We start from the raw sequence: 144179 nt of genomic DNA, 5'->3' as shown, positions 1-144179 counted from the left end.
GATCTCTAAATGACATTCAGGGTCAGCTTTTATCAAGCATTGCTTTCCAATACAAATCAGCAGATACATTGTATTTCATTATTAAAGCAAGGTTGATAATCATCAGGGATGGGAAAATGTTTTTATGTATCACCAAAATAAAATACCTTTTCTCCATGTGTGAATATAGAACGTGAAAATCCTCATCAGACCATAATTTTACCAATTTCATCACAAAACAGATGATATATTGGTGAAAATACAAGAGAATTAGCAAAATTATTGACAAATTTGTAAATTACTGATAAGAATAATGGCAAAAATGTGAAAATAGTGAGTGAACCTTGAAATCTACAATAAACAGGATTCTGAAATGGAATGATAAGTACAACAGGTAATGATATGTAACATACAAGTATTTTGAGGTGGTTCATAAAATGGGAAAAGTGAGTTCACATCATTTGTTGTATTCAGTGGGAAAAGCGTTCCTCAAATAGATACAGGAAATGTAAAATATCCTATCAGCATTTTTTAAGTCAGAACTCTGTTTGCATTAAAACAATATGTAGTCACAGATGTAGTGTTTCTTTAATTAGGAACTGATACAACTATTGTTCATTTGCAGTTAAATTTGACTAATTTGTAAGTAACACTCACATGAGGCATACATGGTCAGCTGACCTGTGTGAACATCTCAATAATGATACAAGGTGTTTGATATTTGCATTGAAAGCTGATTACCACTGAATCATACTTCCTGTATTCAACAAATCCTTGATTGTCCTTCTATCTTATAGAATTGTGCTTTGATTTCAAGACCATACTGCATTTGTACACACAATCATGTCACATAATATCAAGACATTATTCGTGTGTGATGTCCTAGTATATAATATGTAACAAGGGTTCTCCATTCATGTTACTGTGGTTCTCCATGCTATATTTAATATGCAATCATTAGGGTATATTTGAAATGGTACTGGGGTTCCAAAACCATATCTTAACATTTGTTAGCCTGTATGTCTGAATCATAGCATCTGATTGGCTGAGGCCAATATTCTGAACTAGGAGACTTGGGCCCAGGACAGTGAATAATTATCTGACCTGAAATCCTAAGCGTTTGATTAGCCATAGCATGAGCAAAAAGTCCCCTACCCAGTGTCTGTAAACTCTTTACTTAATTTTACATTCTGAAAGTTGTAAGAACACTGGAGTCCTCTAGTAAATTCTGATCTATTTACACTTGAAATAGTTTGATAAATCTTCTAATGAAAAGCTTGTCAAAGCAGCAACACATTGATATGACATCATTGCTGTCATTGAGTGGTGAGAACCTTTGCACACAAGAGAACAAGACTCAAACTGACCTATTCTAGAACACAAGCCTGTCAATCCCCTTCCCCACTTTTTAAAAAATAACTGTTGCTTTTGAACATATTTTGTCCTATTATAATGAGGTTATAAACAGTGTGCTCAATGTATTTGGTAGCTGATATAAGACCTCTGCATAAGTAGTATGATTTATTCAGAAAGAGAACAATTAAGAAACTGTATGGAGGAGAAGAATGGTTATTTCCCACCAGATATGCTAATTTTCCACACACCGGTCTGATATATGTTATCAAAACCCTTGTTTGCTGTTTATATAATCTCTAAAAACTTCATTCTGCACATATTTGAGTTACTATGGATTTATTAAACATCTTAATCAGTCATTTGGCTCAAATCACATAGACATGATTGTAGAGATAGGAGATTGCATTTCCTATGATAAAATACACAAATTCCATGTTGGCTATCTTGGCATGAAATAACTATGGACAAACTGCAGATTGTACCTGTAACTTGCACTTCAAAGTTTTTAAATGTTTGACAAACTTCACAATCTGTATTTGCCAGACTTCTTATGGATTCACTTTGTATTGCATAGTTATAGTTTATCATGTGTACATAACGGAATGCGATGATGTCAAAATAAGTCAGGGAACTGAAAATCAGCAACAATGTAGACATGTATCGCAACACAAATGCAAAACCAAGACAGCACCTTGCTATGGCCAATAATGTAATTCAGTCACATCTGTGGGAAAGTCTCCCATGCTTGGAATTTGGAATCTATGGGGTTTTTTCCAGGATTATTTGATTCATGGTTTTGATTTATTCTCTCAGTCATGAGAAATGATTTCCTAGTAGCAAATTATTAATGGTGCATAATGGACAAAAGTCATATAAAATTGACACAGCTTGCAAGTATCAAATGAATGAAGTAGCCCCAGGATGCTTGTAAAAGCTGTCATTTTTTATCACAAAGAGATATGATATAGGACCTGTGATTAGATAATTGTTTGTCCTGTCTCATTTGTCAATGACTAATTGAGTTAATGTTTGAAGGGTATTATTATGTAATGGTGAATGTGATTTTTGGCAGAGCTAGGTGTCTTTTATCAGTCGGAGAACATGCTATGAATTATTTAACAGTTACACCTAAATGTATAATGCCAAGATATTATTCTGAGTTTCTTGCTGCCATCAGTAAAAGCTAGCATATGAATTTGCATCTGTGCTTTTTTGATAAATGAACTTAAATCAGTGAGAATATATGGACTACGTTCCTGTTTTCAATCATGTACAGTGTATCTGTATCTTGTAATAATCCTACCGCAGTCAAGGTTAAATCATACCAACATCCATCATGTTTTTTTCCAAGGTTCATTTTAGTCTCTTCATTTTTAGGGAATGTAGAAAAACAGCCAATATTTAGTGTTGATTGTTTGACATACATCTACTTGTTGAATAGTTGGAATCAGCAAGCTACTGTACATGTATTGCAAGTACAATTTTTGAAAGTGAATTTATGCCATTTAGCCACATATCTGTTCATTTAAATTAGGTCATCTATTGCACTTTTCAGATGAGTACAATTTTGGTGTCATGATGAAAGTGGACAAAAAATTGCAAGATGTCCATGCAATGCTTCTTTCTATGGTCTGCATTTCCTACATACCATTAATACGGTAGAGTCATGAACTTTGACATCAGGTCAACACTATGGTTTCCTAAGATACCCTTTTTGAAGTGTTTGTCCTGTGTTAGTGGTTCAGGGAAACACAACAGGCAATGATATGCTTTGTTCTGGTCATTACACCTTCAAATTCCTGGCAAAATAAAACCCGGTGCCTTTGAGTACTTGTGAGGTAGCTGTCAGATCTAATACAACTGATGATAATCACCTGCCAATGGAATGATAGCAACTCCTTGTACAAATCATTTACAACAGAAGGGTCAGTCTAAATATTTTCAATGGATTCTTGGACTTTAAATGAGAGGTCACTAGAATTTCTATGCTGAAAAAAGTCCAGTTACCCAAGAGAAATGTAGCTGATGTACCAAGTGAACTGTTTACATCTCATTGTTTTGTTGTTTAGCTATTCACCAGTCTTTGCAAATACCTCAGTTGAGATATTATCCATTCTCACAGATTATTACACATGGGAAATGACACAGGTATGTTTATCCTATGTAGTTTACTCTGAACTCAATGAAGAAACAACCAGATGAGTTATAGAGATGGCTTAATCAGCAGATTTCATTGGATGTGAAGGCGGAATTGCTTGTCACAAGTGGTTGAGGCGCAGTGTCTTGAAATCTAATGACAGGAAGACATACACTGAGATATAATAAAGCCTTCCCACAAAACCTAGACTTGCTCCAAGGCTGCGGGCATATAAATATCAAAACATAATAAATTGAAAGAATGTACTTTATCAGACTGTTGCATTTCATGAAAATGGTGTTATTATAGTACAAACAAATTTAACTTTGTTTCTTTAAATTGACTGTTGCTTCACTCTGTATATTCCATAAATTTATTCATCAGGTTGGTTGTGGAGAGCAAAAGTAAAACTTGCTAAAATGTGAAAGGATGTCTGATATTCTCACCTTAGAAAACCAAGTTACAACTGTCAATTAAGTTGCAACAAAAAATTGTTAATTCTTGTTTGCTGAAATTTCAAGCAAAGTTGAAGAATTGCAGTTGTGGCAAAGTGGCTCATCCATCTAGCTTAGGATTCTCATTGACAGATAACTTATGATCATTGGATATAATACCCATGTCATATGGCATTAGTCAGAAATTCCCATGTAATAGGAATTATTAAGCCAAGTAGGAAGATTTATATTCAACTTCCATTGCTCTAGGATTTCAAGCTTTGGTTGATAATCACTGAATGAAACCATAGTGGATTACTTTATTCATCTAGCCAGTCACAAAATGTGTATGCAAGTCAGCAACTTGATCTCTCTTAGTCTTTCAGTGCTCCTGGAAATCGTTTTATTTTCTGTATCATTTCGAGCATTGTATCTTTAAAAAATGTCATTAGCATATTTAAATTTTCAAATTAAATTGCAAATTAATATATTGATACTTTGGTAATACTATTGGTTATTATCAATAAACATTGTTACTTGGTGAATAAAGTGAATGATATAGGTTTTTCATTTAATAGTAAATAGTAGAGTTCAAATTGTCTTGATTAAGCCATGACACTGGAAAGTGTAGGGTTTGGGTTGGCAGCTTCATTCCATCTCTCAGCTAATACTTCATTTTTTGAGTTTTATACTTCTCTGTATTTGGAGAACTAATATTTGTGAGTATGTTTAGGTAAAAAATTTTCTCTTGAAATTCCAAGTAGATGTAGAGCAATAGGTGTTGTGAGTGTGAGTCTGATTGCCAAGTGCTTATAATTTCCAAAGTAATCACAGCTTTGACAACACGTTGGTTAGAGACACTCATTATTTTAGTCACAAATCCACAAAGATAGTCAGTCAGGCTGACTTTGTTTTAAGTATGTTGTAAATTACAACCTGTTAAAGACTTGCCCACAGATTAATCAAACACCTAGTAGTTAATTTGTAACCGACAGGAGCTAAATTGAAGCCAGTCTGTGAGCTGTTAGCTACTCTCAAGTGGTAGACTTTACATTTCACCAGTTCTTATTGCATTTACTCGGTGACAACAAGGATAGGACAGTACTTGTGAGACAGCTTCATGGTGCCAAACCTTAATAATCTTTGGTGGCGGTATTGATTTTGTCCAGACAACAGCAAACAGAAAACCTGTAAACGTGTCTACAACTGCCCAGCCATCCTCCTCTCTCAGAAAAAGAAAGTGAGGTTATATTTATAGATGCTTTAAAGAATTATGCAGTAAAACGTTTTTCTGTCTGAGTCATCATATCCAATTAGAAATCTGATTCACGCAGTCATTGAAATTGTCAATATTCAAGTCATATTGAATGCTCAGTAGTTTTTGCTCCAATATCTGTGTGAAATCACTCCTGTGATCGTGTTTGGGGGCAGAAAGATGTTTAGTTTTTGCAATCTCAGGAGTAAAATCCACTGAAATTTCTAGGCTTTTCATTGGTGGTGACAGTCATACGTACTTGTAAACTGCTGATAGTTCAGTGTTTAAACTATACGCTATCCATATTTGGCATGGAATATAGCTTTATCCCTGTCCTCTGAATGGTTTGGTCTAGCATGTAACCTCTGACCTCAACCAGCGGCATCAATTCTCATCAAGTTCACATTAAGGTGAGCTAGCGTACTGCCGTCAGAACAAGAATTTTCAAGGGAGTGCTGAGACTGTAACTGTGGTATTTATCGTTCTTCACGCTTGTGTAGCAGCTGTAAGTGAAAGGTACCAGTCGTTGAGGATTTAGCATCTTGTAAATTTTGTAGAGTTTGTTTTCTCTACGATTTTAAAATACTGTGAAGCTGTTGGTGATTGATGGATTAGCTGAACTGTGATAAATCTGACTTCCTGATTGTTGTGTGACAAATCTGAAAGGAAGTTGGTTGGATTGGTTTGTGGTAAGTATTTCCCCTTCATTGGAATAGTGTTTCAAAACAATCCATTGTACATTGAGACCCACAGCAACCACCCAGTTTATGTATGTAATTTCTACAGAGGTCAATTACACTTGTGTATTTGTTCTTATACTTCCCTCAGATTAGCTAATTTTCATGTTGGTTGATAAAGACTCTGATAATGTGTTGGCTTAGTGACTATCAGTGCTGTTTTTGTCGGTAAAACAGATTGACCAATAACGCTAATGCTATCCCTTAGCCACTCCAGTGGTGTAGTTCCAGTCCGTCTGTTTTTGCTTTTGTTCTCTTCATGTTGGATTATCGACAGGGAGTGTTTGCTTGTTGCTTTTTAATGCTGTCAATGGGATACCCTAATCTCCCATACAAAACATTCAAGGTTGTGCCCGCATTCTAGCCCAGACTTCTGAATGACGCCATCAATCTCAGAATTTTGTTGGCCATTCCCTTGAAAATTACACAATATGTGAGCAGAAATTTATGAAAGACCAACAGATATTTCAAATGGTGCAGATTCAGTGATACTGACTGACCTTGTGAGTGTATGGTACATTCTTTGAGAGTAGTAGGATATGTTAATTAAATTTGTAAAGTACAATCCAAGGTTTTTGAAGAAGTAGAATGGATAGATAACCAAAATAGCATTGTATGGTTAACTCTTTGAGAAGATATTAACCAAATTGGTTTTATGTCATGTTTAGTGGAATACCCAATTTAAGACAGAACATAGAGTAACTTTTAAGCTTTTATGTGAATTCAGCATAAAAACATTTAAACTTTGGACTGGTTTGTGTGTTGCTATATTTATATTTTTTATGGTCTCTAATGCCAAGTTAGATAAACAAGAAACCTTTGAAAATGTTTTCAGGGTACAACATACAGGACAACATACCATATATTGCCAAAAAGGTGTATGTATTGAAAATTAGGATTGCTGCACATAAGGGTTTCTGTGCTAAGAAACACATTTTGTCAGCAGTAAAACTCTGGACATTTCTGAATACTTGTGATGATAAACAGAAATCTCAGTTCTGTATGTAATATCTGGTACTTATGTGGATGATATTGTTGTAAAGTTATCAGGGTTAGGATTGTTTTATGACAAACATTCAATAGAATAGTGATCACAGTACAGGTTTTTGTCATCTGATACACTTTGCAATTTTATGAAATAATGGAGGTCTCAACCTCATCCTTCAGAAATGCTGAGATTAAAATATTTCTGACAGTGCAGTTAAATACCAGAGCACTCCAATCTCAGTTTTGGTTAATGAAATGACCTAGCTTGTTCCTACATGTAGAGGACCAATTGACAGGCAGTCATATCAGATGGCAAAGCAATACTAAAATATGAAATAAAACAAGTCATGTTTTCAAACAAGGACATAAATTTCAATCCAGTTTCAGTCACAAAATTTTGTGATGTTAACCTACATTTCATTACTTGATATGCTATTTTGATTTGTTGTTTAACTACTTTGCGAAAGTCAAATGTAATTTTAAACCTTCACAGGTATATGTAATATATATTTATTATTTAATGATTTAATTGTCTCTCTCAGAATAAGGTGTTGATAGCATTCTTACTGGACTGCAGTTGTCAGTCATGTAACATTTACCAAGTACAGTGAAGGATTGAAGACAGACTTTTAGGTGGGTGTCCTTGTGATAGGGCCATTTCACTGGAAAAATTGAACTTTCCATTGCCTTACTTATTGAAGAAAATTGACCAGCGAGCAGTACATGTATTGTACCTGTCCATGGCGCTTGTTTGTCATCTACATTTATGTGGAAGCTGCTTTATGAGACAAGAATTTATGACACTGTGTGTCCCTGTAAATTATACATCATTTTTATGTTTCAATGACAAAGAATTCTGTCAGGGATGTAAATTACATGTTTACATACACAGTGGTAAACTCACCATAGATAACAACAAAGCTGCATATTTAACAAACAAGTTAATCTTTCTGTCTGACAATTCTATTCCCTACACATTCCCTCCATCTTAACATAAGCTTGAAGGGACAGTTGGTGTTTTAATGACAATACTGGCATTGTATTCTTCTCATTTTAGTTGAAACTGATAAAAATAAATTGTGGAGGTAAATTTCAGACAGAAATTGCTAGGAGTGCATGGAGAGTTCAAGGTTTATCTTCAAGGCTTTGCCATAAATAGTTGTGTTGTATCTGACAACCAGCCCTGATAACGTTTTACATTGGCCAGACAGTATTTGCCTTGTTCAAGTTGTGTACCATTGGTAATTAACCAGTCACCACATATAAAGGTCTCTTTCAAGTTCATTGATATTTGCCATGTCAAGCTCACACGACTGCCATAAAATGTGTTGGCCTTCATTGTCCATGTGACTAGTGGATAACTTATCACTGTGGTACACCAACCCATAGAAACATTTATCAAATATCCAAATCATACTGCAAATGTGATGAATGGTACCTCACTGTTGTCAAGTCTTTACAAGACATTCTGAATATTTGGTCTAACATTGTAATAGATACAAACACCAAAGTTTATCACATAGTCTGTCAAGTGTTGTTCAGCTATACATTGACGTAGTACCCTGACTGTTGTTGAAAAGCTGAAAACTTTTCTTCAGCTTGGAGGCATGCAGTGTTAATAAGGATGTACAATGCAATACATACATGTACCGTAGTGTACAGAATGGTGCTCTCACTTACCTGAATGTTACATCAGATCACCTTTGTATCTCTCTTTTCATATATTTTCTCATGTGAAGTGTTAATTCACGAATTTCCAAAGTGTTTTTAAGTACATCAGTTGTGTATAATTTGATATACACATGATCACTCCTGGTTCAAGACATACCGGTATATTCCCTTTAATACAATTATTGATCAATTATAGCAATTAAAAGTTTGTCTAATTTTTCTACTTTTCATTTGGTCATGAAGTTCATGTACAGAAGAGAAAAGAAACTCTGAATCTTCTTTTTTTACTTCTCTGTAATTCTTGAATCGGAAAAATAGGGCTTAGCGTAAATCACTGGAACAATTATAGAATGAAACCTTTTTGGAGTGATTTACAAGCTTACTTTAACTGCTTAGGTGTGCTATAAAGAAAACACCTCCGTTGCATTGCTCTGAGTTACCATGGTACTATTAGTCTTGCTCTAACCTTCATTGATTATGTAGCAGTTTGAAAAAAAAATTGGTAATGAGTGTTGTGTCTTGGCATAATGTATTGATCATAGGAGTTGGAGTCATTCAGTGTTCTCAATTAAAAGATTGTCATCGTCTAGTAGTGTCCTCATTTACTACAAATACTTTGGTGCCATCTTCTATCACTGTAATTGCTTTCCTTTATCCGTAATTTAACCAAATTTCCTTTCTCTGAAATAAACCTTTACCATCCTTTGCTCTTTTCTAAAGAGTACGGGTGAGGGATGATAACTTTCAGTGTAAATTCCACATTCCTCCAAAGACAGTGCTTTCCTCCAAAACAATGTTTGTAGTTGTTTGACAGACAACAATGAGTCTGCTGTGGCTGTTTCTAGACTCTGTCATTGCCCTGCCTTACAACAAAAGTTGTTGTATTGAACTCATGCTGTGATGATGTCTCTGATTTCCAATATTCTCAGTAGCACATCTTTTGAGGACATGTTAGCTCTTGAGTAAATGGCATTCCTGTAGCATATCATAGATTAGTGGTATCCCCGTTGTGAGATGGATGACACCCTGCTGCTTCTGGTAATTTCAGCCTTCCATGAAAATTGAAACAGTTCAGCCGTGAGGTCAGTGGTGAAGGAAAATACAAGTAGCTGAGCAGAATATGACAGAGCGTCAGTGATGGTCCCTGACCATTGTCACACCATTGCATTTACTGAACAGTGGGACTCCTCATACTAAGCTTGCTGATGCTATCTTAGTGCTACTGAATTTTGACAAGATGAATTTAAGTAAAAGCTGTACCAATTGTAATATTCAATTATACTCATTTGGTTTTAACTTTTATATTGTTCATATCCCTTAGACTATTTACTATTATCCAATACACTACATAGCATCTCACCCATTCCAATAACCCCACCTTGCCACTCAGTAAATTATAAATACTTGTATGTAAATATCTGTGAGTGTATCAAATACCAGGGAGGCTATAACAACTATCGTGTCAGTCAGCAATGTTGAGATAATTTTACATGGTTTGTACTGATACAGAAATACATCAGTATACTTTGTCCAGTGTTGCTTTGACCTATTGATTCAATTTTATAGAACCATGGGATATTTTTCAGTTTCATCTCATACACAGATATGCTGAATGAAATGTTGATTTGTCAAATCATGTCAAAGCCGTGGTCAATAATAGTGTACCAGTACAAAATACGCAATGGCCACTTTAAAAACTATATACATGGACTAATTTTTACAGTTTTTTCCCTGAAAAGGTGTAAATATCTGTTTGTACCATCTTTAATAGTGGGATTACAAAGGCCTGGACAGGGGAGATCAAGGACTGAAAGTTTAATCTACGATACATGCTAACAGAATACAACATGTTTGTCAATACTGCAAGTCCAGAATAAAAGTGAATAATTGCACCATAAACTGTTCATTGATTCTGTAATCTGTTTAATTACAATCAAGAAATGAGTATAGAATTTACAAAAAAATGATACGATTAATTCAGTGATTCAACTGCTATGTAAATAACTGCCCTAGAAATTTGACCCAGTGTGAATCCTTCTAAGTAATCAAAATATCTCAAACAATTAAGGAATTAAACAAGCTAGTCAAATTTGTTGTTCAAATTCCACCTTTTAATCTGATTATTGGTTAGTATATTCACTGCAGTGTGTGGTAACAATTCAAACACGGCAGGTTTGCATGGGTTTGTACTGTTCATTTGTCACCCAATGTATGGTAATGTTGGATGGTGAGGAATTTTTCTCTATATCAAGCATTAAAAGGGACAACAGGTAGTATATGTTTGAAAATATTTTTAAATCAGCTATTTTTGTTCTCTAAAACAAATATATTTTGTTATTCTTCTCCAAAAAGTAGCCAACACAATGCAGTGTGCAAACTATGCAGTGATATGTATGGCGTTGTTGATTTAATGAATTCTAGTCTGGACTGAAATTCAGCTGTCAAAAATGATAGCTGACATTGCATACATACAGGCTGTGATGACAAGTTGAACACAGAAGTTTTGGTTTTATTTATGAGTGAACAAAAAACTCTGTTTTATAGAAAAAACTGTTGGGGAAACACATGAAATAATACAGCTAATTCACCTTTCAGAAGCCATTACATTGTGTACAACATGCAGGAAGTGTGCTTCACAAAATAACCAATGGCATTGGGTGCTGCTGTCTGTCTTGGTGGATATTGACTTGCTTTATGGATTCTTGGATATTTTTGAAACTTTGCAGTCTGTGAAGTGGATGTCATCATGTTTTTGTGACAATATGTTTTAAAGATTTCTGTTTCTCAGTGTCAAAACTATGAACTTGAATATTGAAATCTGCATACACTTCAGCCTGCGCCAGTGTGTTGGTAGGAATCCTGTGATATGAGCTGTTGTACTAAAGTCTGATAGGAGTAAAAGAGCTGGCAAGATACCTTTGCATAAATCTCTTGTTTATGCACAGTACATGTAGAGGGGTTCCCATTGGTGGGGACACCCCTTCTACTGTATATGGTTCACCTTTTTGATTACTGGTTACAGAAAATGTAGAGAATATGTATTACAAAGTTTTAACATGAATAAAGTTTATGCCATGGGCTTTTGATTGATCAGGAAGAGACTTGTCAGAATTTGTACATCCTGGTCAGATGTTTTTGCTGTTTGAGATGGCCATGAACAGTGTTGTCTGGTGTGTCTGATCACAAACATAGAATGTATATGTTTAGGTTGAGTCTGTCAAAGGTGCTAATGACCTGGTGTTGAATGATATATGGTCTCTCTGTGACTCTATGTGACTCTGTTGACTATCACAATGTAGGCTGTATGGTATATGCTACTCCCTTCATGACCTTTTGGGTATCTAGATCAAAGGTCAGCATTTCAATAAAACCAGTAGCTAACAGACACGCCACCATACATGTAATTGTAATTTCATCTGGAGTACCCCCTCCCCAGTATTGAAGACAATTACTCTAGGAATTTATTTGCCTTAGGGAAGAAGTTCACTTTTAGTGATTTGAACGTCCATCAAAGGTATCACAATTTTAGTCTTGTAATATCAAGTCAGTTTTATGATACCCTTATACCAGTCCATCGATACTTAGGTATGGACTCTGGCATTTTGTATTAAAACCTATCATCATGGTTTCTCAGATCTTTTCATAATCCTCACGTTGTTGCTATGGCAACTTGAACAGTTAACCTGATTTTCAATTATGAATCAGAGCAAATATGCAGTTATCTTCTGTTTTCATAAAACCATGTACCAGGAAAAAAAGAAAGATTTTGAAATATGAATGAAAGTTAGACCTGATAAATATAGCGACTAAAAATTCATTGTAACTTCATTCTGTTTGCCAATGTGCCATTGAAATCGTATGCTTTGGAGAGAAATTCACTCAAAACTGCACTTGAGTCTTCCTGGCACATAAGCCTAGGACCATGTTGAGTTCTTCTCTGTTGAAAGTTAACCAGTGAAGATAATTGTACATTTCTGGTACAAGCCCACTTCAGTTTGCACGTTTTTCTTGCTAGATTACTATGTGTGGATTGTGTTAATTCTAGTGTTGCCATCAGCATTGGCAGAAGTCTGCAATGATACAGCCAGAATTTGACACTGATACAGCCAGAATTTGAGACTCTGATGCAGTCAGAATTTGAGACTCTGCAGGGAAAGTTTGAAACAATAAACATGTCTATCTGTTTTGTCAATTTATTCATTCTGTTTTATTTCAGTGTATTTTAAAAGCAGTCATAGCTTTTAGAGTGATTTATTTTCTTTAACTTTGTCAACATTGACTTGGAATGAAACGTCTGTAATTAAGAGACAAAGTCCATCTGAAGCATGCTAAATTTGATGGTATACCTCAGTTCTTGAGTTTTGTAACTATGACAATATCAAGAAGTCTGTAATGTAGTTCAGCATTTGCATTGTCTTAAATCACTGGCTTCTTTGCAGCTTGAAGTGTCATTCCCAGAGTGTTTTATGGAGCACCGTGGACTGGGAAAAGCTTTGGCTTGTGAGAATGGGTGCTTGTGGCTGTGTTATTGTTTGTATTCAAATGACATGGTATTGGCAATCAACTTGCAGCCAATCAGATGTGAAATGTGCATCATCAGCAATTAATCATTCACTCACTGTGAAGTGTGTGTTTTCAACTTGTCCTTAGCCACTCTTTTTACAATTAAATCAACTTTTAACCAATCACCATGGAACTGTAAGTCTGAAAAGTTTTTCAACGTTCTTGTTTGATATCATACACCAACCATATTCCCTTGGTCTTTGCAACTCATAGCATGTGGAAGTACCAGGTATTTCTCCTAGATAAGGCTTGCCTATGCAGTCTGTACTATTGCATGTCTGTATGGAGCTTTGTTATTATCAATAATTGAATTTCTCTCATGGACTTATATTCAGCGATTAAAACATCAGTGCAGTGCATATATACATGTTCTGTGTTGAAAAGACAAACACCATGTATCTCAAGATTCTTTTCAGGAATACGCTCACCAAGGAAAGGTGTTGATGCACAGAACAAAACAAAATGAAAACTATCAAAGCCCAATTACTGAGCCTTTGGGATAATTAATTTTTAGACAACAGGACCTACTTTAAGTGTCTTTGAGTGAACAGAGTAAAAATACAAACATATCCGGCCCATCTCATAGCATAAATATTTATTAGTTTATTCATAAGTACATGATCAATATGTAGCAAAAGCATCAAACTCTATCTGTAAGTGATGTTGTAATATTGCCATGAGATACTGCTACATTATAATTTATGTTGAGAGTAATTCCACTCGTGCCTGACGATTGCAATGGTGTTTGATTGCAGATTGGTTATAGTCACATAGTTATAGACTACTTGTTCAGGTGTATTTCCTATCTTTTAAATGATCCTAGCACCCTAGTTACATGCAAATAACTTGTATACTCCAAGAACTGTATCTCAAAGAATTTCAAAGAAAAAGTGATGTTATGATGTGGATATTACTTACATAAAAGTATTTTCATTTGTGAAGTTTACAAACACTGTAGCCATACAGTGTGATTTCATAGTTTTAAAATTCCAAACATCACAAGTACATCTATTGTATGTCCAATTTCTCATGGAAATACTGGACAAAATGTGGCTATCTACAGACCTGTATTGGAAAACTCTTTTAGCACCTAAAGTGACTCCACTAACAACTGCATAGTACACAAATTATTGGATATTTTGAATGGAATGTTCCAAAATTATATCATGACATTGTTCTCCTTCAGGGATATTTGCTCCAAAAATCTCAAACGCATTTTCTCCCAGAAACCTGGAGATGTTTATAGTGCCACTGTACCGTGTGTACAGTGAGAACCTAAAAATTAGTCACAAGTATTTGGAACCCTCTTCCATCATTTTTGTGAAACAATTTCATTCTATCTATTGATTGGCATTTGTGGAAAAATTTATAGTTGACAATTAAAACCCCAATCCTCACAGTAAAAGATATTATGCATTATTAATGACATGTGGTTCTCTCAACTATCTTGGCAGTAGTATCATTTTCCTCTTGTATTTTGGAATTCTCCACAGATTTCACAAGTGGATTGAATACAAATTAGATTTTATCCACAGCTGCCTTCACATAACAGACGCAGTAACTGGCTTAGCCATTTTAAGAGGAATGTAGCACTCTAATGCCAATTGCCAAGGTCAATTTCAAGGTGATCGATTTCGTTAGCTGAATGTAAATTTGCAATTCCCCCAGCATGCTGGAAAGGCATGAAGGCATTTTGACCACAAATATCAAACTGACCTTTGATACAGAAATCCAATTAAGATCTCCAATTTTGTTGCTGATTAAAGCTTAGTGGAAACTCATCCAATGTGTGAAAGTGAACTGTGTTGCTATATTTACATGCAACAATGTGAGAGGGGTTACTGGTTAGTAGTGAATAATTTAGAACTAAACTGTAGTGTATCCAGTACCAATGACACATGAACATACCGATATGCAGTAGCTGCATTTCAATAAAATTCATAATTGGTCAAGCTTAGGGATTTCAAAGGAGAAACAGTTTCATCAATCACCAGGATTGTAAAATGTGAATTCAAAAGTGAAATTCAATATCTACATTGTGACCTAATCATTAAAATTTAAATTTGCAACCCAACTGTCAAAGTAATCAAGTAAAACAGTGTTCATGAGGGACATGTCAATCTTTGCAAAAATAAGATTTGCTGTCTTTAATGTTGACATCTAATCTATTGGTATGTTACCTTATGGTTGAGAGGTCTCAGGATGAAAATAAAAAAGTGAGGAATCATCCCACTGATCTCCATAGTAACAAGTGTTATGTCTTGTTGCAATGCATTCAGAGTTCCCAGATGACCATTTTACCTGGATGAAGAATCCTAACTTGGACAAATACAGAGTGATTCATTCTGGATGAAACCTTTTTAATGATGGAAATCATTAGATCCAAGCAATTGTTGCTGAAAATTTCAAAGAACGCATATCAGTGCATGCAAGTACCAATACCACATCATTGATAATCTTTGTTCTGCAATTCTGATAGCAAATATCACACAGTTACATTCAGTCCTTCAACTCAGTGATGCACCATTCTCAGATCAGTTCATAATATCATTATTTTTATATATGGTCAAAACCGTATAAAAAACACACGGGTCATAGTTTCTATGATACCGACACAAGTACATGTAGTATTGTATCTTCATAACTCAATACATAGGACAACTCAGTATCTTATATTTTACACCAATTTACTGGCACTTCATCTTTGCTGTCTCTGGTTATACATGTAGTCATAACATGGACCTCCAATGCACATGCCATACACATGATGCATTGACCTGAATATGATGTCACAATAAACTCTGCAGCTATTGTTTGCAGTTTGCATGTGTTACTATTTTCATTTCTGGGGCATTCTTCTACATCTATTTTTACACTCTTGTCTGTAGTTCTCATGTTTCATAGCAACATACTCGTCAGTTTCACAGGGTGTGTGTATACTGCCTAGGTTCAAAATTAGCATTTCTAGCAGTGTTTTAGCAGCAACAGACTTTAAAATTGACTGGTATGAGACTGTAACAAGTTGTACTAGATGTTGCTACTTCCTGTCTCTTCTGAATTCATCACAAGTTACTTTAAAGCAAGTCCAGATGTATTAGGCTAAGATTAATCACAAATTTCTCATAAACCCAGTACTTTCACTCTGCATAGAGACAATAGTTATACTTTTTGGAATTGAAATATAGCATGTTATAAAATATTATATAATTTTGATATAAAAAAAATTAATTAAAGGGACAAAGTCGGCCATTTTTCATGAAATTTGTTTGATACGAGATACTACTTATGTTGTTTGACATGTTGAAAGATACTGAATGAATGGGTGAGCATGCATATATTCGACCCCAGTTTTAGACAAATTAAATGAAATCATCGCAAAAATGAATTAATGGTCATGACCATTAATTCATTTTTGCAATGGTTTCATGTATCATGTCTAAAACTGGGGTTGAATATACCAATATGCATGGTCACCCATTCATTCAGTATCTTTCAACATGTCAAACAACATAAGAAGTATCATGCATCAAACAAAATTCATGAAAAATGGCTGACTTTGTCCTTTTAAGCTGTTTCCTGAAAAACTGTCAGAAATAGGAGAAATCAAACTGCAAAGATTATGGACAAGCAAAAAACTAAAAGTTCAACTAATATCTATTCAATTTAGTCCATTTTACAGTGATTACAAACTCAAATAAGTCATGTAAAGTTTAAATATACAGCTATATCTGTTGTAAGCCAAACGTCTCTCATCCAAAACTCCCTATCTAACGACTAACTTCAAAATGCTAGTATGATGGTCAATTTGACAAAAGAAACATTCATTTTGTGAGTTGTACAGATACAGCCGTCATATCTAAATTGATCCAAGTAATACAGGGTGTTATTACATGTAAAATAGGCAGGTACTGTAATTGTCAATGGTGTTCTTACCATTTGAATTTTGGTCCCATAAATTACTCCACCAGTACTCCAGATACCTAACTCATGACAATTCAGTTATCAAAATCACATATACATTTGTATGCATGGTCTGTATATCTGTTTGACCCTTGACCTTTGCCAAACATCCAACACAGGCTCTTTTATGTATCCTAGGGTAATTAAACTGGTTTCACAGAGCACCTTTAGTAACAGATCAGTGTCAATGTAATGCAGTTGTTTTTCCATGGCAGCTGGGCAGCTACCAGTACATGGAATCTGTATTCTGAAGTTGGAAATGTTACATGAGTCTTTCTGAATTAGTAATTTTGTGAAATTAATCTTTAAGGCATGGCTGGCTTTTGTCTACAATAAGAGCCACCAAGGAAGACGAAATTCAAAGTAAGGCACTGGTCATAAGTTGTTTATATATTTGTTCTAAATCAGATTACCATTAGATTTTATTCAATTATCCAACTTTTGCTTCTTCAGATCTTGATAAACCTTTGCCATTACCTCGCTATGTTAGATGACCCTTATATTGTATTACATATTGGTACAGCATTCTCATATCAATGGTATGAAATAAATCATGATTATAAAGCTGAAAAATATGGTCCTATAAATTCATCCAGTTTTATTTTGTCCATGGGACTCTCCGTGTTCTCCTTTACAACTTGCAGCTGTTGTCAGAAGTTTCGAACAGTTCCTTTCCTCGGCTCAAATATCTGCATTCCTTGTGCAATGGCATAATTCCCATATAAAAATGGTAAGATCACGCATTACTGTGCAAAATCAATTTCTTAAAACAGATTTGGAAGTCCAAACCTAAGATTCAATCGATTTGAATGTACGTAAAGACACATAAATGAAATGAATGAAATGGAAATTTTATATGTATTTAGTAATTGCATTAGTTGTGTTCTGATGCAAAAAGTTTGGTAAACAGTTCACATGTATTTTTCTCAACAGCCAATATTCAGGTCATCACATAAAACACCATTAAACTGCAATTATAAAAACCCAACTATTGTCAAAAAGTTGGTGGTCAAGTAATCAAGAACAACACTGTATGTACAAAGAAAAGTCTGTTTTCTAGGGATAGGGTTTCCTCTCTGATCACATTATAGCTATAAGCCCCCAAGCCACTTCAACTTTTGGTTCACTTCATCAGAAAAGTTTTTGAAATACTGGTGTTGAGCAATCATGTTGTAGGTTTTCAGCTGTGAGTACACTGCCAGTAGTGATCAAGTTTGACAATGGGCTTCAGTCAATACAAGATGAAATACAAACCCATGTCTTCACAATATTACTGCCAGATGTAGGCACAACATGTATTATTCAACAAGGCCGTTATTGTGGTACTATAGGTCATTTAAGGTGAGGGTCAAAGGTTGAACCTAGGTCTCCCAGGTAATTTATGGGTCATTTTATCTGGGTGGATCGAAAACAGGAAGGCAATTCTTGCATAGCAGTGGAAGAGCTAGTGTAAAAACATACAAATCATGTTGAAAGGTGGCTTGTTGATCATTTGTTGGTATGGTGCCATTGATGTTGTATCTCTATACAAACTGAATATCACAGATGATGCTGCGCTGCTACTGGTAGGTACTATTCATGTAGCTTCACTTGCCATTCTGAAACTAAGAATAGGATTTTATCTTTCCAGGTGACTGCATTAGAATCTATTTTTTGCATTATTCTGCTGGTATGAATTTGGCTGTGTTGTCTCTATTGCTTGACTGTAAATATTGGCTTTCAGAAATCCCATCTGCATTATCCTAAAGCTCTCAGGACAGCAAATGTTGTATGGTGAAATTACAGATTTAAACTCATTGTCCTACAATTTTAACCAGTATGCTATCAGTCAGTGGCTTTCTGTAGTAATGAAATAATAGTCATTATAGTGCATTGTTTGTTTTTCACAAGTAATCATTCCATGGCACAGTATTTGAATTACACGATTCATAGGAATAGGCACACTCTTACATTTCTCTTGCAGGGCTCACAGTGTCACCCTTGTTATCTTGGCCGTGCAGTGTTCGCGGTGACTTTTTTCTCCTCGCGTACGGCATACGCATTAGTCTGCTAAAATTGCGTAATGGCTGGATTTGAGTGCGTAATTTCACTTCCGGACTCGATTGATGAAAAAACTGACTGCAAAAATACAATGTGCCGTTGAATAAACCTACACTACATATTTGGATTGTACGATGTAACATTATTTTAATGAAAACAGTTTAACGAACAACTTGAACAATGTTGAAACGTAACAGCGAAGGGCATACATGCGACCGTCAAAACACATCGGGCAACCCAAAAGTTAGAGTTATGGCAGCTTATCCAGACGGTTTGTGGACGTTTCGGTACCAAGTCGTTTCGTCCCAAGACGTTTCGGCCTTCCAATATCAGGCCCCAAGTCGTTTCGGCACCGCAACCCAAGACGTTTCGGCACCGCTGAAGGCTACCTGTGGGAACTGGTGCTGGAGCGTAATGTTACAAATCAAAGTACTAAAAAGTATAGTGTCAACTAACATTCACGTACATAATTAATCTTTGTGAGAACATGGGAAGAGACCGTAAGAAAAAACTTCATATCATTTTCAAATCTGTGACACAAGTTTATCGATATCAACAGCCGCCGACACGGCAAAAGTTTGAAAGCTGTGACAAAACAGCACGGCAAAATTCACACAAAATGCTCATAAAGTACTGGTCAGAACGCAAAGGTCATGCTTACGAATATGACGGATCAGTCAATTACTAAATAGTTTGAAAAAAAGTCGAAATACAGATGCCGAAACGTCTTGGGTTGTGGTGCCGAAGTGACTTGGGGCGGGAAATTTAGAGGCCGAAACGACTTGGTGCCTGAACGACCAGTTACCATCCGGACACTTCTGCAGTGTACAACATTTATCGGGATTCCGACGAGCTCTACCGATGAATAATTTTTTTCACGGACTCGTAGAGCAAAGTTGAAAGAAAACAGATTTGTCTGCTTCGACGCCATGCTGCATGTGTGCTTGATCAAAATTTGGGAACAGCGAGAGACGCGATGATCATGCACGGTTGGCATTTATATAATTTGTCGCAACATTTCTGTCAATCACTCACTTTCAGAAACTATCGCTCGCCTGAAAATTAGCAACGTAATTCATAGGCACAGCTGACATGATAACGTGCCTAACGTGATAACGTGTGGACTACGATGCCGATTTTTCAGACAACGCCCAGAGAATCCAAAACTTTCCACACAAAATGAGTGATTGACAGAAATGTGTTGCAACAAATTTCGTCTGGTTGTCGCCTAAGCTCAGTCGTGGAGTGCTTTCGGTGTTATCCTTTGCGTATAGAAAAAGCATAACGATGAAAACAATGCGTAGAGAGTCGATTTCAATGCGTAAATACGCACGATTTTTGCGTAAACGCGAACTCTGCCGTGTCTTTTGACTGAACATATTGAAATGTTCTGACAAATGAATTTATTTCAGAATCATAGCTGTAGTATTTGTTCATTAAATCTATTGACATCAAATGTTTTATTAATAAATTACAAGAAGAAAGTATTGCTGTAATGATTAGAATATTTAATATGATCATCAAGTGTTGTTCAAAGGAAGTGGATCTTCTTGCATTGTCAAGTGTGAATTCATTTATTTCAGTCAAGTAAATTACATTTTACATTATGAAAAAAATTGTTACTTAGATAGACGGCATTTTTTAAACTTTTTAAATAATAATTTTAATATCTTATCAATAATTTTAAACATAATTTTTTTTTCAAACAAATGTTATGTAGGTCATTTCCCCCACACTCATCATGACCTGAGTTCAATCAGTCTAGAACATTCCCAAGGTCACTGCCCTTGATGACCTCACAACCTTGAATTCAATTAGTCATGTTTGGAATGTTCTGGAAAGTTGATTAGTTGTGTAAGGGAGATAATTTTAGAACAGTAATTAGCATGTCAATAAAAGGTTCTAGATTGTTCTTACATGCCTTTATAAAAGGGACGTGCACAGCTTCCAGTCAGACTTTTGGGATCGTGTCTCTTGTGTGTTACTAAACTCCAGCAGTAGTCATTCTCAAGACTTTTCAAGACCTTCACTGTCAACGCTGGATTTATACTGTGGTCTTTGTGCAGCTTCAAGCCTGCAAGCCAAAGGACTGTTCATTCATCCAACTGACTGTTACAACTCTGAGACTGGAGCTTTGCCGTCCCAGCTGAGATAAGTAGTCTGTACACTTTTAAAGCTTGTACTCTGTCCCTAACTTAGCAATTAGTTTTGTTTTCGTAATAAATTTTGTTTAAACGGAAACTGCTGAGTTCACCCTTTTGTTCGTTTTCTCTGCACGTAACAAATTGGGGGCTTGTCCGGGATACGAATATTTTGAGCCGTTTGACAACATTTTGCCTGCCTTTTTAAAAACTACAGTATTCTGTGAACTCAGCGAAATTTAATCATGGCGGAATTTAAACCAGAGGAAATGGATGACCTTGATCAGGACACATTTGATTCCCTCAGAAAAGACGACCTCATTGCACTGGCCAATTTCCTTAAAGTAGAAGTCAAAAGATCTATGCGCAAGAGGGAAATACAGTACCGTATTGCCAAACATCTAGTTGATTTAGGCCAATTTGAGGAATCCACCCTGAAAGATTATGAGCCCGAGTCTACCTCTGAACTCAGAAAATTAGAATTAGAATTGCAGACAAATTTGGAGATCAAGAAACTAGAATTACAAATGGAAAAAGAGAGACAGGCATTAGAAAAAGAAAAAATACAAATGCAATTAGAAATGGAAGAAAGACAGAGAGAGAAAGACAGGCAGGAAAGATTAGAAATGAAACGTTTGGAGCTTGGACAGTCAGGAAAATTCTTCCCTTCAGACAAGTTTGACATCACTAAGCATTTCAGGTTAGTTCCCCCTTTCCAAGAAAAGGATGTTGATAAATATTTCCTTCATTTTGAGAAAATGCTCAGAGTCTGAGTTGGCCTAAGGAGTCCTGGTCTATGCTTTTGCAGAGTGCTTTGGTGGGTAAAGCCAGAGAAATTTACATTCAGTTGTCAGTAGAGCAGGCTTCAGATTATGATTCTGTAAAGGAATTAATTCTCAAGGGCTATGAGTTGGTGCCTGAAGCTTACCGTCAGAAATTTAGGGATTGTGAGAAGGTGAAGGATCAAACTTATGTTGAATTTGCTCGAACAAAAGAACAACTGTTTGATCGTTGGTGTTCTTCTGAAATGGTCAGTCAGAATTATGACAAATTACGACAACTTGTTTTGATTGAGAAATTTAAAGGCAAAAATCAGAGATTGCTAAGATGGAGTTTAATGTTACAGGAGTTTAATCTTGATATTAGACATATCAAAGGCAGAGACAATTTAATTGCAGACTGTCTTTCTCGTATTTAGAGTTTATTGTTGTTCACTTTCAAGAAGTTTTACTTTAGAAAAAAAAAAAATTCGAGTACTTAAATCTTTTAAAAGATAACATTTCCAAAAGAAAGATTTTTCTTTGAAAAATTTTCTTTTTTTTGAAGAGGGGGTGTGTTATGTAGGTCATTTCCCCCACACTCATCATGACCTGAGTTCAATCAGTCTAGAACATTCCCAAGGTCACTGCCCTTGATGACCTCACAACCTTGAATTCAATTAGTCATGTTTGGAATGTTCTGGAAAGTTGATTAGTTGTGTAAGGGAGATAATTTTAGAACAGTAATTAGCATGTCAATAAAAGGTTCTAGATTGTTCTTACATGCCTTTATAAAAGGGACGTGCACAGCTTCCAGTCAGACTTTTGGGATCGTGTCTCTTGTGTGTTACTAAACTCCAGCAGTAGTCATTCTCAAGACTTTTCAAGACCTTCACTGTCAACGCTGGATTTATACTGTGGTCTTTGTGCAGCTTCAAGCCTGCAAGCCAAAGGACTGTTCATTCATCCAACTGACTGTTACAACTCTGAGACTGGAGCTTTGCCGTCCCAGCTGAGATAAGTAGTCTGTACACTTTTAAAGCTTGTACTCTGTCCCTAACTTAGCAATTAGTTTTGTTTTCGTAATAAATTTTGTTTAAACGGAAACTGCTGAGTTCACCCTTTTGTTCGTTTTCCTCTGCACGTAACAAATACAAAAAATCCTTACTTGAAGTAAGAATCTCTCACTGCACTGATAAATGATGTTGAATGGCACTATACTATCAGCTGTGTCAATGAAAAAAGCATTGCCAATCCCAGAGGGAATGGTATGCCATCTTGTAATGGCAGTTTACCTGTTTTAAATTGTCAGTAATGACAAGGCCAACATTGCCAAATGACTTTAATGAACTATTTTACTGTGGCTAGGAGATCAGACAAGTAGCTGAGTGTGCCTTGCATTTGCAGTAAGTGCCAACCTTCAGGTCATTTTCTCAGCAATATCATCTTGTAAACTGTTCATTTCAGGAAGTGTGTATGAGGTATAAAGTACTGCACTTGTCATACGCATGCACTGTTCTGTACTGTACTGTACACCATGGGGAATTGTCAAATTTGAAAGAATTCTAGAAATCCAAGATTTATGAGAACAGATTTGCTCTGGCTGCAATCATAAAACTTCCAAATATGACCTTAGGTGAACTAGTTTGTCTCTGGCAGATTGCTTTTAATTTTTGTAATACCCTGGTATTAAATATATTTGCTTACCTTGTTGAGCGACTACAGTTTGAAAAAAAATTCTTTGGGTTAATTGTAGATGTAAAAACATAATCCTAATCTTTAAATTATAAAAGTGTAATTCATGTCCTTTGAAATCTAATAGATTCTGAAATCAAATCTAATTGGAGTATTTTTAAATGAAATAAGTGTGTCATTGTACAGATTCCAGGTAAAACTGCATGCCCCATGGCAAATACTGGTACATCGCCACCTGTGTCTATACATTTCCAGTGAAAGTCTTTAAGAGGTACATATGTATGATCTGAGAAATAATATTTGTAGAATCTGATTTCAAGTGTATGACCAGTGTGTGAGTCAGAAGTTAAGACAGCATGTTATTTTACTGAGTTATGATTTCAAACTTTGAAGATGTAAATTTCAAGTGTTACCAGGAGAGTTCATGATAAATGATATGACTCTTATGAAATCCATAATACTAGTTGAAATGATGGGAAAATTCATTTTTCCTTAATACCACCATGGGGACTCATTTGTAACTGTCATGATGGGAAAATTAAGAAAATGTTTCTTTTTCTCGATAATTCTGATCTCTTTACTATTCAAGATTTTTTTGATCTGAAAATATTAAATGTACACTTTATAACAAAGTAGAAAGTTTGAAAAAGATGTTATCAAGTGTATCTATTTTGAAGATGAAACAAAATTCAATCAATTTGATTTCAAAACACTTTCGCTTTAAATGAAAACTGAGGAGGGTATGATTAACTTGCTCAGGCAAGTTTTACAGATTATACTTGTGCCAGTTTTTGGAAAAGTGTCTGAAGTGGCTGATGGACACAGTTTGTATCCTGGTTATTTAAATGTACTCAGTGGCTATTGTAATGTACCTCATCCAAAATTCCTGTCACGATTTGTCAACATATGGTCATGTGATTGCTGCAACTCCCATATAAAAGTGGGGAAGCAATTGTGGCAATTACAGGTAAACTGTTTTGGAACAGTTACCTGACTGGGCAACAGTTCAGACAACTGTTACCTGGATAAGTTGGAAGACCCACCCCTGTTCTGCATGCACACATTCAAGAAAACATTGATGAAAACTGTAAGTAATAGACTTTCCTGTTTCGGTATGGAAATTGGATGAAGTGCATTTCAAAACACACATTGACTGACAACATTTGGGTAACACTATACATTTGTTTGCCATGGGGCCTGAGAATCAGCAAAAACAGTCAGCCCACAGCTTGATGAAATAGCTCAGTATACTATGAGTATACTGTTGCTCTGACATTTTGACAAAATTTACACGTTTGCAAGAGAAGAAAGTAAAGTCCTATGATCAACTGTGAGTTTGATAACAACTAGTTGCCTAACTTTGTACATGTGAATGAATTGCAGTATAAGAAGTTGAAAAATAACCCATAGCATTTGATTACATGGAATATTCTAACAGATGGAAAGGGTTTGTGCGATTGATTAATCTTGCAGTTAGATCAGCAGAAGCAAGTCAATGGTGATATTGTAACCTGCAGAGTTGAACTGGATAAAATAATCAAGTTAAATGTCTAGGAAAGATGGATGGTAAATTCATCAATCTTACATTCCAGAGGAGCAAGATTTGAATGGCTGTAGAAACTTGACATGTTGAAGCGGAGGCAAGGTTGCTTTCTAATGATTAATGATGGAGATGCCAGCCTTGTTGCATGTACCGGTACATTGATGAATGAGGAAAAAAGCAGTATAGAGCATCATCCAGGGACATAGCATACCCACTGATAAACACTTCCTTACATGATTGGCTTACTAAAAGTCATTGCTAAATTTTTATTTGCACGGATCACACTGTGAACTCTGTAATATACAGGTTCTGATCAAACTCAAATAGCCTGAATCAATCACATCAATTGGCCACATTTTTATGGTAACATCAATGACATATGTCGTAGGAAACATTTCTTGAAATATGGTCTGAGATGGCATAATGTCAGCTTACCTGTGAATGGTTTTAAAATTATATTACCAAGTGACTTTCTGTGTGAGGTATCTCCAAAGTTTACTTGATAAGTTACATAAATGCAAACCAAGGAACATTCATGAATATTTATGAACTTGCATGCATGAATAGATATGCATTTCGTATGCATATCATATTTCATATGCATATCATATTTCATATGGATATCATTGTCGCAAGGACTTTGTATCATTTTAATGTAGGATTGGTTAACATTGTTTTGACATAACAGTTCTTAGATCTACAATAAATGGTATATACACAAGATGTATAGGTATCGTTGAAACTAATATAACTAAGATTACACTTTGAAATTCCATGAAGACTCTGATCCCTTGAGAATAAAAAGAACACCTGTGGCCAATGGAATTCCATGGCTGTATGTGTCCATCATACAGATACCAATTACACTGACAAATAATCCATATGTACACATGGAAATGCATTTTCAGCTTTTTTTATCCACTGTGAAATCACTGGGATTTAACATCTGTTGTACATAACATTTTATTAAGCTTGAGTGCAGTCTGATTTCTAAATTTTCTTATTTATCATGGAAGCCAGTACAGTAGAGGTGTATTTATATCAGCTTTAACTTAGTGATCATATAGTATATATGAAACATTATTATACATCTACTGTTGAGAACAATATAATTTGTGTGGGCAAAAAGAACATGCAGAACAGATGTACTGTAACAGAATGGGTCTTCAGTAATATTCACAGTTTCCAGGCACCTCAAGCACAGTGTATTTTGTGAGTCTGCATTCCTTTCTGGACAGTTTCAAGGGACCCATTGGACAATTGCCAGATAATAATCTTGCATGTGCCCAAGATAATGTTCCATGCTCTCTATACATCAGCAGAAACTTTGTTGACAATGCATGAAGATGGTCAGTACAAGGCCATTTGATGCACCAGTCATGAATATAGGGTGTATGGTTAGCTGATATTACAGTAGTATTGCAAAGGATCAAGTTGGACATTACCGGTATAGCACCACGCATCACCTTCCACTTTGCATTAGGCATTATGTTATGCTAATGTCCTCATGCATCCTTTGTTGTATTTTCAAAATTAAATCTCATTGTATTAAATCACCAATTAAAAATGTTGATTCTTGTAATACCGAAGAGGAAAACTCAAAAATGTTGTATCAGCCCTGAAAAGTGAATTTTGACATTGCTCGGAGAGATCAGACCAATGCAATTTTAACAGTGTTCCTGTATGTGATGGCAAACTGATAGACTAAGAATGTGTCACATTACTTGATCAATAAAAGAATCAGAATTTGAAGATGATCATTTTCTTCCTGTTAATGTTACGCAATGTTGAATTATAGGTCAAAATCATTATGATTGGTGGAGCATGTTAACAGTCAGTAAAATTTGACAAATCCAGTTCTTGTGAAATTTAATTTTCTGAGCAAGGAAATGTGAAGTCTTAAAGAATAGCAAGACCTGTTTTCTGAAAACTTTTTAACCATGTTAACAAATCACTTCAGGGGAAGGATACATGTGATGGAAAATAATTAAATATTTATAAATTTAAACAAAGTCAGAAGGGCTTAGATTACCTTGAAAATATATCTGTATTCAGGATTTCGCCGCAAGGAGTAGTGGAGATCAGATTAACATGAAGTTAAATTCTGTGACTAGAGCCATTGTACCAATGTTAACATTAGTGAAATCCTTACATTATTATGATACTTGTCATATACTTATTTTGCTTCAATTTGTAAATTTTTTGTAAATCATATCAAAAAAATGAAATCACAGAGTCATACAATACTACTGTTTACATTTCATTTCTCTACTCTTTCTCTGGAATATTCCATTATCTATATACCATCAGGACTATGCCATTTTATATAAAAACATTGCTTTATGAGGTGTCTATAAATTACATTTACAAGAAAGACATTGAGTTGATCCTAGATCCAGTAGTGATCAGCTGAACTTGAAAATTTGTAATCTGAGACAGTCAGAATGAAGTCCCTATGCACTGTTAGTAAGTCTCACTGTTTACACCATTCAGCCTTGCATGAACCTGTTTCAGGGCGGAGACTGTCTGGTGTTGCTAAGCAACACGTTACTGATGACATCACACTGTAGGGTGGTGTATATCCTGTGGTAATTAATGTTAGTGTCTGTAGTTTCTGCCTGACTTCATAGTGGCAGGATGTAGTTGGAATTCACTTCATTCAAGTACTTGTACTCCACACTTTTGTATGGTTGCTCACACCGTTGGAGTGCGAAGACTTGAGCGTAGCCAGCCAACCAAGTCAGTTGTACAAAGCTTTTAACTGCCTCATGACTTATGTCTCTGTAGTAACAGTAAGTTAAATTCTAGTTATTTTGTGACTTGTGTGTGAAGTTGAATGTGTAGCACAATGTGAACTGCATAGCAAACAGATACAAAGATTGCATGTTATAATTCAATGCAGTGGAGAAAGCAAGCTACAGTGTCCTGAGGAGATAGTCTGATATCAAGTCTGATATCAGCAAGCTCCTTGTAAGAAATCTTTACTGAGGGAAATATTTAATCTTTTGTTAACAGAAGGTTTACAAAGAGGGAGGCTGAGATGATGTACGTCCATTATTGTCTCATCAATGCTAGAACAACATCAGGATGTCCAATTCAAGTTTCACCATATGTTATATATTCACACTGATCTATTGAAACATGGCAACCATGATTTTTATATAGCAATCCAGAATTTCTGCATATGTTCTTTTCTTTTCACAAGTTGTCACTGAACTGTCAGGATTCATGCTATGTAGCTGTCTATCAACAGACTTCTGCTCTGCTGTTGATGTTCTATCAACTACAAATATTGACATATTCCACAATATCAAAGTTCAAAGTTACTTACATATCAGCCAGAAATGATAATAATGGTAAAGGAATGTCAAAATTATCAGGGAGGGATGTTTGCGTATGAGCTGTGCAAGAGATGTAAACTTGGCATTTATCAAAAACAGTCAAGTAACATCAAAAATGATCAGAATGTCAGTATAACAACATAACAATGAATATGCATAGTATGTCACTTTGCTAATCAGTGTTTTGATTTGTCCAGTGTGCTGTTCATACTTAGCAAGTATCACTATTATTGCTGTAAAATGCTTGGCTCTCTTACAAGTCTGTTGAATGCTCTATATTCCAAATAGAAAATTCAGGTTTGAGAAAAATGAAAAAGCAATATCAGGTTTTGATCCCATTGTTGAAGGACCTGAGCATAGAACTTTATTTTAGTGTCTGTATCTTACCAAGACAAGTACCGGTATAGGTGAGAAGTTGTTTGTTATTTTAACTGTTCTAAAAAACCATGTGATGAAAGAACACACCTCTGACAGAATTCCCATGAGTCTGATACTTTTCTTATTGATACAAACCTCACTGACTAAACATTCCCCCTTCAAAGAGTTAGCATAAAATTGTGTATTCAGTCCACTTGTCTAGGCACTGGTGTTCAACAACTTATTGTATCATAGACTCTCACTATTGATATTACTAATTCAGAAAATAAAATATTGTCAATTTGTCAAACATTGTGCAGATTAATATAGGCTTTCCTATTTCCATTGAAAGTTAACTGTACAGAAACAACACCCCTTTTTGATTCACGATGTTAATCACAAAGACATAAATATTTCATCCCACAGCGGTAAAAGTAATAGGGCAATGTAAAATATTATAGCTAATGCAAAAATGTGAGAAATTTGACAGGTAGATGAAGTGAAGCCATGACTTGTAAAGGAGTTATTCAGAGTTCCAATGTCTGTGTACACATAGAGGTTTGTTAGCACTTCAATCATTTCAAAGTTTATGACTCATGATATAACCACCCAGGGTCTCTCCATCCTCTATTACTTAATAATGTTTTCAAAGCAAAGCGCAAGTCGCACATACCAACGTAAAGCAACTTGTTACCATGTAAAATTGTATATTCAATGAAGACAGGCGTCTTAAATCTCTTCATGTCCTAGAGTTCTTTTGAAATCTAAATATTCTCAATATTCTTTTTTTTTATTCCCAAGTTACCCTTTCATAGGTTACATGTACAAGAAATTACAATATACTTAAAATGTGAAATAAAAAGTGTTTGTTTTGTCGTTATGTAGCCAGTGGCTGAGTTCTCAGACTGAAATTTCCCCTACTTTACACTGTACTGGTTAGTGAAATGATGTCATGTATGCCATACATATGGATTCATTTTATGGTAATTTCTTTGATCTGAAATTACCAGATGATGGAAATGTTAACAGCATGACAAAAACCATCGACTCCTCTACTTGATAGATAAAGTATGTGAACATGGTGGTTTTCAAGAATACTGTCCTGATGACTTCACTGTTACAAGATTTTCCATCCAAAAATCTCATACTTGTTGGCTTCAAAAAGAAAGTGTACCTAAATGTTTAGACTTGGTTGTGTTTGCATTTCATTATAGAAAGTCTTGTTTCTACTCTGTATGATTTCATTTAGAAATGATAATGCTTTGTAAACACTGACTGGCAAACAGCCTGGTATATACTTCAAGGTCTTGGCAACATTCATATCATATGTCAGCCTACACTAATACTGGTCTGTTTTCTGCATCCATGGGGAAAATAGAATAAATTTGATCAGCTCCATCTGTGGAATTGCACGGATAATCAGCCACCAAAATTGATTTCAACATCAGTCAAACATTGTTTACGCCTACACTTACAAGAAATTAAAAAATTATGTGTGGACTGGTGATATGTTCTGGAATGCAGAGTAATCAAGTCTGTGGTTTTCATTTGCTTGGTTGTTTGTCTCCGTGTTGAGGATTTGCTGAACAAATGTTAATGTTCAGATCATGTGTGTTGGCAGTGTTCTCATTCTTGATTTTAATGTTGGCTTGATCACCAATATTCTGAGTGATCAGGTCATGTGGTCGCTTGATTTCCAATAGTATGAATTCATGGTCACCAATTATCTACAATATGCTAGGTTTTAGCCATCAGTGAAATTATAAATACAAGCAATGATATTATTGGTCAGATTTGAATTTTGTATTTTACTTTACTGAAGTGAGGGAGTGAAAAACTGGTTGATATGGCAACCTAGATAAGAAAATAGGCTCATCAGTTTATATGCTGTATCCTAAAGTCTCTACATGTAATTTACTATGAAGTGCCTCAGGCTGGCCTGTTATTTATTATTTTCTCCCTAGGTGGTAATTGCTTAATGAATTTGCTGATAACTATTTAATTTACTAATTTTCCCATGGTATTGTATAGCATATGCCAGCTGCTGTCAATTCATCTTCATTGTTTTCACCAAGTAGTTTCCAGATTTGCCCCAACCCTCTCTACCTTCACTTTATCAGAAGGCTGGTGGGTTCTACCAGTAAGGTCATCGAGGTCACCTTATTGGCTATCTGGCCTGGCTTTTATCTCATAGAGTTTCTAATAGTTTGCAAGTCTTTATCTGTTAGTCTATACATACCAGTACATTCTCCTGTGGCTGTCTAAAGGACCAACTTGTCACTGCGTCAGCTGACGTATGAAAATTTTTACCTGTGTTATTAACTGCTACCACTATTACCATATACCATCTTCTCAGCTGACAAGCTGTTAGTCACTTCCTTGGTTAACCCAGTCCTCAAACACATATGATTCAACAAGTCAAAACTTAGTTATTTGATGGAAATGGTTTACAAAGCCGTGCAATGGTGACCAGTTGCCAACTATCAATTTCTTGAAAGTTTACTTGTGGTGTACAGTACTTTGATGTGGAATGTTCCTAATGGGAAAGAGCTTTGGTTTCCTTGACCAGCCACTTTCAAGTGATCCTCTGTGTTTACATTACCACAGGATAAAGTACTCTTGTTTGCTATGACAGCCACACTAGAACACTGATGCCCATTGGATCTTGTAGGTTAGCCGGAGGAATAGTGAGCAATATTGAATGGAACTGTAGATAAGTGAAGGAGTCAAGGAAAGAAATGGGGTTCTTATTCTTGGTGGTCTTGTATTGATCAGTCAACATCAGATATTGTAACAAACACAGATGCAGTACTCAGAGATGGACAGAACAAAATATTGGAGTGTATATATTGCTAAAACTCATCCGAGAAAACTCAACTTTAGAAACATCAAAAGCGTTGGCAATTGTCCAAATTGATAATTGAAATTTGTAAATTATGGGTTGTATCTAGAAAATTGTGATAATGGACAAAATCTGCAGATTCGTTGAGTTTTATTGAATGCACGGTACTAATAGAGTATGTTGTGACAGTTATCAACACTTGCTTTCAACCTCCCACACATTGACCAAAGCAGAGTATGTTTGTAGTCAAGCTACCTTAGGTCAAGTATGTACTGTGTTGTGTTTCTTATTTAAAAGCTCATAGGTATCATCAAGCAGATCAAAGCAAATCAACTTAGTCCTGTAACCTGGCTGGATTTCTTGGATGGATGGAGAGTAAATTTTACAGGATAATCAACTTATGACCTGTGAAAGATCTGTAGAAAATGAACTTATATTGAGTGAGACCCAAAATACAATCTTACATGTCAATATGGAGTATTAAAGAAAGACATTCTTTCTGGAATATTTATCCAGTTAAAATTTCAGCCAAAGTTTCAATGAACAATTCTGTGTGCATTATTTGTGAATCCACTTTTGAAAAAAATTGAAATTCTATCAATTATCAATATCTGTGATTTGCTTATGACAGTCTTATGGCACATGACAATTGAGTCAAATTATGCAATATAGCTGTGATACAGGATGTCAAAAACATATGTCAGATGAGAGAGTTAAAACATGATGAATTCTATTGCTTTAAAGGCCACAGTTTATACACCTACCATTCAAGGCACTTGTCATATAGCATATGAAAACCTTCTTGTAATTGGTTCAGGATGTTCATGGCAAGATGGAATGCTTAGAAAGGCGACGAGAAAACATTGACATTTGGAAGAGGATGAATTGTGGAAGTTGTTCAACTTTCTTCACCTTTCAAAAGAATTCTACTTGGCTTACACATTTTACGGTACATGTTGAAATCCCATTTCAATTACAGTATGATGAAGATTGTGTCTGCTCTTTGCCACACAACATGTTCCGTCATTTCAAATATTAAAGTGAATTTCAAGCTTGCTGATTTCATCTAGCTCGCATTGCCCAAACTAATACAGACCATCCTTCATCTTGTAAATTAGATTGGCTGTTTGACAGCTGATGTGATGTGCTGGTGTAATTTGTGACCATGGTGAGTGAGATCTGACAGACCTTTTCAAAATGGGTGAGATTCTGTGAGTTACAAGTTTCATCACTCTCATCCGATCTCAGGAGTAGCTCACTGCCTTCATCTTATCATTAATCTTGGAATGACTGTAAGCAAAGATGTTGGAAATTCTGGATTAAAAGAGAAAAGAGACACCTCATGTACAAACAAACACACATGCCCAGGGTATGAAGTATGGATTGAGGAAGTGTAGTAGTGATGAAACGCTATTACTATGGTGCACAAAGATCTTCTAATTTATTGGAGTGGCTCAAAGGAAAATGAGGAAAAAAGCATTCAAATTTGAGGTTTATAAATCACACCTAGTGAAGAGACTGATACGTATTTGAATACAAACAAGTTCCAAAAAAAGGAGGCATTCTCTTTATGGCCATGCATTTATCAAGTCCTGAAGAAGACTATCCATTATAAAATTTATGTACCACAAACTGGTATTATAAAATAATTTGTTCATTTGCATTTTTGTGCATCAGTGCTTTTTCATATTCCACTCTAGAAATTATGGAACCGATCTGCTTTGTGACCTCGTTTTCCAGGAATATCAAATTCTTTTGAGGAATGCTGATAAGGTACGATGAACTGCAAGCAATAATTGGAATGAGACACAATTGAGTTACTGGCAAGAACAAAATGACAGAGGCCTAAGAATCATTTCAGTGATTGATGAGTACAATCAGCCTCAGGCAGTCTCTTTTCAGAAAGTGTCAGCTGTATGATAGAAATGTATCAACCAATATTCAAATCTCAATGAAGTACACCAAAAAATGAATCCAAGTAAACTGACACAAGTGTGATCTAGGTAACTTACTGTGTGGCCTAGATCACTGATGATTCATTCTGTATGTATTCATATCACTATGGACAATCATCCTCTTTTTTATGTTAAATATTTGAGTGTTTCACTTTGAATATTTTACATATTGGAGCATAGAGTGGATGTGGCAAATAGACATTCAGACTGACGCGGTAGATTGCATTGCATGGAGGTGTCACCCTGCAGTGAATGAGTTTTGAAATGTGATTGGTTGATTAAAACCACTGTATCTGTAAATATGACAGTGGACATCATTTGATAAAATCAGCAATGACATTCACATATCTTTCATGCCTGAATACATGCAGATATATGTAAAGTAGCCTATCAAATCCATTCATTGTACTGCAATGACAGAAGTAGAAACCATCAAATTGGTCTTTTCTAGCTGTAAATTAACATCATTTAAGACCAATGTCCAGAGTCAGTACAAATAGAGTTCTGAAGGAGAAAGTCTGTTGATGTCCATGTATGTACTAAGTATTTGGAGTTTTTGAGTTGAAATTTGTTGTCATGGTTTTAACATTTCACTATGATAAATATATATGTGGTACTTGTATGATACCTTGTAAGTGACGGCAACGGTTTGTGTTCCAGGTTGATTGAATTTTGTAAATGCTGATCAGCTATATTCCATCAGAACTACAATAGCTATTCTTCAGTGATATCATTTCTAATATCATTCATGTCACAGTATGGCCAACATATGTGTTAACCATAATAATCAACAGTTTGAAGTCGTTTGATTACTACTTATTTTTTTAGTTTTGCTCTTGTGAACAAAGTAATGCAGGTTTATTCTCAGCATATGACTTAGTAACTCTGTCATCAAACACACAGACACACATATGGATTCATTTTAATGTGTGTATGTCATTTATGATGAATGGTGTAACAAAATCTTTAATGGTTTCTTTGAACTTTTTCACAGACATTCACATAGCATTGTATTTAACTACAGCAAGTGCATTCAATAAATTTATTTTTTCACTTTGATTTGCCAGTGAATTGCATTTGTCATCCAAACTAACCCATCAGTCTTGTTTGTTGACGAAGTGTCACCAACCCCATCTGTGATTGTTTCTGCAGTGTCTGTAAAGTTCCATTTCTCATTTGTAGCAGGCATGCATAACTCAGAGAGACTCCCTATTCAAACACTGGGTATAAGTGTATAGATTACTCATATACTGAACTCAGTGCAGGCGTTGAGTGACATTAATTTATTTAGAAAACAGATCCACATGTTTGGCTGGTCTGAACAAGAATAGTTTGCCAGGCAAAATTGCCCAGCTGTTTTGGAGAAAGGATCGTCACGTAAGCAGATACAAATGTTCTGACAGGAAAGTTACAGAATTAGCCAAGCTTTCAGACTTGGAAATGTTCAAATAGTGCAACGTATAAGTGTTGCTGGGAAACTTGGCTGACAAATGTTTTAATGTATATTACTGTGTACATTTCTTGCAGATTAGTGTGTAGATGACTTGGTGAAGACCCAAGATGAAAGAATGATACTGCAGTGGAAAGAGATTCTGATTCAGACAATACTCTTAGTATTCCTGATCAGTGTCTGTTCAGCTAACATATCCTTTGAAAATAACACTGTGTATGCAGGCCTCATACCAGCATTTAATAATACTAGTAAGTAAATATGCATTATACTTTAAAGCAGAAAATCATGCCGTTCTATCAAGACCAGGGTGATTTTTTCCCCAATGAATACCATCACTCCATACCAGTGTAGTGTGTGGCAAGTTGTGTTTGGATAAACCAACCTCAGCAGCATCAGTATTGAAATAGTCATTAAGATACTGCCAGTGATCATCCCTGTCAAGTTCAAGTTCTCTAGAGAAAATAGATTTATTTTGATTCGAAGGCTTTAATAATACCAAACTGCATTCCTACAATGTCATATTAGAAAGCTATAAAAATCGTCACTTCTAGTTAAGAATTCTGCCTTTAGACTTCCATTGACAGCACCTTTTGGCTTGCCTTTTGTTGTCTTGTCATAGGAGGTCATACAGTATTCATTGTGAGTGATTGCTATACATGGTCAATTCTTGCATGACCTAGTTGATGTCCAGTTTTGGTTGACAATGTATTGTTGTTAAATTGGTCAAATGTTACCTGATTTAAAAGAAAGAATAGCATTACCAAAACACATCAGGTAGCCAGCAGATCTCAAGCGTTTATTTACTGTGGCAAACAAAACTGGTGTGGAAGTCCAAACATATCAGGCAATATTTGCCTTTGTTATTTAGCACGAAGCCTATAGCTATGACTGATCTGTGCAACCATTGCTCCGAAAGAGTAGTAACATAGCTGATGAAACTGTTGCGTTGAGACAGGAAAGATAGCATTGAGTGACACAATTATTATCATACTCATTGGAGAACCCAGTGGCAGGCTAGCAAGTACCATATATATTGAATATGTGACAGAGATGCAGAGAACAGTGCATGCACACACACACATGACAAATATTTGATTATGCTACAAAGATCTAGATATAAGGTGCATGTCTACATTGTAGTGGTGAAATCAATAAAATTGTTAAGGCTAAATGATGATTATCAAGAAAATAATTTTAGATCACAAACTTTTGGTAATTGTCTGCAGATGAGGCTTCAAGCCATTGAGACATGACCTCAACAATGAGTTACAATGAAAATGCTCCAATTGTGATAGCATTTACATATCCTGACATCTCAGTCAGTAATAGTTAATCTAACAGAGGGTTATGGTAAGCTCTCATTCTGAATGTCATGTTGCTTTTAAAAAGCCATATTGAGTCAAGCAGGTATTTGCATTCTGTCAGTAAATTTAGGTTATGATGAGTCTAAATCATATGACTATCAACCACTGTTACTAGACTGAATTTTGTCTAAAGTGTTCTCAATTTTTAATGAACTTTCAGGCCAAATTGTCTTCTGCAAGTTCCAGCTGATTTGATGTGATTTGATAAATCATCTGTCCAATGCTCATCAAGTAATTTGATCTTCCATTACCTTCTCTTCAAGTGTGTAAAAGAGAAATTTGAATTTAGAAAAAAAAAGATGAATGATTGAAGAATGAAATTTCTTTGATAGTTTAATTGTTACAATTGACTTTTTTATGATACACACTGAATTTCAAAAGAAGCAGACCTGTCTAAATCTGTTGACTTTAAACAGTCTGCTTGCCCGATAAAGTCATCAATAGCAATATCCTTATAAATATGGCGTCAAGGTTAAGAATACTTTGAGGTTTTAATGCCATGTATTGCATTTGATTTTTAAAAGCACTCATATCATGATCACTATTTCAATAACCATCCCTCCCATGCACTGTCAGTGTTCAAAGTCATATACAAATAACCAATATGAAATCAAACTTTTAAACTTCGAAGCAAGGAAACATTACAAACATTTTTCTAAACTATATTTCCTGTTAGTGTTTGATGTGTTGGTTGAAGCGCACAATGGTTGTTAGTGTTCCTAAATTTGATAAGATTTGGATACTCTTGAAACAAAACCATGTACAGAATAATCTATACTCTTGAAACAAACCCTGTATAGAATAATCTATACCTTAGGGTGTAATACGAATCCACTTTATTCCAACTTCCATTAGAAGATGAAAAGTTCTTGTCTTGTTTAAACTTTGGCATTTAGCATGGCAACATGCCTTAGGGAGATTGTGTCTGGATAATTGTGTCCAAGATCCATACACCCTTCACATCTCATTAACTTTCATACATTCAAGGTGTTAGTGTATGTGTGTGTGTTTTCTGAAGCAGATCTATCAAATACCTTCCCCTTGTAACTCTTTGGTCTTTTTTTTTTACACAATTACCATATACAGGGATATTATACTGACGACTGTGTATTGCACTGTGATGGATAATGTTAGATTTTCAATGTGGAGAACATTATACATTTACAGTGCACTGTTGCAAAGAAACCAAAGTATTTGATGCAGACTTTGATATTTTCTTGAGGTCATTGTGTCTGTTTCTTGCTATGGTGTTTCGAGATTTAATGTCCATTTCAGAAATGTACAAGGAAGGCAGATCTAACTATATGGATTACTCAGAGCCATACTTAAAACTCAGAGATTGTTTTTGAAATTCCATCAGCTGTGGCAAACCATCACAAGGGACTTGTATTTCTTTACTTTACATTACACAGAAGTAGGACTAAACCCAACGGGAAAAAGGACTACCTCATGTCATTGTTCTTGTTGTTTCTAGGGCAGGTCAAATTATTCTCCCCATTGCCTTATAGGCATGTCAAAACTTCCACTCAATAGATCTTTCACAACCCTCATGGGCTTCACCATTTCTCTCTTGACCTTGTAGAAAATCTGTGCTCTCACCTGACCAAAATGAAAAAGCAAAATACATATTTGTCAGATGTTCAGTGAGTCATCTCCCTAGTATTTTTCTGAAAGACAAATTTTTGGTCATAATTTTATGACAGATGGTGAGTCAGGGAGAGTTAGATTACAAGTATTAACCAAACAGAACATTTATGAGTAGATCATAACTTGATGTTTTCAATAATTTTTTTCTTCCTTTTTTCAGCAACACCGTTTCCAAATGCACTCAAATGTATCGCATGTAGAAAAAGTGAAAATGAAGCCTGTAACATGGTTGCATTAGATGCATTCTGTCCAATGGGTAAGTCTGAACTCCTTGTCTTGTCTTTTCTCATTCTGTCCAATGGGTGAGTCTGAACTCCTTGTCTTGTCTTTTCTCATTCTGTCCAATGGGTGAGTCTGAACTCCTTGTGTTGTCTTTTCTCATTCTGTCCAATGGGTAAGTCTGAACTCATTGTCTTGTCTTTTCTCAACTCCTTACTAAGATTGTATATTTCCTGTCAAACCAAAGATGTACAACCTTGACAACATCATCTAAGCTGTGAAGATGTCAGGTTTAATTGCTCCAATTTTAATGTCTCTGGTGTCGTTTCACTGCCTATGCTCTCACCAGAAGGTTTTCCATTCCAACCCAAAAGCCCTCAGTACCTTGTGACCGAATAATAGAATCTATGTGACAATGTACAAACATGAAATGTAAAAATGAAAGCATTGTCTTTCTGAGGATGAAATTTTTCCTTTAAAATTCTGTCTTTCCATAGATGCATTTAGCAATTTTAGGGTCACATTCTGAAATACCACAATAAATGATGAAGCCTTCAGCTGAATCTCTAACCCTCAAATCAAACCATTAGATTAGTGGATTTATTGTGAAATTGCTGTGTTGGTTTTATCAATTATTTTCCCATGATCACTCTTGAAAGCCGCTTTGATGAATTAAAACCCTATAGAGTACATAACAGCCCAACTATACACAAAATTTGAATAAAGAATCATAATGAGACCATTGTTAAATCTAATGCAATCCTTCATACTGAAAGTCAAGGTATCTCCATCCATCAAGTGCAAGGTCAGTGCTGAAGTATTAGTGTAACAACAATGGCACAACAATTTTTGACATATATCCATGGTTTTTAACTTATCTTTGTGAATATTTTGGTGTTTGACGCACAAGTTAAATGTTTGAGTAATAGAATACTCACACAAGAATTGGAAAAGTGTGAAGTTCCATTACTGTTTACATTGGGCAGTGGTGGTCGTGTTAACTGAGTTTTTATCAATGAAAGAATTCCAGAACACAAAGGATATCTGTCTTCCACTGTGGTTGTGTCACAGTGTAGCTGTGTGAAGTGAATAGGGCCACCCACCTCACTGAGGCAAAGTTTTAGACTACAGGTAATTGTAAATGAAAGTGTACATGTTTGAACTTCACAAATTTCAAAATTTCACATACTTCTGTGTTTGGTTTTTGTGTCTCAATTGGAGAAGTGAATTCTGCCCTAGCATATCCCAATGCTACACCTACTGCCAACAAGGCAATATAAGCTTACACATAGTACCGATTTTACATAGTCCTGTCAAATCCTTATTCAGCAGTTTGCCTTCAATCCATTCCAGATTAGTACAAAATCCTCTTGTTATGGTCTCATCAGTTCTCTATGATAATGTATTGCTTGTCTGCTAATATTTTGTAATTATATCACCGAGATCTGTAATTGTATCACTGACAAAATGTTGTCTGTTTATAAGTAAAAACAGCGTAAGAGTTGGTATTTTACTCCCATTGTTTCAGTGTCTGTAGATTGATGTTCTACAGTAAGCTGCTACACATCATTCATTGTGCAATCTTCAGAAATTCTTCAGAAATATTGAATACAGGAGTATGGCTTAATCTAACAAGCATGTATCAGATTTTCACCAGCTGTATTTGAATAACTTTCCTTATGTATTGATGGTGCCCCTTTCATCATTATTGCTAACATTGAAAGACATACATCTCAGTAGATTACAAAGTTATACAGTGCACAATTTTAGGCTGATCAATATTCTTTCTTCCTAATGGAAAATATTCAACACAGTGTCTTGTAATAATCTTTCAACTACAATGAAGATGTTATTGAATGGACACATTTGGTTCATGGAGTATATCATGGTATCCTTTTAAATAGTAGAATGAACATCACCTTGTTCTTCTGAACTTCATTGATGATAGCAGGGTTTGTGTATTCCTGCACATTTCTCAATTTTCAAACTTTTCCATGAAAGTTGTGGGGAAATTTGTAATACTCTATTAAAATCACAGAAAATTCATCTTGCGTTAAAACTGTCAGAGTGTATGCATACTCTGTCTGCAGTTGATGTGACATAGACAATTTCTAATCAGTCAAAAAGTTAAGGAAATAATTTTCCAGACTAAAAGATTACCCCAGATATGTGCTGTGGATATTCCTAGAAAATCCTTGAATTTCAAGTTACTTTGAGGGCATGGAGCCTTTGAAAGATTACTGTAATCTGGAAGAATACATTAAATCTCTGCTGAGTGAACTATTCATTGAGCGAGCTCTCTAGGATTTGGTAGAGCGCCCTCTGTGACCTGAGTGTAGACAATATTTGTTTTTTTTAGAAGTGGAATTCACTGCTGATCTTTTCTGAGGTTTGACAATATTTTTTGTCTTATGTTCTTTCTTAGGTACAAAGTTTTGTTACACAGAGCATAGTTTTAATACCACAAATGGTAGAAGTTTAGATGTTTTCAAAAGATGTGCAAGAGAATATGATTGCAGTCAAGACACTGTCGGTTGCTTTACAACTGAGCACAATGATGTTAGGGTAAGATAATAGAAAAATCACTTTCTGTTTAAGTTGCTGTTTGAGAAAATGTGTATGAATTATTGTGCATTGGCAGTGTGTTAACAGAATGTACCCATAGTTTTTTTCATAAAGATTGTTGATGTATGTCAGGACAATTTATTCTGTAGATTTCCATATTATCTGTCACATTAGAAGATCTTCCTATACCATAGAAGAAAACATTGCCTTTAATAGATGACTGTTTGTTACTATGAATCCAATCTACTTTTCATGCCAAGTTTCATTGCAATATAACTGTTTTCAGATCATGGAAGTCTCTGGACAAAAATATGAGGAAATTTGCATGTATCTTTGTACCAGTAGTTGCAATTAGTTGAGTTGTACAGTTTATTTAGGTTCAGTTTGTAACCAATGGCAAGCAAAGGGAAGCAAGATGACTTGAATTATGATAGAAAAGTCTTTTTTATTTGTTCATTGAATCTAGAAAATGACAGTGCCTTGTGTAGACTCTTCCAAAACTCTGTACTCTAATGACTTTTTTGTCTTTTCTGTTGTGTTTTTTTTCAGAAATGCATTTCCTGCTGTGAGTGGGGCATTTGTAATAGAGATGTCCCTATAAATGCAAGTACTGCCACTTTTGCTACAGTAGTTCCACCACTTCAAATTGACAATCCATCAAGTACCAACAGTTTATTTTCATCAACGCAGCTTTTACTTTCAATGCTTTGTACAGTTTTTCTATTGATAAGAAGATAGTGGTTATTTAATGTACTTATTGTTGATTTCTTCAGTATGTAAAACATGAGGCTTATTCTCATAAGAAGTGTGGAACACGGCCATGACTCTCTCACACAGACAATCAAGAATGCAAATCCAGTTGTCATAGCAACTGATCTTCCAATATGTGTTGCCACTAACTTATTTATCTCTGTTGTTGCATGCATGGGCAGCCACATTGCTGGAATTTGATTTGTCCATGGAATTCATGTCAGCAGGAACCAATTGGTCACTCTGCCAGGTGGCTCATGAAACTGTGTAAATGAACTTTAAAAAATATCTGAGAAGGAGATCTTGTTATTTAAAGATATTGAGCAGTAATCTGTCCTGCAAAACTGTGTATTAGTTTAGTTGAATCTAGTTTTGTCTTTCAAAGCACTGTGAAAGATTCCCAAACTGCCCAATGTAGATATTTTCCCCAGTGTATTTTGTACAGTTGTCAATAGCAATAATATGTGATGTTCTGTACTTTGTTTCACAATTCTCTATTTGTAAACTTTCCGTCGTGTTTTCACATCAATTCAGAAAGGTATGCTTTGGCTACACAAACTTAGTATATCTTCTTAAATTCTGTAGATTTCCATGCAAAAAGCTTCATTGAGTTCTGTGTAATTCATGTTACAATATACACAATTCTTGTCTAGAACATTTACATATGCTTTAGTCTGATCCAAGCTGTATGTAATTCCTTAATGATAATGTAAACTTCCAACTGATGTAGGAAGCTAGCTTGATTAGCAAATTTACCCATCAGGACCAGTGACAGCATCCTTGGTGGCAGTCACCCCTGTAGTTTTATAGGTACAAACTGCCTTTATGTGAATAGCCAGTCATTCAAAAGGGGGTGCACAGGGTAAGCATACTAGCCACTGTGAATGGATTGATAGACATCAAAATTGGACAATTATCACATGTTACCAAGCCGTGGATTTTACTTACATTTGTGTAGCTGAAGTACACACCCATTCTCTTCAATCTCCCTTCAGAAAAATTTCAATATCTGTACAGTTTCAGTGTTTATTTTTTTCAATATTTATATTTCTATCAAACCAAGCTTTGTACAAATGAGTTGCTTGCCATTGAGTCTTCTATGTACCGTCAATGCTGTAACAGATTTGTGAATTTCTGCCTTCATTCTCAGAATTTGAACAATGTCACTCTGATATTACTGGCTATGCTGCATTGATTTAGTTCTGCATGTACTTCACAAACTTGTGATCTTTGTCAGGTCTGCAGCTTTCTACTTGAAACAAGACTAGTATGTGAGTTTTATGATTAATATTGTACCATGGTTGGCCTGTACATCATGGTTGGCCCTTCAAAAAAAAACCAAAACATGGGACAATTTTGCCCTCCACTGAATGCAATACTCAAAATCAAACTTATCATAACAAATCATGTGCATGAAATCTCTGCATAATCCAAGAGCTTTGATTTATTTCAGTGTAAACAGTATCAGCGGACTCAGAGAGATTCTAACTTCAATTGTCAACCTGACTTAAAAAGTGGTAAGAGTGTTAACATTGCAGAGAGCACAGTGTCACCCAGCATAGAAAGTACCCAAGAAATAATAGTGTCTTTTGTAGTCTGTAAGGTTATCAGAAGTAAAAACACAAAGGTGGTGCTTCCTCTGTTGTCAGCTGTTATAACTGTTGAAAATGACAAATGAAAACTTGATTCATGTAATGCAGACACATGCAGCAGATCAACATGTAATACCTTGTCCATTCTGCTAGAGACTGCTGGCTGTGAGTTTACAAAGTATCAGATCTCTAATTCTTGCAGTGCAATAGTTCATTGGGTGAATGAATCGTCTCAAGGCACTGTTTGAATCATTTCTCAGAAATTCACATATTATATATATGTGATACAACTTAGAATTGTACTTCAGCAGTCAGAAAATATTACTCTACCACTTGCACTTAGTCCATGAAATCCCCGTAAAGGCTTTAACACTTCAACCATCGACGATGTTTTTACCAGTTTATGTATGAGAACGTCATGTGATGATGCTAAAACACTTTGAAAATCTACAGCGTTGTTTTTAGAAGCACAAAGACTGACTTTTATTGATACAGTTGCATGCAGTGTAATTCATTCATTATCAGACAGTACTTTTCATGTCAGCCAGTCTAAATTTAAATCTTTCTCAACTTTATTTGTACATACATATCGTACAGTAGCAAAGGGTTGATCTGTTGGTGTAGCGCCCTCTGTAGTTCAAAGTAGCAAAGTAAAAATTTAAAGAGCTTTCATACAGTGACACATGTGTAATATTTGTTTTTATGTTTTTGATTATTTTATGTAAATATCAGAAATATTTTTTTGTTCTTTACAAGTCATAGAGCTGACACTGTTGACAATGGTCTAATTTATGATACTCTTATAATAGTTACATTGTTATTTGGTCTTCAGTGCATTACAATGTAAACACAATTTTGAATATTAAGAGAAATAAATGTCTTTTTCTAACAAAAGCAATCAATAATTGTGTGAATTCATAGAAAATTTTGTGAATGTACACTTTGATGTTCTTAATATCATACTTACAGCAAAACAATTTATATCTGTCCACTGAATATAGGATACTGTCATTTGGTATGTATTATGCTACTACCACCTAGAATACAAACTTGCTGGGAAGAAAGATAAACTAGGTGTAAATAGTTGTCAATGGTAGTTTCCCCCCCCCCCCCCCCCTTTGTCACTTACTAACAGACATAATGAATTTTTTTAGCTTTTTACACATACGATCATAAATACTTGGAATACAAAGAAAGACAGAAAGGTAGCCCCCTGTGTCACTGAATTTATTTATTGACACTGTACCACTTGGTTGACTTTATCCACATCTGAATTTATCTATTGACATGACCACTTGGTTGACTTTATCCACATCTGAATTTATCTATTGACATGACCACTTGGTTGACTTTATCTAAATCTGAATTTATCTATTGGCACTGTACCACTTGGTTGACTTTATCTACATCTGAATTTATCTATTGACACTGTACCACTTGGTTGCCTTTATCTACAGCTGAATTTATCTATTGACACTGTACCACTTGGTTGACTTTATCCACATCTGAATTTATCTATTGACACTGTACCACTTGGTTGACTTTATCTACATGATAACTCAAGAAGTAACTGGAGTGTTGAATTAGAATGGCCTTACAGCACGCTGATCAATGCCTTGGATTATCATCATACATTGCCAACCAGTAAGGGCATCTCCAGGATCCATTTCAAAAGATGTTTCAAAGATAAACATAACACCAGCTTGTCTTGGATTCAGTGGCAAACATTTGGTTAACACATCATTGAAATGAGATCTCTGATCAACACAACAGTTGATGTCTTCTTGCTGTGTGTTGATTTCCCAATGTATGCCAGTGTCACATATGGGTTTAGTACTGACAATGTACCCATAGAAGAAATATGTATGTATACATGCCATCCTTTGGGTTAAAATGTGTTGCAATGTGATCTACAGTAGGGTCTACAAATCTGTCCACATAATGATCTACAAATTTGGATATACTGTCATCAAGTGATTGTAGTCAATTGTGTTTCCTTACAGGAAATAATTTAATTTACCATTTTCTCCATGTTTCCCTGATCACTAAACTAATCATAGGTGACACCTTTGGCCATGCTGTGCAATGACAACTGGTTGCACAAAGTGTAATTCCGTATAAAGCATTGTGTATATGGGTAGAGGTTTACTATGGTCTGACAACAAAGGTCTACAATGAGATAATGGCTTTGTGACGTTGAAATGGCCCACAACGCTTATATTGTGTGATGGGCACCACTGGCACCAATCCAAAGTTTTGTGTTGGCAGAGTAGTGCATGGTCCATGGAATAACGAAACAATACTGCTGCACAAATGAGCTCTGTGATCTATTCATGCCCTTTGTTAAAAGCCCTGTATCCAAATAAAATTGCCATATGTATTTCTAAAAAACTTTATTATAATTATGCTACCATGTACCATACTGATTAGACAAGAGCTCGTTCCACTGATGTTAAGATACTGGTACTGTTTTAGCACTGATAGCAGTGCTAAAACGGGTCCCAAAACCAGCATATTTGAAAATTGCCCAGTTGGTACATTTGAACACACCTATCTGAAAATAATCTGAAATTGTCCACTTTATTTCAAAGACCAAAGTCTGAATTTCGATAAACATAAAATATAGGTCTGTAACTCGCCTCTTGGTGAAAATTAGTTGAGGTCGATGATGAATGAAATCTCTGAAGCAGCACATAGGATATGGAGAACACAAATCATTACATTAGTGCAACAGCGCACCGTGCACTATGCTTGATTCAGCAGAGTTGAGATGCAGCACAAAATGTACTTTTATGATACTGCTCTTTAAAATGAAGCTAGTATTCGTTCATATATATATATATATATATATATATATATATATATATATATATATATATATATACTATATATATACAGTATATCTAGAATACATGAAATGTACAAGCATATTAGTTTCTACATTGTATCTTATACAACAAAAATTTGCATTCTCTCTTTTCTTTTTTGACTGCTGCATGCTGAAAAATTAGTTTGACATGGCAAAAATAAATCCAGTGACCAAAACTCATAATGACTGATAAAACAGGGAGTCGTAGAGTGAATTAATTTTGTGGTTATTCCAGCAAAAGTCAATTAGGGCACCGTTTCAAAAATGTGAGCAAAATAGTAAGGTAATTCCATCAGCATAGAAAATTTTTGACATTTACAAAAAAACAATAATGCAAATTTTTAACTATGCATGACTAATGTACAAGATTCCGCTACATTCTAGACATTCATCCAAACACACAGCACAACAACTAGTCAAGTCTTATTCAGCAAGCTACTGAAGTTTGTCTACAGGCAGATACACAGAGAGACAGATAGACAGACAGGTGCTAAACATGTACAACATAAAGACTCAGAAATAAAAACTCAGACAGGAATAAATGTTGTCCATCAGAGAATCCAGTTACAGTCACCGCAGAAGTGACTAACAACACAAAAAAACCAGTGCAATTCTTTTTGTATAAACCAGGTAAATTTATTAGTTAAAACGACTTTATGAAAATATTTACAGGCACTATATGGAACGTGATATGGTAGACTTTTTGGGAACAATGAAAATTAGAATGCAAAAAAATACAGACTTAAGAAAACTGATGAAGGTCAACAAAGTTGATGAAATTGATGAAACTGGTAAAGTTGGTATTTGTGCTTATTGCCGCTTAAATACTATTATGCTGTATCACAATTTCCTAATTTACAAAATCTGATAATGTCTTGGCAATCTTTAGTGGTTTAAATGTCATAAACCTACAAATCACAGTCTTTATCAAAAAACACTTTTGAATTACAATTTTGTAATCTCTAGATTTCAAACATGATGTAACTTAAACTAGACTTAAACGTGATTATTACTTCTTAATTATCCTAACAATATTTTGCAGTGAAAACAGTTACAATAATATAACTTTACAAAATGACCACAAGGTATCTTGAGTCTCACAAATAAAGTTTTTTCAACCACTGATTATAGTTATGTTAAGCAGACACCTAAAATACTGTGTGATGCTTTTACACTGCTTAATGGTTAAACTGCCAACACAATAATGAACACAGCAATCAAAATACAAAACACTGAACATGACACACTGCAGGTTCATCAAGACACAGAATTGTTCTCAAACAATTTCTCGTGTAAAAATGCATCTTATATAGGCAATGAATATCCATTGAAAATTCACTCATTGACATTTCCAATCCTTAATTTCAGCATTAATTCACTGCCAAAAATCTCATCTTATAAGTAATAGTGTTACTCATTATGGAGAGATTACAAAATATGAACATGCATAATTTGCATGTGAGTATAAATCACTTCTCAATACAATCTAGCAACCCCTGACTTCAGGAATAAAGTCCCTGACTGCAAATTGCATGATTACTTAGAACAGCAACAACCTTAACTAGGTTTAGGTATGCACTTAACAATCATTAGACAGATTTTAAATCAAACACAGACTTGGACGCAAATTAATCTGGATTTATTCCCATTATTAATTTAATGATCTGAATAAATGATATGGTTACCAAATAATTAATTTAAATTGTCATAAAGTCAAAATTATTATGAAAACAAACATTCATCAGAGATTGCTGATGAGCAGCCTGTAACTTGGCACTGTGCCAAATATTCTTTTACCTGCTTGTTTGCAAATCATATGACTTTTACTATTGACCTGTTACAAAGAGTCATAAAAATCAAAGTATTCCTAGCCATGCCTGCAGTTTTACCAATGCCTGAGTGCCATGTCACTTTGTCAATTCATTACCTCTATTGGTTAAAGTGAAAGAATTCAAATTTTCTCAACAGGCAATAAGTAATCACTCACCGCCATATACAAGTTCTAGTATACTAGTTCAGATAACATATAAATGACAGTTTCATGCAGTAAATAATTCTTGTCTTTGCCCATTCCACTGTAGGGATACCTTTACCCGGCATTCTTACTATTTCAAAATGAAATACCTGTGCACTATTAGGTCACTCTCAATACTGTAAGAGAGAAAAAACTGAGATGTGGTGATTCACAAATGTGTTTTATAAGACCATCTCTTTACTGCCTGCTTGTGGAGCCTTGTAAAATGCTCTGATTTTCCACAGTGACATTGAACTTGAAATACATAATATGACAGAACCGCATGGCCTTCAAGGGCACTCTGTGGCGTTCCAAAGGTATTTCCTGAGGGATACAGTGTATTCTGCCACCAGTACTTTTCTAGGCGAAGCAAGGAAAAGTACAGGCAGCATAACTGTACACTGGTAATTTCCACTGCCCTATTAACTATGAGTGCCAGTAATTCTGAATGTTTATTTATCATATAGGTCATGTGACATTTACAAAAATAAACAGAGTGTTCTGAAACAAGGGAAAATAGCATTGTATTTGGGTCTAATACAATCCTAACAGTCCCCTAGACAGCTTATATGCAGTTTTTAATAGCATGGATGCTATGGCAATGACAGCTGTACAAAATATACTTGGTAACAATAACAAATGAATGCATATTACAAATTGAAACACCATATGCAAGCTTCGATGTTTACTCGGTGTAATATACTTTGAAACTTCAAGAGCATGATGAGACAATTTTTGCTGTCACTCCAAAAGGGTAAATCAAGATTACTCTGCCCAAATTGGGGTAGAGTAACTGTGGATATAAAATTCAGATATTGTTCACTGATAAAGTAAAACCTGTTCTAAAAAGATATTCTGGAAAGACATCCTTCAAGAACACAAAAATGTCCTGTAAACAAATAAAAACATGGAAATTTGGGTTTTTTGGAACATCTGACTCAAAAGTCTGTCCACAGTAGGAAGTTATCATGAGAATAATGGTATCCTAAACAATATGTTTCACTTCATTTATATTTGTTACATTTGCAGATTTAAAGTATGGCAATTTGTTCACAATAGCACAAATTTATAACCACATATTATCACTGCTCAGTTTTGACACTAATACAATATAACTGTTGTCAATGATACACTTTTGTTTTGACCTGTGTCAGAGTTCAGCTATAGTTTATGACAGTATTGTTTGACAAAGAAAGAATTGACAAAACCAGTTTATAGACAATGTGTCATTAACCACACTCCTGAATACTGTGACAAAATTGACCTATAGACAATGTACCATTACATCTAAAATGTACATTTGTAAAACGAACCATGGGATGGCCAAGGCTGATGGTAATTGACCTATTTCTGTGCATGGCTTTACAATACAAGTGTCATTGACATCATATGCAATGGTTTCCATGTAAATGTTTAAGGAACATTGTTACATTTAAATGCCCAATGCTATGAAAGTTCACTCAGCCTCCTAAATGTACTTATATACATTTACTGGTTTGACTCACTCTGACAATAAAATCGACCTTCTCTAAATACTTGTACCATAGAGTTGTCATTTACATCAGAATCTGGCAGTTGCATCTGCAGTCTTGAAACTGAACCTTTATTCCACTGAATTTCCAGTTGTCATAGCAAAGGACTTGATATTTACTTGAAAACCAATCATATTGTGCTTATTCACTGTCAACACACTCTACATCAAAAAGGCAAAGAAAAATATGTTTTCATTTTATACCAAAATCTTGTTTCTTTTTTTCCAAAATCTAAGCGCAGTCCCTCTACTGTTGTTTGTTTTTTCTTTGGGGAAAAACATACCAACAGAAAAAACTTCCCATCTGTTCGAGTCAATCTCCATGGAACTGGTTTGGTGATAATGCAACATTCCCTGCGGTGTATCAAAAATCTTCAAGTCATTACTACAAGTAACCCTCTGGGCAATATACCACTTGTTCATTGAACTCAAATGAACTAAATACTTTTTTCTGATTGGTCTGCTTTAACAAGTGACAAATATACAGCAAACTAGACCGTTTTCTTATAGCACGACTCTTTTGAAATAAAATGTTCCCTGAGGACCACCTTGGAAAAACAGGTAACTTTATCAGCAAAATAACAATCATAGATTTCTTGTAAGGATTTGTAAATATTATTGATATCTTAGAAATAATATGTTGCCCCAGATGACTACTAAAATTAATGCAAATTAATAAAACATGACAGCTATTGGTATTCAACAGCATGAGTTATACAATACAATACAATATAATGTAAAGGCACTGACAGCAGAGCTGAAGAATGGTCTCTATTGTATTTTTGTGACAATAACCATGGGTCAGGGGTCATCTTTGACCGGAGTGCCTTCGAGACCCGAGAGCACCGCTTGCTTACTGTAACATGAAAAAGAATGCAATTACCGTACAATATGCTATGGACTTAAAACTGCAAAATTCTCCTCCCAACCCCATGCCTCCCGCTACAGCTTCAAGTGTAGGCGGCCGATTGAACCAAGAAAAAATCAGAGGACCATACTGCCTCGTGGTCACCATGAGTGTGGGCCCGATCTCCCTTTAGTATTCTTGAGTTAGCAGGATCTTGTATCTTGTCTTGCCAAGTGCAGTGTCTCAATATCACTGTTCCACTCATCAAGGATGCAAGTATAATAGGTCATGTTAATTGAAGTCTCTCCTAGCTCCACACCGTGATGTAATTGTAAGTATTAAACTTTAAACACACACGTGACGTGCCACCTTGACCTCCACCAACCGCGCGCGGTACAACACACTGATCTACGGTAAAGCCATGCGTATTGCTGGCAAACCCGTGATAGCATCAGTATATATCTGCCCGTCATCAACATCAAAACAGCCGTACTTCTGAAACATGCGTCTTGTTGTGTCGTCTGCAGTCAAAAGTTGGACGGAGAAAGCGCCCTTCAAGAGGTATATGTGATCGATCAAGTGTTTTCCGATTCCTTCATAGCCGGGTAACATGAAGAAGCTAACGATTAGTTTCCCTTCTGCCGCTATATATCCAATCACGTCATCGTTCTTGAGTGCGATGTATATATCCCATGTCGGATGAGGGAACAACTTTCCAGTGAAAACGGGTGTTGACTTCTCGAGAATACCATCAGTTATGTCCGGGACTTTACTCGCCAAGGTTTCCATGCACCGGCGCCAGACTCGAACGACGTCAGTTAGTTTGTTGGTGTCGACCGTAACTTCTGGGTCTATTTGTCGCACTCGCGTTCGTACAACTGAGTCGATCATTTTCGATGTCGCACTTTAATGTGCTTATGATGTTTGTTCAGATGTTAGCTGCAATAGAATATCAGACGACGTAACAGCGTCACATTATAATCATGCATCGTGGTCGTGATCGTTTGCATTTGGTCCGTTGTATACAAAATCATAGAACAACCCTTACGTACTGACCCCGGAACTGATTGCAAGTAGATTGGTGGCGCTATTACAGATGGATGTCCCCAGCTGGCTGGAAGTGGCTGTCTATCTCTGGGCCTCGGCCAGTGCCGGGCCATTCGATGTCCTGGACATGGATAGACAAAATAGACGCGGGAGTTGTGCGTCTCTGCTCCCGATGCCAGGTAAGATTGATTGTTACCAATAGTTTTGAAGGGGCCGATTTTCTGAGCAAATTGACTAACTTTAAGTTTAACCTGTGCACATTTTTAAAAGGAGTAAGGGAGGAGTCATTATCTACGGGGGGGGGGGGGTCCGGAGGAATTTCATCTGAAAATTGAAATTTTGAGTTCCCCCTGCCAACCATGATACATTTGAGTGACCCCCCTCTCTAACTCAGAAATTTTGACTGACCCCCCCCCCCCTTAAAAAAGTTAAATACCACTGCATGTATTTGTAAAATTTACAAACTACAGCAATAGCACATACCTTTCAAATCCTGAAGTACCATGCTGGATTATAATCATCTCATGATGGTTTAAAAATATGAAACCCACAAAATGAAATTTAAAGTGACGACAAAATACAGATAAAAGCTTTAACCATATCCAACCATATAGTATTGTTTAATTTGGATGGGTGTCATGACAGGGTTTTCACTAGGATATCTGGCTGGGCAGAATTTGAAAGTACATGGGGGACGCAAGAGGCTGAGGGGAATGTGTCAGAGGGGGGTGTCCCCTTGCCTGTGTGGAAAATTTTGAGAAATTGATGTGTGCAACGGTGCAGCCCGGTGCAATCTGAGAGGTATTTTAATTTGCATTTTTGCTAAGTAAAACTGGTAGAGCACCCCAAGGGGTCTAGCACGAGAGGAGGGTATCCCCTTCACATTGACAATTTTGAGAAATTGATGTGTGCAATGGTGCAATCTGAGAGGTATTTCAACTTATTTTGCACCAAAAATTGAGTAACAGGCTCCCCTCCACTATTTGAGCAACCCCCTTGAAGTTTTCAATTGTTTGAGTGACCCCCTCCCCCACATTCCTCTGACACCCCAGGCTGTAAATAATGACGGCTCCCTAAAATCACGGGCGCTTCAATCGTCATGAAGTTACTTATTGTATCATACTGTAGGGTTTTGTGAAGTGAAGATCATTATTCTTACTAAAATGTAAAGAAAGCTTCACTGCTCTGGAGTGTATACGTCACATGTAGAGACCATATATAGTGACATCATAGGGGATAGCTTAACCCTTTTCCTGCCAAGTCCACATTTCACCACCAGGTCAAGATGGTTAAAATTAATGAAACACAACGTATTCCATATGATGTATTTTAACATAATACTGTACATTTGAAGGCTGTTGAAAACATATAATTCTGTAAAGTTAATTTTTTTTTAGACAAAAGATGGATAATATACCAAGCCAAGTCGGTGAAAATACGTCATGTTTTGGCTCAATATCGCTTTTTACTGACTTGGCTGATGGGGAAGTTATACAGTTATTACTGTCTGGCAGGAAAAGGGTTAAATGTTCGTCCCGGGGGGGTGGGGGTGGGGTAGAGGTGCTTGGTCTTATTACCGGTTTCTTGTCGCCATTGTTTATTTTACCACATTTGACTATGACATATATTGCCAACCTTTTGTGTCTTGGTCTTAAAAAATTATTTTTCTTATCACTGTGTCATGGCAATCTTACACAAAGTTTTGTCACTGTATCTCGCATCTAAATCTATTTCTAGGGTTTATGGTTGCATCTATTATCTGATGCGTTTGATTGAATGTGCCAAAGCCAGCAAGAGTGATTTACTGTGTATGCTGTCACGAAATTATCACTGGATTAACTTGACAAAAGTCAACAACGCATGCAGTAGCAAGGGTATAAGCTTTATTCCCTTGCTGGTGTGTTCATAAAATAAACAATAGCAACAAGAAACCTGTGATGAGATGAGGCACTTCTACCCACACCCCCACCCCTGGGGACAGACATTTAAGCTATCCCCTTTGGAAATATACTTCACTGTATGTGAACCAGGGATTGAGGACGTCCATTTCATGAAAACATATCAAATAATTTTGAATAGATAGGACTATTATTACTAGCATAGCTGCGTGAAATGAAGTGGGCCTAGTCCTTGGAATTCATAGGTTACTTCCTTGGTTCTGAGCTGCCCAAGGTTAATTAGTTGAATGCAGACTGGTATTTTGTTTCTCATCCTACGTCTTCCACAAGCATAACGATGCAGCTATGCGGATTTTTACTTTTTTTAAGCTCACAATATCCACCAACTGACATGTAACAGTAGAACAGCTGTAATTCTTGGAGATTTGTTGCAAATCAAAGTGGGAGGGAAGGTAGATAGGGACAACCTTCTCATTCATCATTTGAAAAAAATGTCACCTGTTAAATGGCACTTAAAGGTAAGAGAAGCTGAAGCACTGTCATTTTTCAGAAAACAAGTTAGATCTCACTTCGATGTCAATTTACAGTGTTTCAGAGCAAAATATAATCTGAAAGGTACCTATGACGACATGTCAGTCCTAATCAGTTCCCCACTTATTTGAAGGAAGAAATTTGTGGCTAAGCAATATGACTTGTAACAAATCAAAAGGTCTGTACTTGCATATGATAAATTTTAATAAATGTTAAAGCTGTTATTTTCTCATTATACATGTATTTCTTGTCTGCTGACTTCTATCAACAGTATATATGATGATAAACACAAAATGGCAATAATATTTTCACTTTTTGTGATTTGAATAAAAAGCAAAATGAGAGGCGGCCTATTATGCCAATTTTTCAGATAAGTGACTAAAAAGTTTTGAGTGCACCTGATCAGAGATGCATCTGCTTTGAAAGATGACAGTGCAATTTTTGCGCATTACAAAATTTGACAGTGTAGCTAGGGCTTTGCGCATGACATCCATACTTTTCCTGTTATGTTGTATTCATACATCAATGCTCAATTACAGCACTTGTTTTGAAATCTGACACACTTTACACCTACCTTCCTTCGACTTTGGAAAAGTCACACGAGAAACGATTACTTGTGTATTGAATATAGTTGTCAATCAAATGGTTGTGTAAACCACAGCATGAATGTACAGCTGTGTAATTTAATACTTTACTTTACTTTATTGTATTGTTCAACAATACACTCAGGGAGTGCAGTAAGGCAAAAATTACAATCCTACTCTGTGTTAGTTCTGTTTGCAGATCCAAACAATGTTGGACTCCTTTCCACTTATGCTCAGCAGTCGACTACAGTAGTAGCTGTAAAATACGTCTATGCTATGACCAAAGGTACAAATTGTGAATTGTTACCAAGACAGAGTATTCTGTTCATTGATTTATTGGAATGCAGATCAATGTTTAAAGTTTGATGCATTTCAGGAGTTTACATGGCAAAATATATTTTTGCTTCATTTTTGTTTCCAAATGTCCCATGTGTTTGTGTTAAGATTGAAGAGAACGAGAACGTTGGCTGCAGATAAACCTCACATACAGTGTCAGCCAACCATATAATTACTGCAGCTGGAGATTATTCCTGTCAGCCAATGTTACTGATATCAATTCCTCCAATTCCTAACAGAATACTATAAAGAAAAAATTTGCTGTATTTCATAGCACAAATCAGTTTCATCACTTAGCATAGCCATGATGTCATTTTGTTCCAAATCTTTTCAAGTCCCCTCTGAAAAATGCTAGTTCCCCGTATTTCAAATTATATCATACCAGTATATTGATGGTGCAAATACAGCAATCTGATTGGTCGAGACGAGAATAGAACCTTGGTATATTGGCGATATACCACGGCTGGCATACATGTGAGCTCTCAGCTTGAGCAAAAATCCACTTGTGACGTTCCACGCCAGAATTTCAATATACTGTTATGATATAATAGCAATAAAGCACACCCAGCGACAGTATACCACTCAATTTTGACCAGTTCACTTCATATATGCACTCACTATCACTTGTGCATATATGTCATGAACTGGTCAAAATCTTGTGGTATATTATCGCTGGGTGTGCTTTATTGCTTAACTATTCATCCCTCATTGCCATATAAGTCTCCTAGTTCTCTGTCGTCATGGAGGTAGAACAATATATAGTGCAGGGTATTGTAGATTGCTGTCAATATTGACTGGCTAAGGCTTCACTTGCAACCAACTGTCCATTCAACATCAATGCTATACTTGTTGTTCAGCACTTTTGTCCATGATATTAAAGGCCAAGTGCATACTCTTTGATTGACAGCATGCCATGGTCAGCTGAAGGATATTCTAGAAGTCTAACAGGGGAAAAGATTTGGAACACAATGAACCAATGCTGTTTTAAGCAGCTTATTGGGAAACCTGCAAGCCAGTACAGGTCTGACATTTCATAGAATCAATAGTGCCTAGACCAATGTGTTGAGTGTCAGTGTCAAGATTGGGAAATGTTCTGTGAAAATGTCACAACCAACAGTAAAAGGTGTGAGTTAGGTTGAGGAAGAGTTTGCAGCTGGCTTTACTGCTTTAGGGTCAATCAACCAGATCATGGTAATCTTCAATACGGTAGCTTACTAATAAATTCTTAGGCTGCAAAGAGTGCCGACATTTCAGGTCATAGATTCAGGAAAGGATAATTCAACCTTGTCCACCAAGGATTCCATTGAGAGATGTGTTGTCTGCTCAGAGTCTATATTTTTAAAGCTCTTGCTGATTTTAGCATTGTGAATGTTCAACATGCAATCTCTTGTAAATTTTAATCTATTTACCCTTGAAATAGTTTGATAAATCTACCCATAAAGAGCTTGTCAAAGCAGCAATACAGTGATATGACATCATTGCTGTGGTGAGAACCTTTGCACAAGTGAGCAAGACTCAAACTGACCTATTCTAGAACTCAGGCCTATTAATCCCCTTCCCCACTTTTTAAAAGACAACTGTTGCTTTTTAATGTAGAACATGCCTTGGGGACAGACATTAGGACTCTCAAACTTTTTCATTTCTTTTCTGATCTACCACTTGTAGGGGTTCATTTTAAAGCTCTTGGTGTAAAAAAAACCTTTTTACCAGCATAGTTTTTCAAAATTTGAAAATTTTATTTTTCTCCTTAGAGTTTTTAATTTTAAATCTCGGTAAATCCATTTTGAATTTTAAATATCAGTAAATCTTGGGTTATTTGTTTCTCTAATAGCAAAATTTGCGTGTTGACCCCCGATTTTTATTCTTGATTTTGAAAGAGAATGGTTGAAAGATTCCTTAAGGAAAGTTTGAGCAAAAGTTTAAGTGTGTCACTTTCGAGGCGCAATACTACCTAAAACATATTTTGTCCTATTGTAATGAGGTTATAAACAGTGTGCTCAATGTATTTGGTAGTTGATATAAGACCTCTGCATAAATGGCAAGTATGGTTTGTTCAGAAAGAGAACAATTAAGAAACTGTATGGAGGAGAAGAATGGTTATTTCCACCAAATATGCTAATTTTCCACAGGAGAGGTCTGATATCTGCTATCAAATTACCCTCGCTTGCAGTTTATAATCTCTTAATATATAACTTAGACCACATACAGTTTCTTGATCAAAGAACACACAGTTTATTTCCAAAGTATTATGCCAGAACAAAAGGATGATCAAAATGGAAGAATGATATTTTGCTTGCCCTACTATATGACTGTAATCATATGAATTTCAGATCTAACGCTGCGAGCGGGCTACCCAACCCTTCCTTCATGCCAAACAGTGAATTGAAGGCAGGGAGGTAGGATTTGACCTTGATGCTCTGACCAGCAATACAGTGTTTACTCACTGTTCCCTACTTCCAAATATAGTGGGCGTGCAATGTCATACAAGTGGATTTTTAGCACTGAAACATTTATAACTGAAGAGAAAAGAGAAAGGTGTAGATGTTATCTCTGCAAAAGAAAGAAAAAAATCAGTGACAAGTTAGTGCTGTATACCGGTAGTTTGATTTGATACATTTTCATTCAATTGTTATTATTTCCATACAATATCATAATTCCATACTCCTTCACTTTCTTATGTATACCTACCTCAATTACTCACCTATAATCACCTCTTTTACCCATATATCATACTCCCAAAGCACTCCATACTCCTCTCTGTCCCATACCTACAAACCATACTTACCCACCTCCCACAGAGTGTATAGCCTACCAACCATACTTACTCACCTCGTACAGAGTGAATAGCCTACCAACCATACTTACCCACCTCCCACAGAGTGTATAGCCTACCAATTTCCATACTTAATCACCTCGTACAGAGTGTATAGTGTATCAACCATACTTACTCACCTCCTACAGAGTGTATAGCGTACCAACCATACTTACCCACCTACCTCAGAGTGTATAGCGTACTACCAACCATACTTACCCACCTACCTCAGAGCGTATAGCGTACTACCAACCATACTTACTCACCTCGTACAGAGTGTATAGTGTACCAACCATACTTACTCACCTCCTACAGAGTGTATAGCGTACCAACCATACTTACCTACCTCGTACAGTGTGTATAGTGTACCAACCATACTTACCCACTCCCAAAGAGTGTATAGCGTAGCAACCATACTTACCCACAAACCTTCCGCGTACCTACAATACGTTCCAAGACACCTGCTAGAGTAACTACCATATACCATAACATGCCACTCCACACTTACATTTAACTTCCCATGGTTAACTTGCATACCTAGCTATAACCTGTTCATCACTTACCATGGTTCAAAACTATTTCACAGTACCAACTACCTGCCCATTAAGCCCCCGCCCCCTTACCTTATCCCATATCCCAGCATCTCATGTCTACTGGTACCATTACTTTGTCAAAATCAATGATGTGCAGTCTGAGAGAAACAGATGAATATAACACACTTAACACAGTGAATCATTGAGAAAAACATCAACATTCAGGATTCTAGGTGTTTTGTACAGTGGTTGGCACATCTGCATCACTTATGACATTTATTTATTTGCAAAAACTGGTACGTGTGCATCCATTTAGCTGTCTTGTGCATCAAACTGTCCATCACATATATCTATGCTATATCTTTATGTCACCGTAATCTACTCAACAATGCATACTTCCGCAGAAAATGAGCATTACCTTGTCATGTATACCTATAGAGAACATACCTATTATATAGATATGTAGATATATAGAAAGATAGATGGATAAACAGATACAGATTGATAGACAAATAGATAGATTGACATAAATAGACACATAAATAGATTGACACAAATAGATATAGATAGAAAAAGAGAAACTGACATAATTTGTTCGGTGGTTAGCTTGCCTAGAAATGCAATGGCACACATTCTCACATTAAAAATCAAAAATTCAGTAATCAAGCAAAATATTGATTGATCATGTCAATAGCTTTAACAAATGCCTCGACTACAGAGTCAGACCTAGAAGTGAATTGGTTAAAACTTGAAATGATTCAAGACAGTGAATTCAATTGGAGAAAAAGAAATTCTTAACTATCAATCATGTAACCTGGACCTGCAATCCATGATATTTTTGTTACCTAGTAACGGGCAAAACAACAGGTGACAATAGATTGCAATCTTTTATGGTAAGCTACTAAAAATCAAATATAAACAATCGCATATAGTTAAAACAAACAAATACACATTACAACAAAGTCAGTGTATTTCGCTGTACATTCAGAAGTAAGCAATTCCATGAAAGTCACTGGAATTCTATGAATAAAAGCATTACTTTTCATGCTATGAATACACAATCTGTACATAATAAACTAGGATTTCTGTCCACTCAAGTGTAATCAATTTAATTTGTAAAATGAAAATATTTAATGTTATCATACGTTTGCAGTTAGTATTTTTAAAATCTCTGTATGAAATTACCTTTGACCTTGACTAACCTCACAGATCAACAAATACGGTACCTAAAATTCTTCATAAATCTTCAGCATAGAGAATGATGCTATAAGTAGCCTGCACAACAAGTGAATACTATCATGGTATGTGGTACAAAAGACAGATTGAAAATAACCAAAATCACAACAGTAACTTACAATCTCTATATCATATTATGACAGTGGCTGCAACTTAACCCCTTGACTACTAAGGCCAATGTATTCCAATATACCGGGCCCCTTATGTAAATATTGATAAAATCTTGGATGTGGTCATTGCATCAACACTGCTTAGAGTAAAAATTAAGTAAGTACCAATAAACCATATATTTTCTGAATCAGCATGAATTTTCCCACTTTTTCATACATAAGTTTTTTATTTCCAGGACACGTGACTGATCACATGACACATCATGTGACCACAGTTGGCAAAGAATATGAATATTTGAAGCATCAGGACGTGTTTTGAATCCATAAAATGACGTAATTTGAATACAGTTGCAATTTTCATGACATTGTCTTTACATATATGTAATAATAACTACCCTTTACTTTATTTATAGATGTACCTATTTAAGATTTTTCTCACAAAAGGCAGAGTAAATGAACCACAAACATCAGCATCTGACATGATTCTGTATTTGAAAATCAACACATTTTATATTTTTAAACACCTGCTTTATGTCTTCCTTGCAGAAACATGCATCTAAAATGGTTATGATTTATCAAAAAATAATTCACAATATTTAAAAATACATTTTAGGGAACAACATATCACATGACCAAACACATGACCAGTCATGTGACCAGTCATATTGATAATATGGCTACTATAAAATTTCACTGGCTTGTAGTAAAAAATTGTATTTCCTCTGGTTTAATTCACGAATATTGCTGTTAATAGAACATATTTTCATATAAATTATTTGTTTTCAATAAATAAACATTTCATTTAATTAAAAAAAATAAACCATAAACATCTTCGCAATCGTCCGTACTTCTGAAAACTTTAAACAATCATTGCGACGCTTCTGTGATCAGCCTGACCTTTCCGGGTCGAGGTCATGGGTCACGACATTTGCTTCCGGATTTTGGCCGTACTCAGACGTACGGGGGCGCAATCACATTCAGGCCAGATCGGAATACATAAATTGTAGTCACGCTGCATGCCAACGCCGAAATTACGGGATTTTTAGCAACAAAAACGAAGCAAAAACGCCTATTTAACTGTGCCCGATATTTCCGGCACTCAAGGTATATGGTAATTCAATATGGCGCCGGATATATCCGGCGCCATAGGTAGTCAAGGGGTTAAATATCAAAGTATATTAAAGTGAAATTATTCAAAATATCAACTTTTACTCACCCTGGATAATCATACTTCATGGAACACATGAATATATTATCATTACATCTGAAGAGAATCAATCGGACAATAAATCCAAAATGCTGATCATACACAATGGTGTTCACTTTTGATTCATAACATGAGGTCCCTGGTTTCAGCCAGGCATGTATCTACATCATTTCACAGACAAAGAATAAACAACTAACAAAACAATGATTAAGTTAAGAACAACAAAAACCTCAATGACAAGAATGACAGAAAGTTGCATGGCAATAAAAATACAATGCTTAATATAGACAAATACTGTTACATGTAACCTACAGTAAATTGTAGGAGACTCAAGCAAGCACATTAATCAATTTTTAAATGAAATAATTACCTACTGCCATTGTGTCAATTATCTGCTATGTAAAGAAAATATTACCCTCACGATAAAATTTATTCATTATTCAACAACAAAAACATTGTATTTAGAAAAAAACAACAAATGAGACAGAAATATTTTAATTTACTGGAAAATTTACTAATTTATATCTGTATAATGTAATGGTTAGATAATTGTTATGAGAAAGTGATAACCTATGTGCTTTGGAATTGGTAGATGCTGGATTGGAAGAAATTCTATACTTCAAAACTCAGCTTACCACAGTTAATTATGGTTGTAAAAAAATTGCATTCATCCGGTATCTATACAATAGCAAAGTTTGATATTTACCCCTGAATTCAGCTGATCTGGTGTAGATTAAATAAAAATGAGATGCAAAAGCAATACAGTAAAACATGGAAGGCCAGTAAGAATCACCAATAAACACATTATAGAAATTACAAAATTGCTACAGAAATAATGACTCTATCTCTGAATCGTAATATGATCTGGAATGTGTGCAAAGCTCTGATAAATCACACTTTAATAGACAAAAAATCTACAATCTAAGTCCAGCCTTAAAAGTAATGTTTCCCAGCTCTCACAACTAAAGAATTGTCAAAAAAACTAAAAGAATCACTGACTATAATATTTTAATGTGATGTGTGTTAATTATGAACGAGGTTTTAGTCTTAAAATGAATAAGAACTGTTTACTGATATTAAACGCATTAAACTACAATGGGAAAAGAGATCTGCAGTTGTAAAGAGTGTTAAAAAATCCTATAAAGTTTACCCGTTGCCAACATTGTAACTTCTTGTCTTTTATTTCTGAAAGGAGATGCACGACACATATTTTGACAGCGCAGTACAAAATAGATAAGAAAAATGAAGGAAACAGCTAAAATACATGCCTAGCAACAGAATATGTCGTAAAGTAAAAATGGCTACATTTATTAAATCAGTAAAAAAACAACCAGTCAAACTAAAAACATTACAAACAGCAATGTGTAAACATCATAAATTCTAGATCTGTATAAATAGTTCAGCCTCGTGATCACCATAGTAACTTCTAAAGGTAGCCATTGGGTTCTACAGAGATTAAGACTTGACATAGACTACTCTTGCAGCACTTTTTATTGTATTAATGTGACATTTGTAAAACAGAGCATAAAGGCACAAGTCATACTAAACTATCCCACTGTGAGAAGGAAGATAGAGAGATGAATAGTCATTATATTTCAGATCAGTAAGGACAGGTATGTCAAAGTTTCAGGGGTAGTATACAAGTCATGTATGCAAATCTTCAATAGCATGTACATAGCTTATAATTACCAAGCTGGGATGGATGCCCTTTGTGAGCATGAAACATTCTTTACATGATAAAATCTCTAAATATTGCTACAAAATAAGTTTTTTAACTTTTCTCCTTTTTCCTTGACTTGTTTAACTTTAAACTTGTTTAATATCACTGTACAGACAATAACAGTTTTCAAATGTCTACAAAATGTTGCTTTGAAATCTCACAAAATTTTACAAGAAAAGAGATTACTCAAAAAAACTTGTATGGCAATTTCATCACACCATGCATAAAACTTGAAGAAAAATTGTTTACAGTGTATCTGTATAAGGATATACGAATCAGACGGAGCTGAATCCCGGTGTTAGGGAAGAGTAAGATAAAGTGCTATAATACTTTTCATGGTGGATGATGGTCTACCTTTTATTCATTTTGATGATGTCATCACAGGTTTACCATCTCCTTGACTTTGAAATTGCCTTCAACTCTCACCTTTGGTGAATACATCTTGCAAGTACGGTATAACTATCAACACAATTAAGTGACATGACAGATTCTTTCAGTGAGGTTATATTTTGAATTCAGATGCAAATATATCACATCAACTGTGGAGTTAGTGATTATCAGCATCAGCATCAGCATGTGGCATTACCATTGTGGTCAAAAGAAATAAATTCATGTGTCTGTCTTTTGTAATGATAAAAAAGCACATACATGTAATAATAAACAGAATCTTTGTTAATATGCAGAATTTTAGCCACTTTATTGCATAACATTGAACAATGCCAAGTAAATTTGTTTTCTTGTACCGGTACATCAAAAATAAAAGAAAATATTACCAGTTACAGACACAAAAAGAAATGTCATAAATAATGGTAAATCAAAGCGATTTTCTGTTACACAGAGAAAACAAAACAAATTTAAATATCAAAATATACAAACGATAAGAAAACAAATTTTCATAAACATAGGTAAATGTTCACATCTCTAACATTCAGATCAGCTGGCACAGGATATTTTGACATCAACTGTGGCGGTTAGTGATCATCAGCACCAAACCAATCATTTCCACTAATACGGCATCAACTGTGGGGTTAGTGATTATCAGCACCAGACCAGTCATGTTCTTTGATATGATGGCATCAATTGTGGGGTTAGTGATTATCAGCACCAGACCAGTTATGTCCATTGATATGGTATCAACTGTGGGGTTAGAGATTATCAGAACCAGACCTGTCATGTCCATTGATATGGCATCAACTGTCCAACTGTCATATCCATTGGTATGGCATCGACTCTGGGGCTAGTGATTATCAGCACCAGACCAGTTATGTCCAATCATATGGCATCAACTGTGGGGTTAGTGATTATCAGAACCAGACCAGTCATGTCCATTAATATGGCAACAACTGTGGGGTCAGTGATTATCAACACCAGCACAATTATATCCATTGATATGGCATCGACAATGTGGTTATTGATTATGAGGACCTGCAGACAAATTACATCCATTGATATGGCATCAAGTGTGAGTTAGAGATTATCATCACCAGACTGGTATGACACCAACTATTGCAGTATCGAGTAGCATTTCCAAACCCATCAATTGTCAATCAATTTGTGTTGCACCAATTGTGGAGTTAATGATTGTACGCACCAGACGTATTGCTGTTTTGTCTGTGCTACCACATGAGTCATATTCATATTACTGATATTATTCAATTGGCCTACATTATTGTGGTATGGTCTTGTCACGGCCAATTGCAAATGTGAACATCAACTAAAATTGTAACAAATCAAAATTACAACAGCAAAGCAAAACAAATGAAGTAAGTATTTCATGCATCTATCTTCTGTTGTAATAAAAAGCACATAATAATAATAAACAGAATCTTTGTTAATATGCAGAATTTAAGCCACTTTATTGTATAGCATCGAACAATGCCAAGTAAGTTTGTTTTCTTGTACATAAAAAATAAACAAAAATATTACAAGTTAAAGACACAAAAGGATATCATAAATAATAGTAAATTAAGCGATATTCTGTTACACTGAAAAAAACAAAACAAATTTAAATATCTAAATACAAACCAGAATAGAAATTTCATAAACAAAGGTAAATGTCCACATCTCTCACATTCAGTTCAGCTGGTACAGGATACTGTGACATCAATAGTAGGGTTAGTGATTGTCAGCATCAGACCAATCATGTCCATTCATATGGCATATTAACCATGGAGTTAGTGATTATCGGCACATGACCAATTATGTCAATTGATGTGGAATCTTCTAGTGAGCTATAGATTAGCAGCACCAGACCAATTATGTTCTTCGATATGGCATCAACTTGTGAGTTACAGATTATCACACCAGACTAGTATGACACCAAACTTGTTGTATTGAGCATTCGTTCCAACCCCATTAATTGTCCATCAATTGGTATGGCACCTACTGTGGACTTAGTATTTATCAGGACTGCATGCTCCCGTTGATATCACATCAACTGTGGAGTTAGTGATTATCAGCATCAGCATCAGCAAGTGGCATGCATTACAGTTGTGGTCAAAAGAAATAAATTCATGTGTCTGTCTTTTGTAATGATAAAAAGCACATAATAATAAACAGAATCTTTGTTAATATGCAGAATTTTAGCCACTTTATTGTATAACATTGAACAATGCCAAGTAAGTTTGTTTTCTTGTACCAGTACATCAAAAATAAAAGAAAGTATTACCAGTTACAGACACAAAAAGAAATGTCATAAATAATGGTAAATCAAAGCGATTTTCTGTTACACAAAGAAAACAAAGTAAATTTAAATATCAAAATGTACAAACCCGAAAACAAATTTTCATAAACAAAGATAAATGTTCACATCTCTAACATTCAGATCAGCTGGCACAGGATATTTTGACATCAACTGTGGCGGTTAGTGATCATCAGCACCAAACCAATCATTTCCACTAATATGGCATCAACTTTAGGGTTAGTGATTATCAGCACGTACCAGAACCAAGAATGGAAATTGATATGGCATCAACCATGGGATTAGTGATTATGGGCACCATACCAATTATATCCGTTGTATGGCATCAACCGTGGAGTTTGTGATTATCAGCACCAGACGAATTATGTCCATTGATATGGCATCACCTGTGGAGTTTGGGATGTGTGATTATCAGCACCAGACAAGTGATGTTCATTCATTTGGCATCATCTGTGAGGTTACTGATTATCTGCACAAAACCAATCATGTTGGTTACATATGGCATCAACTGTGGGGTAAGTGATTATCAGCACCAGACCAATTATGTCCATTGATATTGTCCATCTTCCATTTAATAACAAAGGAATTGATGCCATTAATATCAGCAATATACTTCACAACAAAAAGGTTACATCAACTATACCTGTATACTTTAAGAACCAGTCTGTACCTATTCTGTCATATCAATACACCAAGACAATCTCCAATAAAATATTCAATTACAATAAGGCATTGCGGCACTTAAAAATTGATGAATTCCTTCAAACACCAGCATCCTGTGACTGCTCTACATCTCCCTTCAAATATACTCCAGTCGGCCATGTCATCACTGGTGATTTGAACTTGGTTGAACATCATCACCTTCGTAAGATATTATCTTGTGGACCCAAGTTCAGAGAACCTCGCAGGATCAACTGGAACCATAATTTTAAGATCATTATGGACTCTGTTGAAGAATATGCCAGGAAATGGGCTAAAAGGGAGGATGTAGAGTTGGACACACTATCAGAATGGGTCAAATCTGTGAGGAAAATAGTTCGTGGCCGTATTGGTCGACTAAGATCACATGTTTGCAGAAGACCCTATTCTGTATTTAAAGATCCTGATGCTGTTAAGTGTTTGAATGATATCCATGACAAATATGTTGTCGTTCCTGCTGATAAAGCTGCCGATAACATTGTATTTGTCTGTAAGAAGTATTATTTTGAATGTCTTATAGACGAACTTGGTGTAACTAAGACCTCCACCAACATCACTTACAGACAATCAATGTTCAAGAAATCTGAAATTTTGGCAAACCATAAGTCATTCATGGATAATTTTAATGTTAAAATAAAGGATGACCATAATAAGTTGCCTAGCTTATACTGGATACCAAAGCTCCACAAAACACCTTACAAAGCTAGGTTTATCGCAGGATCTTCAAAATGTTCAACTGCAGAGTTATCGAAGATACTGACTTCTGTTCTCTGTACTGTTAAACGGGGACTTCAAGCATACTGTGATGTTGTCTTTTCTCGGAGTGGTATAAATCAAATGTGGATATTAAAAAATTCGAAGGAACTCTTGGAAAATTTGAAATCAAGATCTGTTTCAAAAATAACATCTATTAAAACTTTCGATTTTTCCACATTGTATACCACAATACCACATAATAAATTGAAAGAACGCTTGAAAATCATCATCAACCAAGCATTTTTCTACAAAAACGGTTCACGCCGTTACAAATATGTAATATTAGGGTATAATTCTACATATTTTGTAAAAAATACTACTAATGCTAAAGTGTTTTATACCGAGAAAGACATTATCAGTATGCTTGATTTCCTCATCGACAACATATTTGTAGAATTTGGAGGGCACATTTTCCAACAGTGTATAGGAATTCCTATGGGCACTAACTGTGCTCCCTTGCTTGCAGACTTATTTCTGTTCTCATATGAGGCAGAATTTATCCAGAACTTAATTAAACAGAAAAAGGTCTCTGTAGCTCGAACTTTCAATCTAACATATAGATACATAGACGATGTTATTTCTATGAATAACTCTGAATTCAGTAAATAACTCGCTATGATTTATCCTCCAGAATTGGAGATTAAAGAAACTACAGAAACGGCCTTTCTGCTTCATATCTGGACATTTTACTTGAATTTGACTCTAATGGTCACCTTTCTACTAGGCTATATGACAAGAGATGATTTCAACTTTAGTATCATCAATTTTCCACACCTCATAAGTAATATTCCACTCTCACCAGCTTATGGGGTATACATTTCCCAGCTTATTTGATATGCTAGAGCATGCAGTTCATATGGTGATTTTGTAGAGAGACATGGCCATCTCGCTCACAAACTATTAAATCAAGGTTACACCAGAGCAAGACTTGTCTCTACATTCAAACGCTTTTTAGGCAGGTATCGTAAGCTGGTAGATAAATACAATATCTCTCTTCGACAAATGATCACTGATGGCATCGGTGACATTGGGCCTTAGTTAGTGACCACTACCTATCTGACTTATAGATTGATATATGGCGGGTGCCACATGTGGGGCAGGATGCGCTTACTATTTTCGAAACACCTGACATCACTTCTTGGTCTTCTGGCCAGAGGTCCATATATCTTTCTTTCATGAATGTGACTTTGTTTGTGTGCCGTCTATTTGCTGTCTGTTCTGTGCTGTTTTGTGTCTATGTTTACAACTATTGTCTTCCGAATTCCGACCTACTGTCATTGGATTATGGATTGGTATGATTGCGATTATTTTGCATCAACTGTGGGGTTAGTGATTATCAGCACCAGACCAATTATGTCCATTGATATGGCATCAACTGTGGGGTTAGTGATCTTCAGCACCAGACCAATTATGTCCATTGATATGGCATCAACTGTGGGGTTAGTGATCATCAGCACATGACCAATTATGTCCATTGATATGGCATCAACTGTAGGGTTAGTGATTATCAGCACCAGACCAATTATGTCCATTGATATGGCATCAACTGTGGGGTTAGTGATAATCAGCACATGACCAATTATGTCCATTGATATGGCATCAACTGTTGGGTTAGTGATTATCAGCACCAGACCAATTATGTCAATTGGTATGGCATAAACTGTTGGGTCAGGGATCTTCAGCACCAGACCAATTATGTTCTTTGATGTGGCATCAACTTGTGAGTTACAGATTATCACACCAGACTGGTATTACACTAAACATTGCTGTATTGAGCATTCTTGCCAACCCCATTAATTGTCCATCAATTGGTATGGCACCTACTGTGGACTCAGTATTTATCAGCACTGTTCCCGTTGATATCACATCAACTGTGGTGTTAGTGATTATCAGCATCAGCATCAGCAAGTGGCATGCATTACCGTTGTGGTCAAAAGAAATAAATTCAAGTGTCTGTCTTTTGTAATGATAAAAAAGCACATGCATGTAATAATAAACAGAATCTTTGTTAATATGCAGAATTTTAGCCACTTAATTGCATGCTATTGAACAATGCAAAGTAAGTTTGTTTTCTTGTACCGGTACATCAAAAATAAAAGAAAATATTACCAGTTACAGACACAAAAAGAAATGTCATAAATAATGGTAAATCAAAGCGATTTTCTGTTACACAGAGAAAACAAAACAAATTTAAATATCAAAATATACAAACCATAAGAAAACAAATTTTCATAAACAAAGGTAAATGTTCACATCTCTAACATTCAGATCAGCCGGCACAGGATATTTTGACATCAACTGTGGCGGTTAGTGATCATCAGCACCAAACCAATCATTTCCACTAATATGGCATCAACTGTGGGGTTAGTGATTATCAGCACCAGACCAGTCATGTTCTTTGATATAATGGCATCAATCGTGGGGTTAGTGATTATCAGCACCAGACCAGACATGTCCATTGATATGGCATCAACTGTCCGACTGTCATATTTGATATGGCATCGACTGTGGGGCTAGTGATTATCAGCACCAGACCAGTTATGTCCAATCATATGGCATCAACTGTGGGGTTATTGATTATCAGAACCAGACCAGTCATGTCCATTGATATGGTATCAAGTGTGAGTTAGAGATTATCATCACCAGACTGGTATGACACCAACTATTGCAGTATCGAGTAGCATTTCCAAACCCATCAATTGTCAATCAATTTGTGTTGCACCAATTGTGGAGTTAATGATTGTACGCACCAGACGTATTGCTGTTTTGTCTGTGCTACCACATGAGTCATATTCATATTACTGATATTATTCAATTGGCCTACATTATTGTGGTATGGTCTTGTCACGGCCAATTGCAAATGTGAACATCAACTAAAATTGTAACAAATCAAAATTACAACAGCAAAGCAAAACAAATGAAGTAAGTAATTCATGCATCTGTCTTCTGTTGTAATAAAAAGCACATAATAATAATAATAAACAGAATCTTTGTTAATATGCAGAATTTTAGCCACTTTATTGTATAGCATTGAACAATGCCAAGTTTGTTTTCTTGTACATAAAAAATAAACAAAAATATTACAAGTTAAAGACACAAAAGGAATTGTCATAAATAATAGTAAATAAAGCGATATTCTGTTACATGGAAAAAAACAAAACAAATTTAAATATCCAAATACAAACCAGAAAAGAAATTTCATAAACAAAGGTAAATGTCCACATCTCTCACATTCAGTTCAGCTGGTACAGGATACTGTGACATCAATAGTAGGGTTAGTGATTGTCAGCATCAGACCAATCATGTCCATTGATATGGCATCAACTGTTCGGTTAGTGATCTTCAGCATCAGACCAATTATGTCCATTGATATGGCATCAACTGTTCGGTTAGTGATCATCAGCACCAGACCAATTATGTCCATTGATATGGCATCAACTGTGGGGTTAGTGATCATCAGCACCAGACCAATTATGTCCATTGATATGGCATCAACTGTTCGGTTAGTGATCATCAGCACCAGATCCATTGATATGGCATCAACTGTTCGGTTAGTGATCTTCAGCACCAGACCAATTATGTCCATTGATATGGCATCAACTGTGGGGTTAGTGATTATCAGCACCAGACCAATTATGTCCATTGATATGGCATCAACTGTTCGGTTAGTGATCATCAGCACCAGACCAATTATGTCCATTGATATGGCATCAACTGTTCGGTTAGTGATCTTCAGCATCAGACCAATCATGTCCATTGATATGGCATATTAACCATGGAGTTAGTGATTATCAGCACATGACCAATAATGTCAATTGATGTGGCATCTTCTAAGTGAGCTAGAGATTAGTAGCGCCAGACCAATCATGTCCATTGATATGGCATCAACTGTGGGGTTAGTGATCTTCAGCATCAGACCAATTATGTCCATTGATATGGCATATTAACCATGGAGTTAGTGATTATCAGCACATGACCAATAATGTCAATTGATGTGGCATCTTCTAAGTGAGCTAGAGATTAGTAGCGCCAGACCAATTATGTCCATTGATATGGCATCAACTGTGGGGTTAGTGATCTTCAGCACCAGACCAGTCATGTCCATTGATATGGCATATTAACCATGGAGTTAGTGATTATCAGCACATGACCAATAATGTCAATTTATGTGAAATCTTCTAGTAAGCTATAGATTAACAGCACCAGACCAATTATGTCCATTTATATGGCATCAACTATTGGGTCAGTGATCTTCAGCACCAGACCAATTAATGTTCTTTGATATGGCATCAACTTGTGAGTTACAGATTATCACACCAGACTGGTATGACACCAAACTTGTTGTATTGAGCATTCGTTCCAACCCCATTAATTGTCCATCAATTGGTATGGCACCTACTGTGGACTTAGTATTTATCAGCACTGCTCCTGTTGGTATCACATCAACTGTGGAGTTAGTGATTATCAGCATCAGCATGTGGCATGCATTACCATTGTGGTCAAAAGAAATAAATTCATGTGTCTATCTTTTGTAATGATAAAAAGCACATAATAGTCAACAGAATCTTTGTTAATATGCAGAATTTTAGCCACTTTATTGTATAACATTGAACAATGCCAAGTAAGTTTGTTTTCTTGTACCAGTACATCAAAATTAAAGAAAATATTACCAGTTACAGACACAAAAAGAAATGTCATAAATAATGGTAAATCAAAGCGATTTTCTGTTACACAGAGAAAACAATACAAATTTAAATATCAAAATATACAAACCAGAAAACAAATTTTCATAAACAAAGATAAATGTTCACATCTCTAACATTCAGATCTGCTGGCACAGGATATTTTGACATCAACTGTGGCGGTTAGTGATCATCAGGACCAAACCAATCATTTCCACTAATATGGCATCAACTTTAGGGTTAGTGATTATCAGCATGTACCAGACCAAGAATGTCCATTATATGGCATCAACCATGTATAGTGATTCTCAGCATTGGACCAATCATGTCCATTCATATGGCATCATGAGGCAACCATGGGATTAGTGATTATCAGCACCAGACGAATTATGTCCATTGATATGGCATCAACTGTGGGATTAGTGATTATCAGCACCAGACCAATTATGTCCATTGATATGGCATCAACTGTAGGGTTAGTGATTATCAGCACCAGACGAATTATGTCCATTGATATGGCATCTCCTGTGGAGTTTGTGATTATCAGCACCAGACCGATTATGTCCATTGATATGGCATCAACTGTAGGGTTACTGATTATCTGCACCATACCAATTATTTCCATTGGTATGGCATCAACTGTGACTCAGAGAAATTGATTATCAGCACCAGACCAATCATGTCCATTGATAAGGCATCAACTGTGGGGTTAGTGATTAACAGCACCAGACCAATTATATCCACTTGTTATGGCATGAACTGTGAGTTAGAGATTTGACTTGACTTGACTCTTTGGGATCAGAAGCTATCAACACAATATTGGTCCAATTCGAGGATACTTTACCACCTCTCTCAGAAAAAGTCACTGTTGTCTCTATGCCAAATAACATCCATGGCTTGTAATTCTAATCTTCATCAGCATATCCATCAGGTTCTTTGTGATAATCTTTTGTCCCGTATCGACATTCCGATAACGGCCTTAGCATGTAAAGATCCATACTGTTGTCATAATGACCTCATTGACACTTTTTATAACGACATTACACGTGCACTTTTAGAAGCTGCTGACAAGACAATCCCCAAAGGTTTCGGAGAAACCAAACACGTTGTTCCAGGGTGGAATGATTTAGTTAAACAGCATTATGAAAAAGCTCGTACAGATTTTATTTTACGGAAGGATAATGGCTCCCCAAAATATGGTCCCTTTTTCGACTTGATGCGCAAATCAAGAGCACATTTTAAACGGCAGCTAGCATATTGCAAGCGAATGGAGAATGAGCTTCGTGCAAATGCCTTAGCTCAAAGTTTAGACAACAACTCAAAGCCTACTGGAAAGAAATAGCCAAACGTAAAGGTAAACCACCTGCACCGTCATCTGTTGATGGTTGTCATGGTGATGATGAGGTTGTAAAAATGTGGAAGCACCACTACGAGACTATTCTGACAAATACTGGTACAGATTGTACACCTGCTTTTCCCAATATTCAGTTCTCTGAAGACATGATTGTGCATCACAGTGAAATTTCTGACTTAATTAGTGATCTTAAAACACCTGGTGCCTCCTCTGGTATGGATGGAGTTAAGCGGAACACCTGAAGTATGCATCTCCAAAGATTTGCATCTTATTAGCACTTTGCTTCTCTTCCATGTTTATTCATGGTATTGTTCCGAAACATCTCATGACCACTGTTTTGGTTCCGATTCCTAAAGACAGGGAGGTGACATTTGTGATAAGTCAAATTATCGACCCATTGCTGTTGCAACAACTTTATCTAAAATTCTTGAAAGAGTTTGGTTGCACCGCTGTACGGATTCTCTCGTAACCACCGATAATCAGTTCGGCTTCAAGCCTAATCATAGTACAGATATGTCAATTTTTATCTTGAAAGAGACTCTCAACTATTATAAAAAACATAATACCCCTGTGTTTGTTACTTTCATGGACGCCTCTAAGGCCTTTGATTACGTTAGACATGACATTTTATTTGAAAAACTTTCAACTAGAGGCGTACACCCATATCTTATTAGAGTACTGTCATACCTTTATAGATATCAGGACTTTGTTATCAGATGGAATGGGTGCCTTTCTGAACCATTCCATTCAATGAACGGGGTTAAACAGGGAGGCATTACATCGCCCATACTCTTCACTGTTTATTTAGATAATCTTAGCAAATCACTTGCTTCTCTACCGTATGGTTGTCTCATTGGTGACTTTAAGATCAATCATCTGATATACGCAGATGACCTTGTTATTTTTTCCACCGGTTCTTACGGGCAGCAAATGTTAGTAAACGCTTGTGGTCATTATGGCAACGAATGCTCAATACTCTTTAATGAGAAAAAAACTGTATGTATGTTAATACAACCGAATGTAAGGAAGCTGCGACAAGCTCCAATATATTTGAATAATAGAATGCTTAACTATGTTTATGTGTATAAGTACCTTGGACACGTTATAACTTCTGATCTAAAAGATGACGATGACATTCAAGCTCAGACTCGCCTGTTTTATGCGAGAGGCAATGCTCTTATTCGAGATTTTAAATTTGCATCGCTTTCAGTTAAAAATCACCTGTTTACTGTTTTCTGTGATGTCCCTTATTGTACGTATCTTTGGTCTAAATTTTCTATGAATGTTTTTAGACAATGAGAAAAGCTTTTTATCAGGTTTATCGTAAATTGACAGGTTTCACATACAATCATGTGCAAAGTAACAGCCTTTTGCTTGTTAACTTATCGATTTTAACATTTGACGAACTGTTTAGAAAAAAGTCAGTGGGTTTTCTCAGTAGATTGCATATCTCTGATAACCCCCTTATTTCAGCAGTTCTGAATTTTTCCATTTTCACATATAGTAAATTATGGAAAAACTGGTGTAATTGGATTTTTTAACTCCTTTTCTGTCATTTACTTTTTATTTTTCTGTTTTTGTATATGGATTATTATATCTGAAATAAACAATAATAATAATAATAATAATAATAGCAGTATATTCCATCTTTAATCGATATACTTAATCATCTTGATCATTTAAACTTCAGTTAGATTTCATAAAATATTCAAATAATCCATATTTGATCCAGTTTTCTTGAAATATTGACTCAATCTGTTAAATTCAGATTTAATCTTATGAGTTTATATTGTTTACCATCAGATAATACCATGTCATGTGTGCATGTGAATTTCAAGCTAACAGGCAATGTGCGCGTATTGTTTGCACTGCATTGTGCAGACAACGACGCGTCGCGATGTTCCTTTGCCCATCATTTGATAATCACAATGTCATAGAACACATGTATAAATTGCATGATTGATAGAGAAGAATTACATATACCATGTATACATGGTCCCTGAATGTATTGTACCAGCTTGAATTTTAATTTCAAAAAAATCCTGTTAAAAAGCTGTTTCAGGAGCAAATCTGTTTGGCATGACAGAGTCCAGAGGTAACTGACCTTTGGCTGATCTTATTGATCATCATGTCTCTTTTCAATCTTCCTGTCCATGTGATGCTACACTGGTTGATGTCATGCTGTTTTGTTTTCCATGATTACTGAACTGTATCTATTCTGTATTTCACAGATTCCTAATACATGAATACTGCATTTTTTAGGTGGCTCAGATATTACTGATGCATCCACTAGTGTTTCAGGTTAGTCACAGCTATATACCAATGATTACAATGGCTTGGTCTTCATGTTATCAATGTAATATTATCAGGTGTTGTTGCACTAACTTTCATAGAATGATCTTTACTACATCCAGACACTTGAATCTTGTATGTAAGCTTTTGCTAGTATCACTTGTATCACAGTAAGTCTCTGTGAGATGAATTTGATTACAGTTGATATGAACTTTAGTTATGTTTTCAGTCATAAACTGTGGATGTAGAATTTTCAATATTGTGTCATCTGTATACCGATTCAAAAATCAAAATATCTACAGTCAGCCTTAACTCCATCAACATTTCATTATTTTCCTCTCTCTTTTAGGGATTGCAGCTAGAATACAGAATTTCACAGTTATGTAGAAAGTGGCATATGAAGACATGTAGAAGTGCTCGATGGACATGAATTGTCGTGTTTGAACACAATCTATGGGTGCGTGTAGTTGCATGTGAGTAGACCGTGATTTTATTATGGTTTTCTGATTAAACTTCATTACACAGAGTGTGTAGTTGACACATTCAGTATCTATGATGTATTAATTGTCAACAGAGTCACAGACTATCCAATAGGGCATTTTGTTATGTTTACCATTGCTAGCAATTAAGTACATTTAACATCTTACATTTCAGAATAGGCATTGTACTGCAGAGATCATCGATAATATATTGTTTGATGTATAAAGGCACAACAGTGCGGGACATTGACAGTTCTGTCTTCCTACACCTTCATATCACAATTTGCATTGAGCTTAAAATAATACATCTGATAAAACAGAAATTATCATTCACCTTACACTACCAGAGAGATGTTGTAAGTTATAGGTATTTTCTCAATTCTTTACCAGTACATACTAGGTGTATGTGCATCTATATCTACACATATATGAAATATATATCCAAGTAATACTAACATGGTTTTTCAGTTTTTCTGAAATGAACTGGCACAGTTTCAACTCTTCCAGTACTATCTAGCTGTTGACCCATTTTGATACTGAACTACCAGTGGTATCATCAACTAAACAATTGGCATGGATGTTTAACATATCAACTTATTTTATAGCAAGTGATACTGGTTTCAGAATCATGATATATGAATGTGTGTAACTGTAAGTCTGTCACCAAAAGGCCCAGAAAATTCTTGTCTTACAAAACAATTTAAAACTTGGTAAATCAATTTTAAATCTTTACAAGTAACAAACTCTGAGTACTACATTGAAAATATGAAAGAAAATAACATCTGTAATACTAAGATAAAATGAAAGTTTTGCAAAAGTAAAAAAACTAGCCTAAACAGAGACACAGTTCCTGTAGGTCAACATTGATACATTGTTATTACACACATGTATTGGCAAAATGAACATCAATGTGCCAATAGATCTCTACCAGCACATTCCTTGTTTGTTAACAGCTAAGTATTGAAATTGAATGTGAAATACTTTAGCCCCTGAAACTCATCTACTGGCAGACATTGAATCAGAATGAATACATATCTACAACATAAACAGTATTTGTATTGGCAGCATTGTACTGTAGATGCTCCAAGCTATGATTTTAACATGAAGGATATATGGTATGTGATGGGATACAGTGCACATACTGTATTTAGTATTCTGTTTTAGACACTACACATCTGTAAGATTAGTTGACATTAACATGCGTCGTCAGGGAATATGTGTGCAAGAGAAACTAAGAAAAATCATGGATTGGCAGGTAGATAGCAGAAATGAAAGTTCAACCAGCTAACTTGAAAAGTAATAGTGATGATTAGACTGAAAGATAAAATTTTTGAATTGATATATTTAGATCAATCATAGTTATGTACCTCTTTACTAATGCAGATTGACAACGTCGCTCATGCAGCTGCATTATTCTAGTGTTACTAGCAATAGTTCATCAAACAAGTTACTATTCTAGTAGAAATGATTAAGTGTTAACTTTTCATTTGACAGTCTTTTCCATATGAACAAGAATATTAAAATAAACATGCCTAAAGCTTGATCAGAAAAGAAACTTGATAGGCTACTGTACTTACATCTTTTATAAAGTATGAGCTGTTGAAAAGAATGTAATAACAATTACAGGAAAAAAGAGGGATTTGTAAAGACATATTTTACAATGAAAAGTATAAAATTTAAAAAATAGCAACAAAAACTAACAACGATGATGATGATGATGATGATGATGATAAACAACAGAAATAATGACAGTAATGAAAATAGCAGTAACACCACAACTTACTTAATTGTACTTTTTACATGAATCATGCAAAATCTTAAAAAAGTTTCCAAAAGTATTCTACCTGCACCCAAGCAATATAAAATACCAACAACCTATGGAATACCAACAACCTATGGAATACCGTAAGTTTTTTGTGTCTTTGTTGGTCGTTGAGTTTTTCATGTAAGTTTTATGTCACTCAACTAGACTGCAACATATTATGACATTCTCCATTAACCAGTAGTATTACAGAAAAATGAATTGTCCTTGACTTTAAGTTATACACATTTCCTCACCCTGTCATCTCCAATTTCTTTTGTACAGATCCGACTACACTGTAAGTAATCAGTTGGGTTTAACAAAACACTGAAATGATAGAATGTGGTAAAATTGCCATGCCAACATACTATCTATCAACGTTTATCACAATTCTTAACACCTCTTCTAGCATATTCTTATTGGTGATTTTTAAATGTAATGCGATGCAAAAAGCAAAACGATATCAGCAAACTACATCAAAATGTTAAATACATTCAACCACAAAAGTTTGTTGATAGGATTTAAACTATCCGATGAGATTGAGCCAATGACATTGAATTTAACCCACAGTCTAATTGTTGGTGAATATTCAAAAAGACCACATGTACCAATAGCAAAATGATATTAAAGTTGTACAAATGAAGAGCAAACAAATATGATTGTACCAGTACAATCCATTGTCTGATACATGGTGTAATGTGTTGCACAAATGCATGAACCCAGCACTTCTGGTTATTTCGCAGCACTGACTTAATGTGATGGAAATTTGATAAAATTGATTTTTTTATACCAATTGTAAAATCCATCATCTTTGCCCTATAATTCCTTTTTCTTCATTGTTCATTTGCTAATAACAAGTAAATCTTGACCCTTGACGTAATCATGGGACATGATCTAGAAATTGAAAAACAAAATAAAAAAAACAGTCTCTGATTTGTAGCATTCAATACAATACTAAGCTTTAAATCAATGAAGCACTTGTTACTTTCAAAGTAATCATTTTAAAGGACAGTACCTCATGTCAGTGCTCTTATTAATGCAATGGTGAGCTGGAGGAAATGCTTCCCTGTGATGAACAGATTCAAGTTCGACATATTCAAGCATAGTGTATGTAAAAGTCCTTGTAAAGCGCCCTCAATTGACAAATATTATATTCTTACAACCCTCTTGATTGAATAACTTTAAATTATGACTTTCAATGATACATTGGTTTGACAGTTGTCATTCTGGGCCAATGTAATCAGCAAAACATACTCCTCGTAGTTCATATTGATGAGACATAAATTTGTCTATAATGGAGAACAAAAATTGGAAACAAATACCAAAACATGGAACTTGTATACAAAAACCATTTGAATAGTGAAAAAGTAGTCCTATATTCCACCATAGAGAAAGAAAGAGCTGATATGACATGAAATAAAGTTTATCAATTTCCAGTACGTTTAACAAATAAAAAAAAGATGAAAGAAAAATAGGTATTAAAACAAACCCTGGTCGACAATCTAGTGCATGGACTATTGGAAAATGTGTTTCCTCATCTGCTGACAAAGAAAAGTAAATTGTAATGAAAATGTCAGTGTAATCATGGATAAATATAACAACAGCACTGAATAACGCAAGCATTTACCTTTAGAAATACCTGTAAATAAAGTGTCAAGTACAAAATATATGTAAAATGATCAGCAAATACAAATTACCGTATACATAACAAGTGCATGTACTTGATGACTGGTTGCTTCAAATGAATCTGCATTCTTGACACTCTTTACAAAGTATTGAACAATTAAATTTTACTGTTGATAGGAAATTTTGACAAAACAGTAAAACAATCAACTATAACTACAAACTCAGCTGTTCATTATTCAAATACAATTACACAAGAAGGAAGCTAATACATTGTCTTGATGCAGTATATATTAACATTATGAACAAGGTGTTGATAGTGAGAAGCACTGCAAATTTCATTCTTGAGTATTGTCAAGCTGTTGATATAATTCTATGAATTGTCCAAAGTGAGTGTCAAGCTGTAAATCTTGCAAAGTAATCTTACCACGTCTTCGTAAACATCATGCTGAATCTGATATACTGTTAGTGTGACTGTCATCGTGTAATGTTTTCAAGTTATGCACTCTTGCCTTAATGACAAATGTCAAACATTAATCTTTCATTTTGATTTATAACTTTTTCACCATCAACATCATACTGTAAGTATTTTTATGTAAATATATTACACATACAGTATGTTTCACTCTATTCTTCACTATAAGCATTGTGATGTAAAAATCATTACTTTTCATCATGTTATTTTCTGCTCTTTCATAATATGTTACACTGTTTACCTTATTGGCGTTATGTTACCCGTCTTTAAGAGAAGATCTATTGATATAAAGAAGACAGTTGCATCAATAACTTGACAGTTCCAACATTCTCAGAGCAACAATCTAATAAACTTACTTCAGCCATGGCTCTGTGTTTTTCACATCCTACAGAATAACTCTAAATGAAAACAAGAATTTATCAACAGTTTTGTTGAACCTGGCCAAGAATGCAGGCAATCATTTGTAAAGTTATTGACAACTGCTGCATATTGAAGAGATAATTAGAGTAAATCTGGTATGAAATGAACTGTATTACCAGCAAGAAGTAAAACAAAAGATTCTGTTGTTACTTGTAACATCCTCATTCTGCACTTTGCCTACTCAAGTTTCTTCCTACTCCCAAAGCGTAACATTCTGATCCACTGAGTTGTCTGAAGTGTTGGCATGTCCGACTCTTGTCTTCTGAGAAAGCAGACGGACCTTCATTAACCTAACCTAACTTGACACTTGGGTAAGCTTCCATTTATAAAACTTAAAAGGCACAGCCATCAAACAGCAAAGGATCCTGATACTTCTCAAAATATATTCAGTTTTACACAAATTGTTTACTGCAAAACATGAAAAAAAAAGAAAAAGAAAAAATACCTCTGATTTTTGTAGTTACTATTTGGCTACAGTACATCATCACCAAACAAAACATATCCAATTTTGCAGATTTTTTGTCAGCCTTGACAAATTTTTGATGGCCATTGTATAGTTACAATCGCTACTGACAACTGAAAAAATGTGTATTGTGTACTTCATTCTAAACTGCAGATTTATGAAAGCTAAAAGTTTTCAGTAAAAGACAAGAGAGATTGAAAGTACTTTCATTTTTTCTACACTAATCAATGTTGCAAGCAAAGAAGGAGTAACTAGTTAAAGTGTTTATATTTCCAAATTCATATATAAAACTAAAATGGCACAAAAACATCATTCTCTAGAACTTATTATACAAACTCTTTAATTTCTTTCCTACTCTCCAAGACCTGAAGGAATATTTAACTGTCCAGACTAGACATATCCAACTGTCCATTTCTGACTAATTTTCACTAACTGCTTGTCTGCTTACAATGTTTATTCCGCCTAGTCTAAGAAAACCACTCCTATCATCTAAAATATTCTTCCTAACTAGTGAAAAGTGGAAATTGTTTTGATTTACCTGTCAGCTTGGATTAGTCCCTCTGTTGCTTCATGAATCTGTAGAATTTAGCACTGCTATTTAAAATACAAGAAGTTTTCCACTAATGTTGCCCCTACTTATGTAGACATTTTGTTGAAACTACCAAAAAATCACACAGTTCGTTTATACAACTTTGCATATAACTTGCATACCTAGCTAAAATGCTAAAGTCATAACAATTAAAGTGCTGTGATCTTAAAGAAATAAAATCACATTGTCAAGTTTAATAAATCATACATTTCAAAATGATAAACTGCATATCTGAGTTTCAAAAACTCAGAAAGGAAAATCACTTTTTAAAAAGATTTTCAGTGATCATGTTCACAGCATCATGGTGGCTGAAATTTCCTCAAATCTAAAGTACCTCAAACAATTGCATACATGTAAGTGTATAAAAAATGCCTTCAAAATTAAAATGCAAACAAGAGATATGAATTATAAACCGCAGTTTCTGAAGAGTAAATGCAGGGCAATCAAATATACCTTGTAAGTAACCACTGCTACCAGGCTATCTGATTTTACTTTGTACTACTGTTAGTGTTTAATACCATCAAGAAAGAGAACACTAAACTAATGAAAATACCCCCTGGTGATGTGATATGCGTCATGCCTTATACTAATGTATTCACAGCAGCTTTAATGCTGGCATACTATCAACCTATCTTGACAGATAAAAGCTATACACGAAGAGACGAGCAAAATACCGGTATACAAAATATATATTGCGGCATGTCCAGGTTTCTGTACTACTCTTTCAAGCCTGATGAAGATGCCTTTCTTTAAAAACCTAACTAATTTTTACTCTTTTATTAGCTACTATAGACTATAGTCTATAGAAGCTATTGGGATGGGTATCCGTCCGGCGTCAGTCTGTATGTATGTATGTATGTATGTCCGTTTGTGAGGCATCCGTCCACTCAAATATCTTGAGAACCGCAGTACTTACTGATTTGATATTTGTTGTGTAGATGAAAAATATGATTTTGAGAAACTATTTTTTTTAATTTTGTGATATTGTTGAAAATAGGCAAATTAATGCCAAAAAAGGTGTTTTTGGTAAAAAATCTTCTTCTTCATAACCGCTGGTCAGACAGCTTTGTTATTTGGTATACAGGTCCCTAGGGATAACGCAACTTAGATTTGTTCAAATTGTGATGAAATATGCAAATGTGTATTTTTAAGGAATTTTTTGTCATTTTTGGTCAAAATTTGACTTACATTGTATGGAATTCTTGTACTGTATAAACCCTATCAATTCACCCAGGAAAAAATAATTAATATGATTTTAAATAATTGAATTAATTAGGAAATCATCAAAGCCAAAATAATTTTAGTGTGGAATTATCAGAAAGTTCAACTTTTTTTGACAGTTCATAGTGAAATGCTTACCATCTTGGAGGATGAAAACATGTAAAGGCAACTTTCCTGAATCCCAACTTTGATATATTCTGAAACACCATTTATGTTATCTAAAAGAAATTGCTCATAATAGTTTGTCATGATAGGGTGGTCAAATAAATAGAGATAGAGAAAGTTCTAATTTCCATTTATGGTTGACTTGGTAAGGATAAAATAAGATTACTTTTTGAGGAAAAAAACAGAGTGGTCAATTAAGAGTGGTCAAAGTGATAGGGTTTTTATGGTAAAGCTGGGCTGTAAGATTCCTCATGTGCTATTTATAGCACTTATGCAATCTGTGTAAACAGTGCAATGAAATTGTAACATGATTCCTTATAATGCTTTTGATGACCTTGAACTTCTTAAGTTTCAAACATTTGTCTCTTCAGTGTGCTTTCTCTGAGTACATACAGTCTCAACTTATTCAACAGAACTTACTTACAAGTTAATTTGAAAGTTAAAATGTGCTTGGTTAATAGGATGAAAATAATATATTAAAAGATAACCAGCTCAAGATTCTTTATAACCTGACAGATATGTTGTTTTTTTATGACGTAAATCTTGATTTAAGCAAGTCTTGTTTAGATTACTTTTATTAGAATGTAATTAACTCTCGTTTATTTGCTATTATAGACTAATATAGTCTGATGAAATATGCAAATCTGTATTTTTACAGAATTTTTTTCCATTTTTGGTCAGGCCATCCTGAAATGAGCTATCAAAGATATCCACCTTCTTCATCAATACATGTGTCACAAAAGGTTATTCTCTACATAACACAGCAGAGCTCTGTCAACTGTTGAGTCGCTTGTTTTTTCAAAACTGCTGGTCAGACAGCTTTAATATTTGGTTTACATGTCCCTAGGATGACCTTAGTGAGATAATTTCATACAGTCAGGAAATACTTAATTTTGTATCCATGTCTATAGTAGCTTCAGGGACTTTGGCCCTATGTTTATTTGAATTTGAAATAAGAGAAACAAAAGATTCAAAAAAGACACTCATCAGATTTCTCTGTAAAGGTTTTCCTCCTGTTTGATAGATGCAACTTCAAACATTTGTTGTAAAAGTAAGCCTGACAGCGCTGATAGATCAAGACTCTGAATATTCCACCTCCTCCTCATATCTATATCAGCAACATTCTGTGCTCTCGCTCAGCAATTCTGTGCTTTCACTGACTTTCACCCTCCCTACCCTCCTCAGTGATAATACAGACATTTTTGACGGAAAACAAAATGAAAACCATAGAATTTCAAAACCCTTCACTCTATGTCATGTAATATTTGAGTAATCATGAATGTAAGAACATGTTGTGACTGCAAAGTTGTAACAACTAAAACATTAGTGAAATGAAACATCAAAAATACCCTTTATTTGTGTGTCTTTGTTTTTAGTATATTGTGTCTCATACAGAGCAAATTTCAGAAGAAAATTTAAAATTTTAAAGCAGAATTATCTGGGAACAAGACCATCTATAGACAGTGTTTCTGCTAGGAATCAGGCAAAAGATGATAGCGGTGAAAGCTTTGTTGTTCGAAGTGTGACCCAGAATCCGGAAGCAGAGTACCAACATATGGTGATCTGTCATATTTGTTTGTGCTGATCTTTGACATAACAAATTTACATTAATTTAAAAAAATATAAAATGGAATAGTCGATATTCTTTCCAATATTCCAATCACATATTTAACTTTTCAATAACTACTTGTCCGTATACAATGTTGATTTGAATCCACAAAAGCTACACTCTTTACATTTCTGTAGTGTGACATATGCTTCAGGTGTTATAAACCATTAAAATAAAACACCAGTACCTAACTTCTGTAAGCAGTACAGAATGATTTGGTAGGATGCCAATCCACAGGGTTTAATCAACAGTTTATTGGTTGAAATCACACATCATATTTCTAAAACAATACAAAAAGAGAAACAACAGAAAAACAAAAGTGCTGATTCCAACTATTTAAATCCCATACACAATTCCAACTGGGCTTCTATTCTTCACTCTGTCAGTTTTCACATGTATATTTAACTGTCCATTTCTATCTAGTATTCACTAACTGCTTTTCTACTCACAATATTCATTGAGCTTAGACTAAGAAAAACCACTCCTGACATGTTCCTAGGTTAAACGCGCCTAAAGTTACATATTCAGCATGAGAATGTTGATGTCATCAATGAATGACATGCATTTTTTATAACAGATTATTTCTGAATGTAAAACTTGTTTTTAAAATGCCACAATGAATGATATCTTTCTGTTACTTTTGTTTCATGTTACACTTGTTGACTGCAAGTCAGATTAGTATAAAATCATGAAGTACCTGGCAGGCAGTTTTGCTGAAACCTTTCTCTTAGAGATGAATAATGCTGACAATTTAAATTAATCCTGATATTTTCTTCAAATAATGAAGTTTAAATTTTCATTGTTTCTATGTTTATCTGAAACAGATATTCACAAAGTTACACAATACCGACCAAGTCCAAGTACCTGTAGATGTACAGTTTTAAATGACCCCGATATAGAGGAACTCAACTTCAAAAGTACTTGTTATGTAAGTATTTAGTTTGACAAACTGACAATAATGTACACTATGTGTAATGACAGACTACTTTGTACAGTATTGTACACCACTGGACATGACCCCATGACTCACTTAATATCTAACATATCAGATTCATGTCCATAGAGATGCTTTCAAGGCATCAAGTTGCTTGCATACAATGAGATGAATTTCTCAAAAAATTCCTTTAAAATACAGGTAAGAACCCATAGCTCCAAGGGTTGACATGATATTGTATACCATTTCAGCATTTAATTCAAAATCTGGACGTTAAACTTCATGTCAAATTGAAGTAAAAGGTGGCTATTAGTGTCATAGTCACATTTAAAAATAGTCATGATATCATAATGTGAGTGTGTTATCATAGCCATAGATCTTTCAGAACTTTATATTTATGAAATGAAGGTGACAGACTGTTACATCACTTTGAACCGCAAGACCTCAACACTTCCTGGAGTAATTGTAGGATAAAAAGTATTACAAGATTTAGAGAGAAAAATCAAATGTTTCCTGTAAAAACTCTGACAGTGTGTGTACATAGTATGGTTCCAGGCAGATATATATAGATGCATCATTCAAAAATGGACATCAGTATCTGATTATCCAATGCTTACTAATTGTCACTAACTACTTGTCTGCTCACAATTTTTGTTTTTCTAGTTTACAAAAATCACCACTCCTAACATTGATATTTCTAGTCTAAGAAAATCACCACTCCTAACATTGATATTTCTAGTCTAAGAAATCACCACTCCTAACATTGATATTTCTACTCTAAGAAATCACCACTCCTAACATTGATATTTCTACTCTAAGAAAATCCCACTCCTAACATTGATATTTCTACTCTAAGAAATCACCACTCCTAACATTGATATTTCTACTCTAAGAAATCACCACTCCTAACATTGATATTTCTACTCTAAGAAATCTCTAAGAAATCACCACTCCTAACATTGATATTTCTACTCAAAGAAATCACCACTCCTAACATTGATATTTCTAGTCTAAGAAATCACCACTCCTAACATTGATATTTCTAGTCTAAGAAATCACCTCTTCTAACATTGATATTTCTACTCTAAGAAATCTCTAAGAAATCACCACTCCTAACATTGATATTTCTACTCTAAGAAATCACCACTCCTAACATTGATATTTCTAGTCTAAGAAATCACCACTCCTAACATTGATATTTCTAGTCTAAGAAATCACCTCTTCTAACATTGATATTTCTACTCTAAGAAATCTCTAAGAAATCACCACTCCTAACATTGATATTTCTAGTCTAAGAAATCACCACTCCTAACATTGATATTTCTAGTCTAAGAAATCTCTAAGAAATCACCACTCCTGACATTGATATTTCTACTCTAAGAAATCTCCACTCCTATTATTGATATTTCTAGTCTAAGAAATCACCACTCCTAACATTGATATTTCTACTCTAAGAAATCTCTAAGAAATCACCCGCTCCTAACATTGATATTTCTACTCTAAGAAATCACCACTCCTAACATTGATATTTCTAGTCTAAGAAATCTCCACTCCTAACATTGATATTTCTAGTCTGAGAAATCACTACTCCTAACATTGATATTTCTAGTCTAAGAAATCACCACTCCTAGCATTGATATTTCTAGTCTGAGAAATCACTACTCCTAACATTGATATTTCTAGTCTAAGAAATCACCACTCCTAGCATTGATATTTCTAGTCTAAGAAATCACCACTCCTAACATTGATATTTCTAGGTTACGATAGTTGACAGTATAGAGAGAGAGGCGGCAATAAAGTGTATGCATTTATAAAATGATTACAGCCCAATTATTTACCTTCTTTAAAAAAACAGTAAATGTCAAATATGAAACGCATAATGTTATGTTCAGTTGTCATTTACATAGTACTGACAGATATTGATTCTGATTTGTCGTAGAATGCATGTTGTGTCCACAATTAGAGTAAAATGCGCCAGATTTGTGTGAAAAATTATACTTAGATACTTGTAGTTGCAGATGTATGAAAACGATGTAAAACAGCAAGGAAATGAAAAGTGAAGATTATTGCAGTTACGCACTACACAATGGCTCATACCTAGCACAAAATTCTTTGCTTAACATAAGCCCTGTGTTTGGACATCCATTACATTTCAATGCATTACATTTTCAATGCATTATCATTGAAGTGAACCATTATTGAAATGTGATCAAACTTTAATGTAAAAATAAATAAAGTCTTAGAAGAAAACCTTAAAAGTGCAAACAGCATGTTATTGAGTATCAAAGAGCTCAGCAAACAATACTAAAACAACTCAATAATCAGCACTGATTGAATCCAGCCAATGTTCAACATGTGGCAGTACCATTTCTATCTTTATATACATTCTAATTATAAGACATAGTTGATACACCATAGCAATGAACTGACCAATCTCCCCCCCTCCTTTTTATGTTTTCTGCTTTTAAATCTACAGCTTGACCAGTTTAATGTACAGACTTTTTGTGCGGGATTTTTTAACTTTCCATACTCAAGGATCAATCATTCCATAGAGATAGACCATTCTAACATCTTCTGTCCCACCATTTTTATAGCTTTTGTAAAGGCAGTTTCCAGTGTGACAATTTAAGATTTACCGCTTAGATATCATACTATTTGTTCAAATGTGCTTGAATATTCATGTTTTTGCTTGCCTGATTACCAGAAATTACTATCGCTGTTACTATGGTCCTTCATAAACCATACTGTTACCATGATTGCCATGTTACCATGGTGTTACAAAGAACAACATCAGTGATATATTCTGTTTTAGTCATTTAATGTTCCAGTCCTCATCATATTAGTGATATGTACCTCTTCATTAGTTCCTGTAACCCTGCTTTCACAGGATACCATTCCAACTTATCTATTGTTTCCGACAGATTATCAGCACCTATTATATAATATTTTTTGTTTCCCTTCATCAGCACTCTTCTTAATTTATCGCTTCAAATCTATGATGCAATTTGAATTCAAGAATCTGATTTCAGTTTTTTTATTCACCCAGGTATTTTTATGCAGAGAGCCCTCGATAGCAAACAATGCATAATCACAATCATATGTGACCAGGGACCCCATCTCTGCTGTTAGTAACAAGAACAGACACAAGTTTTCAAGACAATCCAAGTGCTTGTGATGCAATCAAGGACACTGATAAAACTAAATAAGATCATTGCTATGATAATTACTTTGTTTTCACTCCCATCAAGTTCTTCTTATTTGTAGCAAAAGTATATTATACTCATTCCAATATCTAAACTCAAGTCTTTTAACATACATATTAGAACTTGGCTTTCAATCTATGTAAATGTATGTTGAAATGATGGTAACTCCAACTTTGTCTTGCCAGGTTACTTTTTCATCTTGATCTTCTCTCTGATCCTTGACCTTTGCCAATGGATTTAACCTTCATTTAAATGGCGAAAATCCTCTTTTTCTATGTAAAGACACTGCTTTCAAGTTGCAGAGATTTCTTGTCATTTATTTTAAAGGCAGCTTTTGAAAATTTGAAATTTTATCACTTCATCTTCAAGGCAAGTCTTCCTCATCAATGACATCATAAATGTTATATCTTTGTTTGTTTATGTTTGTTTGTAATTTTCTAAATGAATGGTTCTAAAACAAACGCTATTATCATGGCAGTATGTAACATAAATCAAATTGACAACACTGTCAATCCAAATGTAGAACATTTCCCGGTGCATGTATAGTAAATGTAATTTCCGATACACAGCTTTATATATGTTTCTGTAAAAGGAAATCTAAGCTGCCATTTTTAGCTCATAATGTTTCAATGAGATTTCTCATTTGATAGAAAATCTTGACATACAGTATTTGCTACAGGGTATAGCATTATGGGTTTAACATTTTACAACACAAACCTGGAAATACGATAATGAGCGTTGTTTGTATATAGTACACTATATAGTACATTACTTCACCTTCTATACACATTTCTTTACTAAAAGTACATTGTTATTTAATGATGTTCATGAGTCAGTGACAAAGGTAATATTTTCAGAGTGTTTTATGGTTATACTCACTCCTTGACTATTGCCTGTGTATTTCTATGAGGGTACAGAACAAGTACAAACATGGATGCGTTAAACCAAGAAGGATGAATAGTCATTGTACATGTACATGAATGACTACTTACCAAGTGATATTGACAGGGACAAACAGCATTCTTTTTACAAGAATTCTTCATTCATCTGTACCCAGGAAAAACCTTACATGCTTACCCAGAAAACATCTATTAACCATTGAAACTTGATTCTCCTGTGGTCAGACAAATCCAAGCCGGTCCAAAGAATTCTAGACTTATGCAGTAAAAAGGCATCCTACCTCTGCAGCAGGTCTTCTGATTATCCCATACGTACCTATACACACACCAAAAGCTAACCTCTGATTGTCCATCTTCATCTGACAATTCCGTTCTCTGTAAACAGAACACACACACAATAAAGTGTTGTCTTGCTTCTGCCAGTATACCCATGTAGTCTTTTTGTTGTTTTTAAATAAAGATGTGTCTTTTATGTGAAACTGTGTTTCTGTTTAATTTTATGTGTTGTGGAGAGTCCATCAGAGTTTTCATATTACAGCAAAGTTGTTTCCAGAGGAAATTTTTGATGACAAGCAATACTTAAAGCCTTACTTTGAAAATACCGTTATCAATAGTAATATTATTATTGTTGTTTCTAGTTGTAGAACAGGGATTGTCTCTACATAATCGGCTCCTTTGATCAATGCAGTATACCCTTATTTGCTGAACAAATCATCCAAATGTACCAACTTCAATAGAATATAGACAAAGTACCTTAGATAAAACAAATTATATTGAATTCTAGAAACAGGGTTAGGTATAATTGGGAACAAGAAAAACATTCAACTTATAGTGTAATCCAACATTATCTGCCAAAATTATCTTTTGCAATCAGCTACAAAACGGTTTGATTACTGTGTTAGAAGACTTGTTCAATATATTTAATTTTTTTAAAAATAATACCAAGAAAATTCAACAGAGTAATTGAATATGGAAAGTATACTGATTTAAATGTGGCAAGATTCAACTTTAATCCGGCCAATCACTTCTGTTTAAAATATTAATCAACACCGAACAGGAGAGATTGGCGGTTCGAACACTACCATAAAGTATCACCGTCCACTGTCCCTCGGGTGGAGGGACGGTGCGCCGTCTAATCACATGCATATCTTGCGTGACCGTCAACTCCAAAATGGCTCTCCATACTGCAGTTCGGATGCATTTAACAGCAGCCACAGTTGATTTTTGTCAAAAATCGGAATGACTTACTATTAAAATAATATTAAAATAACGCGTTATGCCGGCTAGTCCTACGGAAGGTTGTTGTCATATTGACGTTGCGGGAACAAGCGAAAGAATAAAGCACGTAACGATGAACAAAAGAACATCGCGTTGCCCATGACGACCGATTTCGTCTACCAATCAGCGTCTGGTGCGACAACCTGACGTTCGCATTTACTTTCCAGTCTCCATAGCAAGTTCCATACACGCGCCAATTGAGCACGCGCTTTGCAAACTACGGCACGAGCTGTTCTCGAATCAGAACTTGAGCTAGAACAATGAGAACATTGCTATGGAACTGCAATATCGTGCACGTGCAGGTGTAGCGGAAGTCAAAGACCCGTGTCCGTGTTTTCTTTTTTATGCACGGTTGAAATTGTTTCTTTACATTTTCCAAGAATCCGTATGAGAAAGCGGTTATCTTAATATGATATCACCTGTGACTTACAGTGCGGCTTCGATTGTAAAGTTTGGCCGAAATTGTACTGTAGGATGGCAGGATATACTCAAAATAAAATGTTTAGTCGGCAAATTGCGAGTTTCATAATTCAAACCATAGACCCTAAGTTCGAAGTCAGACCCACCGGCGCTTTCGATAGATTATTATCGATCTACTTTGTTCAACAAAAAAATTAGTAGTCGCCATGGAATACAAATTTTTAAGACATGTACACAGCAATCACTGAACTGTGTCGTGCCCTGTTATCACACGTCGCAACATCGAAGGTGTATCATGTTTGACGGCCCATATATCGGTTCTCACTAACATAAAGTTTGGTACTCGATGTTTTTACATGTCAAAAATATTAAACAACATTAATTAATAATTAAAAAAGCGAAAGTTCGTCAATACTACTGTTGTCTACTTTTTGCAGAGAAAAGTTCCCTTACCGGTCAAGTTACAACGCTGCTACAGGAAGCCACTGCACACACTGCGAATTCTATACGCAAATGGCGGAGTCTACAGTATGAACTTAGCAACGTTCTCGTTGCCCTGGCAACCAACTTTATTGACCAATCATCAAGAGACTTCGGTCTCGAAGTGATGAAGTATGAAACGCGCTCACGCATGCCGCGTAATAGTTCTCTTACCGGTTCCATGATGCATTGCGCGCTAAGGTATACAAGGCGTACGTTACTCATAGAACTTTTTAGCCGTAGGGTATACGCAGCAGGGTTTGTTACTCATAGAACACTATATGGCAGGGTACACGCCGATGGATACATGAGGCAATTTTTGGCGTTGCAAATTTGTGTTAATCTTGTATAACAATCCGTTGTACAACCCAAAATCAATATGTTTTTGTTGTTTTATGTGTATATGCAGTGTTTCATCCAGCCACAACAATGCATTGCTGGATAACCGGGAAAAGGTCTAGGCCTATGTGTCATACGTTTTGTTTACAAGCTCTGATAAATTAAATCTATTGTACGCGTACTCGGTATTTTACAAAGGCGTAGCTATTAAGACTTTTGATAATGTACAAGTAATTATTCAGCAGAGGCAAGCGAAACCACTCCACACACCGAAAAAAATTGAAAATAAGAGGTAGTAACACACGCGCAAGCATAACAGCGTGGATTCGATTATTTTCTATGACAAACACTCTATGCTCAATAAAACAATTTTAAACGAAAAACGACTTTTGTAGATGATAAATCCACAGAGCAAAGCTGAAGAGTATAACTAAAACCAACCGTTCTAAACCACTTTGTTGGGCAAGCCAGTCAGTATCCGAATCAATCTGGAACACCGACTTCGTGGTGACACCTATTACGTTCCGAAACAATAGCGGGATTTTTTTTTCTTGAGCGATACAAAAATGTAAATTATTGAAATGGAGCAATCTTATATGTGGCATTCACTTACATTTTTGCAAACGACGCATTTCGCAAAAGTTCAGACGCCAGTTCCGATGCTTACGGTCGTCTATACGAACGTAATGCTGAACGTTGATCATAAACGATGGCTTCTATACGCAGTAAACATAGCGACGGTATCGTCGTCAGTGGTAACTAACTTTACCGACCAATCAGACGCAATAGCTCTTTTACCGGTTCCATGATGCAGTGCGCGCCAGGGTATACAAACCGTACGTTACGCATAGAACTTTTTAGCCGTAGGGTACACGCAGGGTACGTTACTCATAGAACTCTATGGCAGGGTACATCCTGAACCTATATTTTCGTTGCTGATGGTTATATTATATATGGGGCATTATTTGGTATTGCAAATTTGTGTCATTCTTCTATAACAATCCGTTGTACAAAACAAATCTGCATGTTTTCGCTGTTTTTAGCTTTTATACGGAGTTTGATAAAGTCACTACAATGCATTGTGGGATAACCGGGAAAAGGTCTATACTTTCATTTTAACAGTGACGACAGAAACAGACAACAATGAGAGAAACGTTCGAATAGCTCCTACGTAAGTCGCGTCACGCACCAACACTGTTCGACTTGGTGTCGCTCTTGCCTATACTCGGTAATTTTCGGATCACTTGTCGGAATATCACGAGCATACAACTGATGTACGATATTGCAAACCCCGATTACAACGAGTAAAATACATAGAAAAATAAAATCATTTGTTTGTTTTCTTTAAGACAATACCGATAAGTCTATTGTGACACTCCTTCTCGTGCCAGTGGTTCTCAATACCGAATTTTGCTTGTTTTGCATTATGAACATAGAATGATCATAAATTGCCTACATAGAATGATCATAAATTGCCTAAAGACAACACAGTTTTGTTCATTCGTGTTACCAAGAAAGTAAAGTAAAACATAAATGAAGTGACGTTATTACCTTTTAACTTTTTCTCCATGTGTTTCGCGATTAGATATCCGACAGTTTGTGATGCACCTGTCGAATCACAAACATCAACGAACAATGTTAAACTGACGCTGTGACGTACTTTGTTCGAACAATGGGGTAATCTCGCGTGTCCTCAGCTCCATAGAAAATTACCCATCCTGCTTTGCCGAGAGATGCTGATGTATGACAGTTGGTGATATTTGGAAAGTTGTGTAAATCTGCTGGACGGTTCGAACTAAGTAGATGTCTCTATTTACAGCATTATTTTAAACCCCAGGGTTTCTATGGAGTTATTTGGCCTGTCGAAATCTGAACTTCATCTCCAGCAACAATTGTATCAAATTATTTATCAATGGGATAAACAAGGTACGCTTTGTAGCTTTGGAACACACCGTGTGTTGATCGAATAGGCCTTTTTTGATATAGTATATGTGTACATCGTAGTTTTTCTGAACATCGAACTGATAAAAGTTTATTAAACTTTGATGTCGTATCCGGGTAGCCTGAGTTCAAACTCTCTCGCGTTTTGTATCAAAATAGTTAAGTCATTTGGCATTTGGAGGTTATGGGAGGGTGAAATGATTCGAAACTGTAACATTTGATGCTATTCTCTGCACTATGGTTTCTTCTGCATTTGTTGCTGCGTTTGCTTATCACCATGCTCCAACGCAGTATTTGTATATTATATGATTTTAAACATGAGATCGAAATTCACAGCTTCTGCATTAGGCCTATATCGAAAAATCATGGACCGTTCACGATTTTTTAACAATGTCACTTCATGCGGCATCAATTATTAAAGAAACTCACAGACCAAGCCTGACAGATACCCCGAGTGTAAAATGAAACTATGAACAGTCATTAAGTGCTACGGAATCAACGCAATAATAATTATAATGTAAGGTTATAGGTTTTCGCTATGCCTTCTGGGTAATTGGAGAGTTTCAAAAATAAAACGCGATAAATTTAGTATATGATACAACTTTTATCAAATTTTCATCATGTCATATCCACCATTTCTGCACAGCAGTATCCTGGCAGATTCAAGTCGAAGCAAAACAGCAGAAACTGAAGATTTATCATTTCAGATTTAATTTAAAGGTACTTATGTTAGAATTTGCAGAGTTTGGCAGTTGATAATTACAACACGAATCTGTAGAAACTTCAAAAGCTAGCATAGATCAAGGCAAAGTGATCGACTCTGGCAGACGATATTCGACACTAAATTTGGGCGTAAAACGGCATGCTCGTACAGTTGACATAGATCCAGAGTATGTCTCTTGCACTCCTGGCAATGTCTCACCGTTCAGATTATATGAAGGTAATTATGATTTATTGACCGCTTTTGCCTCTGTTTATTGGTTTCTGTAAATGCAAAATGAAACTGAGATGATACAAATTAAACAACTTTTTAACAGCCAATAATCAATTATTCCATTTTGTTCATGTTCTTATTGATCGACGTTAATTTTCGCAACAATTGCTAATTTGACGGATGTCGCGGTAACTTTTGTTGGACTTTCCGATATATTTGCTCTGTATCGTGATGTAAAACATCGTATCTTGGTCCATCGCAAAAATCACGAGGAAAAGCTTGTATCAAATTGTCAACACAGCCTATGTATATGATATATATGTAATGGTATAACATTATTGAATTGATTATTGAATTTGACTGCTAAACTGAGTCTGGACTGAAATTCATTAATAAACAGTTACATATCAAATATTGTACAGGATGCGTAGTGTTGTCAAGTTGTACTTTGTATTTCAACGTACTCTAGAGAGATGAAGGATTGTTTTGCAGAACAGTGATAATGAAAATATCGCAAGTAACAGATATTGCCCTTTTAATAACAGAAGACATCACCGGTAACATGAATTGAAAATATCGATGATACGGCCATTCTAGGCTTCAGTTGGTTTGAAATATATGAACAGCACTTGATGCCAAGTATCTCATTTCAATTTTAAATGTAAATATACAAATATTCCACAAACTGCACAAAGTCATCAAATTGTCCTTAGTAATGGCGCAGAGTGGGGGTGTCAAGAATTGTTTTATCATTGATTTGACAGAGGCACAAGAAGATTTTGCTGACCCATCTCTCCCTGATTAACTATAAATCGCTGCGAATTACAAGCTTTCTCTCTTTTAATATTTCAAACATAATGATTGGCTTGCTCACTTTCTCCTTGTTATATTTCCATTCGTCTTTGGTTGGCCCTATCCAAGGACGGCAAACAAAGGAAGTTATGCATAAACCAAGATTGGAATTAATTTGGGATAATTGGATCTTCATATATTTTACAAATTTCTCAAAAATGTTAGGTGCTCTACAGCTGAATGTTGCCATATTACAGATTACTCATAAAAACAAGTATTTAATTTAAAAATAAAAGCAGATGAGCTTACATTTGCAGATTAAACAGACATTACTTCACCATCCATGGCCAATTATCCCAAATTAGTACCAATCGTGTTAAACGGAGATCGAGTACAAACTTGGCACTTGAGAAATGCGGTGCGTTCAATGCATATATATATATATATATATATATATATATATATATATATATATATATATATATATTAGATAACTGACCAACGTTGTTTGTGCAACTTTCAAATATTGTTACACTCGTGAAGTACGCTCCTATGCTTTCTACATCTTCATGTCACCATGGCTATAGCACAGTCACCTGTGGTCGGTCTATTCCGCTCGGCGTCTATGCCCCCATAGACATAGACGCCGAGCTCCGAATAGGTTTGTACGAAATAGGAGAGACACAAGAGAAACTATTGTAAATGATTTCATTTTTTAAAAATTTACCGACTTGAACCAAGTCTAGGGTTGGACGTATGCATTGTTTACACTAGTACCTTCGTTGGCGTTGAGGGTCATGCGACCTCACATGGAGGCCACACCCTTACATGTAATAGGTGATGTTTTGGCTTCGTTTGGCTAATAGATAACCGACCAACGTGGTCGCAGCTGACACGTTTCTCGAACCACGGAACTAGCACACAGGTAGCCAGCTAACTCCATGCTTTGACCAATCCAATCTTTGCCAGATTACTGAAGGTAAGTGCTACAGAAAATCAACAAGTGATTCAAGGATGGCACTGCAACATTCTGGTTGGTAACGCTATTTAAATGACAATGCGCACCTGTTGATATGTGATACCACGCTGCAGTTGACCAGTCACGTGACTAGCCAGCCATTGTTTTGAAGCGATGTCTGTGGTCTGGTACAGAACTGAGTCCCTCTCTCCCACTTCTTTGACATATTACGGATCCATCATTGACTTTTTGTGTGCACAGCAAATAGAACCAATAAGAACTGATAGCCTGGGTAATCCAACTAACTTCGATTAAATATCAAATACAGAAAAATTAGTAAGACAGTTAATAGGTAACCAATTCAATGAACACCTCGGGGACACGGTGCACCACTTTACCCCTTAAAGTGTGTAAAATGTGTAAATGCATTTATCGTGAAAATGCAAATGTTTTGCTTGAAAGTGAGACCTAGCGGCAGTTTAGGTGAGAATTCAATGAACATGATAAAATATATTCCTGAAAATGGAAAAGCAGGCTTTCAGGGAAAAATGTTCACTGAATGTGTCAAAACAACAGCGATATCAGAGTCAGAAATATACTCTGGTGAAGATTATGATTATATACCGTATGTAACCAATAATTGGCAGTAGCACAACTGCATTGAAAACTGTTTAAAGATTCAAATAACAAGTACGCTGTGTATAAAATTTGGGAGCAGAGTAGGGACTTGGGAAAAGCTCTTTCAACTAATTTCTTTTGTCAGGTCAACGTTAATATATATGGTGATTTCGAGCTTACACGGGTTGTGATATACAAGTATACATATGTGTGTGAAAATAATATATATATATATTGTATATATATATATATATATATATATATATATATATATATATATATATATATATATATATATATATATATACACATATTCATTCTGTCTGTCTGAGGATTGCAGGATGCATGAAACTTATAAGTACCAGCTGTATTCAGGATTGGCTGAAGTTACAAAGTAACTGAGTTGTGACTCTAACGTTCACGCTTTCCGAAAAATGGTCAGAATAGACGTATATAGAAGAATAACTGAGTACACCCTAACTAACCTCTCTCTCTCTCTCTCTCTCTCTCTCTCTGCGCTATTGAATGTTTCAGGTCAGAGTAAAACATGTTCACCCATGAAGAGGCTCTAAACTTTGTCGAGAAGGATCTGAAAATTGGAAATCCATCAGGAAAGTTTAAGGAAAATCGACTTGCGTTTCTCAACTCCGTGATCCGAGCCTATCACTACTCGATTCCCTTCCAGAATATCACTTTACTCTGTCACAACAAAGATGAAAGACGAGCGCCCTCTATTGAAGAAATGAAAGAAGATACTGAAGCGCTGATTGGAGGAATTTGTTTAGTGAACAATGTAGCTTTGAAGTTCATCTTAGAGTCTGTTGGCTATGACGTAGTTTTCATTCCAGCTTGCGTTGCTAATCCTGATGATCACTGTTTATTTGTTGTCAACAACGTGATAAGTGATGGTGATCAGTTCATGGTCGATGTTGGGTCTGGTTATCCAACCTTCCAAGCCATTCCTTTGGATTTTGAACAAGAATCTCCTGTCTATAGTCATTCATTTTGTCAGTATAAGTTCCTGAGAAACGGTGATGTCATTGAAAGACACATTATGAAAAACATACGGAAACTCACCAAAGAAACTGCAAAGCCTTTACCTCAGAATTCGACCTGTAAGTGGACACGTTGTTATGATTTCAAGCTTACACCGGTTGATTACAGCTACTATGATACTGTTATGCATGGTGTTTACACAATACCTGGAACAACTCCCTTTCTTGTAAGTCTGAGGGTTGTTTCTTTTCTAAACGGCAGATGCGTTGCTTTAAGAGACAGATCCCTTCTAACAGAGCAAGACGACAAATGTCTGCACGAGACAAAGTTGGAATCTCTTGAAGAAATGAAACAGTTGATTTTGAAATTATGTCCACAAATTCAAGAGGTCAAGATTGACAGAGCATTGCATTACTGGGAAAAAGAAATTATGCCGACTTTGAAATGATTTAAGATAAAGTAAAAATCTGTCAACTGTAAAAGCCGTTGGAAGCTACTGTTTTCCGTGATTTTATAAACTATCGTATTGCATGATACAATGGAGAATTCGATTCAGAAAAATGAGCCTGCGCAGTTGGGCTGAAGCGTGCGGAAAGCGATACATGCAGTTACTCCCATTCACCCCAGTCAAAATTATTTACGTTATATCTTTCACTACATGAGAAGTCATTGTACAGGGGCAAATTTCCGTTCTTGGCATTAATTTTATGATTATTTTTGTCTCATTAGAGATTTTATTGGTGTTACTGTACTTGCTTGTCATGTATAACATAATATAATAGGTGAAAATCTTACCGTTTCAAGGAAAACGTATACTTTGCGATTGTATTGCAATAATCAAACACTAGTGCTATTTTCAGATGTGATAATAATTAAAATGTTTGGATTTAATAAAATACCAGAGCCGAAATAAAAAAATATTGATTTTATTCCGTAATAAAGCTTTGTGTTATCGTTCGGATAGCGTGGAAACGGAAAACCTGGACGGCGACACAGATATTTTAACATCTTGTCAGTGTGATCAGACATTCAATGGAGATATTCCCTCGTCGAGTCGATGAATTTCAACGATCACACGTCCCTGTTCATACTGTAGCAAAATCGTCAGTATGTGGTTGGTTTTAACAAACTGATTACAGTAATATATTTGTAAAGTGATGAGAAAAACTTGTGTCAGAGCAAAAAACCAGCAGAACAACGGGTGTGAGAAGGTCGTCACAATAATAAATGAAGGCCTCGGCTGTCAATTCAAGACGTGAGTATTAGAATGGTGGTAGTCAAATAATATTTACCATTCTTGGCCAACTTGTCCAGTCGTGAGTACTGCATTCATTTGCACGTTTCCGGTATTCCGGGGATTCCCGCCCCTCTCGGTCTATAAGTCTTACTGGGCTAGTCCGTCGGACTGGTTTTGCGTTCATTCAGCGTTATGGTCACGATACTCATGAATAATCTATTGATCACTAAAGGATTCCCTGTAAAGTTAGGAATACCTTCGTATTTACGATTTTGAAGAAGTGCGGTGGATATTTACGCATGAAGCGGAAAAGTCGGTTTCGGAGAAATAGGGAAAGACAACGAAAAACATGACGTCACTGGAAACCTCTTCTGTCACGCCCCCTGTGCAGAACTGTGAGTCATCCCCCGTCGTCGCTAGGCGGCGTTGTTGAGTACCCATAATTCTATAACATTGCGCATGCGTAAGTTCGACACGTCTATTCTGGCCATTGCATTTTTGGGAAAGCCGTGATGACATCATAAGACAGTTTCGCTCCGAAATAACTTCCGTATCCCAAAGTTGTTGCGTCAAAACAAGAAGGGCACCGATACCTTAATGGTCAATCTTCACATTGGACCCGTATAGTGGAAGAAGTTCTGACTATACCTTTTTACGCTGTAGTAGACAATTTTTCAACGTTATGTGCAATGGGTGTACTGCTGGCAAAGTTATGGAGTCTATTCTCAAACGAAGGTAGGCTTAAAGACTATCGATTCGTTGTACGTACTTTCTGTGAATTTTAAATCGAGTTGTTAATGAAGGGGGTATTTCTTTCTTGTCTTAGGAGTTAGCCTTGTCAGAAGTATTTTGACGACAAAATATTTGTTACGTAGAGCTCATTTCCCCCATCTTGAAGGAACAAAGACACAAAGGCGTTAGGTTTCCTCCAAGTGACCACCATTGTTTACAACGATCGTCAGATCGGGCTCCTTTGAAAAAGGAATCTTATGATGTTGGTGTAAACGGTTCCGAAGAGCTATACATATCGAAATACTATCAAGCAACCATGGTATGTTTCAAAACGTGTGTGTGTTCAGTAAATGGTTACCTATCTATGACATATGTATGATAGCTTGCTTCCTGGCGTGACGTAACGAGAAATGACATCGACAACAATGACGGTCGAATGATGTATTTCAGTTAACCTGGTGTTATGTAGGTCATTTCCCCCCACACTCATCATGACCTGAGTTCAATTAGTCTAGAACATTCTCAAGGTCACTACCCTCAATGACCTCACAACCTTGAATTCAATTAGTCATGTTTGGAATGTTCTGGAAAGTTGATTAGTTGTGTAAGGGAGATAATTTTAGAACAGTAATTAGCATGTCAATAAAAGTTCTAGATTGTTCTTATATGCCTTTATAAAAGGGACGTGCTCAGCTTCCAGTCAGACTTTTGGGATCGTGTCTCTTGTGTGTTACTAAACTCCAGCAGTAGTCATTCTCAAGACTAGACTTTTCAAGACCTTCACTGCCAACGCTGGATTTATACTGTGGACTTTGTTCAGTTTCGAGCCTGCAAGCCAAAGGACTGTTCATTCATCCAACTGACTGTTACAACTCTGAGACTGGAGCTTTGCCGTCCCAGCTGAGATAAGTAGTCTGTACACTTTTAAAGCTTGTACTCTATCCCTGACTTAGCAATTAGTTTTATTTTCGTAATAAATTTTGTTTAAACGGAAACTGCTGAGTTCACCCTTTTGTTCGTTTTCTCTGCACGTAACAAAATTGGGGGCTCGTCCGGGAGACGAATATTTTGAGCCGTTTGACAACATTTTGCCTACCTTTTCAAAACTACTTTACACTGTGAACTCAGCGAAATTTAATCATGGCGGAATTCAAGCCAGACGAATTTATGGAGGACCTTGATCAGGACACATTTAATTCCCTCAGAAAAGACAACCTCATAGCACTGGCAAATTTCCTTAAAGTAGATGTCAAAAGATCTATGCGCAAGCGAGAGATACAGTTCAAGATTGCAAAACATTTAGTTGATTCAGGCCATTTTGAGGAGTCTGCCCTAAAAGATTATGAACCTGAGTCTTCCTTTGAACTCAGAAAATTAGAGTTAGAAATACAGGCAGATTTGGCACGTGAAAAGTTAGCAATGGAAGAAAGACAGAAAGAAAAAGAATTACAAATGAAAGAAAAAGAATTGCAAATGGAAGAAAAAGAAAGGCAGGAAAGATTAGAAATGGAAGAAAGACAGAGAGAAAAAGAATTGCGATTAGAAGAACAGCGATTGCAGGTAGAAATAAACGTTTAGAGCTTGGACAGTCAGGAAAATTCTTCCCTTCAGACAAGTTTGACATCACTAAGCATTTCAGGTTAGTTCCCCCTTTCCAAGAAAAGGATGTTGATAAATATTTCCTTCATTTTGAGAAAATTGCTCAGAGTCTGAATTGGCCTAAGGAGTCCTGCTATGCTTTTGCAGAGTGCTTTGGTGGGTAAAGCCAGAGAAATTTACATTCAGTTGTCAGTAGAACAGGCTTCAAATTATGATTCTGTGAAGGAATTAATTCTCAAGGGCTATGAGTTGGTGCCTGAAGCTTACCGTCAGAAATTTAGGGATTGTGAGAAGGTGAAAGATCAAACTTATGTTGAATTTGCTCGAACAAAAGAACAACTGTTTGATCGTTGGTGTTCTTCGGAAAAGGTCAGTCAGAATTATGACAAATTACGACAACTTGTTTTGATTGAGGAATTTAAAAGGTGCATCCGGAGTGACATCAAGACGTTTATCAATGGACAAAAGGCAGATACATTGGAGGTTGCTGCACGTTTGGCCGATGATTACTCATTGACTCACAAATCTTCATTTCTCAGCAAACCATCCCAGTCCTTTTCCTACAGAAACAATGCAGGTAAATTTAACTCCTCCTTTTCATCCAAGAATTTTTCAAAGGAGAGTAGGAAATCAAATGAAAACAGTTCACAAAATTCAAATAACACTCCCACATCATCAGATCCCAAGTCTCAATCTCCTTCTGACAAACAGTTCGGTACACTTTCTTGTAATTATTGTAAGAAAGACGGCCATTTAATGTCAGAGTGTTTCAAATTGAAAAGAAAACGTGAAGGTCAAAGTGGTCAAAGTGGATCTAAGCCCACCGGCTTTATTTCTTCATCAACTCAATTAGAGTCTAATAATGTGTGTAACACATTTTCTGAGGTTAAATCCCTCTCAACCCCAATTAATGAGGTCAAGGTCATTCTTCTCAAGATAGCATTATGGGTATTTTCGAACCATTTATTCATGATGGTTTTATATCACTTTCTAGTGATTTCTCTTCCGCTACCCCTGTCAAAATTTTAAGAGATACCGGGGCTTCCCAGTCTCTTTTGTTGGCAGATACCCTGCCGTTTTCTGAAAAGTCATTTTCAGGTTCTAAAGTTCTTATTAAGGGGTAGATTGCAATGACTTTATTCCTGTTCCTCTCCATAATGTCTATTTGTCTTCGGACTTTGTTTCTGGACCTGTGACTTTAGGTATTAGGCCATTTTTGCCTTTTGAAGGGATTCACCTTCTTCTTGGAAACGACCTTGCTGGGGACAAGGTCATTACTAATCCACTTGTGACTGATAATCCTAGTTTAGATCAAAATCCAGAGCCAATAGAGGAAGACATTCCCGGCCTTTTCCATCATGTGCCATTACTCGAGCCATGTCAAAGAAAACTTCCGAGAATCAAAATACTCTCAAAAATAATGTCACAGATGTTGACTTAAATGACACCTTTCTCAGTCAGGTGTTTGACACGGATCATTCCGTTATCCCTCGTGATTTGAAACTTCCAGTAAAACTTCTGCTGACCAAAGTCAGACATTTTCTAGATCAAATCTCATTGCAGAACAACACAAAGACCCAGATATTTTGTCTTTGTTTGACAGGGTAGATGATGAAGGTAAAACTTCAGATAGCTCTGTTTCCTATTATACAAAATCTGGTATTCTCATGCGTAAATGGAGACCTCCAGATGTCTTGGTTGATGACGACTGGGCTATAAAACATCAAATTGTGGTTCCAAAGCCCTATCGTGCTGAAATATTGCGCCTGGCCCATGAAACCCCCTGGGCTGGTCACTTAGGAGTCAGGAAAACTTATCATAAAATTCTCAGTCACTTTTATTGGCCTAATCTCAGGCAGGATGTAGCACATTTCTGTAAAACTTGTCACACATGTCAAATGGTAGGAAAGCCAAATCAGACCATTCCAAAGGCCCCTTTACAGCCAATTCCTGCATTTCAAGAACCATTTAGTAGGATACTAATAGACTGTGTTGGGCCCCTACCAAAAACAAGATCAGGAAATGAGTACATGCTGACAATAATGTGTACATCAACTCGGTTCCCAGAAGCCATACCACTGAGAAATATAAAGACAAAGACTATAGTGAAAGCTTTAGTCAAATTTTTCACTTTATTTGGCCTCCCTAAATGTGTCCAGTCCGATCAAGGCTCCAACTTTATGTCTGGAATTTTTCAACAAGTAATGGATCAGCTAGGCATTAAACAGTATAGGTCATCCGCCTATCACCCAGAAAGTCAGGGTACTCTTGAGCGATTTCATCAAACTTTGAAAAACATGATTAGGACCTACTGTTTTGACACAGAGAAGCAGTGGGATGAAGGAATTCATTTTTTGCTCTTTGCTGTTAGAGAGTCAATTCAGGAGTCTCTTGGTTTTAGCCCATTTGAGCTTGTATTTGGACATACAGTCCGTGGCCCACTTAAGCTCGTTAAAGAGAAATTCCTATCAGACGATGATGATTGTCTGAATATTTTGCAAAATGTGTCAGATTTTCGTACGAAACTCTCTAAAGCATGTGAATTAGCCAGAGAAAATCTTGAGTCATCTCAGCAGTCAATAAAAACCAAATATGATAAAAACACCTCAAAACGGAAGTTTGAACCAGGTCAAAAAGTTCTTGTTCTACTTCCAATTCCTGGCAAACCACTCCACGCTCGTTACTTTGGGCCATACCTAATTGATAAGAAATTAAGTGATTTAAATTACATCATAATAACACCTGACAGGCGAAAACAAAAACAGCTATGTCACATAAATGCTTAAGCCATATTTGGATAGGGATAATCCTACTATAACTCAGCCTGTCAGTGCAGTCAGTTCAAACCATTATGAAGATAGTGATACTGAAACTGACTTGAGTGAAAATACTCTAAACTCAAAGCTGGGCTCGGTCAAGCTTCAGAACTCAGAAATCCTGGAGAAGCTGGAGTCTACAAAGTTGGCACACCTCCAGCCAGAACAACAACAACAGGTGAAAGAACTGCTCCACGAATATAAACACCTATTTCAAGATGTTCCAACGAGGACAAACGTCATCTATCACGACGTTGATGTTGGGGACAGTAAGCCTGTAAAACAACATCCATACAGACTGAATCCAACAAAAGCGAAATATCTCCAGGAAGAAGTCAAATACCTGCTGGACAATGACTTTATTGAACCCAGTAAAAGTAACTGGAGTTCGCCGTGCATACTTGTTCCCAAATCAGACCACAGTTATCGTATGTGCACGGACTTTAGGAAGGTCAACACTTTAACAAAGACAGACACTTTCCAATCCCGAGGATTGATGACTGCATCGACCGAGTGGGAAAAGCCAAGTATGTGACAACATTTGACCTACTGAAGGGATTTTGGCAAGTCCCTCTGACGGATCGTGCTCGTGGAATATCCGCCTTTGTTACACCAGACGGATTGTTCCAGTACAAGGTGATGCCATTCGGAATGAAGAACTCTCCGGCAACGTTCCAACGGATGATCAACGACGTCATATCCGGGCTAGACGGGTGTGCAGCCTACGTTGACGACGTCGTCCTGTATAGTGACACCTGGGAGGAACACATCAAGCTCATGCGGAAGTTCTTTGAGAGACTGAGCAAAGCAATGTTGACTGTCAACCTTGCCAAATCTGAGTTTGGTTGGGCAAGGGTAACTTACCTCGGACATACTGTAGGACAGGTGAGGTAAAACCTGTTGATGCCAAAATCAGTGCCATTTCAAGTTTTCCCATACCAAACTGCAAACGACAACTGATGCGCTTTCTCGGTATGGCTGGTTACTACAGAAAATTCTGTCCAAATTTCTCCACAATTACTGAGCCTTTGACTAACTTACTTAAAAAGAAAGTAAAGTTTGTTTGGTCAGAGCAATGCCAACAGGCATTTGATACACTTAAAAGCCATACTGCAAAGTGCTCCAGTGTTGTCTGCACCAGATTTCACTTTGCCATTCAAATTAGCTGTGGATGCTAGTGATACGGCTGCTGGTGCTGTTTTATTGCAAGAGGATAGTCATGGGGTAGATCATCCTGTTTGCTATTTTTCACGCAAATTTAACAAATCCCAGAGAAACTACTCTACAATTGAAAAAGAGTGTTTATCTTTGATATTAGCTTTACAGCATTTTGAAGTTTATGTTACTTCTTCAAATCAGCCAATAGTGGTTTATATTGATCACAACCTCTTGTTTTTCTGCAGAAATTTAAAGGCAAAATCAGAGATTGCTAAGATGGAGTTTAATGTTACAGGAGTTTAATCTTGACATTAGACATATCAAAGGCAGAGACAATTTAATTGCAGACTGTCTCTCTCGTATTTAGAAATTATTGTTGTTCACTTTCAAGAAATTTTATTGTTGTTCACTTTCAAGAAATTTTACTTTAGAGTAAAACAAATTTGAGTACTTAAATCCTTTTCAAGATTACATTTGTAAAAGAAAGATTTTCTTTGAAAAATTTTCTTTTTTTGAAGAGGGGGTGTGTTATGTAGGTCATTTCCCCCCACACTCATCATGACCTGAGTTCAATTAGTCTAGAACATTCTCAAGGTCACTACCCTCAATGACCTCACAACCTTGAATTCAATTAGTCATGTTTGGAATGTTCTGGAAAGTTGATTAGTTGTGTAAGGGAGATAATTTTAGAACAGTAATTAGCATGTCAATAAAAGTTCTAGATTGTTCTTATATGCCTTTATAAAAGGGACGTGCTCAGCTTCCAGTCAGACTTTTGGGATCGTGTCTCTTGTGTGTTACTAAACTCCAGCAGTAGTCATTCTCAAGACTAGACTTTTCAAGACCTTCACTGCCAACGCTGGATTTATACTGTGGACTTTGTTCAGTTTCGAGCCTGCAAGCCAAAGGACTGTTCATTCATCCAACTGACTGTTACAACTCTGAGACTGGAGCTTTGCCGTCCCAGCTGAGATAAGTAGTCTGTACACTTTTAAAGCTTGTACTCTATCCCTGACTTAGCAATTAGTTTATTTTCGTAATAAATTTGTTTAAACGGAAACTGCTGAGTTCACCCTTTTGTTCGTTTTCTCTGCACTTAACCTGGATATAAATGACAACTCGGTACAAGTTTCCCCAAATATTATTGGTTCCATGGCAGAAAGTGCACTCTCTGTGTGAATATATATCTTACGTAGTTTCGTAGATGTTACTGGACATTCGGTCTCACCATGGACGTATCTATTTTTACGTCCATGCATGGACGTAGTGCCATCTTACAGAGCGGAGAAGACAGCATGTGGTTTTAGCAGTATGCGATTCGTAGTTGTAATGGAGGCAGAAGCGGTAATTCTAAGTTCATTGTTGTCATGATCCATTTCAGTTTCAATCTCACGTTTACTTAACTCCTGTGATCATATTTTGCATTTATATTCCATAAGACCTATTTTTTCCCATTGGCTGGCCGGCCGGCTGTTCCACAGCCGGAAATCCTCTGCGGCCGTAGACGTCATCACTGAATGAATACTAGTGCATGTCCTTTGTTATATTGTGACAACGTTCTGCTTTCACTGCTTCGAAGTGACGTGTTGTAACAACAGAGTTTTACATCAAAAAGGCAGATGTGACAGTGGCATTTTATGCAGCAATCACAATCGCCGGTTAACCTAGCTGACAGTTATTCCAGCTGTGACATTTGACAGCTCATTCAGTTGATTTCACCAGAGAGGTCGGAAGGAACCAACCTCCATGTGTCTGCTGATCAAGGTTGAATGCATATGCTTCATTGAATTTCAATAGCCTTGCTTTACAATGAAGGTAAAACACTAATACTAGCAAAATGTAGAAAACCCTAAAGCCTAACTATTAGCAGCTGTGATTTGGTGCATTGTACCTGTATTGTTGGATTTGTGATGTAATTTCTTTGTCTGCCCAAGGTCTCATTCCACTTCTGGAGGTCATGCTACAGCTACAAGGCACATCGGGTGATTGTTTTCTCTCTGCCATCAAAATATCATGAAATCAGTGTTTGAGTTACATACAGCAAATGTGAAACTGCCAGACAGTATCATTTCCCTGTCTGCCAAGTCAGTAAAAAGCAGTATTGAGCCAAAAACCATATACATTTTCACCAACTTGGCTTGGTATGTTATGGCAGCATTAAGTCTGAAAATCATGTTTACATTATCTCTGTTTTTGAGGGCCTTGAAATATTAAATTTTTACTAGTTCACTAGTAATCAACATGACCTGATTGGCTGGATAATGGTTAAAATAAGACATACGATTTCTCAGATCCTGTTTGAAACTATTACTTTGTTTATTATCACTGATATCAGTTTTCTGTTAATTAATGTGTAGTGTGTATGTGAATGAAAATGTTGTAGGATTATCAGGTGTAAGAAGGTAAATTTAGTGTAATAGCTTCTTTACAAAAAATTATCAAGAATAGAAAGTGTTATGTCATTACATCAGAGCAAACAAAATGACATGAATGGGGATTGAGTATTACCATAGATACTGACAGTAGTCTATGGTAATACAGGTAGTACACCATGCATGTACTGTGAGAGATAAAACATTTGAATAATCCTTGCCTAAATAAATTTATAAATAAAAATGTAGACTGGATTTCAGTTCTCCTTCCAACAATGACATGTACATAATATAGTTGTAGAATTGGTAAAGTGTCTTCAAAAAAGCCTGTAGTGGTCAAAAGAGGGACAGGTGATAGTTTTCTTTTGTTCAGTAGTACAGGTCAGGTCAAGGACATTTTATGGCTTTCAGACTCCTTTCTTCAATGCCCTTTTTCCATGTAGACCATACAGGTCACTTTAAGTGGTAAAAGAATATTAAACGATGTTTAGCTTGTTTTGTGTGAACACATGATTTCATTGCAAAATGATTACCTCAAGCTCTTCATTTGGTAAAAGTTTTTCATCAAACATCAAACAGATCTTAAATACATGTAGAGTGTACGGTGCAGGGATGGCACCGCAAACAGGTGAAGGAATGGTGCAGTGTCTTGTTTCTTTATACATTTCAAAAATTGTGTCTGGATCACTATAAACATGTTTCGAATATTCATGTTCATGATTGATGAAGATAAAATTTTTCCTTCATCTTCAAATTTAATTTGTTAACTTTTCTTTTCTTATATTTTACTAAAGCTGTGACATATTTGATGTAAGACAGTATCCAAAACGTCTTGAAGTATTCAGCCTTCCATGATGTACTATTAAACTACCAGTATTACATCTGGAAGGTAAATAGGTTATTAGTCTTTCAAGGCCTGCCTATTGTGTATATTCAGTGGCCTTTAAACCAAATTGCCGGTAGTGAATATGTCAATATGCAATCAGAAATGACTTTGTTCAGCTCGGTACATGAATTACACAAGAATGTTTTGAAGGAAGGATGATTTTTGACCTTCAAGGGCATAGAGATTTAAAGGGAGGGATACATGTATGTGTACTGGTATGGATAGCTGCCTAGCTTTGCTGTGAGTGATTTTGAGTGATAGTGTCTTGAGTGTTTGTATGTAAGGAGGAGGAGAGGACTGCAAGGTTACACTGAGCACGTTCCTGTACAGTCATTGAACTCAATAGTCCATCAGACAGTCACCAGCAGGAAATACCATCTACATATTTGCCATTTTCATGCATGTTTATAATGTACCTCTTCAGTAGATTTCAGCATGTTTGTTGCTGTATGTGTGCTGGATCATCATTTTTTTCATGCATCTACCTACACAGGTACACAGAGTTAAAGTTTTACATATACATGAATACTATAAAATAGGGTACACATACTGTAACTGGTGTTTTGGGATTTGATGTAGTAATGTAATTAGGTGTGTGGTATTGTTGCTTTTTTGTCAATGTCAGTTAACACTTTTCAAAAAGCTGATCATCACATAACCTGTTGTCTGTCACTTCCACACAACCAGGCTACTGTATATTTTGCTAGGAACAGCGGAAACCTTCGACATTGTTTTGCTTCTCACAGGCCAGACATACATGTATGTCACCAGTGACATTTGACCTTCACTTCCTACCTGCCTTGGAGAATTCATTTGAACCATATGATATGCCAGACAGATTCCAATGCTAACTGTCTGGTCATTACTTTCTTTTGCCATTGTAAAGAAATATAAAACACTTTGAGTTAGCCAGGCTGTCTGGGTTCTGCCATCATAGTACATGTATTGTGCATTACAGCAGTTTGTAAGACAAATATTTATCACAGCCTCTCAGCTGACTAGACCCACAGGGAGAAAGTCTCTTTTGGTATGTTAATAAAGTGCTCTTTGCATCTGATTTCTCAACAGCTGTTTATGCAGTATTAAAAGGATGCATTTCATTTTCTAATATGTGTAAGAACTGTTGTCAAATGCTAGTGTGTAAATGCCTTTGTCTGTAATGGAAGAACTTACATGTACAGCATACTAGAATTGTGATTGTGGAAGGGCCTGTATACAATCCATACTTTCTTTTATATTGCTTTGAGGACTGGGTCTGGATTTGATGAAAATTAGTATCTATGTATTTAGCAGTCAGCTCTTTTGTAGCTATTTTGAAAAATACTATTCATTCCTTGGAAACGAAATGGTATTGCCCTAACCATCATTTTATCATTTAGAGAAATCAATGCAAACATGTCTCTGTTTACATGTATGTTTGTTCATAAGTAATATAATTGGACTTGGAAATGGGTCATGGGGTTATTACTTGTATTTATGCCAAGATTTAAGACAATATTTTTTATTTCCTTTTACAGAATTGGCAAATTTCTGAAACAAAGGTTACCTTAAAGAAATCTTACCAATGGCAGATTTGTAAAAAAAAGCAAAATTTGTACAAATAGACAGACTTGATCACATCTATTGGATCAGTTGAATTGCTTTTTACAGAGATACATGTAGTTTGCCAAACTGTAGAATGCCAACACCAATGTTAATAATGGCCATTCACTTGTGACCCATTATTTACCTAATGCTTGTTTGAAATTTAACAAAATGTTATTCATGAACTCTTCATGAACAACATCTTACCACCAACTTTTCCCAGTAGTGTTACAAGCCAGTGAGATCTGTGTTGAAAGTGAAGTGAGAATGTTTGAGAGTATTTAGAAATCTGTCAGACAAAGATAGGGCAACAATGTTTTACCAGCTGTTCACTGACATCTTTACCCACGTATGAAACAACGGTCTCCTCAATCAGTGCTGGGATATTGGGTTCCTTTACATTTGTTGCTGTTCTGTTTCACATACAAGAATTATGTGTAGGATAAAAGTGTAAATTGTTGACAGGGTTTGTTAGCATGCAGAAAATGATATGCCACCATTTTACATGTAAGGATTATGTCTGACCTGTTAGCATGAATAGACATATATCACACCTTAGGGACTTTGTTAGCTAAAATAAATACTTGATGCTTGACCCTCCAAGCCCTTCACTGGCTACACAATGTCACCCTCTCCAGTGTATGAAATAACTTTGCTCATTTGGTTTGGGAAGCCCACTTTTGCAAGGCTTTGACGTCAGTCAATGTTTGGGCACATATTTGTGAAAAATAGACATTAGAAGCTACATGTATGTAGCTAACCAGGGCTGCTGGCAAATCTATCTGCACAGTGACACTGTTAAGGGGTGGACCATTTGATATCCTGGGGGGGGGCTTGGAAGATTGGTGGAGAGCCATTATTTTTTTTTCCCACGTGCTTCACCATGAATTATTTTTTTTCTACAGGGCATATGCTGGCAACTTTTTTTTTCACTTTTCTTCTTCGAGATATATATTTTTTTTTACCAAATTTCGGTGCAATGTTTGTTTGCTTGGTTTTTCACACCCAGAAACAAGATGCTGTTCTATCGCACACAGACTATATTCAAGAAACTAAATAAAGATATGTAAATACATGTACATTTTTGATTCACTTTACAAAAACATATTTGTAAGATCATGTACATTTATGGCATTTACTTGTCAGTGTTGTCTTTACATTGAAAGTAGACGGGTAATTTAAGAAAGTAGACGGGTGGACTGCGAGGGAGCGAAGCGACTGAGCGGCGAGTGAGCGTAGCGAACGAGGGGGGGGGAGAGCGCGAGAGGGGGGTGTCCCCCCCTCTCGCAAGGCGAAAAATGAAATTTTGGAGTGGAAATGGTTTTCTCTGGTGGCATCTGAGGTGACATTTATAGACTGAAACAGTACTTTTGTTGTGTGTCTTAGACGTGGCTCACATACAACAAAAACAAACATGTTTTGTTTTTATTATTTATGACACACTTATGGTTTTATTCGCAGTGAAGATGTAACATTTAATCTTAAATCACCCGCTGTCTGCTCATTTCATTGCCCATTTCCCATTCTTCATTACCACATAGTAGTTTCCCCAAAACCATCAAACTCATTCGCTTTTGTTAAGAAAAACATTGGTATGATAATTCACTATAACAGTGTTCGCATTTACGAATAAAACATGCGTATATAGAAAACTCATAACAATGAAAAAATGTGTAGAGAGTCGATCCAATGCGTAATAATATTACGCATTGGATTGAGTCTCTACGCATTTTTTCATTGTTATGAGTTTTCTATCCGCAAACGATAATAGTAAAATGTTTGCAGGCTGTCTCTCTTCTTGTGGTATTTTGACAAAATCCATACATTCAGATTTACACATTTCTAGAAAACACTGGTGAGCAATTTCAATTTCAGCATACTTCCTCTAATCAGAAGGTCATGTATACTGTACAATTGTTCATATTCAGTTATTGTTCCTCAAGCTTGAAATGGTTTATGCTTTATAAAACTCCAGAGCTACTGCTTAATTTTTATTGATGCTGCAGTGTGCATCGAACAATTGCCAAGATTTTTTTTTTCCGAGTTGCAATGGTCCATAATTGTTTTTCCATCAGCCACTTAAAGCCAGATTTTTTTTTTCGAGCAACTCCACCTGGCATCTTTTTTTTTCCCCAAATCTTCCAAGCCCCCCCCCAGGATATCAAATGGTCCACCCCTAACATTGATGCATATCATATTCTAAAGCAAGTCATTCTTCACATCACAGTACTTTCATAACATGGTTCATACAGTAGTTTTTCAGAATTGTTTTTCTGTCTCATAATGTTATACACATTGGTGTAATAACTTTTATGTTTCCCCACATTAACACTGTAACAGTACCATTGCATCAAAGTAGGATTTGTAGTCCCCATTAGATGTCGTTTTGACTCTTTGAATAAGAGGAGTACAACAAACTGTATATACCGGTAATTTGTATTTCATAGTCATTGTTACACCAAGTCAAATCATAGCAGATGATCAGTGTTTCTTTTTCAATGAGAACTGACCTAACACTACCATATTCAGTATTACTATCGGTATGTACATGTAGTTGCGTGGAAATTTTATTGTAAAGAGGGTTAGTGTCTTGCAATGTTTGTGTGGAAGGTGTAGCTCTGGTCAAGGAGAAAGGTTTTTGTTACAATAACTGAGTTCAAGACACTGCTGAATGTGCATATGTTAATTGAAAGAGATGTACTCTGTGACAGCATACCATAGTTGTACTCTCTATGGTCCATTGATCAAGTGATTTCATCCACACTTTACAGGCATTTCTCTTCAATTTGTGTAATAGGTTGAAACAATACACTATGGACTTAATCTTTTCACAAATATACCTCATTAACACTCAGTTTAAGCATTAATGACTAACTGTTAACCACTTTCCAGCCTTAAAAAATATCTCATACATGTAATTGTTTCATGTACATCTATCATCAATGATGAATTGTCTAGGTTTAAAACATCCCAACTACATGTGTAAAATGCACTGAAGGTAATGAAAAGATTTCATACAAATGTAGTTTTGACATATTGAGTCAGTCATCTAGAGGCTGTTTTTGGAAACATGGAAACCAAAATCGCCGTGGGAAAACATGCTTGCATAAACATGTATCTGAAAACCGGATACTGTACACTACATGATCCGGTTGTTCTGTAGTTACTATTTGCAAATCAAGATCCTCATTCATGTACATTGTACTGGAAAACAATGTAACATTTAGTTGTTTTCACTCATGCTATTGTTTTCACCTTTGAAAAGAAATGCCCAGAGAGTCATAATTTGTGTCTTTTGATGTTCAATGTCATGTACATAAAAGTAGCTTTGTCCAGGTAGTTCATGCATGTTTTAAACTCTTTCAAATACTAAACTGTGAGTTACATAATAACAAATATCACTTGTAAAATTTTCAACTTGTTTTAAAATTTCTTTTACAAGTTCACTCAATGTGACAATACATATGTGTGTATGAAGATTGGTATTTGCGAAAGCAGTCTCATTAAACTAACACTTTAAAATGTTCAACTGTTATTCAAATCTCTTGCTTGATGCTCATGTGCAATTCATGCATTTGCTACATGTATACATACAGTACATGATATGTGTATTTCACAATGTACTGAATTGCCTACACGTTTCACATAATTCATAGACTACTGTATATACAGTCTACTCATCGGACTAGTGAATATACACAGTCTACTCATCTGACTATTGAATATACAGTCTACTCATCTGACTATTGAATATACAGTCTACTCATCTGACTATTGAATATACAGTCTACTCATCTGACTATTGAATATACAGTCTACTCATCTGACTATTGAATATATAGTCTACTCATCTGACTATTGAATATACAGTCTACTCATTGGATTATTGAATATACAGTCTACTCATCTGACTATTGAATATACAGTCTACTCATCTGACTATTGAATATATAGTCTACTCATCTGACTATTGAATATACAGTCTACTCATTGGATTATTGAATATACAGTCTACTCATCTGACTATTGAATATAGTCTACTCATCTGACTATTGAATATAGTCTACCCATCTGACTATTGAATATACAGTCTACCCATCTGACTATTGAATAAACAGTCTACTCATCTGACTATTGAATATAGTCTACTCATCTGACCATTGAATATACAGTCTACTCATCTGACTATTGAATATACAATCTACTCACCAGATTGAAATCGTGAGGGAGCATAATGGAATGCTGGAAATGAACATAAAAAACATTTGTGTAGATGCGAAGTCATCAACAAATATTTTTCTCAACATTCTCAGAGGAAAAGTGCTCCAACATTTGTTGGTCTTGGTGTTACCACAGAATTTGATAAATTGCCGTGTCATATTTTTTTTTCTTTCCTTTTCAGAACATAAAGTCATCATTGTAGGTCTTGACAATGCAGGGAAAACAACAATTTTATATCAATTGTAAGTATGATCCCAACCAAAAATCCTAAATAAGTAATGTCAAAATATACAAAATGCCAATGATGAATTCATTATTGTGTAAATGATTTTTCAGTAAAAATCTTCACAGTTCTTTGTGTTTGTGTTTGTGTTACATGTTTCTGTTATTGCAACTCCTCCATCACTAGTTGAGTTTTACCATATTACAGGTACATGTACCGTTCTTATTTGACGTAATGGCCAAAATTCTACTATTTACTTGGTATCATTCCGTAGCATCAATAATGTCACACGGCATTCTTCGAACAGTGCAGTGTTGTTGCATAGCTGTAGTGTTGTGACTCATGTAAGCCCTCAGTTGTATGGCAGTAGCTGTCTATATGTATATTTATTGAACCTATTGCAAACTGGCTTCAAACGGTAACAGGGAAGTGATTACAACCCAGGTGTACCTATTGAAATGTAAAACACTGTACAACAGTTACAATGTCAAATGAAAAGTGAATTGACAGTGGTCACAGATCAAGGAAGTCATAGTTGAAAACGATTTTACATCGGTCACAATAATATGATTTTGATATTCAATAGTATGACCTGCAAAGTATGTGCACTTCCTTATACAGTACTTGTACAGTAGGTTTACGGTTTCATCTGACTCAATGCAAAAACCATATGTCATTGAAGCCAACAATGTTTTCTCGATTGACATATGTTCTGACAAACAATAAGTTGTTTTACTAGCAGTGAAAAGCTCTCATGCAGAGAAAATGTCCCTCCAAACTTGACTGTTTAGACAAACGTAAAATCAGTGTAATGAAATATATCTGTACACAACCATCCTTTATTGAAAACCAGAGTTGACCCTATCAAGTGTTTGAATTAGCCTGTAATTTGAAATGCTGTGTTTTATTTCTGGATTTCAGTTTGATGAGTGAAGTTGTTCACACGTCACCAACAATAGGAAGCAATGTAGAAGAAGTTAATTGGAAAAATATTCACTTTTTAATGTGGGACATAGGTGGACAGGAATCACTACGTTCTGCCTGGCCTACCTACTATACTAACACAGATGTAAGTAGATGATGTACCGTATAGTTATCTCGTTCTGATGTTTTACACAATGGTCAACATGTGTAGCCTTCCATGATATCTTTCATTCTCAAAATCATGGTAAATTACCAACTCTTTGTGCCCTATAGAACATTGCTTATAATACTGTATACATCGTTTGTTGTGGAATGCAACAGAGAATTTCCTAGGGAGTAGGGTTCCAAGCATACATAACAAGATGTTTGTTATTTATAGGGTTGTAATATTCCTTGCATAATTGGTGATTCATTAGTGTTCATGCATTCATTCTCTGGTGTACAGACATATGCTGCATTACTTTTCAACTTTTAGGAGCCTCCTTTTGTGTATGTCCAGACTTTGTGTATTTCCATGTAAAACAAACTTGATCATTTGAAGATATGGGATAAAAGTATTATCATTGCAAATGAAAACATTTTTTTTTTGCCTTGATACATACATCAGTCCAAGAAATGCAGGAGTATTACTCACCCATTTACTGCCAAATTTAGACACAATTTATGTGTTTATACATGTACATGTGTATTTTTATCAGGCAAGATCATACTAGCTATGGCAGGATGAATGCCTTTTTGTCATTTTTTATCAATAAATAATCGTTATATGATGATGTGCTGGTAAAGCATACTGATAATTGACAGCATTTGGAGGTACAGTGTCTGTACTGAGGGGTAAAATTCACCATTCAGCTTGTCATCTCTTTCTTGCAAGATGTTTTGTACCTCTGTTCCAATTCAACCAGCCAGGCTGGACATATGTCTCACTTTTTATTTGAAATACTGGAAAATAAATCCATCTGTGCATGTATGTATTTTGCCCCAGTGATTAGAAGTGTGGATATCAAATAAATTTCAGCGTCATAATGTATACTTGAACGAGGTAAAATCACTACCCTATGTAAAAGGATTTGACTGTTAAGTCCTGCTAGTAGCGTCTGAAATGATTTAGACTTTGCAAATGAAAATGTTTCTGCTGTACAGTGTACAGTGTTACTTAAACAATACCATCAAAGTATGAAATGGTTTAAAGAACTTGGTCATAGAAATACAGTGACTTTTGAATTCTTTTTAATTTCAATAATGTCAAGTTGTTTTTTTGTTTTATTGCAGTTTGTAATTATTGTTGTAGATAGTACAGATAGGGAAAGACTGCACATCACTAAAGAAGAACTTTACAAAATGCTGGCTCATGAGGTAAGATATCATAGCAAAAGACACAGTGAGGGATTAGGAGATGATTTGAGGTGAAGGATATGTGGAAAGTCGTCAAAAGCAACATTAAATCTATTGTGTCAGTACAACTCTGTCCAAAACAAATAGGGCAGCGAAATCAAGTGGAAATATATCAGTAATGAATATAAACCAGAGAAAAAACCTCTCCAAGGTCATGGTCCATTCATACATGTAAATTATCATTGTTTTATCATGAACAACCATAAAAAGTATGTGACATTGGGCATATACATCAGTATGCACTGCCTGTCCATGTGACAATGATAGATCTATTTTTAGCTCTCTTCTTTATTACTTTGCATGATTTGTAGGTAGCTTATCATATGCTGGTCAATTGAAAAGGCCTTGAAAAAAATGACAAATTCAAAAATTATATGTGGAATTTTCATCAAACAATGATAGTATTTCTCATTAATTATAAATGCTTGTTTTTTTGACAATGTTAGTTTCAGGTCACATGACATTTTGAGCTTCAATATTTTAATTTAAATTGCTATAAATTCTGTGTTTTCATAACATAGGGTATTGCAACATAAGTTAAGCGTACTATAGAAATCTGATATTCATGATATGATTGTGAGGGTGCTATCAATATCAGCTCCATGAGCATCAATGCTGAGGGCAGGCAACAAACTCTGATCTTTATTTGTTATCATGTGTTAGTAATTTTATCACACCAAACAAAGGCCTCTGTATCTAAATTATTTTATATTTGTATGGTCATTGTCAAGGAGTACATTTGATTCCTTACAAGTCTCAAGAAAGACCAATTTCTACATAATCTAAGTTATTGATACAAATTTCTAACAGTTATTCTCCTAATTGTCAACTTGAATAGTGTGATACTGAAAAAGTCTTGCTGCTAAAACATTGAGCATAAATATGTCATCTCAGGCTGTCATGTTGCTTATTCTTGCTATTGAGATTGCTGGCAATGTGATTGCATGGGACACTAATGGCTACTTGACAATTTCATCTATCTCTCCTGATAATGACATTGCACAGGTTTATTCTCATTTGATGTGTTCAATAATTACTTGTCAGCTGGACAGCTCATGTGTCATAAACTTTTCATCAATAGCAGTGTCTTTATCTGTGAATTCACTGATGAAATTCAAGTAATTCATCACAAATTACTCAACATACAGTAATCTCCATTATTATTTTGAGTTAAAAGAAGTGGATTGTGTTGGTAATTTAAGAACAGTGTTTTGTGTATTTACAAAGATTCATGGATTTCAATCTTTGATTTCAGGATTTGAGGCATGCAGCAGTACTAGTTTATGCCAATAAACAAGACATCAAAGGCTCTATGTCAGCAGCAGAAATTTCACAACAGTTGAACTTGACATCAATAAAAGATCATGGATGGCATATACAGGCGTGTTGTGCACTTACTGGGGAAGGGTAAGTGTCATTCATTTAGCAGTACTGTGTATATGTTATGATTATCTCTACGGTCATTCCTGTCAGCATTTTGTTCAGTTGTGACAGTATGATAAGTAATTCAATAATTCATAACAAACAACAACTAGGCTACAACCATTTGTGATGTTGTCTTAAATCTGATGGAATTGATTTCAGAAAGTTATATCTTCACCATGTTGGATGAGATATCAGAAAGTTATATTGTCATACCTCTTAATTCTCATATTACAGAAAAAGTAAGATTTCACATATTTCACATAAAATTTCACATATTTATGACTTCATAAAGTGTTTCTTTTTTCATGCTGAATGCTGTGTCTTTGTTTTTCCCACAGGCTGTACAATGGTTTAGAATGGGTCACACATCAAATCAAGAGGTGATACTGCCAATGCCCTAGGATTTTAATTTAGAAAAAACTTTTCACGTAAAGAAATATTTATAGCTCACACTTCTAGATCTCTCTGAAAGAAAATCAATAGTTTTGAACCTGTTAATTTAAATATTAAGTATTTGAAACTTATTTTTAAAAAGACAAAACATATTGTATGGTCAGTGTAAGTTCCATTCATTGATTTATGTGATCTTGTACTTCTCTACGGAGCAAATTTCATTTGTCATACAAGATGTGTTGTTCTTGATGTTTTGATCTGAAATATTTGTTTCTTATTTGTAAAGACACATTATTTTAAAGATTTCTTAAGACATCATCATAACGGGTTTGCCCATTGCCTTGCATGATGTGATTTTGTCATGTGATCAAGCAGGACCAACCCCAGTCAACTTGACATAAAAGTCTACTGTGTCATTGAGAGTGTGGTGAGTGGACTATAAGCCAAGGTAGCATGGCTCTATTCTGGAATACTACATCAATGTCAACAGTACTTTAGAAAGACATACCTGGAATCCTGTTGAATTATAAGCCCAACATTGTCTACCGTAAGTGTTTAGACTACATAAGTCTCCCAGCATTAAAGCAACTTTTGAATTTCCGCAAAGAATAATTTTCATCTTATCAAAAATGAAACTATTCTAGTAATCACACCACAAAGAAGGTACCATGGTACCAGCTCTTTCATGTCTGCCCGATAATCTGCTCAGTCGTCTGCCCTGTATGTTGCTAAGTGGTCTGCTCTGTAGTCTGCTCAATGGTCTACTCTGTAAACTGTTTGTCAGTCTTCACAGTAGTCTGGTCAGTGGTTACCTGTGTAGTCTGCTCACATAGCCTACTCTCTAGACTGTTGTCAGTAAATAGGCAAACAGTCTGCACAATGCAATGGTCAGCTTATAGTCTACTTTTTAAACCACACAAGTCTGCTCTATAGACTGTACACTATACCTGCTCAGTAGCATCACCCCTTTACAGTATGCTAAGCAGTTGAAAATGTACTTTGTATGTAGAGATTGTATGTGACAACAACTCTAGAAATACCTACACCAGTGTTTTTGTTAAGGGAGGTATGCAGGTAAATGATATCAGAGTTCTCAAATCATTTTACCTGAGTTCCCCTTGGTACATCAATACAATCAGATTAGGGGACAGCAGAAATGGAAGCAGGGTTCCCAAATCATATACCAATGTTACCCACCCTTAGCAAAAACACAGCTTACAGGACTGGTCTAGCTATGTTTACCCTTCAGGAAAGTTATAAAGCTATACTCTGTTCAGTCTGTTTTTATTCGTAAACTTTGTGAAGAACAATGCTTCCAATTGTCAGCTTAGATTTTATGTGAAATGATAAGATTGTGTATATCCGTCAAAATGAAGAGATCAGTTGTTTTTCATTAATTTTTGCGAGTCTGATGTTTTAATGTGAAATCTTAGATCGTGTTTTCTCCTAGGGTATTTCTGTTTTGTTTTGCCTATGTTTTCTTGTTTGTGTTATTTTATGGAGGTGGTCAGTGTTACAGCTATTGATGTCTGTCTGTTTCACTGCTTCAGCCACTTTCTACACTGTGGGTTTTACCTCATTCTTGATTTGTCAGAAATCTAAAATATATTTTTTGTATATGACTGTCCTGTTTTCTGTGTGTATCTGTAATTTCATTAGAACACTGGTAGAAGTGTATGGCACATTTTAAGACACAGCTATGTAATTACAAGGGGTTTGGGGGTTACTGTCCTATTTCTGAATTTTAGACTCATTTTCTTACTATTCTCTACTGTCACATCATTATTCTACAAAATTATGACATACAAAGTGTCATAGTTTCCTAAGACTGCACGGTGTATGCATTATGTGGTCAGTGTCTGATATACCTCAGTCTGAGTGCATGTATCACTTCCAATATGCCCTGCATAGTTGATAACTCTTCATTTGTTCTTTCTTTTTGATCAAAGAAAGCAGAGTTTAACAGAAGTGCCATACCTTATTGTGCTAATGTTCCATTATAGCTGCCACAGCATAATGGCCCACAGAACAGAAGAATCTTTGAGCCTGTTAGAAATAAAATCATTGAATGGGGTTGACAAGGTTGCTGTTTCTACTTTAAGTTATCAATACACCGATTGTAAAAGCCCAGTCCTCTCAGCTGATACAAACGATAGAGTTGTCAAATTAAAGGTATACAGTCACCTGTAATCTAAATATGCCCATATATGGTCAGAGGGGCGTTCCTTGGTATTCAAAATGCCCATCTGAGGGCGCTGTTTTTAAAAAGCGGCCACCCGCTTAAAATCCTTGATTGGTTAGATTTTCTCTTTCCATGGTAACTGTGGCAAAATTGGAACAGGTGACAGTATACCTTTAACATAACACGTTAAATATAGTCATTATTTGGAAGCTGTCCCCGGACCATACATATCCTAAGGCAGAAATGAAACGTGACCATCCTCATCACAAGGTGATATTATCGTTTCTTTAATAGTCCTAGTTATATCATGGAGGACATTCTTGAATGTGGTCAGCAATCTCAAACCAAATTAAATTCACTGTATTTACAGCATGTAATTTCAATCAAACACCATTATTCATAACAGTGACTGTGGTGTAGTTAGAGTAGAACTTTGGATGCTAACCAGCCAACTAAAATGATCTGATCATTGTTTCACAGTTTGATCTAGTCTTTACAGAATTATTTCATGTTCAGACTTTGAGAATTGACTGCCACAGGGTGAGAAGTAAAGTCACTTTTAAAATGACAACCAGTGTTTGAAGACTTGAATATAAGGACATTAAATGCATATTGTTATACAAGTACATGCCAGATTTCCAACAGTTGAGAGGACGAAATGATGATTTGCGTTGGTTGAACGTTCAGTGTCATTCTTTTAACTCCATGTGGAAAGCACTGCAATGACAGATGTAATTTGTGTTTGAGTAATGTCTGTGAAAAGCATGTTAAGTTACTGTATTGGGGATTGTACTGTCCAGCCAACTGCTCATGTTAAACCATTTTTCCAGCACTCAAGATCACCATTCTGTTTTTTCATTTTGAATAGGACATTCCATTAGTAGATAGGGGAAAAGTTTAATAGAGGGATATAGAAGTGCCTTCTTCAACTTCTCTGCCATTACCTGTTTGACCCCTGTGCAGTGGTGGTAGAGATGAATCTGAGCTAGATATGGTCATACAGACATTCTTGCATGGCCAGTGAAATTCTTGTACAAATGTAATATCTTTCAGTTTCTAGTAGAATGGACAAAATGGCTATGTAAATGCTGTGAATAATGTGTCCCCAGGGTTAAGTGGTCATTGATTATTATCTTTTTGAGCACTATAAAAATAAAAACAGGAAGTAATATTGCCCTCACATGGGCTGTAAACCAGTTACTTTTGTTTAGTTTCCTGATGCTGATTTTGATGATTGTTCAGTTGTTGATTTCAGACAAAGGAATAACTTTTAAGTGAGTGTGTAACAAGCTCAATTCTATTACTCTTTGAAATCTGTATCTTTCATATTCTAAAACTGATAAATATATTGAATAAATGTCATTTGTTTCTGAATTTGTACAGGAGTCCTCGTTATTTCAAGGAATGCGATACGTTTCTGTAATTATGACGTTTTGATTAGAAGCATTATTAGAGTGACTAAACCAGGTGATGTGCTGGCCTTGACACTTTGGCTACACAGTCAGATTAATTATGATAACACAACCAAAACACACATTGGTTACAGTATGTTGCGTATAAGATGTGTTCAACAAAGTGATAATACAACACAAGTCATAAACTCACAGCTCCTCTTGTTGTTTATTGTGTTCTGACCATGAGGAGCTATCTCTACATGTAGAGTTGTAGACCCAGGCTCTTGCAGATGCTCCATTGAAATAGCTCAGTATAGGAGCAAATATACCCGTACAAGTCACAGATTCAGACATTCATCCATTCTGAAATGGACAAGATCAGCCATTGGGGAGATCAGTCCATTGACATATTACACACCCTGCAAACTTTGTTACCTTTGTAAATACTGACAGAGGATGTCCCTGAAATAATGTAATACATCTAACTTCTGAAAGAACGCCTGATAAAAGGGTCAATTTTTGTTCAAGTTTTGGTGTTTTCTGATGTTCAGAAAAATTACAAACAATGAGGCATTTTTGAATTTTCTTGACCAAACCATCTTTGGGAAGAGTAGACTAGGGTGTCTCATGCTAAATTAGTATGCATAAGGAGGGATGATAATATTCTCTTTTTCCTGGTGTTATGTTACGGGTATTTGTTACTGTATGTTTAGAAAAAAGATGTGTCCCATTAAAATAAACACCAGCTACATACAGATTTGCCGCTAGAGGGCGTCGTAGTGGAGAGAAAGTTATGAGTAAATTTATGCATAACAAAGTACCCATAATCTTTGAAAATACATTCTATCATTGTATCACACATTGTTCTCATCTTCAGTATCTGCAACGCACTTTATGAAGTGCACATGAAATAATAAAAGAATATGTCAAAATAAACATTTTTCAAGGATTTGATAATTTCACCAGCTGGCACAATGTCTTGTCAGCGTCTGTTTGTGCCTATTACACGTATTTTCTCCAGTTCTGCTCGGCAGTAATGAATACTTGATGGTGTAAAACAAAACAGGAGAGCAATTTTCTGAGTGTACTTAACATTATGAAAGACTTTTCCTTGAGATTAAATGATTTTCAAGCAGCACTATGTTATAATACACTGTTGAAATTTGTGCTATCAACATAACTCACACTTGTATCCATTCTGGTCACATACCAGATCCATTTTCACACCTTGGAACTTTTCTCATTCGATACTTTCAATACAATTTTTTCATTTTCGACAAATTTTCAGATATAATTGAAGTTCATGCTCGTCTAGCAGAGCTGTCCAAATGAAATATATAAAATTACATCATCGATACCTAGTTTGCGTATAAATTTCAGAAGAAATCCTAACTTACTTTCCCCCCTCTAATTTTTATTCGAGAGAGTCCGGATAATATGCTCTCAGCGGTAACCTCGGGTCATTTATGTGTAAGAGATGTGTTTGTAGGGTGTAAATGGTTGACAAGGAGGGTTTCTCCATCTGGATTTCAGATTTGGGACGAATAGGCTGACTGTTTTTGATTCTCGTGCACGTTCGTTGCAACAGGTGTTCGTAAAAAAAGGATTAGAACTATTTTTGGATAAATAAAAAGGAAAGTATTGTTTTAGTTTGTTGAAATGCTTGCTGAAAGAAAAGGTAACAAGCTATATCTCATTGCCATTTCGTCTACGCACCATAATATTCGTAGAAAACGAGGAAAATTAAACATGCAGACTCCTTTGACCTATCTTTTTACTTTGAGTTATTTCATTGAAGACGATCACCGCATGCACGGGTTACGAACTTTGATTTCCTGACAGCGCAAATGATAGTTGAATGAGGATCCTCTCTACACGGATCAAAATCAAGTTATCCAAGACGAAAATGCAGGTAAACATGATAAAGGAGGATTTTTGACGCAGATGAGAGGGCAGCAGTCTATGTTGAAGCAGAGAGGAAGCCAAAGACAGGTTGGTGAGGAGTAATTGTTTCCCGTTTTGCCAACAAGATTTGAGAAAGAAAATGGTTTCATGGGCAAAGGCATAGACAGATTATTCATGACTGTCCATTTCTTGACTGAATCGTGGATGGCGTGTGCGCATATGCCGCAGGTGCATTTTATGCACACGAGAACTCAAGTGACCCGTGAACGGGGGATTCCCTCCAAGCCGATAAACGTGGCAGTTATTTCACCCTGGCACTTGAAGTTCATATTACCGATTCTAAAGCTTCGGTATGGCGAAAACCACAAGGTTACGGTATGTTTCATAATATTAATATAATAAGACCTTTTTATATAAGTTATTACATTTTTGTAGAAAAATATACAACCTATGATACACGACTGTGTATCCATGGTTACAAAACCCCACCAAGTATCACTGCAGCTCGTCATCGTAAACCACAATCGCCCTTCACGGCAACAGCTGCACGCCTTACTGTTGTGTGTAGATTCATTTAGCGGAAAACAAAGCCCTGGCTCGCGAGGATGTGTCAGCGAAGGCTCTGCGCATGTCACGAAACAGGGAACAGCGTCGGACCCCGTGAAAAAAGTTAAATTTTCTATATTTATTTGTCATTTTCATCAGTCTGTCGTTTCGTTCCTACGTTGACCGATTTGGAACTTAAAACTTGAAAATCACTCAACCAAATATGATGGATACTGCTTGATATGTGTCCGTAGAGATTATTTTTCTCACCTGTATTCAAATTGCCATAGCATTATTTGACATCATTAATATGTTAGTTTTCGAGGACAAAATTTTCATATTTCTGATAAAAAAATCATGATCTATTCAACAATTGTCCTATAGCATTCATGTTTTGTTTATACGCTCCTGCCGATAACTTCATCATGTTTTGCAAAAATGATGATAAAATTTGCTTATGTACATTTTAAGCCAATTTTCACAGTTTAATAAAACTCCTCGTCTGTTGACTTTCTCAGCTGGTTTGTTGGATCTTGTGGATGGTTTCTTTTCACTTCTGGTTGTAGAGTTGGGTCCAGTGAATGATTTGTCGAAGGTACAAGCGGAGTAATGCCAAACCTTTGAGTATGTCCTCTCAAAACCGGAAACGGTCATGCAATATCTAGATCTCAGAAGCGCGCCCAGAAATTACTACGATGTCGGAAAACTTGGGTTTTTGTGTACCGAAGAACACAACACATATTGTACTGCTTTACAAATTCACGAATTCCTGTCCCGTATGGTAAAAGACGAGTAAATCGATCGTAATTAGTCGTAATTAAGTGTTTAATTATTTAATATCTTTAAAATATAGTCTTTCTCCGACATGTTCAAAGTATATTTAATGCAATGATTTCAGAGCACATCGCAATATTCCAACTCCTTATTATTTAGAAAGGCCCACACCAACACATTGACAGCAAAAACTAAGAAAGCATGGTTACCCATAAACTTAAATGTCAATGTGTGTTCTAGCTCACTGAAAAAGCAACAACTAGCACAAACAAAACAAACTAACACACACAAGCAAAACAAATGTTCTTTTGCAATCACAAAATTAACAAAGCGCCATAGCAGGCCTAATGTTGTCAACGCAGTTAACTTTCGCCAACAATGTATGTTAATCTCCGTCATACTGGCTTCACATACTCAACACACCGTAATTTTTTGCAGCCAATTTTAGATAACCCAATTCTGCATTCAAAACAGTACCATTTGCCATAACACAAAAATGCTGGTTGTTAATAGTCACAGGTTGTGACTAATTAATATGCTTAATGTGAAACACCGAATCTCAGAATAATTGAAATAAAAATTAAAGCAGCAAGCAACTTTTCCAGAGCCCAAGCGATTTAGCAGTCATTTAGATATACAAAAGAAGATCAAAGGTCACGGCAAATGTGTGGGACAGATTTTGGTCCCATTTTAACACATACCCATCAAAAATTGTCGTCACTCGAGCACAAATATATAGTGTAGAATTAAAGGCCCATGAGCTGCAACTCTGCGAAATTTGTCAACCATCAAGATACCTACAATTTCCTCAGATATTTATTGCAATCTACAAATTTAACGACATAGTCATTAACTATGCCTCAACGACATTTTCTTGTGGTAGAATAGGCAAGAAATTGCAGAAATTGCAGAAATTGCAGAACAGATTTTTGTTCATTTTAAATTAACCGCCACTTTCAAAATCTTGCCATATTAGGTAAAAAACGGAGAATGTTTTGTCAAAGTGGAGTGAATCCCATTCCCGTCGTTTCAGTGGGTTGCACCATGTTGTATTTGTAAAGATTCAAATTTGTACATGCACCATTCATGCTGTTTATCATGCAGTTGTATGAAGGCGGCCATATTTGGGTGTGGCACCTATTTATTATTTGTCTTACTGAAACCTCCACATGCAGTCCCACTCTGTGGATAATTATACTTGAGTAAACATCTCTCAGTAAGAACATTTCTATGAACTAATTTTAATCTAAATATAAAATCATGGAAATAATGCCAAAAGTTGCAGCTCGTGTGCCTTTGATACTGTGAAGTATTTAGGAGATAATGTAGTGCCATATGTCACCAAATACCAGGTCTTGCGCAGGCTGAGATATGCGAAAGTAGGTCATAGGTCAACCGAGATTTTGAGTAAAAATTTCGGTCCTACACTTAACCACATCCATCAAAAACCATCGCTCTAACCTTAATGTGTAGCCAGGAATTAGGTATGCATATAATTAATGAAATATAGGTTCACTTAGCATTGTAGCCAGTTTGCCAAGGTTTGCAAAAGACTGTCATCCCTTTATGACTCTCAGACACAAAATGTCAACTTTCAAGTACTTTTTAAGGGTGTAGAATGAGATATCAAATACAGTAAATAATTGGGCATCTAAAGGGTAATCCACGGGTCATCAGAAAATTACAAAAAAATGTTTGTAAAAGTATTTGGCCTTGTCCCGACCATTATCTACCAAAGAACATTCATCCGGCAAGTACTGGTCGCCTAAAATTAGATATGAACATAATTAAAGAGGTACGGCAGCTTTGATCTTGGCGGCCATTTTGCTCAATTGTTTGGAACGTAACAGTGTTAAAATTTTTGAAACACTGCATCTGAAAATACAGCATACAAATTAAAGCTCAAACACGCTTTTGGTTTTTGAGACAAAACATTTTGCAATTTTTCGACATTTTCAGCAAAGTCCAATGTGGCCGCCAAAGCGGCCAAGGTCACATGACCGCTAGCTATTTTATAGCAAATTTTAAGGAAGTGAGGGCATGCTTACATGCTTGCTTGCTATACCAAAATTTCAAATCAATCAGACCCCTAGGTCATCAGGAGAAGCCACTTTTAGGTTTTGTAAAAATCCAATATGGTCACCAGCCGACATCATGACGGAATTAACAAAGGTTAGGTGCACCGCTTCGAATTGGCCCGGATCACTGTGCCGAGTTTGAGAAGTTTCTATGCTGCAGTTTTCCAGATCTAGGTTGGCAGATAATTGGCAGAATAAGGAGAAAACCCAGAACGAAACCAATAAAGATCCAAGCCCATTGGCTTGGGGCCCTGTACCAGTTCAATCTTGTCTTTGTTTGTCTTACACTGCCTTATTTACACGCCTAAGATGTCTATAATTCTTTCCTTACAACACAATTCCAAGACATATTTCATTTTAGACAAGAAACTTTTACATCATGCTGCTCTTACTATCATATTTCGTTAGAACTTCATGAACAATCTCATCAATGAAGCAAAATAATTGTAAAAATACAACTCAAAAACTTCTTTTTAATGACAAAATGCGCATGGCATTGTAAATATTGCGCAGCAAACAGCCCTTGCTTTGACATAGCTCACTGTTCTCTGAATAAATTGTAAATAACCTTTAGGTCTTTACTACATAATTACATTGACAACACAAATACAAAATGTTTCTGTACAAAACTATAACTATGAACACGATAATATCGAGGTGTTCAATGCACTTCCAATGCGCCATTATTTTGCAATCTCTATGATAGACATTCTCACTCATGAGTATGGTGCCGTACAAATATATTTTACTTTAAGTGTGATAACGTCTCCTTGATTTCTTTTAAAATCAGACATTTCCCGTGCCGTTTTCATCTCGTTTTTTGAAATATCTGTAAAGTAGAATCTTCATAAGCTGAAAAGGCGAGTAAACAAAGACATTCTGGATATTACTATGCAGCCTTGTTTAGCTGTGATAATGCAAACATACAGAAAAGAAAATCGTCATTAATCATGATGGTGGGTTTGCCGCCTTTTCAAAATGTTCGACTCGGAGTCATTCAGATTTGTTAATTTTTCATATTGATGAAAGCAGGATATTAACCTGAATCAAGTCGGAAGAAGTAATCATTGAACAACAAATCACATTCATGTGAAAAGGAACTCGACGAGCGATGAAGCTGTTCGGTTAAACCCAACAGTAATTCGTCATACCATGGTCATATCAAACACAGCATTGTTGCCCAACGAGACGACCTAGGTCTGAGCATCACAACAAAACTGTGTCGAACTGCTTACAACATAATTTGCAAATTATGTTGTAAGCAGTTTGATGCAGTTTTGTTGCTAGTTTCCGTCTCGAAGCGTAATAATTTCAACTACTGTTACACTTTCAAGGCATAGTGTTATTTTCATATTTTTCAAAGACGGAAAATTAGGCAGATGCACGCATGCGCTGACAATTGCTTTGTAGTAATTCTCAGAGAATGCATACGTATTGATTCATGTACCTAGTGTGTAGCCCTCATTCCGAATGTACTTTTACTTTTAAAACTTGAAATGAGGGCTCGACACAAAATAGACTAATCTATTGGCACTCGCTTCTTTACTCTCTATTAACATTTCAACCTAATGTGAATCTCAATATTAGATAGGAACGGGATACTGCGTGTAATTGTTTAGTTTTATGCGGTAAGCGAATGAAACACCTACCGTGTCGTAAGGCAGTTTCTTCTTTGAAAATTTCTGTGATTGCTCCTATGGACGGAAATGAAGTGTACACGATAAATCAAACACAGAGAGAGAGAGAGAGAGAGAGAGAGAGAGAGAGAGAGAGAGAGAGAGAGAGAGAGAGAGAGAGAGAGAGAGAGAGAGAGAGAGAGAGAGAGAATATATATATTGTTGAATTATAAAACAAGAAGTCTCTAGTGGAATATGGAATGGATTAAACACTCTGCCACTTGTTATTTCGTATAAAAGAATGTTGACGCTTTTCTCACGTACGATGTTTTGTGTAATTATTAGAATGTCTCCAAGTACATATTAAGAGAGCGATAACATGTACAGATCACAGTATGCCTAAAAATGACCACACAAAATTAAAAGTTATTAATGAAACTTTCATACCTCATCAATGACCCGTATTGCACTGCCACGGCGCCGTTCAATGTGTTGTAAAATACAATACCATGGCCATGCAATCAGATTGTATGGCGATGGTAAATTCCACTTGATTCCACTGTCAATGTACGTCATCATATGACGTACTCGTTCAAATCTCCAATCACATTCTATTCCTTCCTGGGCAACCCATTGCGTGTGACGTCATCCAAACAGAAATAAGTCACCAGAAAAGAAATTAGTATTATGTAAAGATGAACCTTTGCTAAATTCGATTATTGTTCACCTAGATTAATAAACTGTATTGATAATGATATTGAACTATCATGTGTTCTTTGTTAACAATGATAAAAACACAGTGGCTAGATTTCAATCGGTACCTGTTAGTAATGTTAAGTATAGTTAGCACTCACTCACCTGTATCCGTGTGTATGTGTCAGACATCATAGCGATGAATAAATTCAACAACACAATGAATATTAATGTGCTGTTTGCCCAATAGAGAAGGATGCCTGATGTTTGGATGACAAAATAATCATTTGGTGACAATAATGGTTCGTTATCTGCTGTCGTATTCTCCAACTGTATGGGATGTTTTAATGGATGTAATTCGGCGTGGACAGAGGCGGATGCATTTGTTATGACAAGGGGGTCAATGTTCTGAATTCCATACAGCGTCCATATTATCCTCTCTGCAGTACTTTTAAAACTAAAATAGAATGAAAATAAAACAGATTTCCTTTTTTGAGGTATTCTTGAGGGCGGCAATTCAAAATGTGAAAGACATTTTGCACATATTAAAGCGGCGATATAGTGTTCTGTAGACAAATTTTAAAAGGGAGCTCACTTGTCAATTCCACTGATAACATAATCCATGATTTCAGCCCTTTGTGCACTTTCATATCGCGAAAAAAGTAACTTTATGTTTACTACAGTCGAGTCAGGGCTTATTTGGAATCACTGATCAGTCGAGGTTACTGTAATTGAAAAGAACTACGTAATCCAACATCAAATTTTATACCACCTTTAAAATTACAAACCAAAGACTTCAAGGAAAAACGAATAAAACCAAAACGAAGGGTTTGACAACTGTTTTGGGTAACGTCGTGCTGTCTTCGTCAAAACTTCTATGACTGAACCTGTTGTAAGTTTGCAGAGTGGGCAAAGTACGAAGGACTTGTATCATGACCTCCATTTCAGAATTAGGTGAGGGTCATGACCCCGAAATTGAGCTAGTTTTATATTATTTAACGAGCAATGCATATGTCCATTGTCCGATAAATTTCCTTTACCCCCGATTATCTTACTAACACAAAGACATAAGACGGAAAATGGAAGAAGTAATATTTTTAAAATTAAATAACACATTGTCTTACCTATATACTTTTGAATCACTATAATCAACTTCGTAATAAAAGATGTACAGAGTTGCTGCAAAGGACAATCCGACGATGACAAATACGATAAAGAAACGAGTTACATCTGGTATCATTTTCTTGAATGAAATAATCAGTTTTCCGAGAAACGTCTCGTTCTGCAGTAATTTCAAAACAAGACTAACACCAATAATTATACTCAGAGCAAGTAACCAGCGTGTTCTCACCGTAGAAAGACCAATGATGCCGAAAAACGCTAGAGTGCTCTCAACATACATTGCTACATTTATGAGATACCAAATTATAATCATTACGTTAGATAGCTGCGAGAAATGCTTCCTGAAACCTTTATAGATGATCGTGCGCGTTACTTGGAGACATGACCCTAACACCCATAGCACATGATACACGAGTGGTATGTAAATCAGGATGACGTAATCACCTTGATTGTGAACCTTGGCAACCCACTGCTGATATGTTATTTCAGGGATGAGTAAAATGATGGAAACGTAGAGATGAATGACGAGGAAAGTTAGATAAGACAGCTGGTGAATGTAAGACGTTATGATCGGGCAAAAGACAACCTCAGCCAATCTGCAATAAGGCCACAAGATACAGATCAGCGCAACTACAGGCTGCAGGAGAAAAAACGAAAACAAAAAACAGATAATTTTCATGAATTTTCTCCATCCAAGTGCGAATTTTTGATCATGTTTCGTTGATCCAGATTTCCTCGTCCATTCTCGCAATATTATTTGTTGACATTTTTCGTCAGCAACAAACTGAAAAGAAGCAAGACTAATGAATAAAAGATGAGAAAAAATTAGAGTGACTGCAATTCTTTCATAATTGTATGTGTTGTAGATTACAGTGAGCAGACAAGAACAGTAATGAGAAGAATGAGTGTTCTCATTTTTACTTTCATGAAACACACCCAGTAGAAATAGACTATAGTTTTGGATTTCATCAAGTTCATTTCTTTGCTACAAATCTCAGCATTCAGAAGAGTATGAGACTAATTAAGAGTGAAGTATTGTCATTTTAGTTTCTGTCTACATTTCCAAAACTGTCATTTGCAACTGATTCAGATATAGGAAGAAAAAAGTGGTTTGTTGACCAAGCGCTCGAAAAACCTGCTGAGTCAGCATTTAGTTCATACGACCTGCTTATCCTGAAATTTGGTAGCGTCAATGGAATTAGCCACTGCTGCTGCGTACCTGTAAGTCGTCAAATCCTATTTTGTATGCGATGCTTACATTGTCTTCTCTAAAACGCCAAAAAATTGAAATAAGTGGAAACAAATCCACGTGCAGTTGAATGTACATTTTAGATTGGAACTCCTCAACACAGAATAACTTTGCTGCCTCTGTCACAACGCTTACGTACACAATATAATCAATAACATCAGGAAAGTTTGATCTTCTGTAAGATTGTATACATACGGTTCTATGTTCCGTTTCTATTGCCTTGCTTAGATTCATCCATTTCTCACGCTCTTGTCCAAAACAACAGTCGGCGTTGGCCCGCCCTCCACAACACCGTGCACAACATTGTGATCGTCCATGTAACAACACAGCTATTTCAGACAGACTGTCACAACAATTCAATATATCAACAGCGAATTGTTCAACCTTGTCACGGAGTCGTTTATAGTCATGCTAGATGGAGGCAAAATATGTATTTGATAATTATCATATCATACATAGCATTATGATGTATTAGGCTACTCATTCGGTAAAAAATGGGGTTTTTTTTATATCATCCTTTTATTATGTAAGTGCCACACAATCCATTATGCAATAAATTCACACGAAGATGTTAAATATAATGTTCATAATACCTTTAACGATAATGTTCAGATATCTTGAAAGCATGATTATACCAGACCTAGAGGAGGCGTCTTGCGCTCCAAAAAAGCGTTTATTGCACATTGCAAATGTTTTAAAGAGCCGCTCCTATAAGCAAACTTTAGGGAGCCGTCATTATTATGGCCCGTAGGGGGGTTCGGAGGAATTTCGTCGGAAACTCCGAAATTTCCAGTAACCCCCTTTGCCAACCATGATGAATTTGAGTAACCCCTCCTCTCTAACTGTGAAATTTTGACTGAAACCCCCCCCCCCCAACTTAGAAGAGTGAAATACCGATACATGTATTTGTTAACTTTACAAAAATACAGCAATATTAAATACCTTTCAAATCCTGCTGTACCTAATCGCTAGATTAGTATCGGTTATCTCATGACGGTTGAAAAAGGTGAGACCAACAAAATGAAATTCAAAGTGATAACAAAATACAGATATAAAAGCCCACGCTATAACAAGTATCCAATCATGTAATATTGTTTAATTTGGATGAGTATCATGATAAGTTTTTCACCAGGATATCTGACTGGGCAGAATTTGAAAGTACAGGGGGAGAAAACGCAAGAGGCTGAGGGGGAAATTGTCGGAGGGGGTGCCCTATCTTGCGCGGAAAATTTTGAGAAACTGTGTGCAATGGTGCAGTCTGCAATCTAAGAGGTGTTTTAATTTGCTCTTTTACCAAGTTAAACTGTTGGAACATCCCAAGGGGGAGAGCACAAGGGTGGCGCCCCCTCTCGCATGGTAAATTTCGAGAACTTGATGTGTGTGATGGTACAATCTGAGGTGTTTCAATTGATTTTGCAATAAAATTGCTTGAAAATGACTTTGAACACTGTATTTTTATGATATTTTTGCATGATTAGTGTTTGAGTCACAATATTCAGCAACCAATCAATGACCATACATTTTGTAAAAAACAGTTCTCAGTTTGCCAGAGATTGAAGACCAAAGAATATGCTGGAATGCAAAATGTATGACCATCTGGTGTCATTTCTCAATCTGCTAGCTTCTAATGAAAAGCCTGAAGTCAATGAAAATATCACAATAGTTTAGTTTTGTCGTAGATCCTTTGAAAAAATTGATTAATTGTCGTGTGCAATGGTGCAGCCTGGTGCAATCTGAGAGGTGTTTTCAATTTGTTTTTAACCAGTGAAACTGTCAGAACATCCCAAGAGGGAGAGCACGACAGGGGGTGTCCCCCTCTCGCACCAAAATTTTGTTTTAGAAATTGATATGTGCAATGGTGCAATTTGAGAGGTGTTTCAATTAATTTTGCACCAAAAATTGAGTAACTCTCCTTCTTCCTCTCCACATTTTGAGCAACCCCTTGACGTTTTCAATTTTTTGAGTGACCCCATCACATTCCTCCGACCCCCAGGACGTAAATAGTGACGGCTCCCTTAGTATTACTGAAACATCTTCGTTTAGCCGCTCACTTGTCGTTACGTATGCATGTGTACGTGACATCCAATGGTGGCAATACAACAACAACAACAACCAAGGCCGCAGACGACTACCATATTTATCATTTTTAGCAAATCTTGGAACTGAAAACTACAGAACTAAATTTTACCATATAAAAGCCTTCAATCTTGCTGTCAGAGTAATTTTTCTGAAGTTCCACCCGCAGCTGAAACGCTTCCATGAGAATGTCCTCGCTGTTCAATGCTATGTAAGCTATGCTTGATCTGGCTTCATAGCACTTCAATCTCTGAAAACTCAAGACGACATCTTCATAGTCTTCGTAGTAGTCCATCCGTTCATATTTCTCTGTTGATGTATTTTAAATGACGACATAAGTTTGGTAACTTAGCAATAGGTGTGTTGGTTGTTTTAGTAACATAAGATTTGTCATCGGTGTTACTGCTAAACGCTTCATCTTTGATATTAGATTTGACTTTCATATTTCTTTGACTTCAATGAAGCCGGAAATTACAATTTCTTGAAGATTGAAAATAAGACGATTCTAACTTCAGTCCATCAAGCTCTCAATGTTGCCTTTTTGAGTTGTGTGTAAATAGACAGATGATTGGCGGGAAAAATAACTTTATACGGATGTAACTGACGCTTTAAAATACGTTTAACACGATTGGAACTAATTTGGGAAAATTGGATGAGAGTAATTATTAGGAAAATGTAACGAAATCGAATTTTTTACAGCTGAAATGTTACAAAATGATAAAATAGTGTGAAATTTGAAATATTGTTCTCATCGGACAAAACAACGAAGACACAACGATTATTGCATACCTCTTTCATCGGATTCATTTTTATGAAAATTAGTTCATTTTTGTGTAAATGTACTGAAAAAATGAGACAAAATGCTTAAAATTTCTCTAATTGACGAATTTGAGTCAGGGCACTTTTGAAATGCCCCTGACTTTTTCATGAATTTAAGGCTTCATAAACATAAAATTGAGTCAGGGCACATTTTAAAAGACCCTGACTGACTTAACTGTAAACCAATCGAAAAGCTTCATTTTGGTCGAGGAAAAATGACAAACTGACATTATTACTAGTGTTTCAGTAATGAAGAAACTACAGACAAACTCTCATATTTTCATTCAAATGTGAATATTGTTCATATGTTTTGAACAATATTGCATTAGATACTATCATGCACCGATTCTTACTCATAAGATTTCAACAGCATCGTAAATTGTGTATAAAATTTTAAAGATGGTAAGCAAATATGGTGTAAAATTAGAAAATTTTCTAAAATTCTTGAGAAATTCTGCCAATCCAATTATCCCAATTTAGTTCCAATCGTGTTGTTTATATTGATAATTTTTGGCATGCCACCAATATAATAATATCTCTTCGACATTATATTGCAAAATTTTAATAATTTCTCCTGCAATGAATTCAATCATTGAGTAAAATAGTCAAAGTAAAATAGTCGGCGGATTTGGAAAGTGAAACAAACACTGCCTCGTGTTTTCTTGGATGTTGACTCTGTGACCGTCAAATTTCCTTCCAGCTTTTCAGAGAGCGACAAAAACACGCGTCGATTAATCACCTTTGAAAGTTGTAAGTCGGAAGTAATTGCGACAGATTTTGCGGCTGCATTTTTTGAACACACACACGCGCACGCGCGCGCGCACGCACAATCATCAAAAACAATAAAAGCGGAAATGCCTATTTCGAGGAACAATTATGTTTTTCTGGCTCTAGAAATGAACCCATAACCGAAGGTATAATGATATGATTTTACATACCACGCAAAGAGACTGATTTTGTCAAGGGAGTGGCATTGTATCTGAGTAATAAGTCGATCATGTGAATATTGTCCTTCTCAGCGGCTACGTGCAGTGGAGTGACCAAGTGATGGCGCCATAACCATTCATAGTTTACATCGAGTCCAGGTGTGTTCTTTAGGAGGAAAGAGATTTACAAAATATTTACAGTGTAAAGGAGCATAAATACACAATATGCAAATGACGTATATTAATGTCACGTATCATGATTCACATTATTACCAGTCGCCAATGACCGCCAGCGAGGTGCAGTTGATGCTCGGCCGGTGTCCATAAATCATGACCACTGTTTTAATGAGAGACGGATAAAACTGGAGCAGTTACAAATAGTACTGAAAAGGCTTATCATGCAGCGTGGTAACGCCTTGTAACATTTATATGTTTGCACTGACTATAACCAGAGCAGGCGTTCTAATTCACTAGCTTGCTAGTGATCCTTCACCTAAATGTGATAGTTCTGTCTTCATCTAAGTCAAACAATACTGCCTTCATACTGTTTCATCATACTGCTATATTTGATGTTCGACAACAGCACACTATTCTTTACAAGTTTAACAATAGACAAGCATACATTGTAGTATGCTTAGAGGAAAGGGCAGCTGTCCTTTTCGATTTGGAAATTGAAATCAGGGTTTGGTCGTTCGATGACCAGCTTCTCCGCGATGAATAATATTTATAGCTTCAGCAAAACATATACTTAAATCAAGTGTTGGTGCCAACAACAATAATGTGCTCGGTTATCCATTGTAAAAATGTCAACAGGATTTAAATGTAAATAGTACTGTTTTTAATTGATGCTAATGATTACGCTTTTTCGCATTGCATGTATGTTCTTGTTAAACACTCAGACTGAGATGCCTTGCCTCGAATTCAATTAATTTTACATCAGCTTTTGGTCAAAAACATTTGGCCTAAATCATGTGTACGACAGGCTAATAATAACACGTCATTTATAGGACGGTATTGTGGCCCCATTAGCTTATCATTATCATGAAGGTAGGAAGGGACTGCCATGTCATTATTAATAGATATTATGCGAAATGCAGGGTGTTATTGTTAGTGCACTGAGATTATGCCTTGATTGTGTTTTGGTGCATGTCAGATGTCGGTGAAATACTGAAAGGTGGATTCATGGATTTGAATAAAAGAAGTGATTTTATTTGAAGAAGAAAAGCTGATAAATGATCGATAATTTGGAAGAAAGTCAACAGCCTTTCCTACCGAGATGATTTTTATTTCCCTCTGAGCTGAATTTTGTTTCCCTATGCATCTCCTCTCTCCTCTCTCAGAGCAATCTTTGTTTGAAATGTATACAAGCAATCATACACGTTTTCACAGCTTCTCTAAAACATTACGATACCTCAAACGCGTTGGACCATAGATGTTTGTTTTGCCGATCTAGATTATTTCTGTTCCTGTTTGTCTTTCAAATCTATGTTTTAATATTGAACTACATGAAACTCAGTAATTTGGTTGTTGTTGTTGTTGTTGTTGTTGTTATTTGTGTTATTATTATATCCATTAATATTGAAGAACGCTGATTTTTTCGCTGTTGTTTCAATCATATTGTAAATTTGGTTTCCATAGCTGGAATACAGGATCAAATGTTTAACTCTTTCCTATATGAGCCTGAATAAGTGTAACGGTCGGCCCTGTAGTCAATAACTGCCTATACAGTACTTCCAACTGATCAAGTGCAATCATGGCAGTTTTCATTTACATTTATTTGCAGTGACATCGATATGATTGCACCGACACAAACAACAAACATTAGTGTACTGCTCCCGTAATTCTATTTTACCAGCAAATAAAAACATAAACAAGAGCCAGATTATGGAGTCCCCCGTGGTGGTAGAACACGGAATAGGCATACAGACAAACAAATGTACAGAGAGAGAGAGAGAGAGAGAGAGAGAGAGAGAGAGAGAGAGAGAGAGAGAGAGAGAGAGAGAGAGAGAGAGTTGCTATGACCAATTTACACGGATGCCTTTCATTAGACTTTACGGCAGCTTAGCTAAAAAGGACTGTTGATGGAGCAACTGTAATAAAAATACATTTAACTGATGAAGTTTACTTTTTTGTTGAACGTGTGATCTCATCCTCAAGACATTTATTTGTATGTGCGTGTTATTATATCATAGCAGTATATTGATGGCGCAAGTACAGCGATCTGATTGGTTGTAATGTGATTCGCGAGCTCTTAGCTGAAGAAAAACTATTTTTTGAGGTTTCATAACAGTATTTCAATATAGTGTTATTATATAATAGCAATAATCTAAGCGATGGTATACCACTGGGTTTTGACTGGTTTACCTCATGTATGCACGAAAGATAGCGAGTGCATATATGGAGTGAATTGGTCAAAATCTCGTGGTATACCGTCGCCGGGTATGGTTTATGTTTTATATCTAGACTGTCTAGATGTCCCCTGGAAACAACAATGTGTAAGTTTTGGATTATAAGGCGTCCTTAACGGCGTATCCGACGGAAATTACATGTATACCATGTTCTCGTGCGTTGAAGTCGTTCGTCTGGATTTTCGTTATTTGCATTGCACCACCATTCACAATCGGGATCAATTCTGTTGTGTTTACCTTGATATAATCCGAGACAGCTTTCACATCTCCGAGTTCCACCAACTCAAGTAGTTTGACTTCACGTGGTTTCGTCTTTCTCAGCTCAAACTGTCCAATGTATTTACTGGAACCGTCTAGTGTCATATCGTCAAACCAAATATATCGTCATACTTTCTGTTTATAGTGACGTCAACAGCATTGCGAGGATGGCGTTCCAAGTTTCCGTTCATCATTCTTTCATTTTTAAACAAAAAAGCGTTGCCTTTCTCTTTTCGTCTTATTATAAATGTATCCATTGTAACCTGCGATGAAATCCCGCATGTGAATTCCTAGCAGCACATATCATACCATAATATCCACGCCTTTGCCTGTAAACAAATTATCTCAGTATGAATGGGTTCATAAAATACAGTTGGGGTTTCAGAAAATTGGAAAAATTGAATTTTTTTGTATTTCACGGTATACGTGATACATTGGGTAAAGTTTCTATCTTCAGAAAACGTCACGCTGGCTTAATACGATAGAGTCAACTATTTGTAACCGAGGATGAAAATTCTGTCCCAAGTCTTGTAAGAGATCTGTAACAAGTCTTAAGACTGAATATTTCATAAAGTGAAACAGAAGGATTGTGGCGTCACAGAAAGACCCTAGAAGAAGCAAAATGTACAGAGGAAAATTATAGAATTTGAAGAGATGACGTCATAAGAAAGTGAATTATTTCGTCAGATTATTGAACTTTTGAAAGCCAATGAAGATAGGCTACGGAGGTGAACCTTCAGTGCTCAATGAACACAAGTCTGTGTAGTGGAGAGCGACAATGACGCACTTCTATTTGAAGGAAGACAATATATAGTACATTTTGACTTATACTGAGCAACTCACAATCGTCAAAATTGTGAAATGGTATAAGGTGTACTTGCTCACCAGGTGATACACTCAGTACAATCCGTCGGAGAAATCCATGAATCCTGTCCAACGAAAAGAAACAGCACTAAATCTCCCTCACGTTGGCGCGCTCAATCTGACTGTTTAATCCATACATACATTTGCATTCAGCTCCACGTCATCATTTAATAACATCAAAGGGCAAAGTTCATACGTTTTTTTATATATATCAGCTTACAGGTAAAAATTAAAAACTGCCATTATAACATGCATGCCGATGCGAAGAGCTTTAAATTTCACCCTATATCTTAGATTTATAAAGACTTATATTTATTATCTAATTGAAATGAATCTAGAGTAAGATTAAAAAATATAGAATAATGTCGGTCGCTGTGGTTTATCTCCACATTTTTGTTAGGCCGGGTAAAAAAACAATAAATGACATAAAAACCAAATCAAATATATATTACCTTTAATGACATTATAATGGCGTTACAGATATAACAGAGCAATTAGCAGACTTGAGGAGGGTTGCACTTTAAGCGATAAATATTGAATTACTCACTAAGTTAGACTTAGGTCTTGTTTATGCAAATTTATGCAAATATCGACAAATATCAAATTAGAGCGTACCAACTGTTTGATTTGTCATTAGTAAAAGTGAAAGACTCCTAACTGTTCACACACCATTCACAGAAACACTTATGTTACTTATGTTACACTTATGTTACTAAACTTCACTCCCCAAACTTTGATTCCTGACCAGCAATATGACTCTTTCTTTAGAATTTCTTACTACAGAATTTATCAGAAAAATGGAAAATGTTCTCTAGATGTTTGCCTTGTGTGAATTTCCGCCTAAAATTATTTCGAAGAGCTTTGAAAATTTGGAAATATAAACGATGAAGATCGTTATAGATGGCCAAGCAGTGCCTCTTCTCGTCTTCAATTTATGTCAGACGTTCAATAAAAGGCAGCCAAGACAACCCCGTTCACGGGCACTCCATAATGTTTAATACAGTGATTAAAATATCGTTCTGTTATGTCAATAGTGTGATTATTTTGATCACATTATCTTTTTTTAATCTGTAGCTGACTACTTATTTACTTAATACATGTTACGTAAATAAATGACATGACATGTGTCACTTGTTGTTTAGCATCGTGGTCTCATTGATAGCGTGTTTTCAAAAGACAAGCCCTGGAATGAATTATTTTCCTTTGAATTGGTGTTTCGTAGACGACTCAATAGGGCTACCGTATATTATTTCATCGTGGTCTCATTGATAGCGTGTTTTCAAAAGACAAACCCTGGAATGAATTATTTTCCTTTGAATTGGTGTTTCGTAGACGACTCAATAAGGCTATATAATTTCATAATGCCTTTCAAGCTCTGCATATAAATAAAAATTTGTGTGTGTGATATTTTAATGGCAATGCAAAAGTGCAGATGTTCTCCACCCTGCCATCTGAGTTTGTGAAATACAAACACAAATGTGGCAATGAAAATTAAACATAACTGTTTGTCTCAGTAGTTTCCTTTCACTTAAACCATTTTGATCCTAAATTTCCATGGAAATCATCTGAACAGATGCTGCAGTAGCCATTACACTTCAATAAAATTTTTGGACAATGATGTTAACATCGACGTTTTAGGATTCTCTGTTTCTAGTCATGTGGCAAAGTTATTCCTGCCTTCACCATGACCTTTTTTCCTTGTCACGGTTCATGACCTTCGCTAAAAAATCACATATTGTTTCATAGACGTAAGTGAAATTGAATCAACGCGATGAATTCGATGAAAATTCATTTAAGAAGTAGTTTCTGAAAACTTGGATAAGTGGTTTAGGAAAACGATGGAAACTTTCGTCACATCAAGAAATGTCTTTCCATCGCCAAATAAAGTATAGCTAAGTCACTTCATACAAATGCAATGATATAATGTTCATATCATTGATATGTATAATGACAATTTCAATACGATTCATGACATAATGTTTCAACATTTCTCAGTACAGCCCCGATAGCACACATGGCATCTCGCATTTATCAAAGATACGACAAATGACGCATTTTATCAGTGGAACCACAAATCCGGGAGCAAGTAGTTTGTATTTTTGTTAAAATCTCAATAGCTAAACGTCAAGTTGTCTTCCAAGAGTTTTTATTTGAGAAAATAGTATAAGTAAGATCACATTTGTGTGAACATAATTCTAAGTATGCATGTATTTAAATATATCAAATACATATGTACATTTTAGCATTATTTTAAGCATTATCATGGAAGCATAATTAGTTATTTCTCGAGGCGCTATCAGCCCATGTGGAATGTTGATACCATGGTAGTCAAATATGACTAGTCGTTGATCGTGTATCAGTGACAGTCTCCTTTTGAAGCACCTTTCACCGAATGGATGGAAACCAATTTTGACCGTCAGAAGAAAATTTGGTGAGAAGTGCATTTTTGATGATTTAAATCCAATAACAACGAACACACCAAACAGTTGACTGATAATACATGAAAATTACATGATCGCTTACTTCCTTCCACATTTAAAAGAAGTCAAGCAGATATTACTGAAAGTTCTATATTTTTCAATTTTTTGTTTATATTCCTGAATTCTGAGGGCGATTCCCATCTGTTGTGTTAGGACCTCAAACATATCCCTGACTTGTCTCCGTGCTGTAAGTGCAGTAAGATAGAGTCAAGTCTGACAGTACCTATACCCTACAATGGAACACTCCTAAAGTTATATGGACATTTTAAAGCCATACTAGTTGCTGCTATATAATGCTTCAAGCAGGATATTGAAAAGATTAGGGCTTGGGAAACGGGGGGGGGGGGGGGGTTATTTTTGTCGATATACTACCCCATGAAGAAATGCTGTTGGAGACATGTACAGTGATTCTTGTTGCTGTTATTTTATATCTTAAGTTGAACATAAAAGTAAAATATCAGGGCTGTAAACATTGGATATAGAAATACAGGACTAGGACATGGAACAAAATTAACAACAGGCAGGACATTTTTTTTCCAAAAATCACCTACCCCATAGAAAAATTCTGTTGTGCTGTTGGAAGACATGCACATTTTGAAGTAATACCAGTTGCTGCTATTTAATTTGTTCAAGTTAGATGTAAAATACAAGATTAGGGCTCGGAACAGAATTTCACGAAGGGGAATAGTATTTTTCAAAAATATACCTACCATTTAAAAGGATACCGTTGAAGACATGCACACTTTTGAAGTAATATTAATTGCTGCTTTTAATACTTGAATTGGATATAAAAATATAAGATTAGGGCACGAGACGTAATTATCAAAGAAAAGGGCTAATGTTTTCCAAAAGTATACCTAGTACACAAAAATAAGGGACACATTTAAAGTCATGTATGTCTTTGATGTACTGATGTTTTTGGAGTCATACTGATTGCTTAAATGTAGTAGTCAACATTTAACACGATTGGAATTAATTGGGATAATTGGATGGTGGAGTAGTGTCGATTTAATCTATAAATGTAAGCTAATCTGCTTTTCTTTTTAAGTTAAAATGTGTTTTTGTGAGTAATGTGTAAACTTGCAACATTCAGCTATAGAGCACTTAACAATTTTGATAAATTTGAAAAATATGAAGATCCAATTATCCCAAATTAGTTCCAATCGTGTTATCATTGTCATAACATTTTCTGTCGAAGCAAACTTTGATGGGTCAAATTTAAAGTTGAGTAAATGCAATATTAAGTTTCGTCATCAATTTCTAATGTAAATTTCTAATCTAATCAACAAATTTGTGTTCGTCGTGAGAAAGAGAAAGTGTAACAATTATATCCTTCTCATATACGACATTATCCACACTGTACGATAGCCATTTACAAGCGTGTAAGCATCGTTATAAGAAGTGAAGGATATGAATCCAACGTTTTGTCGTCAAACCCACGTTATAGACTTATGGCGCTTTGGTGGGTGTGTATTGTTTTCGAAGATTTCAAAATTATTTAATATTTAGACAACTACTAATGGTTTGCTGAATAATCTGACAAAGTTTTAAAAATATATCCAAGGTTATTGCCAAGACGGAAAACTGCAGAACTGTTCTATACTCTTTATTATCAAAACACGATCCTCAATATTCAACTATGTGAAAACTTAAACATGTAGATTCGCAAAAAAAATTCTCAACCTTCTTTCAACCTTGTAGAAATGTTGACACTCTTGTAATTAAATGAAACCAGCCCTCGGTACTGGTAGTGCCTATAGGTTGCATTTTCGCTCAAAAGCTCTTTTGATAGACTCGATTAAGATTAGATTAAGGTTTTCATTTTAACGTTTTAGACGGAAATGAGTGAGCATCATTTTTTATACTTCGACAAAACAGTCTGTTATTGTTTTTGCTGTTTTTAAAGCGAGTAACTAAGCATACAAACGGCAGAAAGTTGGCCTGTAAAACGTTAATTTTACTTATTAGTAGAATAAAAATCCATATCATCAGATGCCAAGAGGTCATCGGTGCAATTTCGGTGCTCCTGTAAAAACGTTTTCTAAAAATTTCTGAACGTTTGAGAAGCAACTGCCGGTCGACCTAAA

General features: G+C 35.8%; 3 protein-coding genes and 2 long non-coding RNA genes across 13 annotated transcripts in view; 3 read left to right on the top strand and 2 right to left on the bottom strand.

Annotated features, from left to right (window-relative positions):
• The window catches only part of LOC139139800 (ly6/PLAUR domain-containing protein 6-like), a 97371-nt gene extending 53136 nt beyond the window's left edge, over nt 1-44235 (top strand). For 5 of the 9 annotated variants that reach the window (XM_070708722.1, XM_070708725.1, XM_070708724.1 and 2 more), the window contains 4 exons: nt 35279-35452; nt 38376-38471; nt 40860-40999; nt 41549-44235. In XM_070708722.1, the coding sequence (XP_070564823.1) occupies nt 35320-35452; nt 38376-38471; nt 40860-40999; nt 41549-41737 (558 nt within the window). In that variant the 5' untranslated portion in view covers nt 35279-35319 and the 3' untranslated portion in view covers nt 41738-44235. Of the gene's footprint in view, nt 1-5517; nt 5851-18486; nt 18645-27863; nt 28049-35278; nt 35453-38375; nt 38472-40859; nt 41000-41548 lie in introns of those variants that run through there. The other 4 variants (XM_070708729.1, XM_070708727.1, XM_070708730.1 and 1 more) reach the window with 4 other exon arrangements.
• A 12971-nt stretch (nt 44236-57206) lies between these two features.
• On the bottom strand, nt 57207-82121 carry LOC139139770 (uncharacterized). The gene is made up of 8 exons (XR_011553876.1): nt 79835-82121; nt 78870-78918; nt 77638-78274; nt 77157-77175; nt 62047-62081; nt 61603-61619; nt 61267-61291; nt 57207-60953 (listed from the first exon to the last, which is right to left on the bottom strand). It is a non-coding gene; the product is annotated as an uncharacterized lncRNA (long non-coding RNA).
• A 13837-nt stretch (nt 82122-95958) lies between these two features.
• LOC139139771 (uncharacterized) lies at nt 95959-98655 on the top strand. The gene is made up of 2 exons (XR_011553877.1): nt 95959-96144; nt 97276-98655. It is a non-coding gene; the product is annotated as an uncharacterized lncRNA (long non-coding RNA).
• Nucleotides 98656-99431: 776 nt separating this feature from the next.
• On the top strand, nt 99432-122258 carry LOC139139769 (ADP-ribosylation factor-like protein 5B). The gene is made up of 6 exons (XM_070708674.1): nt 99432-99709; nt 114524-114584; nt 115487-115634; nt 116762-116845; nt 118140-118291; nt 118648-122258. Exons 1-6 carry the CDS (start codon nt 99664-99666, stop codon nt 118691-118693), a joined length of 537 nt encoding a protein of 178 aa, XP_070564775.1. The 5' UTR covers nt 99432-99663; the 3' UTR covers nt 118694-122258.
• Nucleotides 122259-127931: 5673 nt separating this feature from the next.
• LOC139139768 (short transient receptor potential channel 4-like) lies at nt 127932-139769 on the bottom strand. Its single transcript, XM_070708673.1, has 10 exons — nt 139634-139769; nt 138728-139077; nt 136095-136248; nt 134450-134646; nt 132457-132672; nt 131015-131796; nt 130056-130347; nt 129645-129818; nt 129231-129275; nt 127932-128433 (listed from the first exon to the last, which is right to left on the bottom strand). Exons 2-10 carry the CDS (start codon nt 138851-138853, stop codon nt 128368-128370), a joined length of 2052 nt encoding a protein of 683 aa, XP_070564774.1. The 5' UTR covers nt 138854-139077; nt 139634-139769; the 3' UTR covers nt 127932-128367.
• Between the last annotated feature and the right edge of the window lie 4410 nt (nt 139770-144179).

Source organism: Ptychodera flava, chromosome 9 (genome assembly GCF_041260155.1).
Source record: "Ptychodera flava strain L36383 chromosome 9, AS_Pfla_20210202, whole genome shotgun sequence".
NCBI lineage: Eukaryota > Metazoa > Hemichordata > Enteropneusta > Ptychoderidae > Ptychodera > Ptychodera flava.
Note: the sequence above shows the minus strand (reverse complement) of the source record. Positions and strands in the feature narration are given on the sequence as shown.

What these genes read in the sequence shown, in the direction of transcription:
- LOC139139769 (XM_070708674.1), top strand. Translation starts at nt 99,664, where the DNA reads ATGGGTGTACTGCTGGCAAAGTTATGGAGTCTATTCTCAAACGAAG. An exon ending in CCTACTATACTAACACAGAT is followed by an intron (nt 115,635 to 116,761) that starts GTAAGTAGATGA and finishes GTTTTATTGCAG; the next exon opens with TTTGTAATTATTGTTGTAGA. An exon ending in TGTGCACTTACTGGGGAAGG is followed by an intron (nt 118,292 to 118,647) that starts GTAAGTGTCATT and finishes TTTTTCCCACAG; the next exon opens with GCTGTACAATGGTTTAGAAT.
- LOC139139768 (XM_070708673.1), bottom strand. Translation starts at nt 138,853, where the DNA reads ATGACACTAGACGGTTCCAGTAAATACATTGGACAGTTTGAGCTGAGA. An exon ending in AGATTGAAGGCTTTTATATG is followed by an intron (nt 132,673 to 134,449) that starts GTAAAATTTAGT and finishes GCCTCCATCTAG; the next exon opens with CATGACTATAAACGACTCCG. An exon ending in TAGAAACGGAACATAGAACC is followed by an intron (nt 131,797 to 132,456) that starts GTATGTATACAA and finishes GCTTCTTTTCAG; the next exon opens with TTTGTTGCTGACGAAAAATG.